Source organism: Mya arenaria, chromosome 8 (genome assembly GCF_026914265.1).
Source record: "Mya arenaria isolate MELC-2E11 chromosome 8, ASM2691426v1".
In the NCBI taxonomy this organism is placed as follows: Eukaryota; Metazoa; Mollusca; class Bivalvia; order Myida; family Myidae; genus Mya; species Mya arenaria.
The window spans coordinates 49,428,984-49,531,746 of record NC_069129.1 but is presented as its reverse complement, the minus strand read 5'-3'; the positions used below and the strand labels follow the sequence as shown (position 1 = coordinate 49,531,746).

General features: G+C 36.3%; 4 protein-coding genes and 2 long non-coding RNA genes across 7 annotated transcripts; 1 reads left to right on the top strand and 5 right to left on the bottom strand.

Moving 5' to 3' along the window:
* Positions 1-1,025: 1,025 nt before the first annotated feature.
* Positions 1,026-20,785, bottom strand: LOC128243064 (uncharacterized). Its single transcript, XM_052960560.1, has 5 exons — positions 20,720-20,785; positions 14,962-15,047; positions 8,497-8,650; positions 6,632-6,808; positions 1,026-5,294 (listed from the first exon to the last, which is right to left on the bottom strand). The coding sequence occupies exons 2-5, from the start codon at positions 15,045-15,047 to the stop codon at positions 4,713-4,715; spliced, it is 999 nt and encodes a 332-aa protein (XP_052816520.1). The 5' UTR covers positions 20,720-20,785; the 3' UTR covers positions 1,026-4,712.
* Positions 20,786-22,541: 1,756 nt separating this feature from the next.
* On the top strand, positions 22,542-39,533 carry LOC128242306 (uncharacterized). Its single transcript, XM_052959401.1, has 16 exons — positions 22,542-22,630; positions 23,706-23,839; positions 25,494-25,608; positions 26,936-27,185; positions 27,954-28,071; positions 28,597-28,670; positions 29,511-29,592; positions 29,993-30,084; positions 30,649-32,085; positions 33,125-33,353; positions 33,677-34,059; positions 34,680-34,819; positions 35,519-35,574; positions 36,034-36,168; positions 36,833-36,937; positions 37,537-39,533. Exons 2-16 carry the CDS (start codon positions 23,721-23,723, stop codon positions 37,658-37,660), a joined length of 3,459 nt encoding a protein of 1,152 aa, XP_052815361.1. The 5' UTR covers positions 22,542-22,630; positions 23,706-23,720; the 3' UTR covers positions 37,661-39,533.
* A 400-nt stretch (positions 39,534-39,933) lies between these two features.
* Positions 39,934-45,354, bottom strand: LOC128244770 (uncharacterized). Of its 2 annotated transcripts, XM_052962848.1 has the most exons (5): positions 45,287-45,354; positions 44,188-44,227; positions 43,612-43,767; positions 42,427-42,539; positions 39,934-41,700 (listed from the first exon to the last, which is right to left on the bottom strand). In XM_052962848.1, the coding sequence occupies exons 1-5, from the start codon at positions 45,301-45,303 to the stop codon at positions 41,058-41,060; spliced, it is 969 nt and encodes a 322-aa protein (XP_052818808.1). In that variant the 5' UTR covers positions 45,304-45,354; the 3' UTR covers positions 39,934-41,057. The 2 variants fall into 2 exon arrangements, with proteins under 2 accessions (XP_052818808.1, XP_052818807.1); XM_052962847.1 differs by lacking the exon at positions 45,287-45,354 and having other exon boundaries at positions 44,188-44,275.
* Positions 45,355-56,407: 11,053 nt separating this feature from the next.
* LOC128242615 (sentrin-specific protease 1-like) lies at positions 56,408-59,135 on the bottom strand. The gene is made up of 5 exons (XM_052959835.1): positions 58,922-59,135; positions 58,398-58,538; positions 57,669-57,817; positions 57,040-57,157; positions 56,408-56,769 (listed from the first exon to the last, which is right to left on the bottom strand). The coding sequence occupies exons 1-5, from the start codon at positions 59,096-59,098 to the stop codon at positions 56,485-56,487; spliced, it is 870 nt and encodes a 289-aa protein (XP_052815795.1). The 5' UTR covers positions 59,099-59,135; the 3' UTR covers positions 56,408-56,484.
* Positions 59,136-88,737: 29,602 nt separating this feature from the next.
* Positions 88,738-99,550, bottom strand: LOC128243236 (uncharacterized). Its single transcript, XR_008262797.1, has 11 exons — positions 99,481-99,550; positions 98,708-98,835; positions 97,030-97,137; positions 96,258-96,385; positions 95,838-95,951; positions 94,584-94,687; positions 93,812-93,939; positions 93,392-93,505; positions 92,138-92,241; positions 91,366-91,493; positions 88,738-91,059 (listed from the first exon to the last, which is right to left on the bottom strand). It is a non-coding gene; the product is annotated as an uncharacterized LOC128243236 (long non-coding RNA).
* On the bottom strand, positions 99,542-102,223 carry LOC128243238 (uncharacterized). The gene is made up of 4 exons (XR_008262799.1): positions 101,927-102,223; positions 101,155-101,282; positions 100,735-100,848; positions 99,542-99,585 (listed from the first exon to the last, which is right to left on the bottom strand). It is a non-coding gene; the product is annotated as an uncharacterized LOC128243238 (long non-coding RNA).
* Positions 102,224-102,763: the final 540 nt, after the last annotated feature.

Sequence of the window (102,763 nt, the reverse complement as noted above, 5' to 3'; positions counted from 1 at the left end):
ATAACTACCTGATAAGGAAATATTGGGGGAAAATAATGACTGTCTTCTGAAGTCTAATTATCTATGAATCACCCATTGATAATAAATCTAAATATTCAACAGGTGACAATTTTTGGTCATATCAGTGCCACAGATGTAAAAACATAAAATGTGACATAATTAGCGTCTCTATGATGCAAATGATATTCCATTCACAATTTAAAATACAGCCTACATTTTCAGCCAATGAAATTACAGATAGGCAATCATTAAGTTAGTAGACTAATGACATGAAGAGTTTCATTTTTCGCTGGTGTTAAAAGGTCCAGCTACTGCCACTCATCCAATGCACACTCACTGGGTCAGAAATTGCGCTGAAAATGAATCAGCCATTGAGGTTGTATTCTAAGTCAGTTAGATTGATGTGAATTCTTAATGATAAAGAAGGGCTCGTTTGCTAAGCTCACTCCGCCCATTCTTAATTATTTTGAATTCACTTCAAGTCATCTAACTATTACATAGATCATATACTCAGATGACCTTATACCGAGAAAATTCAATAATAATTTTAGAAATTCATCTTGAAATTTTGTTCAGTTTAGAACATGGGTCCTCAATTTGTACTTGGGAGGGATCATGGTAGACCAGACCTCACTGTTTTAAGGAAAATTTCAGATAAAATTGACAAAAGAATAATTGTTGAATTATTTTTCATGAATTTTAGGCATATTTCCAAAGATGTTATTTCAAACTAAATACTTTTGCCAGCGCCGTGTCACCATTGTTTGTGGAGGTATATTTCCAAGAAGCAAATTCAAACTAAATACTTTTGCCAGCGCCTTGGTGCCGATGTTTGTGGAGGTATATTTCCAAAGAAGCAAATTCAAACTAAATACTTTTCCAGCGCCTTAGTATCATTGTTTGTGGAGGCATATTTCCCCCTCCCCCTTAACACTTTAGTTGGATTTACAGCATGGCTTATGTTAAATGGACGATGAGTAAGCTGAAGCTGATACTCTTATTGACATCTTAAAAAAACAACTACATGTTTTGATTTATTTTATTTCATTCTGCTATTTTACACAGCCTTAAATAATAGCTCACTAGAATATTTCATAAAAGAGAAGTAAAAACACAAATAAAATGCTTTCGTTATACAGGAGAACTCACTTTGTCAAAGTTTTTGGGACATCGAAAAATACTTCGAGATAACGAACATTCAATTATACCAAAATACAGAAGTGTATAACTTAACCATAAATAATCGAAAAAAAGTTCGACATATCCAGAACATTGAGATAACAGGGTTTGACATAGCGAGATTTGACTCTCTCTCTCTATATATATATTATATATAAAAGGAAATGTATAGAAGAAATATTGCACACAAAATAAAGCTGCATCTTGTTCATATAGGCTCAAACATGTATTGGTGAAGGTTTTGCTAATATACAAGATTTGATGAATGAAAAATTGCGATGACAGATGCATTTTATTTTATTATGCAGACTTATTGTACATGCAGAACATAACAATACTGATTTCAAACATAAAGATGTTTACTGTTTATATGCCTTTTTAATTGTTTGTTTTTTTATGGGCATTTTTAATGATCATGCATGTTAGTACGGTCATATCACCATCCAACTCTGTAGGAAAATCTTGTAATTGGAGAATCTTGATATCTAACGTATGACAAAATGTCATAAGATCACGATTTTCAACTGAATATTAGTCGATAGCTAACAAAATCAAATTACAGATTTTACTTGTTAATCTAAATAAACTTAAGAGTAATAATTCCAGCCAAACTTACAGTTACTAGTTACAGCCAATATTGATAGATTTGTAAATTGAATCTTATGATAGATGGCCTAAGTATGTACATACATAAATAATATCACATAGCGATTGTAGCTCAGTAGAGATAAAGAGTATGCAATTGATATTTAAAGCTTTTTAAAGCGATCTGCAATTTGTTCATATTGAAGGTATCATATTTTGGCAGAGTATTATATATGATTATCCAATTATCCAAGTGCAGATTTCTTGCTGCATATATATGATGATGTCATCATGCAGTCTTATCGACTAGTTTTATCTCAACTTGACAAGTTCAAACAAGACTTGGTGGCATGACTTGGTGGCATGACTTGGTGTCCAAATTATGTTTACTTGCTCACTAAATACTAGATATGTTGACTTGCTCAGTTATTAACTAGATATTTTGACTTGCTCACTTATTAACTAGATATTTTGACTAAATGCTCACTTATAAACTAGATATTTTGACTTGCTCACTTTAATATTAACAAGGTATGTTGACTTGTTTAATTATTAACTAGATATTTTGACTTGCTCACTTATTAACTAAATAATATTATGTTGACTTGCTCACTTATTAACTAGGTATGTTGACTTGCTCACTTATTAACTAGATATTTTGACTTGCTCACTTATTAACTAGATATTTTGACTTGCTCACTTTAATATTAACAAGGTATGTTGACTTGTTTAATTATTAAGTAGATATTTTGACTTGCTCACTTATTAACTAAATAATATTATGTTTACTTGCTCACTTATTAACCAGATAATTGAAATAATGTTGAATTGACTTTAGTCAACAAATAAGGTTTAATAGTTGTGTCAGCATAATTTTTGTCCAGTCGAAAGTGTGTTCGACAACTTGTTTGGTTTTTTTTCAACAAAAACAGTCAGAATATCCAGTTAATAATTAAACAAGTCAACATTATTTTGGCAACACGTCGTGATATGGATGGTCAAATCAGAATAAAACATGTCAACATGACTACATGATAACATCATCAGTATTTATGATGCGATGCGATGTGATACGATACGCGCTTTAGTAGCAGACTAGATACATAATAAAGAGTTAGTTTTAGGTTTTGGTCATGAAATAGCCCACATTTGCATCAATGTGATATCTATATTCTTTCAATATCTAAAACAATATACACACTCATTTCACAAGACAACAATAGTTACTATTATAACATAACATCATAATCTAACAAATGCTTAATATAAAACTCAACAAGCTCTCATTATAAGATAAAATAAGCTATCATGAAACATAACAGATGATAGGGAGATTGTGAAACGCCACATGTACATGTATGTTTACATATATATGAGTATTATATGTACATATGTAACAGTTGCAAACAAGTTAAAAACTCATTAGTAAAATTGACACTCTTTTTCAAAATCAATACAAACACATGTGTAACAAATAAATTCTGAGCAAAAACCTTAAACTACTTACTAAACAATGCATTTATGAAAAGTATTTATTACTTACAGCAAAAAATATTAAATGATTTGTGAGTGCTAAAAGGTTTACTATACTGTAATCATTTCTTTGAAAACAATCAACTCATAAGGTAGAAATACCATTATACAAATGTATGTATTGATTTTGACGAGTGTCACTTTAAGTCTTGCACAATGAACACAAACCTGTATAACGTAGTGCACATAACTGTATGAGGTAGTGCACATTACAGTATGACGTAGTGCACAAAACTGTATGACGTAGTGCACAAAAAGTAGCCCACATATATGTATACATGTACAAGTAGTGTTTCTCAATCCCTCTATTGATATTATTACTTAAAGCTCACTCAAAGCAATGCACACCTTAATAATTATATAATTTAATCATGTTTATAACATGATCTATAAATAAACTGTTTGTTCATCCTTACAAGTTCTACCCGGCCTGTGACCTTGACGTTGGACAATACATAAATAAACTGTTTGAAATATTCAGTTCATATTGACCGCAATATTGTTTCACGATTTGGTCAATATAACAGCTTATTTCCCAGCTAATAAGTAAATAAGTGTATACTATTAACATAATTTAACATGTACTCAATCTAGAATAAATAATTTAATCTTGAATTTAATACTCCCGTGTACTTAAAAATATCAGAAGTTACTTGGTGATGTACATACATCAATTGCTTAAAGATTGATCAGACAGCAATCTAGGATATAAAACATACATGTATGCTTCTCTGATCGTTGTATTGTAATAACTCATAATTTAATATACTTGAATGAGAATGTGGTCTTGCTTTAAATACGTTTAATTATTGCATTACATACCGCACTGACAGTTGACCTGGTTTATTTGTTCATGCTATAAAAATAACTAATACAAGGATGGTCTATACTTGAACTAAACAATATGACTGACTTATAAAAATACTCTGTATAATTATTGAACACAAAAAATGGTTTGTGAATACATCGACGTTTGTTAATTGAAAACGTTTAAATGCAAAATCTACTAGGATGACGTTTATGGTTTTCCAATTCATAAGATTACGAATAATGTATTTTTAGGGGAAAACACTTAACTGTACTTGGACTAGCTTCCGTTTTAAAATTCCCACATAAAAGTAGTTTTCCTGTTTTAATTGGCGTTTATCATAAAATAATTAATATGAGGTCAGCGATATTTCGAAACTACTTTGTCAATGGAAGTGACTAGCGTTATGTGATTAAAGAACAGTCATGAATGAAATAACCATACTACTATTATTTCCGACTGAAGAGACCAGTCTTATAACATTTCAATGATTACACTGTTCACGCGGTCCTGCTCTAAGGCTAACAGTGTATATGATGTCGCCTTATGTCATTGTACTCTTGACCCTTACGTCATTGTTACTCGTGACGTCAGTGTTTCAATGACGTCACTGCGTGTATGGCGGTGGTGAAGACCCATCATGCAACACGTACTCGGGCGGCTGGAAATCATCGTCGTCTGACAACATTGGTGTCTTGTCGTCTGCGTCTATTTCTTTGGAGGTCGTGCTGCAGGAAAGATACACTGGCGCAGAGGGAGTTCTGGGAAAAAGTTCGTCCGGTTTAGGGAAATCATGGCACAGAGCTGTACACATGTGGTTTTGAAAGAAATCCCTGATCCCGACAGTAGATTTATCCGAATCACCAAATGATCCGTCCACGGAATGTATCACCGGGCTTGTTAGCCTGAATTTCCCGTCATTCTCGACACCCCTTAGGTCACACGCCACCATATTACCGTCCGTTGCTTGATATGTAAAATGCGCGAAAGCGTCCAACACTTGAGATTCGTCGCACGTTGCCTCTCCTTTACTGGTGACGAAGGTTTTAAAGTCTCCCTCCAAAAGATCTTCGAATAGGACAGCCTCGTTTTCGGAAAACTTTTTATCAAATCGCATGATAAGCCTCGTTATAACCATGATGTCAGACCGGCTATCCATTACAGCGTCAATCGGCTTCACAACTTCCACCTGAATAAAACGTCAATGTTTGTTAGATTTGCTAGAATTTAGATATATCGTCTAAACAGAGCGGGGGGGGGGGGGGCACACTGAACACATTCATAATTACAAGGCAGTTAGTTATATTCAACTACCTTAAATTTTTACCGTCGCTTGATGGGAATTAGCTCCTTCTTTGGTGGCGTATGACCTGTACAAAATTTAGTGGCATTTAACCTAAAATATTGTAGGTTTAATATCAATACTGAACAGGTCATATGACAACAAAGCTAGAGTTGATTCCGACGTTCAAACGACTGTGTAAATTAATATCTGACAAAAGCATGCACTCAGCCCGACTGCAGTTGAGTTTAAAAGTCATTTGCGAAAATTTACTTGCAGGATCGCTGATACACTTATGAACCACTTTCCACGTGTTATTCTAAACAAGTCAGGGGCGTAACTAGCCCTCTATCCATGCGGATTCATAGTTGTGGTAGGGGGATTCGGGGGTATGCCCCCCCCGGAAATTTTTTAAAGCAATGTTGCAATCTGATGCATTCTGTGGTGCTTTATTTAGTATTGGAAAATGGAGTTTTACAATCATATATCAACAATTAAAGCCATAGCTCGGCAAATGGATTAATATTGTTGTCAGAATCATGTGGATTCAGCCGCGTACTCGCGCATAGGCAGCTACGCGCCTTCACAAACCTGAATGACGCAGGACACAAAAGTAGTCCGCGCGCACCCGAACAAGTAGTGTTTCTTAATCTATCTATTATTTTGGAAAAAAAAATCCACTTATATAATTATAATCAGCAACTATTGCGTAAACTATGTCTTGTCACATTCGGTTCTATGAAAGTGCATATTTCTAGCTAATAATGCACCAGTCAATTGTAACCACGACCCCCCCCCCTCCTCCAGGTCCGGGGGTATACCGGGGAAATGGGCCGGGTTTTTACCTTTCAGGTGGCACCGCATTGCCGGTTGAATGCGGTTGTTTTGTCTTCGCTTTAAATATAGCGGGGAATGGGCCTTACCTAGGGTCCCTGGGGTGCGGGGGCATTTGGCAGGGCTTTTACCATTTGTTCGTCCCCGCAAGGCGGGGATTTTAGCCGGGGTTGGCTGGACTGAAAGTCAAAGTCCTCGCTATTCCCCGGACCGGGGGGTGGGGGGGCGTGGTTACAATTGACTGGTGCATAATACAGATGTACTTAATAAAATACATGTAACATAAGAAGTTCCGATTACTCTCCAAGCCGAATTCATATCACAATTCGGGTGTAAGATTTCACCATGGTCATTCTTATTTGCCCCCCCCCCCCCCACACACACACACACACTCAATGTCGACTACGCACCCTAGTTTGTGAGTGAAGCGCCTGCAGGTGCCTGTTGAACTTGAGGGCGAGGTTCCGAGCCACATCGCACCTGCGCTTGTATGGAGCCCAGTCCGCCGCCCGTCCATCATGGTGTCGGAACGTCTTCACGACGACCGCCGTCTCTGACCAGTAGTCACGTCTGTGAAACGCCACACCCTAGGGAGGGAAGGAGAGGGAAATATTATGCATGGTGATTTTATGTACTTTATGGGTATAAATGAGGGGTACTAACGCCTATGAAACGCCACGCCCTAGGGAGGGAATGAGAGGGAAATATTATGCATGGTGATTTTATGTACTTTATGGGTATAAATGAGGGGTACTAACGCCTGTGAAACGCAACGCCCTAGGGAGGGAATGAGAGGGAAATATTATGCATGGTGATTTTATGAACTTTATGGGTATAAATGAGGGGTACTAACGCCTATGAAACGCCACGCCCTAGGGAGGAAAGGAGAGGGAAATATTATGCATGGTGATTTTATGTACTTTATGGGTATAAATGAGGGGTACTAACGCCTGTGAAACGCCACGCCCTAGGGAGGGAATGTGAGGGAAATATTATGCATGGTGATTTTATATACTTTATGGGTATAAATGAGGGTTACTAACGCCTATGAAACGCCACGCCCTAGGGAGTGAATGAGAGGGAAATATTACGCATGGTGATTTTATGTACTTTATGGGTAAAAATAAGGGTTATTAACGCCTGTGAAACGCCACGCCCTAGGGAGGGAAATATTATGCATGGTGATATTATGTACTTTAGGGGTAAAATGAGCGGTTCTGGTATTCGTTTTCTTACAAATGATCATCAAAGTTGCATCGTTTGAACATTTAAATATTATAACCACGCAAAACTAAAAATGTTTATAAAAGCTTTCACATTATTTATAAATGGAACTAGATTTTCAGATCAATTGTTTGCAAGGAACATTCCATCGCTATGACCATTTTCCCCTGGTGGAAACTAGCGATAATCGGTTAATTGCGTGATTTGAAAACTACGCAGAAATCCAAGGAGCTAAGATCCAGCCATGAATACCAATCAAGTCAGCTGGGAAATGTAAAATAATGGAAATGATCAATTTCATGAAAATAAAACATTCAGGAAATAAAAAGCATCCAAACACTAGTGTGTGGGCGATTTCTTAAAATAAAGATATACCTTTCTATCTCGTGGACTAACAATGGAGTTATTTAAGTTGTTTAGATCATTAACAGATCATAACATCGCTATTTCTGTTTATAGAATTGAATCATGATATGAACATTTGCCGTATAACGAAGAATTAAAAAAAAATCCTTTCCGACTGCTACTATTTTCTCAAAAAATAATTGCGAAATGCCTGTTTTATAACATAATAGGAACATCAGAACAGATCAGAACATTTATTTAGATACAAGCATATACAGCTCAAGATCATCAAAACAGGCATCGTACCTGCAAACACAGGTGTCCTTAACAGAATTAATCACAATGGTGTTATGTTATTATATTTAATATATATCTTGAGCACAGTTTGATTTTAATATGTATCTTTTTCCCCTTTTCTGATACCTTATTGTTTGTTCTTTAATTTAACTCAGTTATACTATTCTCTTTTCTTTGTATTTAGGCCATGCATCGTTGTGACCATACTGAATATTTATATGTGTGTTTATATTTTTTTTATTTTGTCGAGAAATTGTTAAATATCATGTTTACGACAATACACATGTCTGTCGTCCGTCCGTCCGTCCGTCCGCCCGTCCGTCTGTCCGTCTGTCTGCCTGTAATGACTTTCTGTACAGGCTTTCTGTACAGGCTTTGAAACTTAAAAAATGTTCAAACCAAAACTTACCCTAAATCCGTAATAGGTGTTTCCGGTCCATTCAGGGTAAAGCTCGAACGAGCTCCAGTAGTCCTTCCCGAACTTCCATGGCTCTGTTGGCAGCGTCGAGTTATCGATGCGCACCTGTAGACGCGGCAGTCCCGGCATCCTGTTCCGGTCTAGCCTGCGGGGACACAAACAGTTGATAACTGTGTTCGCGCGCATCAAAATGTATTATAATTTCGTCGTATATACCAATAACAGACTCAACTCAAATACTGTTCTGACAGTGGATATATTTAAATTCTTGAGTAATTCATTTTGCTTGATATTTGAATGATACAAAAATGTACTTTACATATTAAGGTGTGGTACTGTTCACCTGCGTAGATCGACTTGATTTGAATCCTCGCTTTAAACTAGGATAAAACATGGTTTTCTAATCAAAAATGCAGCAGAATTTAGGTTATGATGAAATATGGTAATAAAAACTTTAGATGTAACCCATTTTCCCCTTGAACCCAGAGAAGGGATGGGCGCGAGTGTTGTAACATTGTGAAATACATGACTTAATCACGCCTAAAATAACGCAAGGCCATTGGTCCACGTCTGGTCACACGTACGGTGTCCCCCCCCCCCCCCCACAGGTTGTTTTTATTTGGTCACTAACCTTTATATCGAACCAAAATGGCAACTATTTTCTAATTCCGATGAATAAATGAACATTTTTTTCAGATTATCATTCCGAACAGGTTGTCCACGTGATATTATATACGTTACAGGGTAAGTTAGGTAACCCGATATGGGATATACGGGGTGCAGCAAACAAAAAAAACTCGGGTTCGAGCTTAGCTCTCATCCGATATGATTTCCTTTGCCCCGTATATCCCAGATCGGGTCACCTATCTACCCCGTAACTTTTTATACTGTACATACGTGTACATTTAAAATATGTTAATTACCTGAAGCAATATTCTTTAAATGTTGTCTAAAGAAAATTGGTGTAAGTGCAGATATAGCAAAGAACAGTTCTATTCGTGTTTTCTTTCATTCGTTTCGTTCTCTTTTTATACTAGCTCTGTTCGTGTAACTTGTGATTGTGAAAAATAGGATTCCAGCTTATCTTCAAGAACCCCTTATGTGAAATACAATCATAAATATGCAAAATGTATCTTGAGGGGTGAAAGCGAAAAAGTTCTTCCTTATTTAATATCACTTAGAACCTTTTCGCATTCACCCCTCGACCTTTAAATGAAAAAATAAATAAAATAAAATAAAAACATTCGACGGGCATTTCCCGCTGAACACTAAGAGTGTTAGCATTAATTATTTGCTGCGCTCGGCCTGCCGACTTCATTGCTTAGTAGAGCGAAAATAAACATTTACTAGTAATATTACGTACATTGTACTTGCATTATGCCAAATCTGTGCTCGTTCGAAGATCATATGAACCTTACTTTGGTTGTCATACAGGGAGGTACTTCCTCAAATATATGACAAGTTTCAGACTAATTATATCTTTAAAAAATACTATTTTATGGGTTATCTTAAAGCGGTATTTGTTTGCATGCGCAGTATCTTTATTCCGCAAGTATTTCATTTTATCTTAAATCAATTGATGAACCGGAATTTATGTGCAAGTTTAACGGAAATTATATAAAGAAGACCCAATATGATATCTGATTGTATTACATCAAAGTGTATAACTATTTAGTGTTCATGACTGGTATTCAAAAAACATCTTATGTCATTTTATACTTGTAATTTAATATTTCCTATTTTTGTCGTAGTCAAATTCTTAGAAAAGTAGATGTGTTTTTAACATAAAAGTATTATATTACAAAATAAATAATGAAAATACAATAGTTTATATATGATCAAGTTATTATATCATATAACCAGTGAAATACTTAACTTAGGTACATGACTTAAGTGAGGAAATGGCTTCAGATGTTTAGTTTAAACATTATATATTTAACAACGATTGTGAAGAAAGCTATGATAGCTTATACTAAGTCACTCTCGTTGGCACGATGTTACGCGAGAGTGTGGTCTTGTGTTGTGGGGGAAACCGGAGAACCCGGAGAAAACCCACTTGTCCAGCTTGGTGACCCCTAACCAAACTTACATGCACCCAGGCCGGGAATCGAACCCGGGTCGCCTTGGTGAGAAGCGAGTGCGCTAACCACTGCGCTTAAAATGTTTAATGAATACCTGTCCCGGCTCATGCCTCCGCCTCATGGGATTGCCGGACAGTTTCACATTTTATCGTTTAAACGAACGTTGACAACAACAACAACAATCTATTAAACATATTACAATACCACCAAATGTCCATTCAGTTACTAAAATAACCGCCAAATTTCATTTAAGTCATTGGTGTAGTTTGTTAAATGAGTTATTAAGAAGCTCACGCATGTAAACTGGTTAATATTAAGGCATATGCGTAGCATTTCGCGCTAAACACTAAGAAAGTTAAAATTTATTCCTGGTCTTTTGATTGCGCCCGGCCTACCGACTTAATTGTTCAGAAGACCAAAAATAAACCATAACTTTTACATAGTAATTACTATCTAGAATAGTCTTACGTTATTACTCAACTTTACAGTATAAGATTCTACCTTAATAGCATAAAATCCTGTAAAGTATCCCTGAAATCAGCACACTGTTCTTCATTTCACCTTAAATCACTTAGAAATATGCCATTTAGAAATACCGTTTGTACTCGTATCTAACCAAACAACCAGCCACGTTGACACAAGTGAAACCAGATTCAATATTATTTTCCTGATCAATACAGTTTCCCCACCATGTTGAATATGATTATTGGTCCAGCGCTTGTATTATTTCCAGTCTTGGAAAATAGAATGAAGCCATTACGGCTATAGGTATTGATGAATGCTAAAATCCGATATACCGCGCCAATTGGGAATCAACATTTATTCGATCCTAGAAAATTGGGGGTAAGCTTATGAATGCATAATTGTTATTAAATTTACGGAAGTTATCGCTGTATTTCATCATTATTGAATGTCAAATGGTGCATTTAATATGACTTTGACCGAATATAACGTGTAGTGTTTGAATAAAATATTATTTATACTCGCACTCGGGCCTTGCCCATTCGGCGAGTGCTCCGATAAGAGTGTTAATCATTTTATGTTTTTGGAACATAGCGCACAGACAGAATGTAACCCTGGTTATAACTATCCTGGTTCTCGAAGTAATGTCTTTATGATCAAGAAGGGCACGAGTGTAGCACTACCCACGATACCACCATTTAATACGATTGTTTTTTATCCATACAAGTTGTGCGTGCATTTAGAGGCATCCACTTATATTAAATATAAGTATAAGTATAATTTTATTAAGATCGTATACAAAATTGGCACTTTGTTAGAAGTTTCGCCGGCACTGTTCTGTTCGAATTACTAGCTATTGTTATCATTGTTCGAAGTAACTAACGGCAAATCTGTTAAAAATTAGAAAAAAACTTACCTATTAATTAACCACTTTGCTTTAATTATCTTATCAGAATTGTACTAATAAACACTTCCAGAAATCATCTCTTTCAAAACTGTTGTATCCCAAATGTAATGCACGACTATATCCCGAATATATATAATAAACACAAGGCAAAGAAATGAATGACTGTTTTCAGGTAAACTTCATTTGTAGAAGATCAGATCATATAAAAACATATATTTCCCACACAACAGCTGGGTATATTCCGGCTTAAGCGGATACCTGTATTTCTCGGGTATTGATTCCAAGACTCGGTAATGTTCACGCGTATATACCTGGGAACTACCAGGAAACTATGGAATTTTCTGTATAAACAATGTGTTTCGTGCAATTATTGACGTTTCCAGGTGCACGTAGTTTCTGTGTATTAAGTGTTTACGCCCATGCGCCCGCTAATGGCATCACCGGCAATCATTTAGAAAGCCTCTGACAAAAATAAACTTCAATTCAGTCGTGTATTTTTTAATACGGATTAAAACATGTTTCTTTCCACCAACCCAACCGACTCTATATTTTCCTCCCGAACAGGCGCGTAGCTAGGGTAAATTTGGGATTATGCAGATCGATGCTTCACCCCTTCAGCTCCTACCCCCGTCGGGGTTTTTTATTTCAATTTTTTTATATGACATAAACTTGTACCTGTAAAAATTTCATTACGAAACTGCTTATTTGCGTACAATCAGCGACGCGCCTGCGGACCATTCGCTTTTTATATTGCCGTAGTGTGTGGATATGTTTTTTCGGACTTTCCTAAAATGCAATTTTGAGTGGACATGTTTAAATTTGATCAATTTATAATTTAAACCTTTCAACAATAGTGATATACCCTGATAAAGGTCGGTTTGTTGCAGAACCCCTGCCTGGGGGAGTTAGTGGAAGGGGGGGGGGGTAGTGGAAGCAATGAACTGTTTTGAGGAAGGGGGGGGGGGGGCTAAGCTGTTATTAATTTCTGGTGAAATACACGATTTATGGGCTGCGCCAGTCTTATTACAAAATTTACTAGTGAAGCAAAAATTCACCATAGCTATTACATAGTTATTTTGGAAGATCTTCAACCATTTAAAATTGTATCGAAATTGATTCAAAACTTGGGGGTTGGATAAAAAAAACTCTTTCGCGCGGTCGTGAAATGCACTTCGATTATTCACGGTATTCAAAACAATTTAGTACTCCTTAGTAAAGCGACTCGCTCACGAATGCGTGTGAAGTATGGACAAATTGCTTGTAACTATAATAAATAAGCATTTTAAGCTCAAATAAGGGCTCTTTTCTTATCACCTAATTGCGACACATGTATTTTGTAGAAAAAGCGGAGTGACGCCGCTATTAAATATATATATATGATTTTAAGGTTAAAATCACAAAATCTGTTTAATTGAATATATTTGTCAAACGCTGTTAGGTGTTTGTTAATAAAAGAACGTTAAATTATCAATATTTCAACAAAAAACAACACATTGGTGAACCCTAAATTTCGTTATCACGAGACAGTCAACATCACGTGCTTGTAGGAAAACACACAAATCAGTTTTGAATGTTTACATGTAATAACAAATGCCAATATTTCTTTCAGAAATAAAATATATACAAAGAAATGTTTCTTACATGTCCGATGCTCTCCAATAGCCTGTAACACTATGATAGAACGTAATTCAATAGTATGTTTTTATATTATGCAAATTACGTGGTCTGTCAAGGCGAAACAGAGGGGAGTTTTTTACTTTCGATCTCATGGCAATATTCTGATCGTTAGTTTTATCTCTCGGTGTTTACAAACTACATGTTGCATTACCATAGTTATAAATCTACCGTTTCCCAAACGATATGGGCTTCATCGAAAATGATTTCAGATAAGGCTCATTAATAAAAAAAGGCACCTGTGTTTAAACACATGCAGTTAAAACTCTCAAAATGTCGTAAATTGAACAAATGTTAGCGGAATGTCGAAGTCTTACAAAGATTATTTTAAAAAAGAAGATTTTCATTATTATCATTTTAAAGATTTTGTATTTATCCATCATCCATAGCTATCGAACTATAAATAATTATTTAATTCGTATTTACCCATCATCCATTTTCAAGCTACCCAACTATATATATTTTTTGTTACATTAAATATAGTTTTGAATTCGAAACAATATCTTTATTAATTAATGCGATTAAAGAAAGAACACATACAAAGAAATGTTCCAAACCTGAAAAACATTCGAACCAAGCACCGCCATAGACATGTAAAAAATACTTTCATCACACTGCAAGCCCGAACAGCCATCTCGACATCAAGCCAAAACAACCTCGTGCTATCCGGAATTAAATCTACCCGAATAAAGTTCCGCGTATATGAACACATAAACCATGTAAATGAAGTGTGCACAATGAAGTCATCGGCAGTTCTATTCCATGAAAATGTGAGTGACCTTGTAAATATTGATCCACAAAGATATCCTTTTCGGGATATGTTTTAATACACATGTATGCTAATGATTTATTTTCCATTTTACGATATTTCGTATTTTATTTTTATGGCATTAATAAATGCCCTACTTTCATTCAAAGCTTGAGTTTCGTTTCGATTGGTGAATGCGAAAAGGTCCTAAGTGACATTGAATAAAAAAGGAGATAGAACCTTTTCACTTTCACACCTTTTTTCTCTTCGTCAATACGAGTTCGACCCGGTCTTTGAATTATAACCTTGACCTTGGACAATACATAAATTTGTGTCAATGAATTGTTATTAACGTGCAACGATGGATTAGCATGATAATCGAAATGTACATCATGATAATACCGTATTTTGAGAATATTTAAAAAAAGAAATAGATAATGATCTTATATATAACTATTTTTCAAAATGTTATATATATCACTGTTTGTATTAAACGCCGCAGAAGTTTAAATATATTGAATACAGAAATGTTGAACATTTTATAAACGTATTTTTGTTTTTAAAATGATGAGTTAAATACTTACAATTTGCAGATAACCTGTGATTGACGATGCTCGTACGGACGGACGGGTAGACGGACTCTTAGGAGAGCAGTGCAGCGACCATCCATCTGAAAACGAACAAACAACTAAATAATGGGACATCTACAATATAAGCACGACGTTGGTGGAAGTAAAATTCGTTGGTGACTATTCTGAAACATATCGAACATATTTTTGTCCTGAAATGAGCCATTTTTGCGTAAATGTTTGGCAGCCAGTGATACAAGATTGCTGACAAAAAATCAGCATGCAGTTTTTTTATATCTACGTTCGAAAACTGATGTTTTATGACTTAAAGCTTTAAGCAAAAATGAAATATTCGGCAGTTTACCAAACGATTGATATCAGTTATATTGTGAGTAATTTTTATTTGAATGATTTGAAGGCATTCATACCAAAATCACCCGATTCTAAGAAAAAACCAACAACACTAAAATAAATGTCAAAACTGTCAATCTGTGAGAATTCAGCTTTAAAACTCAGATAGTACATACCTAACCATATAAAAAACGATAATAAGTGTATCCTATTGAATTGTTGAATTAGCTTTAAATACTACTAATATTCCGCATTGCACAAGCCAACATATTATACATGTATGATGCCAATATTTCACAAATCCACAGAGGCGGCAATGGCGCTGTAGCAGCCGTTGGTCAATTCAGTATTGACTGATTAATGACTTCATGAAAGCCAATTAGCAAATCATTCTAGATGGAAGATGGAGTGTATTGATGATTGGCAGAGAGGGCACGAGCCCGATATTATGATAAAAGATGGGCCTGATTGTTATCAAAAACACATGACCTCTTCGTGGAAGTTGGGATGGAATAAACTTATTAGGGCCTTAAAAAATACATTTGGTTCGGGTAGCCCGACTCTACCTACGAAATAGGCACCGACCCCACCGTTTGTATAGTTATTTGGTAACAAACAATATAAAATATAATATAAAAATATGTTTAATATGTAGTTTAAAACCTTTAACGCTTTATACATGCGAAACCCGTTGGCTCGAAATTCCATGGACCGGCCAAAACACTTCGAGCGTCGCAAATATCGAGCCAACCGGGAATGATTACGTGGATTAAAAAACAATCGGTCCTTTATCCAAAGTTCGAGCCAACGAGGATATCGAGTCAAGCGATGTCGATCCAACGGGTTTCGACTGTACAAAAGATTACTTTATAACCATTCGCCAATGATGAATACAACATTCTTATATAAAGCATGACAGGAAAAATTATTAAGCCTACCTACCCTACGTGTTTTTGAAAACGATGTAACCCTAACCAAACCATTTTTGGACCTAAAGAGTAATGTCAGCTGCTTAAAGATGCACTCTTACTCCCAAATAAGATTTACCACAATTAATACAATTGTTTTAATATTACAAAATAATGAATAATTGTCGAAAACAGTGGTTTTTACGAAGGATAGTGAGTTTAATTTGAAAGAAATAAGCATGAAAGACGATATTTCTACCTTATGAGACTATAGTAGACCACAGTAAATCTTTTAGCATTCACCAATCATTTAATATTTTTGTGTTTTCTGCTATTAAATGCACGGTTATAATCTTGTTATCAGTATTTTTTTTCAATAAATACATTATTTAGCAATCAGGTAAAGGTTTATCACTCAAAACTTATGTGTACAGTCAAACCCCGATGGTTCGAACTTCCAGGGACCGGTAAAAATACCTCGAGACTCGTAAAATTCGAGCCAAGCGGGAATGTTTACCTCCAATATCAAGAAATCGGTCCTTTACATCTAGTTCGAGCCAACGAGGAAATCGAGCCAAGCGAGTTCGAGCCAACGGGGTTCGACTGTATGTATTAATTTTGAATAAGAGTGTCACTTTAAGTATAATGGAGATTGAAGTGTTAGTGTGCATTTCAAATACATTAGGCGATTTGCCCATGCCTACACAAAAACACATTTATGAGATAGTTCATAGTCGATCATTTTTTAGTATTCAACCTAATGTTTCCGCATTTTATCTCTTAAAGCATCGTGGAAGTAAATAATATTGCGTTTTTTTAGAATAAGGTTAAGACATTTCATGTCAATGAGTAAGATTTCATGTGATCAATTACATAATGTCAAATAAATATGGCTGTTGTGTTTGTTAAAAACGTCAAAATGTGATATTTTGAAACCAGGTGGCCCTATTATGTAAAAAAATGATTAAAAAAACACATTCATAAAGATAAAGTGAGTGCAACATGAATTTTTATTTTTTATTTCAACTTAAGTTTTACCCGAAATCACCAATTTTGCACTATTTCAAGGCCTAAAAAGTGTTTGTAGCTCGTTTAGGCTTTAAGTTTTACTCTCTCTCTCTCTCTCTCTCTCTCTCTCTCTCTCTCTCTCTCTCTCTCTCTCTCTCTCTCTCTCTCTCTTTTTTGGGGGGGAGGGGGGTGATTCATAAAAAATAAAATAATAATAATAAAATATTAATAAAAAAACCCATATCAACAAAGTACTTGGACGGACACCAGATGATGCCATCGTAAGAAAATGAGAAAAATGTCAAAAACTTACATAAAATTGTTATCGATGTGTACAACTTACCGATGTATCACTTACGACACATGCATCTTCTTTCGCAGTTTTTTGCATAGTTTTCCAATGCGAAATTTATTGGGCGTGTTTACCGCGTAAATCTCAGTAAATTTAAAAATAGCGTCGGTAAATTATTTTAATCGAGTAAAAATAATGTAAAATCTGTCACATACTAGCTCGTATTGAGGCTAATACGGTATTTGCCGATTTTTAACCATCTGGTGTCTTGTCCCCATAGATATGAGTTTACAAATCAAAATTAGTATCAATTGCGATAACCTTAAAATCATTTACGTTTAAGTCAAACATTTTCAGAGATAAATCAAGTAAAGTCAAGTATTCGTTCTCACAAGTACAGTCAAGTATTCGTTCTCACAAGTAGTCAAGTATTCGTTCTCACAGTTGACACTTTAAAAGTGCCAACAAGTGGAGCTCAAATAAAGTTAACAAAATAATGGAATAAGTAAAATACGGTAGTTACTCATTCGGAACTTCTCGGCCATTTTATCGAAAATTTATTGTTTTTTTAAAATAGTGGCCGAGGAGCTCCGAATGGGTAGTTACTATAGTTAGTGCATATGGACGGGTATATTGTATATACAGACGATGTAGGCATGTCGACATGTTTTCTGTTGACTTTCGAGTAATAATACGACCTGTCGCAATAATTATGTCGACTTATCTCGTTATAACTCACACAATAAGTCGACTTGTTTTCTGTCGATTTGCGAACTATAACACGACATTTTGCAATACTTATATGGGCGTATCTAATAAGTCAACAAGTCGACAAAAATACTGCGACATGTCGTGTTCAAGCTCGCAGGTCGACATAAAATATGTCGACACGACTTTTTGATTACATCATCTAAACGAAGTATACATGTGCGTATATATTTTTATAAACTGCGTCATTTTGACATCATCCGCGGAATTGGATTGTGTTGCGTTTCTCAGAGTCTGCATTCATTGAGTAATTTAATCACACACGTGTTTCACAAATACATGATTAAAAGTATTAAACAATATTAACATACATGTATATACAATGATAACATGGTAAGTATAAAATTTGAACAAGCTGGAAATATGAAAGTATCAGCGACAACAGTAATTCTTGGTTTAGCCAGAACTTATTGCAGAATATATTGAACAATGTAAATAATCATTTGAGCTACAGAAATGCATAACATACATACACAATAGAGAGCGGTGAAATACATCTATAGTGAGTAAATGACAGAATTGAGAATTACCTTAATTGGTTTTACTAAGTCTCTCTTCTGTTAGTAAGTCTTAAAGTGAATTAAGTTTAGATTGTGTTTTAATTTATAAATCATGACAAACATGTAAACATGTATATACATATATCATAAGTAAGGCCGACAAACAAACAGACACACGTAATGTAGGATAATTACGTAGTATGCCATGCTGAGAGATAATAAATGAATAAAGTTATATATAATTAAGTGAAATTCTGAGAACAAGATATGGATAATTAAAATGCACCTGCCCGTTATCTAGAAACGCAATAACCAAATTGGGCTTTAAACATCGGCTTGATGGATTAATGATCTGTTTGGGGAGAGATATTTATGAATAGCCCGGAGCGTTAAAGCTGCACTCTCACAGATATACAATTTTTACAGATTTTTTATGGAAAGAGCAAATTTTTGGGTAAATATCTGTAAACCAATGGTATAAGATTGTTGACAAAAAATCAGATCGTAGATTTTCATATTCCGTTCCAAAATTTATGTTTTATGGCTTAATCCGTTTCTAACTGTTAAAGAAAAATGCATAAAACATCAATTTTGGAACTGAAAAATAAAAATCTGCGATCATATATGACTGGTTTACATGCATTTTGGCATAAATTGGCGCGTTCCAACACAAAAAATAAAACAGTTGTCAAAAAGTTCAATCTGTGAGAGTGCAGCTTTAATGATCTGTTTAGAGAGAGAAAATTAAGAAGAGCCCGGAGCGTTAAGTTTTTACCAATACCAGGAAAAGACACGAAAACCCATAAACCAAATCCTTACATTCTTTCTACGAATGAAAAAGACACTTGATAAGAAAATGGGGACTTTTATTCTCTTCATTTTAGTGATCTTGCGTGCGAACGTTCCCAACTTGAGCGAGTGTTCGTGTTTATTCTCTATGTTTAATCATGCCATATATTTCTTGTTACAAGTTATTAATAGTTTCTAATTGTCCGCACCCTATCTGCTCTTGTCATATATATTGACTCAGCATCTATAGAGTGTTGACCTTTCTCGGTTCCCCAGGGTTCCATGCGAGTTCAGCAAGTCTATCTAAGTGATCAATAAACATTGCAGATTTACCTACATGCTCCTCATTATTGAAGCATTGTTCCCATCGAACTCGCCGCAAGGGACTTCGATCAGCCGATACCAATTATTGTAATAATGAGGTCAATTCACAGCAATAAAAGAGGCCAATATATCACACAAGAGCTTTATTATTGGTCAGTTATTTCGTACCGTCTCAGAAGCTCGGAGGTACCTCATGAAATCTCTCGATCAATGATCTGTATGTCTGTATTTGAAAACTATACTGCACGTACAGGGTACAGAATGTAGATAAGACAGCTATCTTTATGCTTATCAAAATTAATGTTGTTCTCCCTGAACCGAATTCTGACCACTGTGCGCATGAGTGTACAGTGTATACAAAGTAGACATATGAAGTGGAGTAAGACTTTAAGGATTATGAATGCGTCTCGAAGTAGCCCTCCATAAGCATTAGAACCTTTTTTCAGGTCATCCTACTGACTTTGAATAAAATCTCATTGGCTGGCTCACAGTAAACGCAAAATCTGGCGCAAGGATCGAGTGTGTATCGAATGATTGGCAGTAGGCAAATCTTTAAACAACCGCAAAATGAGAAATTCCTAATTATTAATGAACACCTATCTGCAATTTCATTCGCTGAGAATGTAGGCTGCATTCTAATGAACATTCAACATAATTCATGATATGCATTCTTATGGTACAGCAATATTTTCACCACACTAACAGAACTCCATACTCCTGTACGTGTTCGTATCATAATCGCTCAATCGTAATTAATAAATCGTTAACTTCTCATTTAGTTTGTAACATCCGTTAAATTGATGGGAACTGATTCAAAACCAGAAAACAAATACCAGAGGGAACTCTGAAGCTATGGCGGCTTTCAATGCTATTTCCACCGTCCCTGCAGTTCCGGCGACTGTCTCGGCTCGTTTTGTTTTGATAACGTCTACGTCATCATCGTAGCGGTGGAGACAACGTCAAGTAGAGTTCTACGTAAAGTAAACGACCGAAAATATATCACAGGTAAAATTTTGGCCGTCAATACCATAATTCTTTAGTTCGAGTGAAATCCGGGAAGTGTTGTGACCGATATTTCAATGTTTAAAGGTCAAAACAGTGTATTCGCATTTTTTTTAATCTTTGAAATACAGTCGAACCTCGTTGGCAATCGGAACACCTCGTCCAGTATCCAACAGGAATTGTCTATCACGAAGCTTGCCGGAGATGGCCGAGTTGCAACAAATGCCTTGTTGGCTCTAACTACCTTTCATGTGATACCAAAATAATCAGACATCGAATTTTCACATTATCGTGTATTGGATACCTTTAAAAACAGTTTGCGCAGAATTCTTACAAGCTTAATTGTGGTGGGACCCGGGAGATGGGGCGGGGGACACAACCGTGAAACCGCCTCAACTTTTTTTGACCGCGGTTTAGAAATGACACTGATTGTTGTGACACATTTTAGTTCACGCAATGATCTTTCTACCCCTGCGGTCATTGGATCATTTTGGCTGAATTTGCTCACCCCTGCCATTGTTGGATCCATGTGGGCTGAACTATCTTACCTCTGAGTTCATTAGCTCCGTTCGAGCTGAAATTTCTTACCTCTGAGTTCATTGGATTGAAATATCTTACCTCTGAGATCTCTGGATTGGTTTGGACTGAAATATCTTACCTCTGAGATCGCTTGATTGGTTTGGACCGAAATATCTTACCCCTGAGATCTAAATATAGGTCAAGGTTAAATTGCACGTGCAGTATGATAACCAAATAAATTTATTTTTGTCTCAAATATTACAAAAGCTTTTTGTCAATTATTTAGAATTGTATAAGCATTTAGGTCACACCAAAGTGACGTTTCGTTTGACAGGGTTACACCTACTATTTAGTCATGGATGCATTGTATTTTAAGCGTTTTGGCTTGAAAGTTTCCGTCAAAAATTGACTTATACACTGTCAGTTCACTAGGCACATGTTTGTCATTATTTGAACGACATAAATTAACTTGATCATAGAATTTTTTTTAATTCTCGCGGTGATACATGTATCTAAGTTTTTCAGTATTTATGCACCAGTCAATTGAAACCACGGACCCCCCAGGTCCGGGGGTATACCGGGGATAGCCGGGGAAATGGGCCGTGTTTTTACCTTTCAGGTGGCCCCACAGTGCCTAGTGAATGCGGTGGTTTTGTCTTCGCTTTAAATATAGCGGGGAATGTGCCTTACTTAGGGTCCCTGGGGTGCGGGGGCATTTGGTGGGGATTTTACCATCTGTTCGCCACCGCAGGGCGGGGATTTTAGCCGGGGTTGGCTGGACCGAAAGTCAAAGTCCCCGCTATTCTCCGGACCTGGGGGGGGGGCGTGGTTACAATTGACTGTTGCATTATCACAGACAGTTTAAACATGGAAACTCGGCATTATAATTCTGTGATATCTATCTTTCATCATAGTAACATCATCATCCATGTACCGTCTTTGGTTATAAACAAGGTACTCTCAGCTATATATTCTAATTCTATTTGGTACCCAGTGCAAACTGAGTAAGTTGAAGTCTGATACATATTAAACAACCCATAAGCACTGACAGGGGAAGTAACCGCTTCGTATACTTTTCTGTAATATAATCAAGATGTTTTTTATTTCGTGTTATTTATCGTTGGATTCAAACAAAAAAAACATGGCGGGCAAAACAAATTGTTGAAAAATCAACACAAACATACAGGACCCGTTTCAAAACCAGACAGTTAGGCCATCGTATTGTAATATTTTACTTTTGTTTATTATTTGCTTATAGAAGACTGCCTTTTTCTATTTGTTAAGAATACATTTTTATTTGAAATCTTGTTTTGAAGGGAACAGAACAAGAGAACATCTGTCAAAAATACTGATCGTGTATTGGTAATACATTTTATTTGAATATTACTTAAATACACCATTTCACAAGAAAAGTCACAAGTTAATATGAATGTGTGTACGATATGTAGTAATAAGGGACTCTGTATTTTCTGTTTTGGGAATGTCATGAAATAAAAAAAAATAATTGAAAGCTGAATTTGATGTGAATCACTGATCATTGATGAGTCTGATGTTAGACGAGTACTGTTGTTGTTTTTTGAGCGTCCAAGGAAACATTCCATTACCGCCTCATTATATTTAAGCTTATCTATATAACTTTTATTCCCACAATCACATTATACAGTTCTTTAAAGATGATAAATCAAAATGTTCAAAGGTATACCATTTTTAAAAGAAGTTTGGTAGTAGCTTGTACAAAATTGAGAAAGTCGTAGAGCTCTATCAACTTCAACTTTGGGAGAAAAACTTTCAAAATTGATGGCAAGGAACTTCAATCTTCCACTTTCAAATTCATAATTGAAGCCCTGGACATTACTAGTTTGGGTCACCTACACTATTCACTAATTTCTTTTTGTGAAAGTGACTAAAAATATTTCAAATCAAATTTTAAATAGCAATTAAATATTCCAAGTGAATATGTAGTGCACCAGTCAATTGTAACCACGCCCCCCCCCCCCCAAGTCCGGGCGGATAGCCGGGGAAAGGGCCGTATTTTTACTTTCCATGTGGTCCCGCAGGGCCGGGTGACCGCGGTGGTTTTGTCATAGCGCCAAATTTAGCGGAGATTAGGCCTTTAATAGAGTCCTGGGGTGCGGGGGCATTTGGCCGGGGATTAACCATCAGTTCGTCCCTGCAGGGCAGGGATTTTACCCCGGGTTGGTCAGACCCAAAGTCAAAGTCCCGGCTATTCTCCAGACCTGGGGGAGCCGTGGTTACAATTGACTGGTGCATAGTTTGAGATAAATTTTTTCAACTCAGTTACCTTAGCTGAAGATGTCAAACAAGAGACAAAGCATCGCTCAAACTCCCAGGACTGCTATAGGGGAATACCTAGATGCCTCAAGGACCCATTCACAGAAAGTCATCAGAAACAGACATGAAGGTCTTATAAGGTATAGAAACATTTTCAAGGTGAAAATATTACTGATCAATCAAAGTAGTTAGGTATTTAAAAATAAGTCAATAATGATAATGAATAACAATCAACAAATTATGCTTGAGATCAATATTTGAGCTCAATTTAATTCTGATTTCTCGGGAAATATTGTCACTTTAGTTTACTGGTGCCACAGAGTAAATTTTTATCAAGGTTATGTGTGAAAAAATGGACAAAAACACACATTTGAAATGTCACTTATAACATCTTAGAACTAATCACTATTCCAGTGATATTGTCCTCAAACTGGTACAACTGATACAACACAACAGGAAAAACTTCTATTTTTTAAGTGTTTGCATTGAATATAAACTTTACGTGTTTATAAGAGTTTTCTCGAATTTTCGGATAATAAATAAAACAAAAACAATATGGCAAAATTTGCAGTTCATATTCATTTTGAAAACTAAAGTGACACAAATTATTACAAATACATATGAACAGTGGGACAAATGAATAACATTGTTTTTATATTCCGGCAAATATTATTTGATCATATAAATTAGATGTTAATTAGTCGCACTAATTATATTGATTTACTGCATTTAATGTTGTCACTAATACTATGTATCCAATTTAACTTTATAACTTCAAATTTTTATGTTTCACACTAATTTGTTAACTCAAATGTTATTAAGTTATTTCCTCATATATATATATATGTCAATCTAATACCTAATGCAGATATCAAAATAAGAAACTCACATCAAAACCTTAAATCATTATTTACAACATATGAGCCAACGATTACGATATGACCATTTGATTTCATAACGGTTACGAATTGATTAACACAATGGTTACGAAATGACCAGAAATGACCAACATTGAGCGGTTACAAAATGGAAAGGTTACGAAATGGCCATAATTCAATTGGTATGCTTGTTCTTTTTTAATATTTATAAACAACCGCATAAATGCTTGTTTTATTTAACCTATTGCATAATTTTATTTTGACAATACAATTCAATTCGGTCAATGTGTATATTACTGCACTACCAACGACAACAAACATGTACATACATGTTACATATGTATGTATTTTTTTCCAAGTCAAGGGAAGCAAATCTTGTATTATAAAAGATGGAAAAAATAGTCCCAAGTTGTCTGTACAGAGTGAAATGAGAAAGGGTTATCATTTCACTCGAGCCAGAGTGAAATGATCAAGTTATCAATCACTAATATTTTTCACGCTTTCACTGGTATGCATGAAATAAATTGTCCTCAAACTTGTACAAGGCCTAAAAAAAAATATGTCTGTTTCAGGTAACCCGACCCTACCTATAAAAATGCGCCGACCCTAACTATTTTTTTTTCTGTTTCTGAGCAAAATAAATATTCGTTAGCGAATAGAGAGTTACGAAGGGCGGATAAATGCAGATTTTAATCAGAATTATTGTTTATATGATGAAACAAAGTCAGGCAATGACAGTAATGTAGGAAAGACTGCCATGTGCAAGAAAACACTCTGAACTTACGACAGAATTTGAAAAAATATAATAAAAAAATCCAAAAAAATCCCTACGTACCCTACCTAGAATTTTTGGGAAGGTTACCCTTAACAAACAATTTTTTTTTTGGCCCAACTGATATAGTGGTAATGATTTCAGGACCCCTGAGCCTTTGCCAAGGCCGAGGCATGCTCGAGTGTCTAGCCTGCGTGGTGAAAGACGACGGACGTCCCTGTCTACAAGTGTCGACGTTGAGGACACTCCAAGACATCTGGTCTGTGAAAATATTAATTTTGTTTCAAGCATGATGTATTCTCATTCTACATGAAAGTCATTATAACATATGGCCTTGAGGTACGGCAAAACAATCTGCATTGAAGACCATGTTAATTTTTGTAGGACCAACTAGTATTTTTTGAACATTTTAAATAATCTTTGTAAACAGATACAGTCGACTTGTTTACAAAAATACAGATTGGAGGACTAGATTTAAATCTTTTTTGATCAGTTTGTGTTTTAGATATTGTATATAGCAGTGGTCGAAATTAGCACAAGCTCGCAATCCCTGCACTTGTAAAATGTCTTCCGGGCTTGCTCAAATTCTGAATTTTATATAGCAGGGCTTGTTTAAAATTGATGCCAAGCAAAAGTATAAGAATTCAGGATTGTTCATCCAAAAGTCAAATTTTGATGACTGTATATAGCTTCACTTGTTTTGTAACAGTTGAGATAAATTTACTTCCATTTTTAAGTAAAGGTTTAACAGAAGGTACTATTTTATAATCTTTTGTTTTGATTAATATTAATACTTGAAATTTTATTATGAATTCAAACAAACTTTACATATTTGGTATTTAAAACCAACAATGTAAATGAAATATTACTTCAAATAAGCACATGTTCTAACATTTTCTATGAAATCCAAAATGCTTTACCTGTTCACTGCCCGAAACAATGTGCCCTTTTGTCCCTTTTCTGTATCACCCTGCCCTTGTTAAAACCTGGCTATAGCAGAATATAAGGATCTATCATGTGTTTCCGGTACGGATAGAAAAATCCGACCCGAGGGCACGTGCGTAAGCCGGTAACGAGGCTTGCCGAGTTACCGGCCACGCAGCGTGCCCGAGGGTCAGATTTTCTATCCGCACCGGAAACACATGATTGATAATTTTTTTGCATATCTTAATTTATCAATTTGTGGAAAAAATGACGTAGAAAACGAACTTTTGTACAATTACACCAAAAAGTGCGTGCGACTTTGTTTACTGACATAGAGTGCAGTAATTTTATATAACTGAAAATAGCGGTTTTTTTACGATTATTTATTTTCGATTTTAATTAAAAGTCTTGCAAACATATATATTTGATTGCGCTTTATTGAAATGGCATAATATATTTTTCATAAACCATACAATAGAATAAATAAGAATTGGGTCGTTGTTGCGCGTGACTCATTTTACATGTGGTACATGTAAGATGGGTTTTTCCAGCACTGGTCACATGACCGGAAACACACATCCAGTATGCAAGAATATTTATTGTACCGATAAGTCCTGTTAATTTTCATGTAAAAGCAAAAACTGGAGTTTTCTGTTTTGTAGATTGAGGGTTTTCTTCAAGAGGAACACAGTACAGCCCCCCTGGTGAGGGTCCAACGCCGTACCTCCCAGACTGGTGTGTCGACCAGTCAGCCCCCCCGTCTGGATGTTGGTTCACCGAGGGTTGGGTCCCGGCCAGGAGCGAGGAGGTCTATTCGGAGGTCTGGGTCTGGGTGGCAAGAAGGTGCCAACATGTCCATGGGTTTTGATAATGACACCCCGAGGACACTGCTTCAGAATTTTATGAGAAACAGTAAGTTTTTGATATGGTGAATTAACTTAAGGTCATTGGTTTGAAAGGCATAGAGAAGTATTAAGTACATGTATTAGATATATTACCATACCTGTATCGTTTTTAAAACATTGCAAAGGTTTTATTATGGGTTCATCTGTTAATTTCTTAAGCAATTGGCAAATGATTTACAAAAAACTCTTACTTGTGATGTTTCAATGATCGATTATGATCAAATGTTGATTGTTTGGGCCTGTAATCCGCGACAATCAGTTGTATTTTGTCATAATCTATCATCAATTCAAGTGGATATTATTTCTCTTTTTTCTCTTATGTTATTTGTGTTTGGTTAATTTTCACCAATTTTCTCCTTTGAGGTCATTTACACATGAACACTGTAGGATAAGCGAGCAAATGACCAAGAAGCACTAGCATGCTTCATGGAATTTGCTCGCATGCCGTACTGCATTCTTACAGTATAAATGCAGATCAATCCTTAAATAACTGACAATGGTATCTGTGCTAATTGGCATAATGTCTAACTGTAGCAAGTATGATAAAATGCTTGACATACATTTCAAATAGCATAAGATTGGTGCGTAGGGAATATGCAGACAATTAAGAAACAGGTTTTTTTTATACAAATTATGAAAATCCATGTTTGCCCTTTAATTATTTTCATACTTATTTGTTTTTCATTACTCATATGTTTTTGAGGTTTTGACTTCGAAACGCATACACAAAATGAAACAAATATTAACTAGTTTGCATGCACATGTGTGTTCGCAGCTTCATCGTCAATGGAAACACCCCAGCTGTTAAGAAGGGATGCGTCACAAGAACATTCATCTGGCTTGAGCTCTCCAGACATACAGCCCCTCGTCAATGATACATACCACACACCAAGGTTGGATTGAAGCTGCACTCTCATAGATTGACTGCTTTGACAACTTTTTCATTTTTTGTCTTAGAATCAGCTGATTTTGGTGTCAGTGTTTTCAAATCAGTCATATAGGATAACACACAATAGAAGTAATCTCAATTGTTTGGAAAACTGCTGATATTTTCATTTGTTAAGCGTTAGTTATGCTTTTAGCCATAAAACATCAATTTTCGAGCATAATAGATAAAAAACTGCGGTTTTTAGACATTTACACAAAATTGGCTTATTCCAAGACAAAAAGTAAAAAGTTGTCAAAATGGTCAATCTGTGAAAATACAGCTTTGAAATTTATCAGTAATGAATATTTGTTTGTTTGTGTGCTCGTGCTATTAAGAATATCAACTGAAATTTAGAAGTGTAGTGTAAGACAAGTGAATTGAAATCATCTGCATGAAACCCAAATGTGTTTTAAAGTAACTAATTCAAAAACTGTATGTATTCCACCAGGTATATATTTCAATTTTAGCAACATTAGTCGTTCTATTTCAGCCCATTTCGTGAGAGTTCAGAAGGTTCAATGATAAGCAGATCGTCTCGGAGAGGAAGAACACCTCACAGGACAGGTAACTTCCAAAACATCAGCTCCTTGGAATGATGCAATTTTTTGGGCTGGTGACATTCGAGTTTGACATAAATGTCGACCTGTGTCCGCTTCTCAAAAACTGTCTTTGATCAAATATTTTAAAATGAATTACATGAGACTGATTACACAAATTCAGCAGGGATGCCAATTTTCCTCTTTTCAGCTGATCTTCTCTTTTTTGGCAACAAAATTTAAAATTAAAATTGCTCTGTTTATTTTCTGTATGTTGTGTGATGGGGATATTCCTACTTATCGGTAATACTAATTTCCTCTTGTTTTACAAATTTGCGTTGGCATCCCTGATATTGTCAATGAAAATATGCTTAGAGTGAGGCCAGCTATATATGGTATTCTTAATGCAATATATAGGCATTATTGGCATATATCTTGATGCAAGAACTCAATCTCTGCTTCTGTTTATACATATGCTCTTTTTCTGATTGCGTTCCTTTACTAGGGCATGCATTTTTTTTTGGTTTAAAGGCACATTCGGTCCGGCTGTAATAGTATTGAAGATATTTCTGTTGGCAATTGTTAAAAAATTGTTGGCATCTGCTTGTTTTACTCACTCTTATTGGTTTACATGAGGAAGGAAAGCTAGCTTGGTGTTTAGTTCTATGATCTTAATACATGTACTTTGATCTCAATCTATAAAGTTTTTTTGCGATCTGGCTAAAACATTTGATGCAGGCATGATGTATAACTGGCAGCTTCCTTTACCAGCTTCTGCATTTATGCTTTCTGGTCAGATCCTCTGATCTGGATTGCATAAAGATGAAGGATACTCAAATTCACAAAGTCTCGTTTTCTGATGTTGCAGGAAAATTCAACATCACCGCCCAAGAGCAGAATTCTTCCCTGGTGATTCCAGCCACCAACCCTAACGACTACACAGTACCGAGGTGAGATACTTTGAAAGCTAAGGCCGAGTATTTCAGCAACTTATCGGCTCAGCCATTTTTAAAAGCTAAAATAGTTTGATATTAACCAAGTTTAATTCAGACTTGCAGGGTTCTCAATAAGTTTCGGTTAAACCGTCTCAAATAGCATAGTATCGGATCAGCTTCTACATATCCTACTTTAAATTCATTTAGTTTTCCAAATTTGAACCGGTCGAATTGCCATTTGAACCGTCCATTTTAGCCGGCAGCCGGTTCTTATGGAGAACACTGGACTTGACATAAAAGCAAATCAAAAATTAAGGGAATACTGTTTTCATATATATCCATACATTATGGTATTTATAAGGTATGTCACCAAAATTGTTATACAGCTGAGTAACCCTGTGGCATATTGTTGCAGTCCGTTCCGGTCAACCTCGGATTCAGAAGATGAGGAAGTGATACCAGACTCACAGGCCGTACACAGTCAGACAGCCCGCAGTAGGAGGAGAGGTAAATAAGGGGTTGTTTTTTTACATTTTGATTTTAAAGGGTCATTTTCTGGCTTAGGAAATGAAGAAACGATACCAGACTCCCAGGCCATATACAATCAGACAGCCCAGAGTAAAAGGATATGTAAATAGGAGGTGGGGGTGCTCTTTGGTTTTGAGTTTGAGACTGTCTATGGGGTCATTGTCAGACTAGGGAGATTCAAGAAGTAATAGCAGACTCCCTAACTGTTCACAGTAAGACAACCAGCAGTAGAGGGAGAGGTAAATAAGGGGGTGGGGGTGGGGGGTGCTCTTTGGTTATAAGGAGTCATTGTATGGTTTGGGAAATGAAGAAGTGATACAACACTTCCAGGCCCATACACAATCAGACGGCCCAGAGTAAATGGATAGGTAAATAGGGGGTAGAGCTGCTCTTTGGTTTAGGGTTGATATAAAAAATGCACTAACACATCTTTGCATCCTAATGATGAATGGCATTTCTTCAGATATACTTACAGAGTAGATGCTAGTACTTGAGAAATATTTTATCTAGGATGCATGTATACATGTATCGCTATGGTTTTAGGCAGCTTCAACTTGACCGTACCAGAGAGCATGCTTGAACATCTGAGGTTACAGAGGTCACAGCAGGCTGACCGCCAGTCGAGGGGCAATAGGAGTGACCACCATTCAGGAATCTCCTTGGCTGACCAGCACATTGACCAGCTTGATCAGTATGATGGTCATCAGGGAGGGGAGGAAGAATTTGACCGCAGCAGGCAAGAGATGTTTGAAGAAGGGAATCAGTATGATGATAGAATGGCGTATAGAAACGAAAATGATGATGTAGATGATGATGATGATGAAAGGACTGAGTATACAAGCAGACTGGAGAATAGGGAAAGGGATCATTATGTTCATCAAGAAATGTATAACAGAGATGATGGTCTGGAACAGTACCAAGATGAGGAGATGGATGATGATCAGAGTGAACCTTCAGGCCAATACAGGGAGAAATCAGGCCATGATGAATCAGAAAGCCTCAGAGAACATGGAGGTGATGGCTTAAAGATTTTACCTGAAGGAGGAATGTACATGCTGCCAATGAAAGTTAGTGAGAGCAGCATGGAGGAGGATTATCGAAACATGAGCCATGTTTCAGCTAGTAGTCGCAGTGACATGTCTAACATTGGAATGGCTGAAGTTGAAAATGGGACTTATGTTGGAAGAAATGAGAGTGCAAGCAGATCCCGTAGGTCGCTGTCAAATATGGAAATGACTGATGCGGAAAGTGGGATGTATGTGGACAGAGATGATGGAGGGAACAGATCCCGTAGGTCGCTGTCAAATATGGAAATGACTGATGCGGAAAGTAGGATGTACGTGGGCAGAGATGAGAGTGCAAGCAGATCCCATAGATCGGTGTCAAATATGGAAATGACTGATGCGGAAACTGGGATGTATTTGAATAAAGATGAGAGTACGAGCAGATCCTATAGGTCATTGTCAAGGTCGAGAGATGATCTTGCTGCCAGTAGGTCGGATATTAGTAGGAGAAGGCAGAGTTCATTCTCAGCAGTGAGTCCTGAGGTTGATACTATGACCAGGCACCTGAGTACAAGCGTGGACCTGGAAAGGTCCATGAGGGCTCGAGACCAGGAGAGAATGGGTAGATACAGTGAGGGCCACAAAAGTAGGTTTGGTTCTCCAAGCAGGAGTGAAAAAGACTTGCGATTAAGTGATGGTCACTTGCATGGGAAAGGATCCCCATTTGATATGCAGAGGTTGAACTCCAGTTACGAACATCAAAACCGAGAGAATCAGTCAAGATCAGCTTCCAGAAGTGTAGGAAATCGTTCATCAAGGGATCTGAATATAAGTTCAAGGTCAAGGCACAGCAGTGGTGAAAGTTTCTCTTCTTCTAGAAATCCTCATGCGTCATCCAGGTCATTTGATGGCGGTCCACCGACTTCTAGCAGGGAAATGTTTCATGCTGAAAATATAGGTCATGCTACTATAACAGGTAAACAATGGGCCAATTGTTCAGATCTTTGTCAAAGTTAACAATTTTGTTAACATCATCACTAACTTAAAAATATTGACTGCACTTGAAAGTTATAGATACTCATGTGATCTGCAGTATTTCTTACAAGATTTAAAACATCTGTTTCAGATGTACTTGTTTTATGCAAATATATGAGCACATCTTGAATGTTTCACCTTTTAAAGTTTACAAAGATGCTGTTACCAATGTTGTTAACTTAAACAAAATTCTAAACAATGGGCCCAATGCCTAAAAAAAAATTCTATGAACTTGTTATAGGTATTTCAGACCGATCTGATGCTATTTTGCGTGGATAATTAGTTTACATAAAGGGTGGTTTCCAGTATTAAAGGAAGACAACCTTTACCATTGGAATTGAAAAATTTGCATCGTTTTTTACAATATTGTTTTTTTTTATATATATATATAATTGTGAAACCATTTATTTGAAGGCTAGTATCACTTTCAAAAACAATTTATAAACTCTTTTTTTAAAAAAAAAACTTCTTCATTTGCTGTGGTTGAAATTAGCACAGCCTGCAAAATGTCTTCCGGGCTTGCTCAAATTTCGTATTTTATATAACTGGGCTTGTTAAACATAGTTGATTCCAAGCACAAATGTAAGAACTTAGGCTCGCTCATTTAAAAGTCTTATTTTGGAGGACTTCCGAATTGTTTATTGAGAATTTTTATTCAAAATTTAGGGTAAAAACATATTTTTTGGAATTTGGAACAAAGCCTTGAAAGAAATGGCTGGAAAAGACTCTGATGTAGGTACATGAAACTATTTTGTACAACCTACATATAATTGAGTTAACTTTTTGCACTGTTTAATTGGTAATAATAAACCATTTATGACTGTGCTGATAAATTAAGTTCCATCGCGGGATTTTTTAGACTCAAGTTTAAGCAGCACTTTAGTTCAATGATATTTTTTGAAATAAAATAATAACAAATTTTTGGAAAAATTTGACCGTGTGACCAAAATGTATATTTTTTCTAAACCTGTCATTCTCAGATGATATGTACCAGTCACCGCGGAGCTTGTTATCGGGTCGTCGAAGCCCCAGTATTGCCTCCACTCCTCGGGTTCAGGAGGACTGGGAGTCCGGCAGTGAGCGGGGGGATGGGAACAGCCCACTGAAGGCGGTCACACCATCCCCCGTCGTCTCCCCTCGAGGAGCCAGCCCTGCAAGCTCCTCCCACAGGTCACAAGGGTCAGCGAGAATGTCAAGGGTGTCAGATGGGTATGGTTAATTCATTGGTTGAGTACTGACAAAAATCTATCACTTACAACTGAAGTCTCTGATTATTAATAAAAGCATTATCAATTAATTGATGAAGATTATCAGTTTCCATGCGGTTGTATCATCTAAAAAAATGCTATAAGATTTATTACAAGTCTTTGATTCTGGATAAATTTTACTTATAACCTGGAGCTTATCATATCACAAATTTAAGCAGCAATAGACAGTATTCTCATGTATATGCATTCTTAAGAACTACAGTATTACATGTATAATTGAAAAAAATGATTATGTAAATGCATTTGTAATTCTTGTAATGACAGGTCAAGGTCAGGGTCAGTCTCAGGTGGTTCAATGATGTCCTCAAGGTCACAACAGCCACAGCAGTCACCTAGGACTCGAAGCCAGGGAGGTAGAACCCCACTAAGGTCATTGACCTTGCCGCAGTCAGAATCCAGGACGAGATCAGGGACTTTACAAAGTCAAAGGTCAACTCCTGTACTTCTAAGGTCATCGCCAAGGCTTCAAGGGTCACCAAGTGCATCTCTGAGGTCAACATCAAGGTCAATGCAAAGGTCATCACCACGGACACCAGGGTCAAACAAAGGCACACCTAAATCAGAAAAGTCTGTTTTAGGTAGCAGTACTAGACGTATGGGGCTGTCGCAGGCTTCTCCAGTTATAGCAGGGAAAAGACAAGGCTCAGGTATGATATGATGAATTGAAATAATATGTGTGTAAAAGATAGGAGTACCTGGTAATGGTATTGTCACAGCTTGGTGGCAATGAAACAACTGTAATTTTTTTAACTGCATCTATAATACAACAGCTTAAAAGATATGTGCATGAAACTTGGTACATGTATCATTGTGATACAGACAAAGTCATCAAGGTTGTACATGTGTTCCTAAACTATTTTGACTTATGGTTGAAGGTAAAAAAGGTGAAAATAGTGTTATATTAATGATCAATTATAATTGAAAATTGATTGATTTAGTCAATTTCACCCTTTTGTTGGAAATAACTGAAAATATATTTAAAAGCAGTTGTTGAACTATTTTGGGTTTAAATCCAGGCCGCAGTCAGGCTTATGCAAAATAAATACTTCCTTTTAAATATTTCCCGCGCTAGATGAATGGAAACAGTATAACAGACATTGTAGATGTATAATACAAGTCAGATTATGCATATATAAGACATATATTTGGTAATAAAAGAATGCAGCCAATATGCAGATCGTTGATTGATCATTGATCAGTTTCAATAGATGTAATGATTCCCAACACTGCAGTTATAAGAAATTATATGTTCATATTGGTTTTACAGCTGAGGTGGACGCTCTTCCCCATCAGACAATGCTGTTTTCCCCCCCAATAGCCTCTACCCAGAACATCGGGGCTCTCTCCCGCCTCTCTCCCCAGCCATCAACATCTAGACAGAGTAGAATCACCGACTTTGTACAGCAGGTGAGCAATTTTGTTTGATTAAGAAGATCCCTCAACTTACTAGAACCTGGCACTCCTATCAGTAAGTGCTGTTTTGGTGATAAAATTGCATGGTTAAATTTGTTTATTTTTAGCTTGTAACCTGAACACATATTGCTCACCTCAGTGCTCAGGATAAGCTTTTCCCATCGCCCACCTCCATCTCTGTTCGCCTGTCATCTGTCTGTCAACAATTACTTCAAAAGACATCCCCTCCTAAACTGCCAGGCAAATTTAGATGAAACTTCATGGGATGTTCCTTGGATAGTGCCTTTTCAAAATTGTATAAATTCCATAAATTCCATTTAGAACTCTTAATTGCCATGGCAACCAAAAGGAAAAATCTTGACAAAAACCATGAGGCCTGTAGCTTAGATAGTTGGTGTGTTAATTGTCTAGTGGTCTTGTTCAAATTATGCCCCTGGGGTCAAAACTAGTCACATCCCTGAGTCAAAAGTTTCTTACATACTCATTTTGGGAAATCTTTTTGTTTAAAACAACAAAGGCCACACCCTTGACATATTGAATGTTGCATCATACAGTGGTCTTCCACCAAGAGGTATGTTTTGTCTATGTTCATTTTTAGAAAATAATGTTTATTTTTAGATCATAATTAAGTGTTCGATTTATGTTTAAATGTTTTGTTGCTTGTCTTTGATAAGTAACCCTTCAATTTTACAGGCAGAAGGCGAAAATACAAACATAACCTCCACTGCAGCTGAAATAACAGTAAAAAGGCTAGTACAACCTTTGATTTCAATATGTCCAGCGCCTATATCATACATGTATCTTGTAATCTTTTAAAACCAAGTTCATGTATAACAGTCAGCACCAATGAGCATTTTCTTTTTTTCATAATCTTATCCTATGTTGTTGGGGCTTTTCAATATAAATTGTATTGAGGTCATATTTGATGTTATATAATTGATCTTACTCATTCATATTAAATGTCCTCATTGTAGGTCCCTATAAATTAATTGCTAGATTTTCATCCCTGCTCTTTTTTCTCCGACCCTTAAATTTTATTGACTGAAATAAAAATGTTGATTAAGCAGTAAAACATTGAGATTCTTTTATTCTGCCACTGTGGGGCGAGTTTTATGTTTTTAATGGAAGATGTCAATACTTTTCTGATTCTCCGGTTTTCATAATGGATTCATCAACTCTTCAATCTAACCATTGTAAATATCTTGTAGCCCAAAGAAGAAGGTTGTGCGAAAACCTCGTCAGAAGTCTCGCTACCTGATACCAACGACAACAGTGAGGAAACATTTCAACCATTTTGCCGGCATGCGTGTGGCCAAGGACGCTATTGAGGAGGTCATGAAAGTGTATGTCATAGTTTATATCATACTTTCTGAGCTTGATTGTGAAGAGAGTTGTAACTGATAATGAATAAATTTTAAATCTATTTCTTATAGGCACCAGTATAAAAAAAATTCTGAAAGAACTAGAGAAATTGGTTATGGAGTCAATAGGTCATGCCAACCCTAACAATAAACAAACAAAAAGAACACAGTCAGTTTTGTTTTAGGTCAATTTCTTATGAAGGATTTAGTCTAGTCTTTCTTTTTGTAATCATAGTCTTTCAAAATTTGTATGCCTTTTGGTCATATCAGTATATAACCTCTATTGATTTCAAGGTCAAGGTCATGGTGAGGTCAAGGTCATTGTGAGCTTGACTAGAAAAATATGAGCTCTCTCGACAGGCATCACATCTGATTCACTGAATTCTAGTATAGAACTTAAAAACATTAGCATTATAAAAGACTTTGGACTGTTTGACCTTGTGAAAAAAGTTGGAAATGAGGTCAACAACATCAACATGTTTTAAAATGATTGTAATATTCTTTTTCAAAAGATATTATCGATAATTAAACTACAAAATATCTTATTGGTGATAGTTAAGCTACTTAATATTAATTAAGATGCTTTTCATCTCAAAAGCATATACATGTGTATTTGTTATTGCATTGCTTGTGTTTCATTGTCAAGGTCTGAGACGTACTGGGATAACTTGTGTGCTGACTTGGAGGCATATGCCAGACATGCAGGCAGGAAACGCATACAGATGGCCGACTTTGAACTGCTCTTTAAGAGGTACATATGTTAATTTCATGCTGTTATAGACATTTACTACTGACAGTCTAGATAATTGAAATTGATTTGATTTTAAATAAAGCATACATACATGAAAATCATTTTTGTTAGCTTAAAGTGACACTCTTATTCAAAATCAGTATAACAAAAATTTTGAGTGATAAACATTTAACTACTTTAATACTAAATAATGCATTTATGAAAAATATTCTTTACTGATAACATGATTGTAACGGTGTATTTAATAGCTGAAAAAGCAAAAAGATTAAATGATTGGTGAGTGCTAAAAGGTTAACTGTGATCTACTATTGTCTCATAAGGTAGAAATAGCGTGTTTTCTGCATTTTTCTTTCAAATTAAATTTAGTATCCTTCATAAAAACCATAGTTTTCGACATAAATTTATACTTTTTGGTATAATAATACATTTGTATTAATTGTTATAAATCTTCTTAAGGAGTAAGAGTGCATCCTTCAGGTGAATGCATTTATATCAAGAATTATTATACCTAGAATACCTTTTTATGCAGGTATTGTCAAACATACTGCCTCTTTACTCTTTATTCCAATGATATTTACACATGTAATATTGAATTTCAGGCAAGGCTATGTAACAGAGAAGACCAGTCTTAACTCCTTGATTCGACGCTACCTCCCCTGGGAAGAAGCTGATAAACTAATACCAGTCATTGGCGCAGACAACAAGATATACCCAAAACTGTAGACTGCTACCACCGACCATGCGGTTCAATATTGGTGATTTAATACCAGTCATTGGGGCGGACAACAAGATATACCCAAAACTGTAGACTGCTACCACCGACCATGCGGTTCAATATTGGTGATTATTTACCAGTCATTGGGGCGGACAACAAGATATACCCAAAACTGTAGACTGCTACCACCGACCATGCGGTTCAATATTGGTGATTTAATACCAGTCATTGGGGCGGACAACAAGATATACCCAAAAGTGTAGACTGCTACCACCGACCATGTGATTCAATGTTAGTGATTTAATACCAGTCATTATAGTGGACAACAAAATATACACTGAAATTAACACAGCTATTTCCTTGTGGTTTATAATTGATGATTAAAGTCCAGGCATTGGGGCAGAGAACATAATGTATCTTAAATTAAAAACTGCTATGGACCACATTCGGAGCAGGCAACAAAACATTCTATAAACTAGACCATGTGGTTCAAAATTGGTGATTTAAGAGCAGTCATTGAGGCAGACAAAAAGATATACATGTTCTACCACCAGTATCAAAACTGTCATAGCAGCAGACAATAAAATATACCTAAACTGTTGACCGCTGTCACAGTGGTTCAAAACTGTCAACTCATATGTGATCATGCTTGTTAAAATATATATTTGTATGTCAGAAGATTTTTTTTTAAATAATTATGGTGCCTATAATATGTATTTATGTAGCTTGACCATGATGGTTATGTATCAATTCCTTTTCATTTTTTGAATTGAGATTTTAAGTCTGGATTGACAGTCATGTTACATACAAGGCAAGGATATGATCATCAAGGATATCATTTGGTATTCAATTGTGTACATGCATGTAGATATTGTTTTGAGATAATGTTTGTAAAAAATAATTCCTCTGTATAACAATTTGTTCGGTAATTAATTTAATGTCAGACAATGATTATCCTTTAAAGTTTGTCTTTTTCTCAAGAAAAGTCAATGGATTTTCATATTCAAATGAAACTTGGTATACATGTTGCCAAGAGGTAATACCCATATGTAGAACAAGGCCAATAACTCTGACCTTAATTATTATCAAGTTATGCCCATTTTTACTGAATAATACATCCAATTTCTTTCACCTTTGCTATAACTCCGAAACTTGGTACAGACACAGACCATACATGTATGTAGCTAGACCCTAACTTGGACCTTAATTGTTGAGTTATCCCCCTTTTTCAGGCCTTCCAGCGTTCCTACTTTTTTAACAGCTTCCTACTTTTTTCTAAAAAACTCCTACTATTCCTACTTTTTTGAAAATAAAGTCCGCAAAAATATTTAAGTTTGATCATTGTGCTAGTTTTATTTGCAGAAAATGAACAAAAGATGTCAAACTGGCTGGTTTCTGTTGTTGAAAGGTGTGGCAACATGTTCCACTTTGACATGCATCATCTTTCATAATAAAGGCTGAGGGATGATGAATACACAGTTCAGCAACAAAAACCGACCAAGGATCATTCACTAAAATATTCAATGTGGCATATAGAAAGGTATGATTTTGCATTAAAAACATCTCTTCTAGGTAAGTTGATAGCTATTAATAATTACGTATTTAACCAAAAATATTCCTTCTTTTCCTACTTTTTTGTAAAAAATATTCCTACTATTTCCTTCTTTTCTCTCAGAAAACCTCCTACTTTTTTGTTAGTGGCTGCTGGAAGGCCTGCCCTTTTTCAAAAACAATTACAGACGAGTGATTGCAATCTCTTCACGGTATTCTTAATTAGTTTCTTTGTTATTTAGCAGGCTCACCAATTACCATCAGATATTTTGTTACAGTAACACTGGACAAGTTAATTTCTGTGCATTATTTATGTAAGTCATATAATGATTAAAATATTATACTAGTATTTTTATGTTCCTTGTGTTTCACAGCAAGAATTAATGTTTTTATGACAATATTAAATCATAGCATTAACATGCCATGGTTTTAGATATTAATTATAAACAATTTCATTCGTTCATTAACGCAGTGCTTAAAAAATCATTGAATATTCTTGAAAATTATTGGAGATATTTGTTTATTAAAAAAATACCTCAGGATTACAGTGAATTGGAAACTTAATAAATTTACAAAACTTAACAGTAAAACTAAGTGACATTCAATGACTTGTAAACTATTCACATCCATCTGACTTGAATTGTTGTTTTCATGATCCAAATGAACATTATTTCTAGCTTTACTGGCCATATGCCAAAAAGGCTTATGAGATGGCATCGTGTCCGCCGTACGTGTGTCAGTAAACCATTGCTTGTAAACGAGATCAGGATGAAGTATTGTATTGATAAAACGTGTACAGAAGTTAGATAGGGCTTTAGTTTTATTCGAATAACAGCCAAATCCGCCCATACATGATTGTAAATTGGCAACTTTTCTCTTTTCAATAGAGTCTCCATATCCACCTTTCACCTTTATGTTACAAAACGGTAATGGGGGCTATCAGTTTGTTGCCTATTACCAATATATACCAGTGTGTGTATACCACGTGATAAATGCTACATCATAAGGCAGCATTTTGCTTAGGATCAAGACTTAAATCAAAGATAACTTTTAATTTACTACACCATTTTAAATGAAACAAAGGGCAGTCTATGTCGCTTAAAGGACCGCGCCTTTGTTTTATTAACAAAATTTGATGATTATTTTCATCAAACACTTCGACAAACCTGTTTCCGAAATAATTTTTTGACAGTGCTCCATCTGACGATCGTATTGTGAGAAGGTTTGTTGAAGTGTTTAAACAAACTACACTCTCAATCAAACCCTGGTTAAAGACCTCAGACAGGGCTCTGTTAGGGGCGTAGACTGCACTATGTTTCACTTAATATGGTGAAGAAATAGAAAAGTAATCTTTGTTTAGTCTTCATTTGAAGCAAAATATTGCCTTCCAACACAGCATTTATGACACAATTTATCACCTGGTATACACACAGTGTACCGTATACCATATGTATAGAAAATGACAAAACAAGGTCTTAGTAGAGCATAGGCCCTTGTGGGCCTCTTGTTATAATATATTTGGATTTGTTATACTACTAATTAACTACTGATACAGCACATCCTGTCATTTGAACATCATTAATTATCATTGATATTCAATCCTTATTATGAAATCAATATTTAATCAAAATGGCCTCTTATAATTTCGTGGAGCAGACATGAAAAATACAGCAATCTGACCTTTAACACATAATAATGGCCTTGCACTTGGAGGTTCATGGCTCTTAAACATCGCATTACTAAAATTGCTGATATTCATTTAACAGATTGCTATAAATAAACTATATACATGAAACTTTATTGCTAAACATTTCCGCAAAGTACCACACATAAAAAAGAACAAAAATTACATTTCTAATCATCATAATTATTGTATCCATAAGTCTGCCTTTCTAATCTTTCTAATCTTCTTTTTGATACTTTAAAAGGCTTATAGGCTCTTTTCTTATCTTGCTTGAAAACCAGTCTGTCCATATTGAATGTTTCTTTTTCCTCTACTGCAGCAAGGGGCCTTTTTGCCAGCTTGCTATCTAGCACTTTCTTCATAAGGGAATCATGCTGTAACCCATACAGATCTTGTCTTAACTTGAAGTCACTAGTTCTTACTCTTTCTAAATCAATTTCTTCAACCCCTTTCTCTTCAGCACTCAATTCTTTATCAAAACTGTATGATACACCTTCACATATATTACTATCAACTTCATGATTATCAAACAATTTGTCCTCAAACTCAATTCTTTCAACATCAGTTTCACCTGGTTTCACCACCAAATCAGTACTATGCCCAGTAGATTTCCATGCTTGTTTCCTTTTCCAATCTTCCTGCTGTTCAAGCTTGTCTTGCTCTGTCACATCCAGCTCTGTTTCCGTATCTGGAGGCCCCGTGTCAAGGTTATGAAGTAGCTCCTCTATTTGCTTCTGGCGAGCTGCGCTGATATCCCTCATGAACACGACCGGAGGCACACGCCCACACACCTGAGACTGAAGTAACAAGTGCCTGCAATAAAAATACATCTTTAATACTGATTCATCTCTCAATAAAGGTAGTGATGGGAATTGGTTTCGATTTCATTAACAATTAAATTATCTGCTGGAAGCATTTAATTAAATTACGTCATAAATGGTATGTCTGAAGGCAACATTTTGCTTTGAACGAAGACTTTAAACAAAGATAACTCCACGATTTCTTCACAATTTTAAATGAAACACAACGCAGTTTACGCCGCTTACGGAGCCCTTCTTTTGGTCTTTTACCAGAGTTTGATTGAAAGTCTAGTTTCTAAAAACACTTAAAAGCCCTTTTCACAAAACGGCCGTCTGAAGAAGCACTGTCAAAACATTATTTTGTGAAACAGGTTTGTCGAAGTGTTTAATGAAAATAATCACCTTATCAAACTACGGTAATAAAACGAAGGTGAGGCTCTTTAAGCAGCATAGACTGCCCTGTTTCTTTTTAAATGGTGAAGTAAAAGAAAAGTTATCTTTGTTTTAAGTCTATATTTTAAGCCAAATATTGCCTTCTGACGTAGCATGTATGACGTAATTTGTCACATGGTATACATACACTGATAAAATACGGGTAATTTGCGGTAACTGTCATTGAAGAATAACGTACAATACATTTACCAATCATATATTCTTTCAAGATACTTCATATGAATGTGCGAGGGTTGATTTAGATGTTTAACAAAGTCCCGGGCTTGATGTTGGGAGCAATGCTCACCTGAGTTTGCCAGCCTGTGTTTCAAGGAGCTGTTGAGTTTGTTTGTCTTTTTCATGCACTCCGCTTGCCTCCCACCAAACCTTCAGTGCAGAGTAGCTTGGAACAACTTCAACCTGCAAAGCCAATATATATATGTATAGAGAGAGAGAGGTCAATACTAGCTAAGAAGCCAGTTTTTTGTTTATAAATGCTTCCATACTTTAAACAAAGTTGGTGAAACAAAATAATACAACATTATATTAATCACTCTTGTCGGCACAATGTAGTCTTAGAGTGTGGTTTTGTGTTGCGGGGGAACACCAAAGTGCCTGGGGGAACCCAATTGTCTGGCTTGATGACCACATACCAAACTCACATGCCCCCACGCTGGGAATTGAACCGGGGTTGCCTTAATGAGAAGGGAGTGCAGTAATCGGACAACATAGAAGCCAATTAGGGCTAGTAGTCTCATCTCTAGTTCAAGCGCTTATGTAATATAATAGTGCAAAACAAACTAAACTTTTATATTAAGTTACATCCCTCTTGAGCTGAGCACTCTACTTTGTTTACCCTTAGTTTTCAGCTATCATGCCATCATATATTTATAGTTTATATCATTTAATCTCTTCACATTCTTGTTCACCAGAGTGATGATGATTTATCATAATCAAACCTCAGATGAATGAGAATGTCTCTTCATAACATAGCTTAAATAATATGTACAATAAACATAATATCGGAACATTTTGTTCATATTCTTAATGCTGTGACCTTGGTTTAGTGGAGCCTGTAATTGTTTTGAAATGTTCATTTTTCACAAGTAAATAGGTGAGTATAAACAGAATTTGAAGAAGTGAGTACTAAGTTGGGCATAACTTAAATGTGGTTGTTATACTTGATAAATGTAGGGTCTGTGGAAATCATATTGGGTTGTAATGCATCGCTTCCAATCAATGGAAGTTTTATTAATCGAGGGATGAATGTGAAAAGGTTCTAAGTGACATTAAATAAAGAAGAAGATAGGACCTTTTCGCTTTCACCCCTCGATTTGGGGGTCCTAGGGATGCATGGTTAGTTCAAAATGGGCATCCCTAGCTTGCAAATTGAGTCCAAAACATGTGCATACTGTGTGAGGGAAACCCTAGGTGCAGAATGCGATGAAACTATACATGTGTCATAACAATCATGTGTCAATAACCATTTCACCTTGATTATGTTTACAAATACATCCATCTCCCCGTTGGCAAATATCTGCAGGATGGTATCTTCAAGCACATTGCCCACCCAGTTGGTTCGACGTATCACCCCGTCTGAGTATCGTACCTTGCTCTTAGCACCGGATTTGACAGTTGTTCCCTGGGCCTAAAAATAGAAACAAAAGATCAATACAAGATATACTATATAGAAGCATATAAGCATTCATGTTTAACACGCAAAATCTTCACACATATATCAAACCGGCCACCAAGGTTAAAGAAAAGAAATCGCCCAAGACTACAGTAAAGTAACATTTATTAAATTCAAAAATTATTTTTAAATTCAAATCTCTTTTATGGAATACTAGTATTTGTTTTTGTCATCAAGCATAAGCATTTTTATAAGGGTGTTGAACTTGTACCATCCACACAACATCAAAACCTTCATAGCTATGCTCCTATACACTTTAATAAAGAGTTTTAAGAAATATATAACAAAAAACAATACCAGGGTAGTCGGTAATAAAACCTCTGTGAGCTTATATGTTTTAGGCCCTAATGTCAAATTTAATGAATCTTGTCATACCTCAGGATTGAAAGGCACTGACAAGGCTACAGTCTTTTTCCTGGAATGTACAATAGCCATATATCAGTGTGTTTTAATACATTCTAATGGTCGGCATCTAAGAACTATTTATTATTATGTATCACCCTACAATGTAGTTTGTATTTAAGAGGGCCATTTTCTCAGTAGCATGAAGTTCTGCCAGATAAGCAATCGTATTACTGGTTATGACCACTTGGTATGAAATATATAAAGAAAATGGTTTCAAAAGTACTTATTTATTTGCATAGTAAAAATGAGCAATAAGGACAATTATATGAACAGAAAATAAAACATCAGACTGTCATTATTAGAGCAAAACAAAAGACTAACAATCAAATGTCTGTTGTTTTCTCAGAAATATATATATATATACATGTTAAAAACAGTGTAATAATTCTATAAATTTTGCCTTGCCCCCAATACATACCATGGTAATTTAGAACAGACTGGTTACCATTTTCTGTCAAGAAATTTTACACTACCAACCACGCATTTTTAGCTACAAACGTTTAGACACAGTGGGAGAGTTAGCATCATTGCGAAGAATCACAGAAAAATATTCCGCGGTAGCCAAGGCCGTGGTGCGCGTCATCACAGCGTTCATCTGCTGCTACAGCATGCGTCTTCCGAAAAACATGCATGCATGTGGCGTGTCGCCTCAATGCTGCTTACCACTACACAGGTATTTTAACAGATAAAGGTGGTACAAATAGAAATTTGTACATGTTAATTGAACCACGAATGCAGAATGAATCTCACTCAATTGCGTGGGTAACCTTACCCTGAAGCTACCTTAATTACCGTAAATTAACACTATGCAATGCAGCGTATCGCAGTGACTCAATGCGGTAGAATGTGGGGAAATTATAGAAAAGAACGCGGTGGGCATTATACAGTAGAAACTCACTAAACCGGAACTCCACAAAACCGGAATCCTCGGGATACCGGACTTTTTTCAGAGTCTCTGTTTTCCCCTTCTATTTTCAATGTAAAAAAATCCCTACATAACCGGAACCCCAGAATTCCGGATACCGGTCAAAAAATCGAGAAAATTTGTTAGTTGTCAACGTTATTTTACCTCACAAAACCAGACATATATTTGTTCCAACATGTCAAAATGATTTTGTGTATGGCCAGATTAGGAATTCGCGAATTGCATGTCACTTTGTTTTGACAGCCGGTGCGTCGTTAAATATTGCACCAGACCGTGAGATTTGCAAGATCTTACAGATTTCACACTACGGTGTGTGAAATGTAAGTCGTGAGAAATGTAAGACCGCTGCACCCAATGCACTTATAGGATGGTGAATTATTATTGAAGACGTATATATTGTATGATGTCCGCGTTTGTCCGTTTTGTATAAAAAGGGGATACAAATAATTAATATGAAAGACAGTGTTTTTGATATATTCCAATTAATCGCCATTTAATGTCATTTTGTATGAACAAATCTAATAAAACTTGACTTAATTAACAGAATATAGAACGGAAACTGGTGGTGTTTGATTGACAATTGTAAGACATTATTGTTAGACGTAATGTTTTATTGGCCCTGAAAAGGGCCGTTTCGTTATATTCCTTAACTACCGGTACTGCATGATACAGACACCTGAGCAGAACGCGATTACCCTCGTGCGTGAGGTGTACACCGTCGCTTGAAATGTGCCTGGTTGGCACAACTGCCGCCGTCTTGATCCGCTGGGAATTGACGACCAGGAAGACATGCCGCCGCTCTTCAGCTGACGCGTGACGTCTCGGCAGGAGTTCGACGACACTACTAAGTGCCGCCTTCCCGACGAGACGGCGGATCTGCCCACATATCTCAAGCAGATCCTCAACGATCTCGTCCGGCACTCTTTTTCACATATATCAGTACGCCTGCAACTGATTCAAATTTTTACAACCGTCGTGCCACATGATTTTGAAATAAGAAGTATATATTGATAAATCTATATAAATTCATCTATATATACCTTTTTTCCTCTGTAAAGCTATGGGGAGCAAAACTATAAGTTCATAAACATACACTGCACAATAATTTTTCGTACAGCTATTCTCACTGACCTGTCATAGATATGTTTAAAATAGACGGATTTGGCTCGTATACCTCTGCGGATATCAAGGTTGTTAGCTTCAATGTGAGCCCGGCCGTAACAAGTCACAGGCTTAACAGACATGTAGTGGCCTTATGAATGCCAATATATATTTGGTCAAAATGCCTCCACAATAAACTCGATTATTTCCATTGACCACAAATAACTTGACACATCAATAGCTGACTTGCCAGACGATTCCTCAACAGTATCATTGAGTGCGTCGTACATATGCTCATAATGAACCAACAGGGTACTAATGAAACACTGAGTGTTGGGAGAGTCTGTCGTTTCGAGGCACATTGAAATATGACAGCCCCGTTTTCCTCCTCACACTGATGCATCGGCTAAAAAGGTCGACACTGCGCTTTTACCCGACATGTGTCTGTTAAGATTATGTTTTCCTTTTTAAAGATTAGTGAGTAAGATGTTGAAAGGTGCTCATACAATTGTGAATTTGTGGAACCTGAGTGCATAATTAGATTTGCCTCTCCTTATCTATGCAACATCAATCCCTTTCCCTCGCCACTTCGTTAGATCTAAGTCCAGTTGTGTAGGTTTTCAATAAGGTTGTTTGAAATGGTCCTTGCATCACTTCGTGGCAGTTCTAAAAAAACATTTATTTCCTTACCAACAATATACCGCACACAAACACTCATCTGTTCTGTTACACTAATATCAGTCATTTCATCAACTATGATGCCAAAAAACTGGCATTTTGAAACATCACATACAATCTTTTCACGTATATAGTCAACCATACATGTAATGTTTCCATTTGGAATTGCGATGTATACTTCGCTTTCTTTAGACTACTTTTCAGATGGTTAGAAAGTTGTTCATCATGTCTGCTTATCCAGTTAAAGAAGTTAAAATTGCTACCCTCGCGGTTTTGATCTTTTAACCACCTCCCTCTAAGAGGAATTTCTCGTGATGAAAGTGTTATAATAACTTGGTGAACTATGGCAATAAGAACATGTCTGTTTTCGAATAATTTATCGGAATAAGCTGTGCTCAACAACGCATTTATCGATTCTGTTTTTCCTGTACAAACTTTTTATAAATATCACACTAGCGGTTACCTCTTTAATACACATGTGTTTTAGAACTGTTGTGACTTGGTAAGATACCTATTTTAACCCTTAACAGCATTTTCCAATCTTTAAATGGTGAACAATTAAATTCTATGTGCCTAACATCTGCATGTGCAAACACAAATTCACTATCGGCATACCGTAGCCAGTTACAGTGCGTCTCCCTAGAAATGTTGAACTTTCTCTGTTTAATTGCAGGTTACTTGGAACAGTTTAACATTGAAGTTAAGAATGTTAAATATCTCTTCATACGAAAACTGTTTATGACCAAAACTGCTAAATCCGGACAAACTGTAAAGAATGTGGAATACAACATTGGAGCAGGCAAAGTAGTTACGACATGAAGTGATAAATACCGGTGCTGCTTGCTTTCGACTTTTTTGCATCACACAGGCGTTTTATTTATAGGTCATACTAGTTAAATGCAGTTCTTCTCAATGAATCATTGTCGGACCTGGACCTTAGTATGATTTTGTAACCCTTACGTTCATGACCGTAAATCTTGACAATGCAGAGGATCATATCAATAAAACCGTCTGCGCCAACCACTCAAAATGTGTCCAGGTCCATCACAAACCCCGATTCTTGACCTGTACAAAGCGATGTCTACCAATGTAGGGTAAAATTCATGCGGATCTTTTGAACAATAGCGCGCAAAAATTGCTGTCGAACGGAGTCGGACAAGGCTCAATAACAGCGAGGATCGTGCCTGAACTTGCCTTAGCATCTATAGCTGTTACTACGACATTGTGCATAATTGTTCTTAGTTCTGTTATATTGTGGTGGTGTCTCGAATTCAGATGCAAATTTATTACTTTTCATTACCTTTTTTTATTTTTGCATTGCAAATTTTAACCGATGCTGCTGCCTCGGTGTGCCTCAGTGTGGCTACGGCGCTGTACAGAAGCAGTTGTAATACCGATGTTTGTAATGCTACTCGCAGTTTTACGAAATGTTTACGATCACCCTTTAAGTTATTTTCATAAAAGAACACAGCACTTTACAGAATGGGTAGTTGTTTCGTCAACATATCAAGTTTACAGTTCGTCAACCTTAAAAATATAATTAGCAATTAATGTTATCACTGTTCAGTGCTCAAATTCATCTTACTTTTTGTAAATGTATGTATGGATATAATAAGGACTAACTTCTTTGAATGATCTTGCTTTCTTATGATTGAGGAATTTGTATTTATTGACCACCATTTCTAGACAGCATCTGTTCAATGCTTCGTGACTCGTTGCCAACCAACAGAGTAAAAACGGCGTTGAATAAACAATTGCCATCATCGGTGCTACGGATAGCTATCTTGGTGGTCGCCTGATATTCCCGCAGGTATGTATTGGCTATTTCGTCCTGTTGGTGTGTTTCAAAATCAGAATGAAGTCTTGTTTGAATAGGTATGTCTTTGACAAACAGTTTTTCCTTTTTACTCCATTTACTAAACTCTCAACTCCTATATCTGAATCACGCCTAAGTATGCACTGGTTTTCGTTATATTATATAGGTAATATTATTTATTTTATTATTCCAGATGTCTTCATGAACACCGGAGGAAATGACATCGATGGGCAGTGTCGACCCGAAGAGATCGCTACCAATATAATGAGGCTAGTGTCTGAATTGAAGCAGCGTGGAACAGAGCGTGTGTGGGTGTCTGCCATCGTCCAGAGAGGAAGATTTCCGGCACATACGAACATGACACCAACAAAAATCAGAAAATCAGTAAATGAAAGACTTAAAAAGGCTCTTGTGGATGATTATGACGACATGGGGAAGCGTCTGACATTCACCAGACATTATGATAGAGACTTAATTGGTTCACCCGGGCAAAAGGGAAGGTGGCATGGACGTGTTTCTTGGAACAGTCCTAAGGTCATTCGCAAAAAACGCAAAGGGCAGACAAGCGAAACGTCCTCATGAATGAGGATAATAGACTTGTAGTGAGTTTAAACTGATGTTAAGTTTTATATAAATGTTTTTATTTGTACTCCATGATATGTTTCATTGCTATGTACGTGCTTTAAATTGAATGAATAAATAATGAAAATAATCGTTGATTCCTGGTCTACTTATTGCTTAAGTAAATCATTGCCATAACTCAACTCAAATATAACACATATATACTTATTCACTGTTTTCGTATTTTAGTCTAAAATACGAAATACTCTATTTTCGCGAAAATAGCTTTGTTGACTAAAATACGAAAATAAGATTAGAAATGTTTGTCATTAGGTAGATTTTTTTTAGATAAAAACTTTGTTTATATCATTCTTATATTCAGGTGACGGTTATTTAGCATTAATTAATGATTTTATCGAAAATAAGGCTACTTTGGGCGAAAATATTATTATTTTTTGGTGAAAATAGAATTATTATTTGGTACGAAATCATTAAGATATACTAAGATATATGTATTATATTCAAGGGGGAGGACGTAATGTGATTTCTGGCAAACATTAAGTGAGAAAATTTTCATGGCAAACAAAATGGCGTATTTTTAATGACAAGTGCCGATTCTGGGACCATTTTTGCCTTGTAAGTTGATCATTTACCAGGAGCGTCATAGAGCGCAGTAATTTTAAATAACTAAAAATAGCGTTTTTTACGATGAATTATGTTTTATTTTAAATAAAAGTCTTGCAAACATATATATTTGATTGCGCTTTATTGAAATGGCATACTATATCTTTCATAAACCATACTGAAATAAATGAAATAAGAAGTGGCGCGTTGTTGCGCGTGACTCATCTTACATGGGGTATGTAAGATGGGGTTTTCCAGCACTGGTCACATGACCGGAATGATAGTATCTGTCATGTGTTCCCGTTCCGAATAGAAAAATCCGACCCGAGGGCATCGCGTTGCCAGGTAACGAGGCTTGCCGAGTTACCGGCCACGCAGCGTGCCCGAGGGTCGGATTTTTCTATCCGGAACGGACACACCTGATAAATATTTTTTTCTAGCATACATAAATTTTATGGAGAAAATACATAAAAAAGCGCATTTTTATAAGTATCACCAAAAAGCGCGTGCGATGATGTTTACTGCATACGTCAAGAAGTTCCTACAGTATCACGTCTTTTAAGGGTTATTATGTTTTTTGTTTTTGTTTTAAGTATATTTTTGTAAAGTTAATGTTAATGGAACTTATCTATTTAAATCTCATAATTATGATTACATAAAGTGTATTATAAAAGAAATTGAAATTATTACGTCACAGCGCGTGACTCATCTGGCAAGGGGGGATGCCAGATGGAGTTTTCCAGCACGGCTGAATTCATCGGAAATGCCTATCCGGTGTGCTAGAAACACACGTCCGGTATGCAAGAAAACCTAAGAGCGTTTAGTTGTAGATGGATTAATTTTCTTAGCATAAGTAGTAGAACATAATCCATCTACATCCAGGCTACACCACGTGGAGGCGCTCTTGCCATGGCCCGTGTAATGAATGGATGAATGAATGAATGACCTATCGAATAAATGTGAAGTTTAGTCGGTGTGTAAGACACCCGGTGAAGCCGAAGCCCCCCTTCCCGACTAATGATAGAATGAATGAATATGTGAAGTTTAGTCGGTGTGTAAGACACCCGGTGAAGCCGAAGCTCCCCTTCCCGACTAATGAATGAATGAATATGTGAAGTTTAGTCGGTGTGTAAGACACCCGGTGAAGCCGAAGCCCCCCTTCCCGACTAATACTAATGAATGAACGAATAATTGAATGAATAAATGAAAGGATGAATGAATGAATGAATGAATGAATGAATGAATGAATGAATGAATGAATGAATATATGAATGAATGAATGAATGAAATGAATGAAATGAAGGAATGAAATGAATGAATGAATGAATGAATGAATGAATGAATAAATAAATAAATTGATAAATAAATAAATAACTAAATAAATAAATAGTTGTATGAATAAGTAGATAAATAAATAATTATATAAATAAATAGATAAATAAATAAATAATTATATAAATAAATATATAAATGAATAAATGAGTAAATAAATAAATAAATAAATACCAAGACTAACTGAATGACTGACTAACTTAACTGTACTGTAAGATTGATTGAATATGTAGCATAATGGCTACACATGTTAGCACACTATACCCCCATAAGAGTCACTGTCACATAATTCCTACACATGTTGGCACTCTACAACCCACCCCCCCAATAAGTGTCACTGGCACATAATTCCTACACATGTTAGCACACTACACCCCCACAAGAGTCACTGGCACACCTTTCCTACTCATTTCAGCACTCTATACCCCGCATAAGAGTCACTGTCACATAATTCCTACACATGTTAGCACTCTATACCCCCCTAGGTGTCACTGTCACACAATTCCTACCCATGTTAGCACTCTATACCCCCAAGGTGTCACTGTCACATAATTCCTACACATGTCAGCACTCTATACCCCCCCTCCTAGGTGTCACTGTCACATAATTCCTACACATGTTAGCACCCTATACCCCCCCCCCCCAGGTGTCACTGTCACATAATTCCTACACATGTTGGCGCTCTATACCCCCATAAGTGTCACTGTCACCCATTTCCTACACATGTTAGCACTCTATACCCCCCCATAAGTGTCACTGTCACCCATTTCCTACACATGTTGGCACTCAATACTCCTACATAAGTGTCACTGTCACACAATTCCTACACACGTTAGCACACTATACCCCCCTCCCACACAAAAGTGTCTCTGTCACACAATTCCTACACATGTTAGCACACTTTACCCCCCCCCCCCCCCCACAAGTGTCACTGTCACATAATTCCTCCACATGTTAACACTCTATACCCTACATAAGTGTCACTGTCACACATTTCCTACACATGTTAGCACTCTATACTCCTACATTAGTGTCACTGTCACACAATTCCTACACATGTTAGCACATTTTACCCCCCCCCCCCCATAAGTGTCACTGTCACACAATTCCTACACATGTTAGCACACTTTACCCCCCCCCTCCCCATAAGTGTCACTGTCACACAATTCCTACACATGTTAGCACACTTTACCCCCACCCCCCATAAGTGTCACTGTCACATAATTCCTACACATGTTAGCACTCTATACCCCCACATAAGTGTCACTGTCACACAATTCCTACACATGTTAGCACTCTATACCCCGATAAGTGTCACTGTCACATAATTCCTACACAATTGCGCACTCTATACCACCGATAAGTGTCACTGTCACATAATTCCTACACATGTTAGCACTTTATACCCCCACATAAGTGTCACTGTCACACAATTCCTACACATGTTAGCACTCTATACCCCTTATAAGTGTCACTGTCACATAATTCCTACACAGGTTAGCACTCTATACCCCCGATAAGTGTCACTGTCACACAATTCCTACACATATTAGCACTCTATACCCCCGATAAGTGTCACTGTCACATAATTCCTACACAGGTTAGCACTCTATACCCCCGATAAGTGTCACTGTCACATAATTCCTACACATGTTAGCACTCTATACCCCCCATTAGTGTCACTGTCACATAATTCCTACACAGGTTAGCACTCTATATCCCCACATAAGTGTCACTGTCACATCAGTGTCACTGTCACATAATTCCTACACAATTACGCACTCTATACCCCCGATAAGTGTCACTGTCACATAATTCCTACACATGTTAGCACTCTATACCCCCACATAAGTGTCACTGTCACATAACTCCTACACATGTTAGCACTCTATACCCCCCATAAGTGTCACTGTCACATAATTCCTACACATGTTAGCACTCTATACCCCCCACAAAAGTGTCACTGTCACTCATTTCCTACACATATTAGCACACTACAACCCCCCATAAGTGTCACTGTCACATAATTCCTACACATGTTAGCACTCTATACCCCCACATAAGTGTCACTGTCACATAATTTCTACACAGGTTAGCACTCTTTACCCCCAATAAGTGTCACTGTCACATAATTCCTACACAATTACGCACTCTATACCCCCCACAAGTGTCACTGTCACCCATTTCCTACACTATTAGCACTCTATACCCCCCCCCCAAATAAGTGTCACTGTCACTAAATTCCTACACATGTAAGCACACTTTACCCCCCATAAGTGTCACTGTCACATAATTCCTACACATGTTAGCACTCTATACCCCCGATAAGTGTCACTGTCACACAATTCCTACACATGTTAGCACACTTTACCCCCCATAAGTGTCACTGTCACCCATTTCCTACACATGTTAGCACTCTATACCCCCCACATAAGTGTCACTGTCACACATTTCCTACACATGTTGGCACTCTATACCCCCCCCCCAATAAGTGTCACTGTCACACAATTCCTACACAGGTTAGCACTCTATACCCCCGATAAGTGTCACTGTCACACAATTCCTACACATGTTAGCACACTTTACCCCCCATAAGTGTCACTGTCACATAATTCCTACACATGTTAGCACTCTACATCCCCCACGTAAGTGTCACTGTCACACAATTCCTACACATGTTAGCACACTTTACCCCCATAAGTGTCACTGTCACACATTTCCTACACATGTTAGCACTCTATACCCCCCATAAGTGTCACTGTCACTAAATTCCTACACATGTTAGCACACTTTACCCCCCATAAGTGTCACTGTCACATAATTCCTACACATGTTAGCACTCTACATCCCCCACATAAGTGTCACTGTCACACAATTCCTACACATGTTAGCACACTTTACCCCCCATAAGTGTCACTGTCACCCATTTCCTACACATGTTAGCACTCTATACCCCCCACATAAGTGTCACTGTCACATATTTCCTACACATGTTGGCACTCTATACCCCCCCCCCCCAATTAGTGTCACTGTCACACAATTCCTACACAGGTTAGCACTCTATACCCCCGATAAGTGTCACTGTCACACAATTCCTACACATGTTAGCACACTTTACCCCCCATAAGTGTCACTGTCACATAACTCCTACACATGTAGCACTCTACATCCCCCACGTAAGTGTCACTGTCACACAATTCCTACACATGTTAGCACACTTTACCCCCATAAGTGTCACTGTCACCCATTTCCTACACATGTTAGCACTCTATACCCCCCACATAAGTGTCACTGTCACACATTTCCTACACATGTTGGCAATCTATACCCCCCCCCAATAAGTGTCACTGTCACACAATTCCTACACAGGTTAGCACTCTATACCCCCGATAAGTGTCACTGTCACACAATTCCTACACATGTTAGCACTCTATACCCCCCCCCCCAAATAAGTGTCACTGTCACTAAATTCCTACACATGTTAGCACACTTTACCCCCCATAAGTTTCACTGTCACATAATTCCTACACATGTTAGCACTCTACATCCCCCACATAAGTGTCACTGTCACACAATTCCTACACATGTTAGCACACTTTACCCCCCATAAGTGTCACTGTTCACCCATTTCCTACACATGTTAGCACTCTATACCCCCCACATAAGTGTCACTGTCACACATTTCCTACACATGTTGGCACTCTATACCCCCCCCCCCAATAAGTGTCACTGTCACACAATTCCTACACAGGTTAGCACTCTATGACCCCGATAAGTGTCACTGTCACACAATTCCTACACAGGTTAGCACTCTATACCCCCGATAAGTGTCACTGTCACACAATTCCTACACATGTTAGCACTCTATACCCCCCCCCCCAATAAGTGTCACTGTCACACAATTCCTACACATGTTAGCACACTTTACCCCCCATAAGTGTCACTGTCACATAATTCCTACACATGTTAGCACTCTACATCCCCCCCACATAAGTGTCACTGTCACACAATTCCTACACATGTTAGCACACTTTACCCCCCATAAGTGTCACTGTCACCCATTTCCTACACATGTTAGCACTCTATACCCCCCACATAAGTGTCACTGTCACACAATTCCTACACATGTTAGCACTCTATACCCCCCCCCCCAATAAGTGTCACTGTCACACAATTCCTACACAGGTTAGCACTCTATACCCCCGATAAGTGTCACTGTCACACAATTCCTACACATGTTAGCACACTTTACCCCCCATAAGTGTCACTATCACATAATTCCTACACATGTTAGCACTCTACATCCCCCACGTAAGTGTCACTGTCACACAATTCCTACACATGTTAGCACACTTTACCCCCCATAAGTGTCACTGTCACCCATTTCCTACACATGTTAGCACTCTATACCCCCCACATAAGTGTCACTGTCACACATTTCCTACACATGTTGGCACTCTATACCCCCTCCCCCCCCCAATAAGTGTCACTGTCACACAATTCCTACACAGGTTAGCACTCTATACCCCCGATAAGTGTCACTGTCACACAATTCCTACACATGTTAGCACTCTATACCCCCCCCCAAATAAGTGTCACTGTCACTAAATTCCTACACATGTTAGCACACTTTACCCCCCATAAGTGTCACTGTCACATAATTCCTACACATGTTAGCACTCTACATCCCCCACATAAGTGTCACTGTCACACAATTCCTACACATGTTAGCACACTTTACCCCCCATAAGTGTCACTGTCACCCATTTCCTACACATGTTAGCACTCTATACCCCCCACATAAGTGTCACTGTCACACAATTCCTACACATGTTGGCACTCTATACCCCCCCCCCCCAAATAAGTGTCACTGTCACATATTTCCTACACATGCTAGTACTCTTTAACCCCCCCCCCCCCTCCAAAATATCACTGTCACATAATTCCTCCACATGTTGGCACTCTATACCCTACATAAGTGTCACTGTCACACATTTCCTACACATGTTGCCACTCTATACACCCCCATAAGTGTCACTGGCACACATTACCTACACATGTTGGCACTCTATACCCCCCCCCCCCCAATAAGTGTCACTGTCACAAAATTCCTTCACATGTCAGCTCTCCCTACGCCCCACCCCCATAAGTGTCACTGTTACACATTTTCTACACAATACAACACTCTTTATCCCCATCACTATCACAAATTTCTTGTCACTTTTTTATATTACCCATACTGCGCATCACAGACTTCACACTGGAATTGATTGTTGTTGGTGATTGTCACATCTGGCTTTGAGCAACATGTTCTGTGCCACCAGCGGTAACATACATCACACTGAACCCATTTTACTTTTCTACCTTTAGGGTCCTTGCACCAGAAAGAATCACACAGGTATGTGTTTCTTTGACCTTTAAATAGTAACCTGTCAGTGATGTAACGTCTGAACAATGGCACATGCACTTGGCGCAGGATCCATGATGCCTTTCCTTTGACAAGGCACTCAAGAGTCTGAAGGGGGGAAAATGATTCCATGAAATAAAAAAACATGTCATAATAAAATAAACAATACCATTTTAAGTATCTTTTATGTAGCATTTTAGGTTCTCAGCATCATCTATTGCAACAACCTAACCAGTGAAAGGCCTAATCACTGGAAATGATGCTATAGTCATGGCCAGTCAAAGTGCATTTAAGAAAAAAAATCTAAATTCAATTTTGGCAATCTTAATAGAAATAAATGCCATGGATATGTCACTGACAATTTATACATACACTTACCATCAAAACAAACAACCCACAACTCGAGCCATCAGTTTGTTGATTTGTTGTGGAAGAAACTGGTTCCCAATGCTGAAGGCCATCATTGACTATCTTCAACCTTTCACTCATAAAATTGCTGAAAATAAAATATTAACCGATTGTATAATCCCTTGAGCAATGGTTAATGTTCACTTGAGAATGTAAAATTCATTTGGTATTGAAGCATTCTGACCAGGACCTTCTCTGGTATAATAACATTCCTGACAGTTGGTAAATTATTGTACAATTGATGAATTCATGATCAGTAAATGATAAAATCATAAAATGAGTGTATATGAAATGTACATGGCTTACTTATAAAGAGCCAAAGATATCTTTGTTCATTAAAAGATACCTTGAAACCATGTAAATCATCTTCATCGAACTGAGTCAAATAATAAACTATTCCTTTCTTTACCGTGACTAAGTTTTTATTAATGCATTTCACACCTAACACTTTTCTGTGTATTGTAAAATCATGTCTAGTGCAACATATTAAAATGCACACTCAAATTCTGTAAGTATTTGCACAATAATGACAAGTGACTACAATGGTTTTAAAGGATTTAACTTTTTTGAAATCATCATAGTTGTGGAAATCAACTTACCAGAATCTGTCAATGAGAGGACGGTTGTCTGCACCAAGGGAGTCATAAACTGCCACAGTCAAATCTTTAGGCCGAGCCACAAGAACTACCCAGTGGTTGCCATTTTTGTTCCATGGAACTACCACAAAGTCAAACTGGGTAAAATCAACCTGAAACAGACAAACACATTCTATTACCCAAGCTGCATGCTGACTGGCTCGCTTCATATCATATGCCTTAATCTAATTGTATGTCATATTGAAGTAGAAATGTACACATCAAGACTAAAACTTGTTAAGAGAAAAAGGTGTGCTCCGGGAACATAAGAAACTTGAATCAATTCATTTTCCTTTCAAAGGGGCAAAAGTGTAAAACTTACTGTCCTTTTAAGCAATGTGTGTACCAACTTGCATGTTATGGCAAAAGATATTCAAAAGATCTTAGGTAAAGATAAGTTATTTAACTTAAAAAATTTAAAGGAACATTAATTCCCATTGAAATGCTTTGTTTCAATGCATACAAAGTTTAATTGAAATTTGACTCGTTCAGATCAGGTTTTTGCTGTTATGGAACCATCTTTGATACCACATGGTAGATTCGACATTTCATACATATGAATTTTCATGTGCAGCATGGTATAAACAAGTGACTGATAGATATAAATTGACTTTTCTCAAAGTTATATAAATTATATAAAAGTTGCTGGGAAGAGTCAAAGATATAAAAACTTATTTTAATGCAAATCTCTACCTTTGTATACATGTATCTATCATACATTCCAGCATCCCATAACACTGCTGTATACGAGGGGATCACAAACATCCTTTTCGCACTGGGTTCGGATGAGTCAGTTGCTTCTCTTGCTAGGAGCTTCGCGTAACTGTTGAGCGCCTAAAGGGAAAAAATTGGTTGATATGACAAATTTAGCTAATGACTAATACTGGTGAGAAATTCTACTATATCTTATATCACCAAACAGTCATAAAAGCTCTCAGTAATTAAACTGCAAATTGAACAGAAAACAGTTTTCATAATAACTCATACCCATTCATTGTGAAAAGCAAATGAATACTCAATATGTTTTGAAAGCAGGGACATTGCAAACATCATATCAAAATGCAACTATTACATACAGCATTTATTCGTCATTTACTGTTGCGTCATTTACTGTTGCGCAATTTTTCAAGGGTTTCTCAAATGTCACATACAAATAAGAATACAAAAGTGTCATCTCTGACTGGTAATGTCAAAATTGACTATAGCAATTATCATACCTTGTCATTCAGCCATTCATTTCCTTCAAGTGTGTTCAGATCCTGTTGTTCCAAACCATCTCCTGCAACTGTCAATCGCTCCGATCCTGTCAATCCTTCAGGCTTTGGACACTCAGACAGGAATGCTGGGCGACTTTTCAGAGTCTCCAGAACATCAACAGGAGGTAGGTCCTCCATGTAGGCCTTGGCTAGGACAGTGAGCAGTAGTGTTTCAGGGTCCCCACTTTCTTTAACTCTGTGAACAGCGTCTTCCATATCAGGGAGCAGGTCACCATACATGGCTGTTACCTAGTGATAAGACATGTTACATTTTCATTTAACTACTTCGGTTTAAATTAACCTAATTTCAGTCATTGTACATCTATAGCAGTCCTTAATGGGGCCTCACCACTTGAAAACTCCATAAAATTAAACACATGTGTAGTAATGCAACACTCAAGGTTTCATCATACAAACATAACATATAGCTATATATATATTGAGCTTAACATCAGAACAAAGATTGTAAATAATCCGAATGATTAAATAATTATTTTCATCAACCATCAGATAATGTATACCGGGGTACTTCTTCTACTCAACCATAATACAATGTTACTAACATATATCAATGTGTATATATTGTACATACCTCTTTTACAAAGGACAGAACTGGACAGGTTTCCACTTGTTTGCTAATCCTAAACATTCTGACAGGCGATTTAGATGTGTTGCATATAGCGGCGCATTCTTGGAGGAGACTATTTACATTGTTGTTTGCATCTAGATTGTCAATATACAAACGGATAGCGTTGTTAGGCATATCATGTTGTTCTAGATTGCTATTATTGTCATTTGTCTCGTCAAGCACTAGCTTTACATTGTTTACTGAAACAAGACTTTTGAGAATTTTACCATCCTTTTCTAACTTAACCCTGTGTCCAACTACTTCCAAAACAACATATGGCCCAGAATAGTTATAACCTAAGTCGGCTTTGCTTTTCCGTCCGGCTCGTGCACTGTTAAATTTTAACACTTTATCACCCACTTTAATATCTGTATATCTACGTTTCTTCTTTTCATGTGTATTTCTGAAGTCTCTTTGCTGTTTGAATTTGGCCTTTTCAGTGTTAATCTTAACCTTTTCGGTGGTTTCAGCCTGCTGACTTTCCCGTTCCTGTACACCTATGTTGATCAATTCTTCAGGGGGACACATTGGGAAGATTTCATGGAAAAAAACGAAATAAGTGAAGATATATACTTGTAGTGATAAGCACTGAAATTAGAATATGAACCAAAAACAGGGAACATGCACTACTGCTGGTTGCTAAGAAAGCATCTTTAACATCATTCTACCAAGTTTAAGGACTCTAGCTGCAATAGATCTGGAGTGGTGAGCTGCCCAACTTCAATAAATACTATAATATTGAGGGGCCATAGATCAACAGACCATTGCAAATCTGCCCCTTGATTCTGATACTGCTTAGAAAAAAATCAATTTTTACCCAGAAACCAAATCATTTTTATAAGAGCTGTCACAAAGACAGCGCGCTCGCCTATTCCGCCCATTTTCAGTGTAAGGATTGACAAGTTTTGGCAAAACATGCATAGATCACTGTTGGATTAGATTTCAATGCAATACATGATGTGCTGAGATATTAACATAAATGTGGTTACATGCAAAATTTCTACCAGAACTTTAACTTAAAAACACTTACATCAGACCCAAAGTCTGCAGGCAGTTGACTTGGATACTGTGCCTCTCTCCCGTACAACAGGAAGAAGGGGCTATATTTTGTGGAAGCCTGGGGTTTTGTCCGGAGGGAAAACAAGACCTGGTCTAAACGAGTGTCCCAATCCGTCTGGCCTCCGTTGACACACTTGCTCAATGCCCTAAAAATTTAAAGTTAACTTTTTTCTAGACTCTTCTCACAGAGATTTGTCACACACAGTGTCAGTATTTATTGCTTGTTTTGATATACTTTTTTATGTTGCAAAATTCAAGCCTATTGGTTGCAATGGACTTATCTTTCAAACTGACCGCAGATTCAACTAAAGTTACCATCTGCACTAAACAACATTCCTTCAAGCTTTCATGTTATATGCAATGCAATGTAATCCTTCAAGCTTTCATGTTATAAGCATCGCAAGGTAACCCTTCAAGCTTTCATGTTATAAGAAATGCAAGGCAACCCTTTAAGCTTTCATGTTATAAACAACGCAAGGGTACTCATCAAGCTTTCATGTTATAAGCAACACGAGGGTACTCTTTTAGCTTGCATGTGATAAGCAACGCAAGGTACTTATACCCTGCCTATTTGGTTTTATCATTGGCTAATACTCCCAGCATACTAGTTTCGGCTGAAACCAAACAACCAGGTGAACCCCTCAATAGTGTTACCCAAATATCTAATAATTCTTTGTCTACTAGAATTGCAGTAAGGAAAGGAATATTTTCCTGGCACACTATGATTACCAAAACTCATTAAACAAGCATGCACACATGGCCGCAATTGCAAATCTTTATGTCAATGTCATGTGGGGCAGATTTGTTCCTGTAAAACCTGTACTTTGCATACCGTTTAATGGTCTGGTTTGTCCTTTCATCAAGCCCATTGGTCTGTGGATGGTAGGCAGCAGTAACCCTGTGACCAACGTCCCATTCAGCACAGAGATTTTTGTTAATCTAAATTTAAGAGAGAAGCTTTATTAACATGATGATGTTGAATTAACTTGATCAAGATTTCATTTAGAGATTATTTTTCACATTTCAATAATGATCCAAATTATATTAAATTTAAGGCAATTTGTTTCAAACTTATCAAGAACTTAATTAAGACAGTTTTTTTACTAAATTACTAATAAAACTAGTTTAATTTATATCTATTTATATTAAGATGTCAAGAGCATTCAGTAGTTCTTATATATTTTATATTCTTACATCAATAATTTCACAACAGTTTCAAGTGAATATTCGGTATAACACGTTTTTGTTCCATCCCCATGTGATGGAAGATCTTTTTGTAAATGTCAGATTAACACTTAATAGCACAGCGAACAGTGATATCACAGCCTTAAGTCATTACCTCATTAATAAATTCTCTCCCTTGATCACTGAGAATTGCATTCATTGCACCATGTCTGTAGAGCAGCTTTTTGATGCATGCAGAGACATGTTTGGCAGATTTTGTCTGGATTGGGAAGGCCTCTACCCACTTAGTATAGTAATCTGTTGCAGTGAAAATGTATCGAAACCCATTCTCAGTCTCTTGGAAAGGGCCCATGAGATCGCAACCCACCAGCTCAAATGGGTGTGTGACCTAGAGAAATAACCATTACTTCATTTTAGGGGATATAAGTATGATTACATCAGCTGATATATAGAATAATCCCATTTATTCATGTTTGCTCAGTAACTTGACATGATATAAGAGAGGATTTTGACATGGTAAGTAGCACATTGCTTATGGTCAATGAAAACTGACCAGAAAGGTGGGATACAGATCTCAAGTGCTTGAAAAGATTCCATGTTTTAGTGAACAATTGCCATAATGCAATGAGTATTCAACAAAACATTTAGCATTGATGAAAAGGCATCAAAACCTGGAAACTTATCAACATAACAGGCTAAATTGTATATGTGATGACTATACTTTGTCTCACTGAACCATGATGCTTCTTATTTTTTTACAGGCTATTGTACACAGGTTTATATGCCAAAAGATTTTTATACGAAGCTTCATTGCAAGCACTTACATGGATTTGCTGTAAGTCAGGCTTTTTAGCTGGTTTCATAGGGTCTGACATCTGACACTGAACACATAGTTTCACCTGTATGAACAATACAAAGATGTTACAAAAAATATAGAAATAAAATGTGTTCTCGTTTTAACTTAACTGAGCTGAGGTTCAAGTGAAATAATTTAAAAAAAAGAACTATTGATAGAAAATACAGATTTATATCTTTTAAAAGACTTTGAATGAATATTCATGGTTTTCGTGCAATCAACATTTCCTTGGACTTTAATTTTTGATTTTTTGAAACATAAGCAGATGAAATGACATTTGGGTCATGAATTTGGGGATTGTCCATCCCTCAATGATCATATTTAATGTCCTATGAACAAAACTGCTTTCACAATAGATCTTCCTAAACATATAAGCACAATATTGCACCAAAATGAAAGAGCTTGTTTAGTTAAATTTCCACAAATTTAAAATAACATTTTTTGGTGCAAAACTTTAAGAACACTATTGATTTACATCTTTGATTTTTTTAAGTAAAGGGTATGATTTGCTTCAAACCTAAATGATATTAGATCATTAGAACATTTTGACCAATGATGCAGTCAAACTGTTCTTTACTAGTACAAAATATATATCTATCTGATTGTGCTGTTACATACATATTTTCTAATGTCTTCAGTCATCCGCGGCCACCAGTAGCGCACTTTGATCGCGCTGTTGGTTTTGTTGAAGCCACTATGACCACCAATGGCACTGCTATGGAACTCTCTCATGATAGCATCACTGGAACCATCTTTTACCACAGTAACACCATTCATGAGGCCAGGCACGGCCTTGTACAGAACATTATCTGGAAAGGAGATGTGCACGAATAAACAAGTGTTTCAAGATATTTGTAAATGCTGTGTTTGTTAACGGCCTCATAGGTGACAGAGACCACATTAGGGACATCAGAGTGGCCGTGATAATTGTAAGACTATCTGAAACTGGCATTGTGACATAGTGTTTATGTATCTTATGTTCAACAAATACTAATAGATAGAATATCAAGACATTTTCAGTAATAAAATCATGGAGAGTTGTTGAATAGCACTCAACATTACCCTAGGAATTGGTGTTTGAGACCACATTAGGGACATCAAAGTGGCCGTGATAATTGTAAGACTATCTGAAACTGGCATTGTGACCTAGTGTTGGTGTATTTAATGTTCAACAAATACTAATAGATGGAATAACAAGGAATTTTCAGTAATTAAATCATGGAGAGTTGTTGAATATCACTCAATATTACCATAGGAATTGGTGTTTAACAGAGACCACATTAGGGACATCAGAGTGGCCGTGATAATTGTAAGACTATCTGAAACTGGCATTGTGACCTAGTGTTGGTGTATCTAATGTTCAACAAATACTAATAGATGGAATAACAAGGAATTTTCAGTAATTAAATCATGGAGAGTTGTTGAATATCACTCAATATTACCATAGGAATTGATGTTTGAGACCACATTAGGTACATCAGAGTGGCCGTGATAATTGTAAGACTATCAGAAACTGGCATTGTGACCTAGTGTTGGTGTATCTAATGTTCAACAAATACAAAAAGATAGAATATCAAGGCATTTTCAGTTATAAAATCATGGAGAGTTGTTGAATAGCACTCAACATTACCCTAGGAATTGGTGTTTAACAGAAACCACATTAGGGATATCAGAGTTGCCGTGATAATTGTAAGACTATCTGAAACTGGCATTGTGACCTACTGTTGGTGTATCTGATGTTCAACAAATACTAATAGATGAAATAACAAGGAATTTTCAGTAATTAAATCATGGAGAGTTGTTGAATATCACTCAACATTACCACAGGAATTGGTGTAAAACAGAGACCACATTAGGGACATCAGAGTGGCCGTGATAATTGTAAGACTATCTGAAACTGGCATTGTGACCTAGTGTTGATGTATCTAATGTCCAACAAATACTAATAGATGGAATAACAAGGAATTTTCAGTAATTAAATCATGGAGAGTTGTTGAATAGCACTCAACATTACCACAGGAATTGGTGTAAAACAGAGACCACATCAGGGACATCAGAGTGGCCGTGATAATTGTAAGACTTTCTGAAACTGGCATTGTGACCTAGTGTTGGTGTATCTTATGTTCAACAAATACTAAAAGATAGAATATCAAGGCATTTTCAGTAATTAAATCATGGAGAGTTGTTGAATATCACTCAACATTACCCTAGGAATTGGTGTTTAACAGAGACCACATTAGGTACATCAGAGTGGCCGTGATAATTGTAAGACTATCAGAAACTGGCATTGTGACCTAGTGTTGGTGTATCTAATGTTCAACAAATACTAAAAGATAGAATATCAAGACATTTTCAGTTATAAAATCATGGAGAGTTGTTGAATAGCACTCAACATTACCACAGGAATTGATGTTTGAGACCACATTAGGGACATCAAAGTGGCCGTGATAATTGTAAGACTATCTGAAACTGGCATTGTGACCTAGTGTTGGTGTATTTAATGTTCAACAAATACTAATAGATGGAATAACAAGGAATTTTCAGTAATTAAATCATGGAGAGTTGTTGAATATCACTCAATATTACCATAGGAATTGGTGTTTAACAGAGACCACATTAGGGACATCAGAGTGGCCGTGATAATTGTAAGACTATCTGAAACTGGCATTGTGACCTAGTGTTGGTGTATCTAATGTTCAACAAATACTAATAGATGGAATAACAAGGAATTTTCAGTAATTAAATCATGGAGAGTTGTTGAATATCACTCAATATTACCATAGGAATTGATGTTTGAGACCACATTAGGTACATCAGAGTGGCCGTGATAATTGTAAGACTATCAGAAACTGGCATTGTGACCTAGTGTTGGTGTATCTAATGTTCAACAAATACAAAAAGATAGAATATCAAGGCATTTTCAGTTATAAAATCATGGAGAGTTGTTGAATAGCACTCAACATTACCCTAGGAATTGGTGTTTAACAGAAACCACATTAGGGATATCAGAGTTGCCGTGATAATTGTAAGACTATCTGAAACTGGCATTGTGACCTACTGTTGGTGTATCTGATGTTCAACAAATACTAATAGATGAAATAACAAGGAATTTTCAGTAATTAAATCATGGAGAGTTGTTGAATATCACTCAACATTACCACAGGAATTGGTGTAAAACAGAGACCACATTAGGGACATCAGAGTGGCCGTGATAATTGTAAGACTATCTGAAACTGGCATTGTGACCTAGTGTTGGTGTATCTAATGTTCAACAAATACTAATAGATGGAATAACAAGGAATTTTCAGTAATTAAATCATGGAGAGTTGTTGAATAGCACTCAACATTACCATAGGAATTGGTGTAAAACAGAGACCACATTAGGGACATCAGAGTGGCCGTGATAATTGTAAGACTTTCTGAAACTGGCATTGTGACCTAGTGTTGGTGTATCTTATGTTCAACAAATACTAAAAGATAGAATATCAAGGCATTTTCAGTAATTAAATCATGGAGAGTTGTTGAATATCACTCAACATTACCCTAGGAATTGGTGTTTAACAGAGACCACATTAGGTACATCAGAGTGGCCGTGATAATTGTAAGACTATCAGAAACTGGCATTGTGACCTAGTGTTGGTGTATCTAATGTTCAACAAATACTAAAAGATAGAATATCAAGACATTTTCAGTTATAAAATCATGGAGAGTTGTTGAATAGCACTCAACATTACCACAGGAATTGATGTTTGAGACCACATTAGGGACATCAAAGTGGCCGTGATAATTGTAAGACTATCTGAAACTGGCATTGTGACCTAGTGTTGGTGTATTTAATGTTCAACAAATACTAATAGATGGAATAACAAGGAATTTTCAGTAATTAAATCATGGAGAGTTGTTGAATATCACTCAATATTACCATAGGAATTGGTGTTTAACAGAGACCACATTAGGGACATCAGAGTGGCCGTGATAATTGTAAGACTATCTGAAACTGGCATTGTGACCTAGTGTTGGTGTATCTAATGTTCAACAAATACTAATAGATGGAATAACAAGGAATTTTCAGTAATTAAATCATGGAGAGTTGTTGAATATCACTCAATATTACCATAGGAATTGATGTTTGAGACCACATTAGGTACATCAGAGTGGCCGTGATAATTGTAAGACTATCAGAAACTGGCATTGTGACCTAGTGTTGGTGTATCTAATGTTCAACAAATACAAAAAGATAGAATATCAAGGCATTTTCAGTTATAAAATCATGGAGAGTTGTTGAATAGCACTCAACATTACCCTAGGAATTGGTGTTTAACAGAAACCACATTAGGGATATCAGAGTTGCCGTGATAATTGTAAGACTATCTGAAACTGGCATTGTGACCTACTGTTGGTGTATCTGATGTTCAACAAATACTAATAGATGAAATAACAAGGAATTTTCAGTAATTAAATCATGGAGAGTTGTTGAATATCACTCAACATTACCACAGGAATTGGTGTAAAAACAGAGACCACATTAGGGACATCAGAGTGGCCGTGATAATTGTAAGACTATCTGAAACTGGCATTGTGACCTAGTGTTTATGTATCTAATGTTCAACAAATACTAATAGATGGAATAACAAGGAATTTTCAGTAATTAAATCATGGAGAGTTGTTGAATAGCACTCAACATTACCACAGGAATTGGTGTAAAACAGAGACCACATTAGGGACATCAGAGTGGCGGTGATAATTGTAAGACTTTCTGAAACTGGCATTGTGACCTAGTGTTGGTGTATCTTATGTTCAACAAATACTAAAAGATAGAATATCAAGGCATTTTCAGTAATTAAATCATGGAGAGTTGTTGAATATCACTCAACATTACCATAGGAATTGGTGTAAAACAGAGACCACATTAGGGACATCAGAGTGGCCGTGATAATTGTAAGACTATCTGATCCTGGCATTGTGACCTAGTGTTGGTGTATCTAATGTTCAACAAATACTAAGAGAGAATATCAAGACATTTTCAGTTATTAAATCATGGAGAGTTGTTGAATAGCACTCAACATTACCATAGGAATTGGTGTTTAACAGAGACCACATTAGGGACATCAGAGTGGCGGTGATAATTGTAAGACTTTCTGAAACTGGCATTGTGACCTACTGTTGGTGTATCTAATGTTCAACAAATACTAATAGATAGAATAACAAGGAATTTTCAGTAATTAAATCATGGAGAGTTGTTGAATATCACTCAATATTACCATAGGAATTGGTGTTTGAGACCACATTAGGGACATCAGAGTGGCCGTGATAATTGTAAGACTATCTGAAACTGGCATTGTGACATAGTGTTTATGTATCTTATGTTCAACAAATATTAAAAGAGAGAATATCAAGGCATTTTCAGTAATAAAATCATGGAGAGTTGTTGAATAGCACTCAACATTACCATAGGAATTGGTGTAAAACAGAGACCACATTAGGGACATCAGAGTGGCCGTGATAATTGTAAGACTATCTGAAACTGGCATTGTGACCTAGTGTTGGTGTATCTAATGTTCAACAAATACTAAGAGAGAATATCAAGACATTTTCAGTTATTAAATCATGGAGAGTTGTTGAATAGCACTCAACATTACCATAGGAATTGGTGTTTAACAGAGACCACATTAGGGACATCAGAGTGGCGGTGATAATTGTAAGACTTTCTGAAACTGGCATTGTGACCTAGTGTTGGTGTATCTAATGTTCAACAAATATTAAGAGAGAATATCAAGACATTTTCAGTAATTAAATCATGGAGAGTTGTTGAATAGCACTCAACATTACCATAGGAATTGGTGTTTAACAGAGACCACATTAGGGACATCAGAGTGGCCGTGATAATTGTAAGACTATCTGAAACTGGCATTGTGACCTAGTGTTGGTGTATCTAATGTTCAACAAATACTTATAGATGGAATAACAAGGAATTTTCAGTTATAAAATCATGGAGAGTTGTTGAATATCACTCAACATTACCACAGGAATTGGTGTAAAACAGAGACCACATTAGGGACATCAGAGTGGCCGTGATAATTGTAAGACGACCTGAAACTGGCATTGTGACCTAGTGTTTATGTATCTTATGTTCAACAAGTTACCAATCCTGTGAACCCTGGGTGCGGCCAGTAATGACCCCAGGTGCATAACTTGAACAAACATTAACAACCAATTTTATCAAGATGAATGTGCAAACTACAGACACTTAGAGCTAAAAAATGGCCTTTGGGCTTTCAACAAGAACAGGGCAGAGTAATTTTAAAAACCAAGTGTAGTACAAAAAGCAAATTTTCTCCCTTTGTCCTTGACTAGAATTTACATGTTCATTAAAACTTGGCTAACAAGATATTATGGTCACAAACATGTGTTTAAAGTTTGGTGAGGATTGGACAAACAGTTTTCAAGAATTAGATCGGAAACAATCTTCGGGACGTATTTTTCAAGTCTTTTTTTGCAAATAAAGGGCCGTAACTCCTAAATGACAAAAGCGATTTCCATGGCTATCGAACTTGATCAAGATATTATGGTCACAATCATGTAAAGTTTGGTGAGGATTGGACACATACTTTTCAAGAATTAGATTGGAAACATATATTTTTGAAGTATTTTTGGCAAAAAAGGGCCGTTACTTCTAAATGACTAAAGCGATTTCCATGACTATCGAACTTGATCAAGATATTATGGTCACAAACATGTGTTTAAAGTTTGGTGAGGATTGAACAAACGGTTTTCAAGAATTAGATCGGAAACAATCTTCGGGACGTACGTACGTACGTACGTACGGACGGACAGACGTACGTACGTACAATTGCAATTGTTACGGACAGACGTACGTACGGACAAGGGCAACCCTATATGCCGCCACTTTGTGGGGGCATAAAAATAGAATTCGCTCATGCAGACCTGCAAGGCTAAAAAGAAGTTAACTAAAAATAGCATTTCTTTAATTTAAAACTTTCAAGGCCCATAATCTAGGCATGCATATGCGGATATGGCTGGTTTTCGATAGGAAACAAGCTCTAATTGATATCTAAATACTGTACAAGTTTCAACGAGATACAATCAAAACTGAAGACTGTATCGCGTTAACAAGAAATTGTTTACAGACACACGGACGCACAGACTCACATACTACGTACACATTACCATCACATAAGCTCTTCTGGCCTTTGGCCAGTAGAGCTAAACATCAAAATAGCACATCTTTGATCAGAGTGGATATGTAGAAGAATTGCTACAATGACTAATGTGGATATTAACTTTTGATGTAGAAGCTTTCAGCCTTCTTTTTGTAGTGGTTTCTTTTGTTGACTAGCACCCGGCCTTGGCCTCTCAAACTTGGTGGATGTTGTCCATCTGAGAGGAATACTACAATGTCATCATACTCAGTGTTATCCATGGTTGAAACACTAATCACTTGTAACTAGTATTATTTGCAATAAGTACACAAAGGATCAATAGCAAAAGTTCACTTCTAAATTGATATATATATATTCAGTGTTAAAGCAATGCAATTCTTAGTAGGCACATTTCATTGGTGAACATTAAATTGACTCCACCTACTAAACACCATTAATATTTATGAGAGTCTGTCTACATGGTCCCTGTCACTTCCTGTCCTTGGTAAATGGCTTCAGTGTGAGGGAAATGACACCCATAAAAAGTGGGATCACAAAAATCTGGTATACTACCTGCCAAGATGACACTTGCTTCACCAGCCTGTCACATACTTTGCAATTCACAAGCATCAATGAGACAAAGGTAATTCCTTTCATGTTGAACAGTCCCTTAAATTGTTAAATAGAAGCAACATTTGCAATTCAAAAACATATTTCTAAAATTAATGAATTAATATTATTGAAATTAACACTTATGCCATTGCATATAAATAAAAGTTCGATTAAAGAATTAACATATCATGTGGTAACTAAGCCAGTTCAATAATTTTGATTAACAAACTAAGTATTTAGCTTATGCAAAACATGCAAAAGGCCCCAATCACACAGAACACAGCTATTTCTTGCTAATTTGATTAATATTTCTTTTAAAAAGGTCATTGCACTAGTCAAAAGTCAATATTTAAATGTATGGGGAAAACTAAGACTTAATGGTGTTTTGCCAGTCTTGTACAAATGGTATGAGGTGTCTTGTACTCTTATCCTACAAGATGGGAGGTGTTTTTTTCCAGGGGCGAGTTATTTTACCATCCAAAATATGAGATGTTTTTTTTTTAATTATCCAATAACTTTGCCAAAGCTACAAAATCAAAATTATATAATCCAAAGGCTTAGAAGGGTGATTTTTATAATTCAACCCAGCATACAAGAATAAAAATGTAAAACCCATATCTAATTGAAAAAAAAACTGAATGTAGAAATCAGGACAGTCCAGAGTGTTTGCCCTCCAAATTTATCTTTTTGATAAAGGTTAGCCAGGGTTTGTCTTTATTAACACCTTAAATGCTCATGATTTCATAGCATAAAGTCACACCAGCTATAACTATTCTTGTTAAGAATACAATCTATATTCTCAGCCAATGAAATTGCAGATAGGCATTCAATAAGTTCTAGCCTGATTTTGAACTTCGCAAGAGTTTAAAGGTCCCCCTACTGTTATGTTTATGCCTCAATAGGAACAATTAATTCATTCCATATTTTGTTACATCATAGGGTGGAGTCTTATACTCTGGGACTGGTTACATTCTTCAGCCTGGTTTGCCTGGCAATACAGCAACATGTACACTTTTGTTAATAAGATATAAATATTTTTATTTTTACTATTAATAATTCTTAATCTGACCTGGGACGGCCCCTGTGGTTGGTTATATATGAGCATTTTCATGTACAGGTGCCATATACCACCCCTTTTATTATTTTAAATCACAAGTCCAATTACACCAAACCACATGGACAGCTGCAAGTTATAATTCAACTCCCGAAACGGGACAGTACTATTTATTTCTGGTGTTTCCATGTCAAAGGCATTTTTTATTAAAATACCATTATACTTAAAAAATCCTCGGTGCATACCAGTACTCACAACCCCTATCATTGCATTGATAGGCGAGGTTTAGAAAACTTGTTGGTATGCGATCCTTCAATTTATTGAATTTCAAACTAGCCAGATTATATACTGTCAAGAAAATATATGTTATACATGTAGGCTGAGCCTAAAAAAAATTAGGATGTTGATAATTTTATTGATATATTTTTGCTGTTCCTTTCACCCATCATTTAATGGGTATAATTGTAAGATGATATCTTTTAAAAAGATGACTAATAATTGACTTTAGATAAATATTTACTGTGTAGACATCAATATAATTTATAATCCAAAGCATCCACGCTACAATTACTGTTGCCAAACTTTTAATATAAGGATGTTATTGTTTTTTAATATTTGTGTAGACATAATAGTGTACTCCCCAAATGGGTATTACCAGATGGCAAGGGTAATTAAGTTTACCCATTATTATGCATAATTTTGTTAAGTCTCTTTTGCTATTGTCACCGGGGTTTCTTCTTGTCCCTATTTATTTATAACATAACACCACTTCCCTAACAAGTACTGTTTAAGCATAAGATGCAAACAGGCCATTTGGAAATAATGACATTTTTTTATGCTGCTTCCTATTTAGTTATCCTGAATAAATGTGACTGTGTGAATAAAAGTGCTGTTTTATGAGTTAATGTTAATATACGTTTTAATTTCATATCAATCATTACATAAATTATAAATATTTAATATGTGCTTTTTTATTATACTGTTAAAATGTGTTATTGAAGAATATAGTTCTCCCTATAGTGTAATAATATATAATAATTCATAATTTAACATCAATTCATTGTTATTTTATGTTCTTATTAGTAGTGTTGAACATGATATAAATATATATTCATCATTTACTCCCAGTGCTACGTTAATCTACAGTTTTCTTCATAGTATAGTACATTCTTGCATTTTTAATTATATGAAATTTTATAAATTGCAAATAAAAATCATCTCTAGTCTATAGATTTATATGTGTTATTTTATGAAATTTAAGAACAACTTTCTAATTTTGAGAAAGTATAGCAATTTTTGCCACTTATCAACTTTCAAATCTATTGTTACAATACACAATACATCTTCCCAACCCCAACACCATACCATTTACATCACAACAAACAATTTCAGTTTAGGCCACGCCCATATAACATAACCAACCAATAACTAACCATACACAATTTATAGTTATTAAGCATTCATTCATACCAGCCCCTGATGTAACTTACTATTGTCCAGAACCCATAAAAATCTAATTCACACCTTCATGTTATAATTGCAATCATCTAAATGTATGTCCAATAATTAAGAACAAGTCTAGCAGATGTCTGTAACTGATATTGCAAAGACTATGAATTACCCACTATACCATAATAATATATAGTAATTAGTATCTATGATTTCCACATGTGGCCTTGCAGACAAATGCTTAAGCTTTTCATATTTCCTTATTAAATATATTTGAGAGAAATATAAATAATAATTTTTGTTTTATAACTCTGTGACACAATGATTACTCTGACACCCCATTCTTAATAATTAAGATCTTTCTTCATGTCACCTAATTTTTACTTAAATTTCGGTTGCAGAAGTGTATGATGATTCTAGGACATTTGCCCCCCCGGATGTTTGCCCCCCCGGATGTTTGCCCCCCTTTTGGACCATCGCGGACATTTGCCCCCCCGCCGTTTTCGAGGGGGCGGACATTTGCCCCCCCCCGCCGTTTTCGAGGGGGCGGACATTTGCCCCCCCCCCCCGGTTTTATAAGTTTATACCAAGATATTAAAAATATATTAATATATAAAAAAAATGAACATTTTTTTCTTTAACTATTTGTTCAATTTACGTGCAAACTGCCAACCGATTTACACCAGTTTGTATGTTTGTCACTAATTACATATAAATACAGATTACACCGTTCAGGTCACACATGTGACGATGTAGGCGTAGGCAAAAGTACGTCACATTTTTCTCGTTAATTATCTCTTCTTTGATATCATGCAAACAGAGGTAAATAGCGCGATCGAGATTGCTTTAATTGATTCTCATTAATTAACACTTCTTTGATATCATGCACACATAGGTAATTAGCGCGATCGGGATTGCTTTAATTGTAGTGTTGGATCGCACTTTAATACAAACACATGTTTGGTGTTGATAGTTTGTAAGATTATTAAAGTTATCGCAAATGTCCGCCCCATCGAAAATGGAGGGGGGGCAAATGTCCGCCCCCTCGAACATTGAGGGGGGGCAAATGTCCGCCCCCTCGAAAACGGCGGGGGGGCAAATGTCCGCCATGGTCCAAAAGGGGGGCAAACATCCGGGGGGGCAAATGTCCGGGGGGGCAAATGTCCGTTTACCGTGTATGATATCTGTGTTTTCTTATATCATATAACATTTTATTCAACATATATCTTATTAATCGTCAGATTATCCATCAGCATTTTCCCAAATGTGGGAGGGCATAATTATGTCACCTTTCTTTGACCGTATAAGTTATTTCAAAAACATTTTTTGAGGGGGGAACCTTTAAGTAAGTATTATCTTTATATCCATCAACATTTTTACAACACGCTGAATTGATTTAAAAGATTGAATATTAAACATGTGAATTGCAAACTTATTATATACCTATGCGACACCATTGGCTCAGAAACAAAATATATCATATATAGTCTCTGTTAAAGCTGCTCTCTCAAAGTTTGATTGACCAGTTTGACCACATTTTCTTGTCTATGAATTAGGCTTTTTCTGCATTAGAGTCTGAAAAACAGTAATATAAGACTACTGACAAAAGATGTGATTGTTTTTTTTTAATTAAAATTTGGAAAATGATGTTTTATGGCTATAATGATTTACGCTTTAAGAAATTGGAAATTTTCTGCAGTTCTTCAACTAATTGTGATCTGTTTTATTGTTTTATCTTAAATGACTTAAATTGAAGGCTGAGTCACAAAATGTAAAATAACGTCAGACCTGTCAATCTGTAGAAGGCAGCTTTAATGTTACATTCTAAAACTTAACAACACAAAACTGTGTTCTGGATTGCTGTAAAGAGTGGAACAAAACTCCCAAGACTGAGACAAGATAATAGCATAATTTATGACTGTCAAGTTTCTAAGCCCAAAGCCTCACAGTATTTACAGTTACATGCACAAATAATGATGTGTAATGATGACAAGCTATATTGCTGAATTTCAGCAGACCTGTTAAATATGCACAAGACTGGCTGGGAATATACACAGTAAATGACTCATTGCTTTGCTCATTATTATTCAGACAAAAATCTAGACTGTATAAACCAGTGTATATTTGAGACGGGTTTGTCCAATGACCAAAAACCTGGTAAACACATTGCTGGAAAACACTTAAGAACATACAATATAGTGTGCAAGGGATGGGGGGGGGGCATTGTGTTCATAGACTATTGTGTAAGGGACTGCTTATCATGAATAGGGTCGGTCGGGGAAGTGGGGTATAAAATGTTTCAAATACTACCGGAAAACATTTGAAAATTCCTTATCTTACATTATTGTGTGCAAGGTGGTGGGGGAGGGTAGGACTGTCATTGGAGGAGTGTATATTGAGTGAAACAGATGGCGGCAGTAGGAAAGACTGTAAAAGGGTCTCACAAATGCTTGTTTTTAATAGGAAAACACATTAAATTTCTGATTATTTATTTCGTGACGCGAGGGGGTAGGGGAGGGTGGGGGTTCATTCTACATTGCGTGTAAGAAGGGTGTAGGAAGCCGGATGAGGAAGGAGAGGCTTAAAATGCCCCAAATCAATTTGTGCAAGGGGGTGGAGGAGACTGGGGCTGTCACTGGAGGGCCTGGCACTATATCAAGTTTGAGGTGTGGGGGTTTCGGAACGATATCCAGAGAGGGAGTGCTATAAAAGGATCTTTTTCTTATCATTTACATCTTTGTGTGAGGAGGCTTGAACTCTCAAGAGAGCTTAATCAAATGCTATTTTATTAACTAAATGTTTTTCCTTTCACCATATTTAATGTGTGAGTAGGGTATGGTCGGATATTGTCAGAAAGTTTGATGTTAAAGCGGCACACTCATAGATTGAATGTTATAGCAAATTTTTATTTCTTGTCTGGGAAACAGTATGTTTTACTTAAATGTTGAGGGCCTCCATTTAGAATGCCCTATTCAACTTACTTTTTGTAAAATTGTATGCATGAATATAAGTACAAAACGGCTTTTATAAATAAATTGTTCCAATATCTCTTCAATTTACTATATGCTTTTATTTCCGGGTCACAGGCTCATTGTTATGTTTTTTTAAATATTCTGTATGTTTGTTCATCATGTCAAAAAATAGCTCATTCTTGTTAACATATACCTGACTAATTAATATTCTTGTATCTTGTATATGGTAACTTGGAATTATGCACTTCCTGTCAATCAATTTTGGAAGTTTTTCACCATAATTTGAAAGATTTAAGTCTTTTTTGGCAAATATAACATGCCAATTTCACCAATTTATATCATAATAATTAATTTTGCTTGTAAACTGATTGAAATTTTGAGCATAAAAGTAATATTGACACCAGGTTTTGATATTTTGAACTTCCAAGCTTTCAATTTCAAAAGTTTTCTTCACATTTATGGAAGTTTTGGTACGTCCAATGAATCAATTCTGGAATCCATTTCTAAATCCTGAGTCATATACTTTAAAAATTCCTTTAACAGAAGCCCTGAATGTTTGGACACCAGTAGTTGAAGACTGCTGACAAAAGATCGGATTGCAGGTTATCATATCAATGTTTATTATTTATATATGCAATTAGACACTAATTTCTTAAAGCATTTGAACGCTTTTAGCCATTAAACATCAATTTATAAGCACAAATAAGAAAACAATTGGTTTTAAGACAATGACTGTACTGATTCTGAGACAAACATTAAGAAAGTTGTCAAAACAGTCAATCTGTGAGAGTGCAGTTTTAAGACGGAATATAATGTTAAAACAACATCTGGATATGTTTTTTAGATATTTTTAAAAAACAATTTGGAGAGTTATAGTTTGAGGGAGTGGGGTTCTATGGAGTGGGGGTAACAACGCGCAGACACCTGTGGTGCATACCAGACGACCAGAAACGATTGACAGGTCATATTTGAGTACGTTCATGTTTCAATTTGACCTATTTGAAGCAAAAATATAAATTGTAACAACATGATGTTTATAATGGGTGTAAGTTAATTCAATCAAATGGAAATCTCCCTTAAATTCCTCTAATCGTCGAGTATTCATCGCATGCAGTGACGAATCTTGCATATCTCACGGCCATTACTCGATGATCATTGACCGCCGTCTGCGCATGCGCAGTATGGTAAGTCTGACCTATTTCACGGGTCTTAAGAATTTCATGCCACACCTGTAGATGGCCGCATAAACATAGCGAAAATAGATAAGAAGAATTTATAGAAAATATAGAAGACGATAGCCTGCAGAAGTTAATAAACTGACAATTTGTGAAACTGTAGTGAACATTTAGCCTTCCATGACTTTGTGAACTAGTTAGCTCGACAGAAAGACATTAATTATTGTGAAAATCAAAAGCCAAGGTCAAACGTTTTGTTTTTTTCAGTGTTCTCTCCCTTATTTTATTATTTATTTCCCTTTAGCTTTCGGTTATATTTAGGCTACTGCTTGACTAAACTAAATTTAAACCCTTCAGTAGTATTTAATCAAATGTCAAGCAGTTTCACCTTTATTTCAATAAAATTTGTGAGCTTATTTATCGGTGCATTGGACTTTTTATTAATTTTAATAACAATAACAATATTTTTTAACAATATTTATTACACCAATATTATTTACACAACATCTTATACAAAAGTCTTAGCATTTCTACATATAGGGGCTAGGTTCCCCAGTAAATTTTATTATTTGCTTGTTGATTTTATTACAAATTTTATTGTTAACAATGGCTGGTGATACCTTTCTTCAAAAAAACAATACCAGGAGACAGTCAAACGACCTGTCTCCTGTGCTTGGGGAGGCACTGTGCACCAGGGATAGTCATCATTTAACTCATAACACTATGATGCACAAGTGTATCCTTCGAGCTATTGTAGGGGGGGTGAAGCTGACCAACCAGGGGTCCATATTTAAACTGGCATCAGAACTGGGTCAGCTCCTCCCCCGCCTGGTCAAACGATCAGTCCCACTAGCCTCTGAGGCCCTTCTCCTGGAACTGGTTTCTGCCCAAGCAATTGTCAAGTTAATAAATATGGGCATTTTTAAATTCATGGGGGTTGACTGTCGTGCTTCCCTACCCCACTCCCTACACAAAGTTCGAATGAGGACCTGGCGGGCCTTGGGGATCGTCTGGAGTTGCCGCCAGGCGTCCAGTGCCATATTTTGGGGTTGGAGCGTCTGGAGGCCCCACCACCACCGGGATTACCCCGGCTGGTGGGGATAAGTTTGATCACCCAGACGAGCCTCCCGAGGTACGTCAGGGTGGGTGGCACGAGCCTTATCTTATATGTTCACCCTAGACAAGAGGACCCTGATAGGTGTTTTAAATGTCAGGGGTTTGGTCACAAGGCCCCTAAGTGTACACTTTTATTAGCATGTGCTAGGTGAGCTGGTCTACATTCTACTAGGGATTGCAAAAACCCAAACCGCAAATGTAAAAACTGTGGTGATGCCCACTCAGCTGCCTACAGGCAGTGTGTCTCTTTCTTAAAGGCCAGAGTCATCGCAACCATAATGGCTGCCCATTGTATAACCTGGCAGGCAGCTGAGGGGATATTCCATGAAATGGACTCAAAATTTTCTCAAAATTTCAACCACCATAACTCTGCCATAAACCGGTCCACCCATAACTCTATTACAATGGCACAACAAAAATGTAACCCTGGGATATACAAGGGATATGAAACAACCCCAAACAGGGGTCATAGCCCAACAATAAATATGGCCATACCCAAAAAGGTTAATAACTCAATGCCACTGGCCAACAAAAACAACTCCGCAAAAGTTGTCTCCCAGGAATTTCCCAAGGTCACTAAAAATACCCCCCCACCAACGGATGGGGGTCAAATGGCATCAACACCAAAAAGCCAAGACCGGTCGGTTGAACCCTTGTCCGGCCCTTTGGGGTCAGAGACACTGACCACTGTCAGTGACTGCTCTGACTTCAATGTGACGGACAGGGACTCAATGGTGTCCATTCATTCTTCTTTCTACAAAAGCATAAGTGAAGTGATGGCCATTGAGGAGACACCAGTAAAGAGCCAGCCACCAACATACTGTGCGGTAGAGTCCCAGACGTCCCCCATTCCAAATCATATTAAAATCTCAAACAATCATTTTAAAATAATGGGGGAAAACCATGACTCTACAATTCTAATGAAAGATCTCATTACCCTAATCAAAAATGTTATTTTGGATAAAGCAAGACCGTCTGGGCCTCATTTGGAAAAATATATAGAAAATAGAATTAAGACAAACTTGAAATCTAAAAATGAAAGAAAAGCAGGCAATTCTGGAAATTTAGTACAAGACCGCAGGGTTGAGGTGGCTCGTCCCTCAAGGCCATCACGCAACCTGCCAGCGCACCACTACAGGGGTCCCTCGACACCTGGTAAACTGAGGGCTGGGAGGATGAGTCGTAGACTTTACTCACAGTCTCCAATGGGCAAAACCCAAAGGTCTAATCTCCTCTGCAGGTTCAACAACATTCTTAATGGATATAGGGATCTAAAAATATTATCATTCAACTGTGGGGGTCTTTCATCTAGTAAACATTCAGAGTTAAAACATCTAACAGATATAAATAGTATTGATATATTGTGCATTCAAGAAACTAAATTTAAGGGGAATACATCAAAATCAATCCCCGGCTATTATACAGAGTTTATAAATCATACAAACTTAAATGATAATGTAGCCGGTGGGTTAGCAATTTATATAAAGCACAATATCCAATACCAGACCCTTTCAATCACTGTTCCGTTAAAAATTGATGGCGGCACAGCCATAGAGGCACTGGCAATTATTGTTTACCCAACAAAGCACCAACCCTTTGTTCTTATAAATGTCTACTCTCGGGGCTGTAACATTCAGGCTCTTACTACACTCGAGAGTAATATACGGAGTAAAACAAATATAATGAAACTGGTATCGATGGGGACTTCAATGCACATCACCCAGTGTGGGGCTGCTCCAAAGTCTGTAAATATGGTGAGGACGTCTGTACTTGGATGGAAGACTCAAACTTGGTAGTCCTGAATGATGGTGCACCCACCAGGTTTGATGCACAAGGTAATTCCACGTGCATTGACCTCACCATAGTCAGTGTCTGTTTGGCAGGTGGGTGGGATCACTTTCCTTGCCTTATAGTCCTCCACAATGTTAATATTGGAGGGTCAAATTCACATGAGACTTGCCAACCATCCTTCAACTTTGAAAAGGCTGATTGGTGTGAATTCAAAAGATTGTGTCTGGGACTCTCTCTCTCTGACTTTGATCTGGAAGAGCTGGAACATTTTAATCGGCAGTTGACTGATAAAATCCTATCCATAGCTGAGAGTTGTATTCCCTCCTCTTCCGGTAAGCGGCCCAAACGTCAAACGGTCCCATGGTGGACGGACGAATGCTCCAAGGCTGTACAGGGTAGAAAAAAGGCATTAAATAACCTAAAAAGAAATCCCTCACCTGGTAATTTAATTTTATATAGGTCTTTGGAAACAGAAGTTAAGAGGGTGATTTTAAGGGTCAAAACTCAGAATCGGAAAGATTTCTGTGAATCTGCTAGGTTAAATAAGTCAAATAGTAAGGATTTTTGGAACAAGGTTCACAGAATAAAAGGTCATTCTACCTGCCCTGTACCACTACTTAAATACAGAGACAAAATTGCTTAAAATCCCCTTGAAAAGGCTCAATTTTTAATAAAACATTACAAATCAATATCTAGTGATAGTAATCTTCTACCTGAAACTTTGGCCTTCCAAACACGGTTCGAGAAAGAACATAAAGATATTTTAAACGAGCCAGGGGACAACTCAACACCACTAAATTTACCTTTCTCACTTAGTGAGCTAAGGTCAGCCATTGCTAGCAGGAGAAAGTCCGCCACTGGGGCTGATAGAATATCCTATCTGATGTTTGGGCACATGCCGGATGCAACCCTTCAAATCTGGCTGCACCTGTATAATATGGTCTGGCGGGGTGGGGTGGTTCCTTCCGAGTGGAAAACAGCCCATGTTGTGCCTCTTCCAAAGCCTGGAAAAGACAAAAGCGACCCTAAGTCATACAGGCCCATTAGTCTAACATCTCATGCGGGCAAACTTCTCGAAATCATGGTTAAAAACAGACTTGAGCACGTGCTTGAATCCAATGGAATTCTTAACCGCTTCCAATCCGGGTTTCGGAAAGGGCGGAGCACATTGGATCAGCTTGGTCGTCTACAACACGATGTCACATATGCCAAAAATAGAAGTCGCTATGTCCCTGCTATTTTTCTGGATTTACAGGCTGCGTTTGATTTGACATGGCATTTTGGAGTACTCCAAAAGCTGCGGAAATATGGCATAACTGGTAACTGTTTTCACTATCTCAGAGCTTTTCTAGAGGGCAGAAAGATCATGGTCAGAGTTGGGGGAGAGATATCGGATCCTGCAGAACTATCACGAGGAACGCCCCAGGGGTCTGTGATCTCCCCCATTCTTTTCTCAATCATTATCAATGAACTCCCTGAAATAATAAAAAATTCAGGTATGGTCATTAGCCAGTTTGCCGATGACTCCGGCACATGGCGAATGGGGTCCAACTTGAAAGACCTGAAAATAAGAGCACAAAAAGGTCTGGACTCCATTTGGAATTGGTCCATAGATTGGGGCTTCAAAATTTCAACAACAAAAACTGTAGGCATGCTGTTTGGCAACAATCCAAGGCAAACCGTGGACGTATTTTTAGGAGGTCAAAAGATCATCTTTGAAAAAGTTGTACGTTTTTTAGGCCTTTACCTTGACCCACGTCTTTCATTTGTACAACATTTTAAGATCATAAAAGAAAGATGTGAAAAGGACTTAAATCTAATGAGAATGTTATGTGGAACAGATTTTGGGTCAGACAAACACAGTCTATTGGTCATATATAAGTCCTTAATACGTTCAAAAATAGACTATGGTGCTCAAGTCTATGCTAATGCCTCGCCAAACAGTCTTAAGATCTTGGAAAATATACAAAATAAAGCCCTTCGAATAGCTCTGAGAGCCCTTCCCTGTACCCCTGCATGCATGCTCGAGGAAGAGGCGGGGATACTTCCCTTGGCCCTGCGGAGGAGACAACAAATCATAAACTTCTGGGCTAGGGTACAGTCCCGGAAAATAGGTAACCCTGTAAGTGACCTCTTTGGGACCGGCTTCTTCATCAAGGCAAAATATGACAAGGGTAAACATAGAGCGATGCCTTTTGGCGCTTACACCCAAAGCATTGTTGAGGAGGCTGGGCTCAAAGATGTAAGTGTGGCAGACCTGAGGCCGTCTAAGGTTCCTCCGTGGACCCTCCAGGACCCTTCAGTTGACATTTCTATCTCTAAAAAATTAACGAAATCAGACTTGCCGCACCTCGTCAAAGCTGAAACTCTCTCTCATATTGATCAAAATTATGCTGAGCATTTAAAAATTTACACAGATGGATCTAAAAACCCAGAAACCGGCATAGTTGCATGTGTCTTTTATATTCCATCCAAAAATATCAAAAATATTAAAAGACTCAGCAACCATCTCTCCATATTTTCGGCTGAACTTTTGGCAATTAAAGATGCACTGGACTGGGTTATCAGTAACAAGCCCATACATACTGCTATCCTCTCAGACTCGCTATCATCATTGCAGTCTATACAAAACAGAGGTAGCAGCTCCAGACCTGATTTGATAAAAGACATTTTGGAACAAAATGATAAGTGTCTGGAGAAAAACTTAAAGGTTACCATGGTATGGGTCCCAGCTCATGTCGGCCTGAAGGGGAATGAAGTGGTTGACGGGCTTGCAAAGGAGGGCCTCAGGCGTGTGGAGGTGAATGATCCGGTCCCTCTTGCACCCACAGAGGTCTATTCACTAGCCCGCCGGCACGTCATAAATAAATGGCGGTCGGCGAGGACACCTAAAACATACATTAATACATTTGATAGGACCTCTGTGAGTCTCCAGCCTCCAAATAAATATTCTAATTTCTTTAGAATTGATAAATGCATAACGAGGCTGAGACTGGGCACATCACTTCTCCCAGGAAGTGCTGGGAAATATATTCTCAAAAGTGATCCGAACTGTGCTCGGTGTGGAGTGACCTGTGACACTTCCCACATTCTGTTACACTGTGACACTTACAGGGGCCAGAGGGCAGAACTTAGGGCAGCCCTAACTTTTTCTGGTTTGGATTATAATATAAACAATATTCTAAACCCCAGCAAGGCTGCCCAAAGGTCTGTCTTCAGGTCACTTGCCAAATTCCTGGTTGACTGCCAGATAACCGACAAAATTTAGACATAATATACAATGTGTTGTATATCATAATATACGAATATGTTACATTATTTTTAATTATATTTTTATTTATAAAGGTCGGTTGTCTGGAAGCTGTCGGCACTTTTAATTAATTGCCCCATAACTGGATTTAGCATTCTCTATTAAATACTGTCAGGAACAGTCTAATTTAATATGTTGTTCATTTTTTGAACATCATATATAATCTAAGCTATTATTTACATTTTTAATTTATATTTTATCTTATTTAATTATTAATGTTACCCCTTTTACCGGCAGCTTTATCCTACCCAGGTCAGGTGTCGGGAAGGTTCCGTTCAGTACCCCAAGACTCCTAGAATAAATAACATTTAATTATCTATCATAAATTGAAAAACTAAGTGAATAATACAAGGCCTAGCCAAATATTCTTAGTAACAAATTATACAGGTTGGAAATTAGTAACAAAACTTTGACCAACCACAACTAAATCTTAAAAGCTTAATTAAATAGTAGCCTTACAATTTTGTTAACTATAATCTTTATAGTATTCACCGTGGGAAACACATTCCAACGGTCACGTGATTTTCATTGATCAAGTTTGTTTATACTCTCGATCGTGAGAAATACCTATCGATCAGTAGTATATATCGTAGTCATATAATTGTGCACACTCTGACCCGTATAAATACTACTAGTGGTGTGTGTTTTATTTAACAATCATTGTGACTTTAACGGTAAAATTACCCTTCGATAGTCCGTCTGTTTAATCCTCCGCCATTGAGTGAATTTGTCACGTGACACTTTCCTCCCACATGGTATCTCCTTCAATGGAGAGTATTCAAGTAGCCTAAATCATGGCACCCGGCGAACTCGTTCTTTTCTCTATCCCGGGGTGGGAAAAATAGTCATACTGAACGGAGCCACCCCTGTAGAATAGCACAAGCATTCACATTTAATTCCTTTTTTATTTTTCAAGCATTAAACCCCATACATTTATGGGAAGAAGGGCTTCGGGGAGTTTGTTTATATGTTGCTTTAATAATTCACCAGCCGTTGTATATTATAAATTTACCGTTCCTCCGGGGTGAGAATCCTTTTTATGTAAATAATGTATATAACATTTTAAATTATTATATAATATTTTAACAGTGGCCCTGAAAAGGATCGTTTTCTTTCTTATAGTTAGTAAAGTCTTTGTTTATGCCAGTACTAAACTACCATCCGGAAACGGCTCTAATATAAATAGCGATATTTTAAATACACCCTGGAGGATCAACCAATCTATATTTTATTTCATAATTTAATCAATCCTTGGCAACGCTTTCACATATTGTAACACCATAGGATGGAGTCTTAAGCTGGGAATTGTTATATTCTCCATCCTGGTTTGCCTGGTTACACAGCGATACTAGTCCAAAAAAAAGAAAAAAGAAAAAAAAGAAAAAAAAAAGAACAACAATAACAGTTGGACACTTATATATACATGTATAACACACTTTTCTTTATCTTATTTTTTTTTTATTTTTTATTGAATATCGCTGTTGTATTATAAACAAGGAAAAAAACAACAACAGAATTTACTCAAAGGAGAAAGAAAAAAAAGAAAAAGAAAAAAGGAAAAAAATCCAGGCAAACGCACTGAGGCATAGTCCTCAGTGCAAACCAGCATATACCGCCCCCATCTCTGGTGGGGGTGGTTTAGGAAACTAACTAGTGAGAAATCTGTCATTTAAAAAAATAAATAAAATTTCTCACTAGCTAGTTGTTATAATGCCAAGGATACGTTGTATATATAAACAATTATTATTGTAAAGAATTTTAAAATTTAGACATCTTTTTTTTTATTATTATTTATAAAAATGTAGGCTGAACCTAAAATGATTGTATATGATGTATTTGAAGTGTTTGATTTTAATGCGTATGTGATAGATATTATTTAAATATTGAATTTTTAACCAGAGATTTATACATACTGTGTAGGAATATTTTTATATATACAGTCCAAAGCACCCACGCTACGATTAAAGACGAGATGTTTTAAATGTTATTAAATCTGTGGAAATACTGTAAAACGTAGCGTGCTCGCCGAATGGGTATAACCCGATGGCGAGGGTAAATAAGCTCACCCCCCCCCCCAGAACTTTACACTCTGAAATCATTATACCCCCCAAAACAAAGTTTGGGGGGGGGGGTATACTGGAATCGGGTTGTCCGTCTGTCCGTCTGTCTGTCTGTCTGTCTGTCCGTCTGTCCGTCCGTCTTTTTTTGTCCGGGATTCATCTTTGTCGTTATTGAACGAATCTTTTTCAAACTTTCAAATATTAATGACCATGATGTAAACCTGTGCCTCCGTGGATTTGGTCAGAATCGCATGATCCTGAGTGGAGTTGTGGCCCCTTAATGAGTTAAATTGGGCAAAATTAGCTTTGTCCGGGATTCATCTTTGTCGTTATTGAACGAATCTTTTTCAAACTTTCAAATATTATTGACCATGATGTAAACCTGTGCCTCCGTGGATTTGGTCAGAATCGCATGATCCTGAGTGGAGTTGTGGCCCCTTAATGAGTTAAATTGGGCAAAATTAGTTTGTCCGGGATTCATCTTTGTCGTTATTGAACAAATCTTTTTCAAACTTTCAAATATTAATGACCATGATGTAAACCTGTGCCTCCGTGGATTTGGTCAGAGTCGCATGATCCTGAGTGGAGTTGTGGCCCCTTAATGAGTTAAATTGGGCAAAATTAGCTTTGTCCAGGATTCTTCTTTGAAGCTATTGAGCAAATCTTTTTCAAACTTTCAAATATTAATGGCCATGATGTAAACCTTTGCCTCCATGAATTTGGTGGGAGTCACATGATCCTGAGTGGAGTTGTGGCCCCTTAATGAGTTAAATTGGGTAAAATTAGTTTTGTTCGTCCTACTCCTTCGTCATTTTTGAATGAATCTTTTTCAAACTTTTAGCCATGGTGAGAACATTTGCCCCTGTGATTGTGGTTGGAATCACATGATCATGTCTCCAATTATGGCCCCTGAATAAGTTAAAATAGGCAAAAATTATACAGCTTTGTCTAGTTGTTACTAAAAATAGAAAAAACGGTTTCCGGACGATAACTCATGAAAGGCTAGACAGATTTGAACAATTTTTGGTACACAGGCGTAACATCAGAAGATACAGGTCAAGTTCGATATTGGGGCTGGTGGGGCCAAGGTCAAGGTCATTGTTACTAAAAATAGAAAAACAGTTTTCGGACAATAACTCATGAAAGGCTAGACAGATTTGAACAATTTTTGGTACACAGGTGTAACATCAGAAGATACAGTTTGGTACACAGGTGTAACATCAGAAGATATAGGTCAAGTTCGATATTGGGGCTGGTGGGGCCAAGGTCAAGGTCACTGTTACTAAAAATAGAAAAACGGTTTCCGGACGATAACTCATGAAAGGCCTGACAGATTTGAACAATTTTTGGTACACAGGTGTAACATCAGAAGATACAGCTCAAGTTCGATATTGGGGCTGGTGGGGCCAAAGTCAAGGTCACTGTTACTAAAAATAGAAAAACGGTTTCCGGATGATAAATCATGAAAGGCTTACAGATTTGAACAATTTTTGGTACACAGGTGTAACATTAGAAGATACAGGTCAAGTTTGATATTGGGGCTGGTGGGACCAAGGTCAAGGTCACGGTTACTAAAAATAGAAAAACGGTTTCCGGACGATAACTCATGAAAGGCTAGACAGATTTGAACAATTTTTGGTACACAGGTGTAACATCAGAAGATACAGCTCAAGTTCGATATTGGGGCTGGTGGGGCCAAAGTCAAGGTCACTGTTACTAAAAATAGAAAAACAGTTTCCGGACGATAACTCATGAAAGGCTAGTTTTTCTTGTCAGCAGTGTAACTTCTAAATTACTCAACATATTTAAATAAAACAGTACATGCATGATAAAAAAAAAGATGCAGTTTGCAGTAACCTTGGAGTTGTGGCCTCTTTTCAAAGGAATGGTTTGCCATTCCTGTGTCCAGGCGGCATTTGGGGGTATTCGTCACTACTGTGACAGCTCTAGTTAATGATGGATGAGTTTCCTTGTGCTATATGTGCTGTTGACTGTAGTAGTGATCAATGCATACATTGTTCTAATTGTAGGAATTGGGTTCATGCTAAATGTTCTGAATTGTCCGAGCAAGACCTTAAGTCTTGGAGTGCCAAAAACCTCAAATTTGTTTTTAAATCGTGTGCATATAGTGGATTATCATAGGTAAGTAAGGTAAGTACCTGTTATATTGAAGGAGTAGACATATAGAGTGTCTTCTCATTCATTTTGTTATTTTTGTTATTGCAATTATATATCTAAATATATGCCATTAGAAGAAAATTTTATCATATGATGTAAATGTTAATTGGTAAAACACCATTTTTTTTATAATTTTTGGCTACAATGCGTATAATCATTATATATACAAGATTATTTAAAAATAAATGCATTAGAAGGCGTCTTTCCGTAACTTTCATGCGTATTTCGGTAATTTTATACGTCTTTCGGTAAATAATCGTATTTCGGTAAGTCCAGGGACCCGTTTACATTGACCTAAGACGAACTTTGATCTATTTACATAGTTAATACTGATTTTTGGCTCGACCAAAAATGAAAAGATGGATGAACTAAGTGATATGACATTAGATCAGTTCAATTTGTGATCCATTCATGCATTGAAGGTATATTTAGCCAAACGAAAGCAGTCAATAAATGGCAACTTCGAAGAGCTTGCTGCGAGGTAACTTGAATTTGATTATTTATGCATATTTTGGATAATACAAACAGTCAAGTTACCCTTAGCGGAACAGTATGGAAACAATGCTGTGCATTGAACAAACGTTTTACATTCTGAGATTGCAACGTTTGCAGTTGAAAAGAAAAATATTTCCTCTTTTGATTGACATAAAATAATTCAATTTCAGTGCAGAAACAGATTAACTGACCGTTGTTTGCATGTACGAGTAAATGGGGCATTAGCGAATCAAATTTACCAATAACGGATCACGTGACATTCCGATATTGGGGGTTCTCTCAAGCGATATTTTAGCTGTCAAAACTGACAATCAGTTTGTTTATCTTTTCTGTTAAATATATTTAGTCCCTCTTTTATGCATTTTATAGGTGATATCATGATAGGATGCTTATTTGGTGGTCTGTATCACGTCAAGTCCGTAGAGATCGCTTTTATGTATTTAAAGATATCCGATTTGTTAAATAATTTCAACAAATTTCAAGCTGAAAACACTCAGGTCCAGTTAATTTTGAGAGCTTTTGGACTTTTTATAACTGTATAAATTTTTCAAAATGGATATGAATAATAACTGTGTATGCATACATGTGCTAGTAAATCTGTGAACTGTTTATGAATAGGATTTACTAATTCTATACATAGAATAAACTCATTCTGATTGAGATCATTTATTTTCATTTAAAAATAATTTGACAATGATTGAGGATAACAGAATCATAAAATTACAGTAAATCACATCATAATCAAGAATTAAATCACAGACATTTTATAAAGTAAAATACGAACAAATATATATAAACACATAACAAGTTGACTAGAAATTTTGACCAGCTAGCCTGAGCTAGGTGTTGATATTATGGTACTAACCTATGCAATGATATGAGGTAATAGGTTAAAAGCTGTTAGAAATAGTATGAGGTAAATCTATTTCTTAAACCTGAACAAAATACACAGACATCACAAAAACTGGAGTGAACAAGATTGATGGCAAGATGCAACAATTTGAATCAAAATTCAAGCTACTTTGAGTATAAAACATTGAACAACTAAACAAAACCACAACCCATATAAAGTACTTATTACAATCAAAATTGTAATTTGGAGATTCTTTGATCAATAACATCAAGCAGTTCTATTGCAGGTGAGAAATAATGAGCAACAAATTATCACTAGATTTGTTGAAAACAAAACTATGCCAATTAAATTCTAAATCATACATGTGATAACGTCCCGGACGTCCGTGATTGTCCCGGAAATCGTATCTCTGTCACGGAGTCACGGAGGGTGCATGTTTGTCCCGGAAAGTCATAAAAAAAGAAGAAAAAAAAATAATCTCGGAATCGGAATCGATTATCTTAATTTTACCAATGTAAGTCAGCTATTTTGCCTGTCCGGGACACTGGTCGTAAAACACAGGACATGTTGACACTAATCCGTTAATTGGTACGCGTGTCGTCGAGGTCATCGTCAATCACCCGATAATTGATCTATCGGCCTATTGTTGTGCTTAACGAGTGGGGGAGGGTTCTTGTATACAAATTCATTGTTTTCATATGGATTTGTTTGGTCTTATGAATGATAGCTTTTAATTGATGAATTGATATTTTTCACACATTTTACCAACAAACGAGCATGAAGGTAAGTTCAAAGAAAGTGACAAAATTAGTAAAAAAAACAAAATTAAAACACGGAAAACATCCCATATTCCTTTCAAATTTCAAAGTCGATACGTCGTTATACTTTAAACAACTTATGCGTCCATAAGGAATTTTAGTGTTTTGACCTTTTTTCCGAACTATCGTGTGTATTTTTACGCCGAAATAAAACTGACGAAATGGGGTTTACAGGTGGTTATATGGCGTGAGACCACAGTTATTTTTACTATATGTTTCATATAGACACTAACCTGGCTTTTGACTTTATACACACCCAAATTGAAAAACAAGGACATGGCATCTCTAGAACAATTCAAGACACAAAATATAATCACAAGAAAACACCATGTTGACCATTGACCCGACTGTCAAAATTGAGTTCAAATACATAACCCTTCCGCCAGGGAGTCAATCGGCTACAAACAACTAATTTTCAGACTTCCACAAGCTATGATTTTTCCAATATTTACATTGAAAACTATCAATTTCTGCAATAGAGTGTCAAATTCAGTCAAGTTCTCTGCAAAAAGAACATTTTTTGCTTCTTTTTCATTCAATTTTAATAAAATATTGATACTTGAACACAAGCACTCTTTGTTTCTGTATTCACATCCGGATCTTGGTCAACGGGGGGCAGATAACTGTGGTCTTGAGCCTATTTAAGCAACATTTTTTCAGAAACAGACTTCAAAACTCCTATAGTTCAGCTTCAGGCTATATGCAACACATACTGAAAGTTTGGCAATGATATATCAAACACTAAATGAATGAGACAAGTATTAGCACCTGTGGTATTTTCATAAAAAGCAGAAACAGCCATTTCCCTCAAATGTTAAGCCGCAAACCTTTGAAGAGCCATTATTTCCTGATGCATTGGAATAATTTGACCAAGTAAAGTTTTCCTTGTAGCTTTTAATGGTGTCTATAGAACAGCACCACAAAACTGGCCTGCCTACTCTTTTAAGATTTTTAAACTTAAAGATTCATGACAACTGCTAGTGTTTTCATGTATGAGGTGGCTACATGATGTAGAAAATGCAGAGATAGCATTATTATGCCCATTTTTAAAAAAAATTTACTTTAAGAATCTGTTTTGAAGGCTAGATTTGGCATTAAATTCAGAGTACAGCACTTCACTATTGTCTATAAGATGCTTATTTACACCTGATTTGCTATAAATCTCACTCATTGGAATCATTTACACACAAACAAGCACTACAGAGTTGACTAACATCTTCATTCTTCTGAAATATTGGATTCAGAGCTGCATCTCCTGGATTCAGATTGCAGGACTACCGCCTGGGGAAAAGGCCGCAGCTAACTGGAGCTTATTGGCACATCATGATCTGCAAGCAAGACACAAAAGCAATGTTTTACACAAATAAAACTATCTGCCACTACTGTTAAAGTTTGAAAAAGGCCTGTAAACACTCATTTGAGGCATACACAACCTTTAACATAGTCATAAATGTGATAAATATGCAGAAAAGTTCATGAATTCAAAGATTTTCAGGACAAATTTAATAGAATATATAGTCTTTTGGACATTTTGCAATCAGTTTTTAACAAATCAAAGGTAAACCTCATCTTATTGAGTACCCAGATGCATTTTGCAAGCATTCAAACCAGACATGCTTAGAATTTCTTCTTACTTGGAGATGGTATTCCTTTCTTGAAAATCCTTGCCGAGAGCCGGTATGGAAAACCACAGAGACCACAGTTTTACCAGCACTGGTTCTTGTCCTTGAAAATTCCTCTGTGGCTACAGCAACCAGGCTGGCTATTAAAATAAGCAATAAATTAGGGTTTTTAAAACATTTATACTGTATTAAGGTTGTGTTTTTTAATGCATTAAGGGAAAAGGCTCTATTCTTTATGAAAGCTGCTCACTTTTTATTTATTTTGCCTTGAGAAATGTCAAGTTTTTCAATGAATAAATTGAATAAATGAATGAATTAATGAATATATATGAATGATTGATAGAATGAATTAATGAATTAATGAAAGGTGGCATTATTTCTTTAAAATTGGGATCTCATTGTGTTGCTGTGATTGTTAAAGTATATGTTTTCTTGTCCATAAGCTGAAAATCATATGCACACTAAATAAAACATCATTCTGCATCCTATGTGCAGTAAGTTTTGTTTAATTGCTTATAGAATTTGCAATTATTGTAATGTTTGCTTAAAAGAGCAAACAAAATGTGTGAATAGATGCACAATACAGACCAAAGACTGATACAAGTCAGCAGTTTCATTAGAAAATAATATTATTATCAAAGCCACATCAGAAATGATTGACAACATGAAAGAAATTCATTTAGGAATGGAACAAACAGTCTCAATGGGCTTTTATGACCAAACTGTCTCACTTTGTACTTCAGTTTGGATACCATTTTCTAATATATTATCTTGAAGTACTTACAAATTACAGCATGTTGGCAAACACCAAGTACAGCTTGGCCTCTGGTGGGCAGCTTGGTGGGGGGGGGGGGGTCTTCAACAGACAGTTCCTCCTGGGTCTGCTTCCTATGTTAAAAAAATCCCTCCATTTATACTTTGGAATTGAAAGTGAGGCTTTCATTCATTAGTTACCATCATTTGGAACTATTTCCAAACATTAAATTGAAAGTGAAAGTAGTTTTTTTTAAAAATGTCAAAAATATATAAGAAAATTATATATTATTAATTTATATTATGTAATATAAGATTTTCACATTTCATACTCAAACACCAATATTCTATGGCTAAGCACTGTCAACTGGCCAAATTTCAACCAGATAGCTGTATAAATTAAGAATTTATAACAATTTAAAATAGGCCACCCCTCCAAAAGCTTCCTCTATATCAAAGCAACATTTTTTCAGAAACAGACTTCAAAACTCCTATAGTTCAGCTTCAGGCTATATGCAACACATACTGAAAGTTTGGCAATGATATATCAAACACTAAATGAATGAGACAAGTATTAGCACCTGTGGTATTTTCATAAAAAGCAGAAACAGCCATTTCCCTCAAATGTTAAGCCGCAAACCTTTGAAGAGCCATTATTTCCTGATGCATTGGAATAATTTGACCAAGTAAAGTTTTCCTTGTAGCTTTTAATGGTGTCTATAGAACAGCACCACAAAACTGGCCTGCCTACTCTTTTAAGATTTTTTCTAAGCAAAATAAGGTTTTTCCACTTCATCGGCTTAGTGTTTTATATAAAAAATGACATAGAGCCCAACTGAAATGCCTCAACTTGTCAAAATTTTGCTTTTCTGGTCCACTTATATACAAAGGTAACAGAACTGTTCAGTTTAACACAAGAAATTTAGTGATAATGTGTTAATAGACAGTCTAAACAACACTATATGCCAAATTGTTGGCTTCCGGGACAAATGGCGCAACAAAGGAAATGGCAAAAAACACACCAAAACTTAAAGATTCATGACAACTGCTAGTGTTTTCATGTATGAGGTGGCTACATGATGTAGAAAATGCAGAGATAGCATTATTATGCCCATTTTTAAAAAAAATTTACTTTAAGAATCTGTTTTGAAGGCTAGATTTGGCATTAAATTCAGAGTACAGCACTTCACTATTGTCTATAAGATGCTTATTTACACCTGATTTGCTATAAATCTCACTCATTGGAATCATTTACACACAAACAAGCACTACAGAGTTGACTAACATCTTCATTCTTCTGAAATATTGGATTCAGAGCTGCATCTCCTGGATTCAGATTGCAGGACTACCGCCTGGGGAAAAGGCCGCAGCTAACTGGAGCTTATTGGCACATCATGATCTGCAAGCAAGACACAAAAGCAATGTTTTACACAAATAAAACTATCTGCCACTACTGTTAAAGTTTGAAAAAGGCCTGTAAACACTCATTTGAGGCATACACAACCTTTAACATAGTCATAAATGTGATAAATATGCAGAAAAGTTCATGAATTCAAAGATTTTCAGGACAAATTTAATAGAATATATAGTCTTTTGGACATTTTGCAATCAGTTTTTAACAAATCAAAGGTAAACCTCATCTTATTGAGTACCCAGATGCATTTTGCAAGCATTCAAACCAGACATGCTTAGAATTTCTTCTTACTTGGAGATGGTATTCCTTTCTTGAAAATCCTTGCCGAGAGCCGGTATGGAAAACCACAGAGACCACAGTTTTACCAGCACTGGTTCTTGTCCTTGAAAATTCCTCTGTGGCTACAGCAACCAGGCTGGCTATTAAAATAAGCAATAAATTAGGGTTTTTAAAACATTTATACTGTATTAAGGTTGTGTTTTTTAATGCATTAAGGGAAAAGGCTCTATTCTTTATGAAAGCTGCTCACTTTTTATTTATTTTGCCTTGAGAAATGTCAAGTTTTTCAATGAATAAATTGAATAAATGAATGAATTAATGAATATATATGAATGATTGATAGAATGAATTAATGAATTAATGAAAGGTGGCATTATTTCTTTAAAATTGGGATCTCATTGTGTTGCTGTGATTGTTAAAGTATATGTTTTCTTGTCCATAAGCTGAAAATCATATGCACACTAAATAAAACATCATTCTGCATCCTATGTGCAGTAAGTTTTGTTTAATTGCTTATAGAATTTGCAATTATTGTAATGTTTGCTTAAAAGAGCAAACAAAATGTGTGAATAGATGCACAATACAGACCAAAGACTGATACAAGTCAGCAGTTTCATTAGAAAATAATATTATTATCAAAGCCACATCAGAAATGATTGACAACATGAAAGAAATTCATTTAGGAATGGAACAAACAGTCTCAATGGGCTTTTATGACCAAACTGTCTCACTTTGTACTTCAGTTTGGATACCATTTTCTAATATATTATCTTGAAGTACTTACAAATTACAGCATGTTGGCAAACACCAAGTACAGCTTGGCCTCTGGTGGGCAGCTTGGTGGGGGGGGGGGGGTCTTCAACAGACAGTTCCTCCTGGGTCTGCTTCCTATGTTAAAAAAATCCCTCCATTTATACTTTGGAATTGAAAGTGAGGCTTTCATTCATTAGTTACCATCATTTGGAACTATTTCCAAACATTAAATTGAAAGTGAAAGTAGTTTTTTTTAAAAATGTCAAAAATATATAAGAAAATTATATATTATTAATTTATATTATGTAATATAAGATTTTCACATTTCATACTCAAACACCAATATTCTATGGCTAAGCACTGTCAACTGGCCAAATTTCAACCAGATAGCTGTATAAATTAAGAATTTATAACAATTTAAAATAGGCCACCCCTCCAAAAGCTTCCTCTATATCAAAGCAACATTTTTTCAGAAACAGACTTCAAAACTCCTATAGTTCAGCTTCAGGCTATATGCAACACATACTGAAAGTTTGGCAATGATATATCAAACACTAAATGAATGAGACAAGTATTAGCACCTGTGGTATTTTCATAAAAAGCAGAAACAGCCATTTCCCTCAAATGTTAAGCCGCAAACCTTTGAAGAGCCATTATTTCCTGATGCATTGGAATAATTTGACCAAGTAAAGTTTTCCTTGTAGCTTTTAATGGTGTCTATAGAACAGCACCACAAAACTGGCCTGCCTACTCTTTTAAGATTTTTTCTAAGCAAAATAAGGTTTTTCCACTTCATCGGCTTAGTGTTTTATATAAAAAATGACATAGAGCCCAACTGAAATGCCTCAACTTGTCAAAATTTTGCTTTTCTGGTCCACTTATATACAAAGGTAACAGAACTGTTCAGTTTAACACAAGAAATTTAGTGATAATGTGTTAATAGACAGTCTAAACAACACTATATGCCAAATTGTTGGCTTCCGGGACAAATGGCGCAACAAAGGAATTGGCAAAAAACACACCAAAACTTAAAGATTCATGACAACTGCTAGTGTTTTCATGTATGAGGTGGCTACATGATGTAGAAAATGCAGAGATAGCATTATTATGCCCATTTTTAAAAAAATTTTACTTTAAGAATCTGTTTTGAAGGCTAGATTTGGCATTAAATTCAGAGTACAGCACTTCACTATTGTCTATAAGATGCTTATTTACACCTGATTTGCTATAAATCTCACTCATTGGAATCATTTACACACAAACAAGCACTACAGAGTTGACTAACATCTTCATTCTTCTGAAATATTGGATTCAGAGCTGCATCTCCTGGATTCAGATTGCAGGACTACCGCCTGGGGAAAAGGCCGCAGCTAACTGGAGCTTATTGGCACATCATGATCTGCAAGCAAGACACAAAAGCAATGTTTTACACAAATAAAACTATCTGCCACTACTGTTAAAGTTTGAAAAAGGCCTGTAAACACTCATTTGAGGCATACACAACCTTTAACATAGTCATAAATGTGATAAATATGCAGAAAAGTTCATGAATTCAAAGATTTTCAGGACAAATTTAATAGAATATATAGTCTTTTGGACATTTTGCAATCAGTTTTTAACAAATCAAAGGTAAACCTCATCTTATTGAGTACCCAGATGCATTTTGCAAGCATTCAAACCAGACATGCTTAGAATTTCTTCTTACTTGGAGATGGTATTCCTTTCTTGAAAATCCTTGCCGAGAGCCGGTATGGAAAACCACAGAGACCACAGTTTTACCAGCACTGGTTCTTGTCCTTGAAAATTCCTCTGTGGCTACAGCAACCAGGCTGGCTATTAAAATAAGCAATAAATTAGGGTTTTTAAAACATTTATACTGTATTAAGGTTGTGTTTTTTAATGCATTAAGGGAAAAGGCTCTATTCTTTATGAAAGCTGCTCACTTTTTATTTATTTTGCCTTGAGAAATGTCAAGTTTTTCAATGAATAAATTGAATAAATGAATGAATTAATGAATATATATGAATGATTGATAGAATGAATTAATGAATTAATGAAAGGTGGCATTATTTCTTTAAAATTGGGATCTCATTGTGTTGCTGTGATTGTTAAAGTATATGTTTTCTTGTCCATAAGCTGAAAATCATATGCACACTAAATAAAACATCATTCTGCATCCTATGTGCAGTAAGTTTTGTTTAATTGCTTATAGAATTTGCAATTATTGTAATGTTTGCTTAAAAGAGCAAACAAAATGTGTGAATAGATGCACAATACAGACCAAAGACTGATACAAGTCAGCAGTTTCATTAGAAAATAATATTATTATCAAAGCCACATCAGAAATGATTGACAACATGAAAGAAATTCATTTAGGAATGGAACAAACAGTCTCAATGGGCTTTTATGACCAAACTGTCTCACTTTGTACTTCAGTTTGGATACCATTTTCTAATATATTATCTTGAAGTACTTACAAATTACAGCATGTTGGCAAACACCAAGTACAGCTTGGCCTCTGGTGGGCAGCTTGGTGGGGGGGGGGGGGGGGGTCTTCAACAGACAGTTCCTCCTGGGTCTGCTTCCTATGTTAAAAAAATCCCTCCATTTATACTTTGGAATTGAAAGTGAGGCTTTCATTCATTAGTTACCATCATTTGGAACTATTTCCAAACATTAAATTGAAAGTGAAAGTAGTTTTTTTTTAAAATGTCAAAAATATATAAGAAAATTATATATTATTAATTTATATTATGTAATATAAGATTTTCACATTTCATACTCAAACACCAATATTCTATGGCTAAGCACTGTCAACTGGCCAAATTTCAACCAGATAGCTGTATAAATTAAGAATTTATAACAATTTAAAATAGGCCACCCCTCCAAAAGCTTCCTCTATATCAAAGCAACATTTTTTCAGAAACAGACTTCAAAACTCCTATAGTTCAGCTTCAGGCTATATGCAACACATACTGAAAGTTTGGCAATGATATATCAAACACTAAATGAATGAGACAAGTATTAGCACCTGTGGTATTTTCATAAAAAGCAGAAACAGCCATTTCCCTCAAATGTTAAGCCGCAAACCTTTGAAGAGCCATTATTTCCTGATGCATTGGAATAATTTGACCAAGTAAAGTTTTCCTTGTAGCTTTTAATGGTGTCTATAGAACAGCACCACAAAACTGGCCTGCCTACTCTTTTAAGATTTTTTCTAAGCAAAATAAGGTTTTTCCACTTCATCGGCTTAGTGTTTTATATAAAAAATGACATAGCGCCCAACTGAAATGCCTCAACTTGTCAAAATTTTGCTTTTCTGGTCCACTTATATACAAAGGTAACAGAACTGTTCAGTTTAACACAAGAAATTTAGTGATAATGTGTTAATAGACAGTCTAAACAACACTATATGCCAAATTGTTGGCTTCCGGGACAAATGGCGCAACAAAGGAAATGGCAAAAAACACACCAAAACTTAAAGATTCATGACAACTGCTAGTGTTTTCATGTATGAGGTGGCTACATGATGTAGAAAATGCAGAGATAGCATTATTATGCCCATTTTTAAAAAAAAATTACTTTAAGAATCTGTTTTGAAGGCTAGATTTGGCATTAAATTCAGAGTACAGCACTTCACTATTGTCTATAAGATGCTTATTTACACCTGATTTGCTATAAATCTCACTCATTGGAATCATTTACACACAAACAAGCACTACAGAGTTGACTAACATCTTCATTCTTCTGAAATATTGGATTCAGAGCTGCATCTCCTGGATTCAGATTGCAGGACTACCGCCTGGGGAAAAGGCCGCAGCTAACTGGAGCTTATTGGCACATCATGATCTGCAAGCAAGACACAAAAGCAATGTTTTACACAAATAAAACTATCTGCCACTACTGTTAAAGTTTGAAAAAGGCCTGTAAACACTCATTTGAGGCATACACAACCTTTAACATAGTCATAAATGTGATAAATATGCAGAAAAGTTCATGAATTCAAAGATTTTCAGGACAAATTTAATAGAATATATAGTCTTTTGGACATTTTGCAATCAGTTTTTAACAAATCAAAGGTAAACCTCATCTTATTGAGTACCCAGATGCATTTTGCAAGCATTCAAACCAGACATGCTTAGAATTTCTTCTTACTTGGAGATGGTATTCCTTTCTTGAAAATCCTTGCCGAGAGCCGGTATGGAAAACCACAGAGACCACAGTTTTACCAGCACTGGTTCTTGTCCTTGAAAATTCCTCTGTGGCTACAGCAACCAGGCTGGCTATTAAAATAAGCAATAAATTAGGGTTTTTTAAAACATTTATACTGTATTAAGGTTGTGTTTTTTAATGCATTAAGGGAAAAGGCTCTATTCTATATGAAAGCTGCTCACTTTTTATTTATTTTGCCTTGAGAAATGTCAAGTTTTTCAATGAATAAATTGAATAAATGAATGAATTAATGAATATATATGAATGATTGATAGAATGAATTAATGAATTAATGAAAGGTGGCATTATTTCTTTAAAATTGGGATCTCATTGTGTTGCTGTGATTGTTAAAGTATATGTTTTCTTGTCCATAAGCTGAAAATCATATGCACACTAAATAAAACATCATTCTGCATCCTATGTGCAGTAAGTTTTGTTTAATTGCTTATAGAATTTGCAATTATTGTAATGTTTGCTTAAAAGAGCAAACAAAATGTGTGAATAGATGCACAATACAGACCAAAGACTGATACAAGTCAGCAGTTTCATTAGAAAATAATATTATTATCAAAGCCACATCAGAAATGATTGACAACATGAAAGAAATTCATTTAGGAATGGAACAAACAGTCTCAATGGGCTTTTATGACCAAACTGTCTCACTTTGTACTTCAGTTTGGATACCATTTTCTAATATATTATCTTGAAGTACTTACAAATTACAGCATGTTGGCAAACACCAAGTACAGCTTGGCCTCTGGTGGGCAGCTTGGTGGGGGGGGGGGGGGTCTTCAACAGACAGTTCCTCCTGGGTCTGCTTCCTATGTTAAAAAAATCCCTCCATTTATACTTTGGAATTGAAAGTGAGGCTTTCATTCATTAGTTACCATCATTTGGAACTATTTCCAAACATTAAATTGAAAGTGAAAGTAGTTTTTTTTAAAAATGTCAAAAATATATAAGAAAATTATATATTATTAATTTATATTATGTAATATAAGATTTTCACATTTCATACTCAAACACCAATATTCTATGGCTAAGCACTGTCAACTGGCCAAATTTCAACCAGATAGCTGTATAAATTAAGAATTTATAACAATTTAAAATAGGCCACCCCTCCAAAAGCTTCCTCTATATCAAAGCAACATTTTTTCAGAAACAGACTTCAAAACTCCTATAGTTCAGCTTCAGGCTATATGCAACACATACTGAAAGTTTGGCAATGATATATCAAACACTAAATGAATGAGACAAGTATTAGCACCTGTGGTATTTTCATAAAAGCAGAAACAGCCATTTCCCTCAAATGTTAAGCCGCAAACCTTTGAAGAGCCATTATTTCCTGATGCATTGGAATAATTTGACCAAGTAAAGTTTTCCTTGTAGCTTTTAATGGTGTCTATAGAACAGCACCACAAAACTGGCCTGCCTACTCTTTTAAGATTTTTTCTAAGCAAAATAAGGTTTTTTCCACTTCATCGGCTTAGTGTTTTATATAAAAAATGACATAGAGCCCAACTGAAATGCCTCAACTTGTCAAAATTTTGCTTTTCTGGTCCACTTATATACAAAGGTAACAGAAACTGTTCAGTTTAACACAAGAAATTTAGTGATAATGTGTTAATAGACAGTCTAAACAACACTATATGCCAAATTGTTGGCTTCCGGGACAAATGGCGCAACAAAGGAATGGCAAAAAACACACCAAAACTTAAAGATTCATGACAACTGCTAGTGTTTTCATGTATGAGGTGGCTACATGATGTAGAAAATGCAGAGATAGCATTATTATGCCCATTTTTAAAAAATTTTACTTTAAGAATCTGTTTTGAAGGCTAGATTTGGCATTAAATTCAGAGTACAGCACTTCACTATTGTCTATAAGATGCTTATTTACACCTGATTTGCTATAAATCTCACTCATTGGAATCATTTACACACAAACAAGCACTACAGAGTTGACTAACATCTTCATTCTTCTGAAATATTGGATTCAGAGCTGCATCTCCTGGATTCAGATTGCAGGACTACCGCCTGGGGAAAAGGCCGCAGCTAACTGGAGCTTATTGGCACATCATGATCTGCAAGCAAGACACAAAAGCAATGTTTTACACAAATAAAACTATCTGCCACTACTGTTAAAGTTTGAAAAAGGCCTGTAAACACTCATTTGAGGCATACACAACCTTTAACATAGTCATAAATGTGATAAATATGCAGAAAAGTTCATGAATTCAAAGATTTTCAGGACAAATTTAATAGAATATATAGTCTTTTGGACATTTTGCAATCAGTTTTTAACAAATCAAAGGTAAACCTCATCTTATTGAGTACCCAGATGCATTTTGCAAGCATTCAAACCAGACATGCTTAGAATTTCTTCTTACTTGGAGATGGTATTCCTTTCTTGAAAATCCTTGCCGAGAGCCGGTATGGAAAACCACAGAGACCACAGTTTTACCAGCACTGGTTCTTGTCCTTGAAAATTCCTCTGTGGCTACAGCAACCAGGCTGGCTATTAAAATAAGCAATAAATTAGGGTTTTTAAAACATTTATACTGTATTAAGGTTGTGTTTTTTAATGCATTAAGGGAAAAGGCTCTATTCTTTATGAAAGCTGCTCACTTTTTATTTATTTTGCCTTGAGAAATGTCAAGTTTTTCAATGAATAAATTGAATAAATGAATGAATTAATGAATATATATGAATGATTGATAGAATGAATTAATGAATTAATGAAAGGTGGCATTATTTCTTTAAAATTGGGATCTCATTGTGTTGCTGTGATTGTTAAAGTATATGTTTTCTTGTCCATAAGCTGAAAATCATATGCACACTAAATAAAACATCATTCTGCATCCTATGTGCAGTAAGTTTTGTTTAATTGCTTATAGAATTTGCAATTATTGTAATGTTTGCTTAAAAGAGCAAACAAAATGTGTGAATAGATGCACAATACAGACCAAAGACTGATACAAGTCAGCAGTTTCATTAGAAAATAATATTATTATCAAAGCCACATCAGAAATGATTGACAACATGAAAGAAATTCATTTAGGAATGGAACAAACAGTCTCAATGGGCTTTTATGACCAAACTGTCTCACTTTGTACTTCAGTTTGGATACCATTTTCTAATATATTATCTTGAAGTACTTACAAATTACAGCATGTTGGCAAACACCAAGTACAGCTTGGCCTCTGGTGGGCAGCTTGGTGGGGGGGGGGGGTCTTCAACAGACAGTTCCTCCTGGGTCTGCTTCCTATGTTAAAAAAATCCCTCCATTTATACTTTGGAATTGAAAGTGAGGCTTTCATTCATTAGTTACCATCATTTGGAACTATTTCCAAACATTAAATTGAAAGTGAAAGTAGTTTTTTTTAAAAATGTCAAAAATATATAAGAAAATTATATATTATTAATTTATATTATGTAATATAAGATTTTCACATTTCATACTCAAACACCAATATTCTATGGCTAAGCACTGTCAACTGGCCAAATTTCAACCAGATAGCTGTATAAATTAAGAATTTATAACAATTTAAAATAGGCCACCCCTCCAAAAGCTTCCTCTATATCAAAGCAACATTTTTTCAGAAACAGACTTCAAAACTCCTATAGTTCAGCTTCAGGCTATATGCAACACATACTGAAAGTTTGGCAATGATATATCAAACACTAAATGAATGAGACAAGTATTAGCACCTGTGGTATTTTCATAAAAAGCAGAAACAGCCATTTCCCTCAAATGTTAAGCCGCAAACCTTTGAAGAGCCATTATTTCCTGATGCATTGGAATAATTTGACCAAGTAAAGTTTTCCTTGTAGCTTTTAATGGTGTCTATAGAACAGCACCACAAAACTGGCCTGCCTACTCTTTTAAGATTTTTTCTAAGCAAAATAAGGTTTTTCCACTTCATCGGCTTAGTGTTTTATATAAAAAATGACATAGAGCCCAACTGAAATGCCTCAACTTGTCAAAATTTTGCTTTT

What these genes read in the sequence shown, in the direction of transcription:
- LOC128243064 (XM_052960560.1), bottom strand. Translation starts at nt 15,047, where the DNA reads ATGGATGGTCGCTGCACTGCTCTCCTAAGAGTCCGTCTACCCGTCCGT. An exon ending in TCACAGGTTATCTGCAAATT is followed by an intron (nt 8,651 to 14,961) that starts GTAAGTATTTAA and finishes GTGTCCCCGCAG; the next exon opens with GCTAGACCGGAACAGGATGC. An exon ending in CGCTTCACTCACAAACTAGG is followed by an intron (nt 5,295 to 6,631) that starts GTGCGTAGTCGA and finishes CGTTTTATTCAG; the next exon opens with GTGGAAGTTGTGAAGCCGAT.
- LOC128242306 (XM_052959401.1), top strand. Translation starts at nt 23,721, where the DNA reads ATGTCAAACAAGAGACAAAGCATCGCTCAAACTCCCAGGACTGCTATA. An exon ending in AGACATGAAGGTCTTATAAG is followed by an intron (nt 23,840 to 25,493) that starts GTATAGAAACAT and finishes TAATGATTTCAG; the next exon opens with GACCCCTGAGCCTTTGCCAA. An exon ending in GCTGAAATAACAGTAAAAAG is followed by an intron (nt 35,575 to 36,033) that starts GCTAGTACAACC and finishes AATATCTTGTAG; the next exon opens with CCCAAAGAAGAAGGTTGTGC.
- LOC128244770 (XM_052962847.1), bottom strand. Translation starts at nt 44,247, where the DNA reads ATGGCTATTGTACATTCCAGGAAAAAGACTGTAGCCTTGTCAGTGCCT. An exon ending in CAGTGCCTTTCAATCCTGAG is followed by an intron (nt 43,768 to 44,187) that starts GTATGACAAGAT and finishes TTCTATTTTTAG; the next exon opens with GCCCAGGGAACAACTGTCAA. An exon ending in TATTTGTAAACATAATCAAG is followed by an intron (nt 42,540 to 43,611) that starts GTGAAATGGTTA and finishes TTGGCTTTGCAG; the next exon opens with GTTGAAGTTGTTCCAAGCTA.
- LOC128242615 (XM_052959835.1), bottom strand. Translation starts at nt 59,098, where the DNA reads ATGGAGGACCTACCTCCTGTTGATGTTCTGGAGACTCTGAAAAGTCGC. An exon ending in CCTCTCATTGACAGATTCTG is followed by an intron (nt 57,158 to 57,668) that starts GTAAGTTGATTT and finishes TTTTATTTTCAG; the next exon opens with CAATTTTATGAGTGAAAGGT. An exon ending in GTGGGTTGTTTGTTTTGATG is followed by an intron (nt 56,770 to 57,039) that starts GTAAGTGTATGT and finishes TCCCCCCTTCAG; the next exon opens with ACTCTTGAGTGCCTTGTCAA.